Source organism: Girardinichthys multiradiatus, chromosome 12 (assembly GCF_021462225.1).
Source record: "Girardinichthys multiradiatus isolate DD_20200921_A chromosome 12, DD_fGirMul_XY1, whole genome shotgun sequence".
Lineage (NCBI taxonomy): Eukaryota > Metazoa > Chordata > Actinopteri > Cyprinodontiformes > Goodeidae > Girardinichthys > Girardinichthys multiradiatus.
This window is the reverse complement of record NC_061805.1, coordinates 30281843-30403738: the sequence shown is the minus strand read 5'-3', so window position 1 is coordinate 30403738 and position 121896 is coordinate 30281843. Positions and strand designations below refer to the sequence as shown.

General features: G+C 40.2%; 3 protein-coding genes across 5 annotated transcripts; 1 reads left to right on the top strand and 2 right to left on the bottom strand.

Moving 5' to 3' along the window:
• Window positions 1-205: 205 nt before the first annotated feature.
• On the bottom strand, window positions 206-39763 carry LOC124877731 (guanine nucleotide-binding protein G(q) subunit alpha). The gene is made up of 7 exons (XM_047381170.1): window positions 38611-39763; window positions 19296-19480; window positions 12658-12812; window positions 12458-12586; window positions 10929-11058; window positions 10208-10361; window positions 206-4791 (listed from the first exon to the last, which is right to left on the bottom strand). The coding sequence occupies exons 1-7, from the start codon at window positions 38744-38746 to the stop codon at window positions 4601-4603; spliced, it is 1080 nt and encodes a 359-aa protein (XP_047237126.1). The 5' UTR covers window positions 38747-39763; the 3' UTR covers window positions 206-4600.
• A 2432-nt stretch (window positions 39764-42195) lies between these two features.
• Window positions 42196-54282, top strand: wdr31 (WD repeat domain 31). Of its 3 annotated transcripts, none has more exons than XM_047380149.1 (10): window positions 42196-42246; window positions 44374-44434; window positions 47889-48024; window positions 48217-48291; window positions 48378-48522; window positions 49374-49474; window positions 49627-49694; window positions 50635-50776; window positions 50964-51126; window positions 51225-54282. In XM_047380149.1, exons 2-10 carry the CDS (start codon window positions 44388-44390, stop codon window positions 51425-51427), a joined length of 1080 nt encoding a protein of 359 aa, XP_047236105.1. In that variant the 5' UTR covers window positions 42196-42246; window positions 44374-44387; the 3' UTR covers window positions 51428-54282. The 3 variants fall into 3 exon arrangements, with proteins under 3 accessions (XP_047236105.1, XP_047236106.1, XP_047236104.1); XM_047380150.1 differs by lacking the exon at window positions 42196-42246 and adding an exon at window positions 43535-43813 and having other exon boundaries at window positions 44374-44419; XM_047380148.1 differs by lacking the exon at window positions 42196-42246 and adding an exon at window positions 43536-43813.
• Window positions 54283-56635: 2353 nt separating this feature from the next.
• On the bottom strand, window positions 56636-64858 carry LOC124878223 (bri3 binding protein). Its single transcript, XM_047382073.1, has 3 exons — window positions 64523-64858; window positions 62742-62844; window positions 56636-62622 (listed from the first exon to the last, which is right to left on the bottom strand). The coding sequence occupies exons 1-3, from the start codon at window positions 64703-64705 to the stop codon at window positions 62201-62203; spliced, it is 708 nt and encodes a 235-aa protein (XP_047238029.1). The 5' UTR covers window positions 64706-64858; the 3' UTR covers window positions 56636-62200.
• Window positions 64859-121896: the final 57038 nt, after the last annotated feature.

Sequence of the window (121896 nt, the reverse complement as noted above, 5' to 3'; positions counted from 1 at the left end):
TGAAACTGGCTTCAAATTAAATTTGAAGTTGGCATGAGTTGAAAAACATGCCGAAGGAGTCCGTGATTATGAAAACAGAAACAATTTTACATGAAAATGATTAGGGATCCCCATAACTACGCTTTAAAATTAATACTTAAACTTTATGTCCTACAAGAACCCCACAGTAGGTGAGCTATAAGCAATCAAAAGATGCATCTGACACTGGAGTTTAAAAGCAGTTTATGGGAACATCTGTTGAGTCAAACAACAGTTTTCAACACATAGACCTGCTCTGAAACATACTGCAGGAAATCTGAGCAGCAGAGGTTGCCAAAGATGTTAAGTCTGCATCAGCTGCTTGCTCAAAGGGGAAAACAAATCAATACAAATAGAAAACTTGCTCAGAATGACATGAACATGAAGAGAGCGCTCATATTAATGAGATACTTCAATCACACTTCACCTTTTTTACAAGAACAATTCAGTTTTGTTGCAATATACTTTATAATAATGTGATACATGAACAGAACTAAGACAGTAGAGATGTACTGACACACCAGGTCATCTTTGTGATCCGTTGGGGCACAGGTAAGATTGCAGTGCCGTCTCTGCTCGGATCCAGCATTCGGACAAATTTTCCCTTTAAGTAAGAGACTCAGTTTATAAGAGCAGCGACACAAGTTCCTGTTTTTTTTTTTTTTACAAGGGATCAGCAGCACTGACAAGTTGAAACTAGAGGCCAGCTTCAAAGCACCCCGCCTCACATTTACATGTGTGTACAGTCTGTAGCTCTAGGCCCTGCTGTTGATCACCAGTCACTGCAGATACTCCACCTGCAACACCTGACATTTACTGGGACCCCAGGTGAAGATGAGTAAAAAGCCTTTCTTTGCACTAGCATGACCTCACACTGAAAACCTTTAAAAAATACAACCTTTAATTTGTGTACATTTATGCAGAAAAGGAAAGAAATGCATACATAAAATTAAGCCTGAAAGGATTCATACCCCTGCCATATTTAGCTTTAAAGTGTTCTTTTAATTTGACCAACTTGTTTTTTCTGGCTGGAAGTAATATTTAAGATTTGAAATGGCGCAGCCAGAATCTTCCTCAGATTAGTCTTGAGTCTGATCTGAGAATCTGTGGAGTGAGCTAAAGATGAGGGTGATGGTAGGGAGGACTTCCACCTTAAATACTTGGATGTCATCAACAAAGATAAATTGTCAAAATACTGTATTTTTTTTAATTCTCGAGACCCTCCAGGAACGTTGAATTATTCATTGATCTGGGGTATAAATATGACATGACTCAGAGGTCAATTCTCGTAGCCCCTCTTCAAAATGGGAAAGACAAGCAAACTGACCCATCAAATAGAGCTGCACTGATCGATGGGTGGCCCTGATTTCTTAAATTATGGGTGGTCAGCAATCGGCCGATACTCGCATGTGAAACTGATCTTATCTAAAACAGGTCTGAAAATGTAAAAAATTAAAGATTAAAGGAACTGATTTGTCAGTTTAGTTAATTTAGTAATTTGGACAGCAATGCTCTAAACTTTTCACTTATATTTGAGATCTCTACCCCCATGTGAAGTTAAAACATTATTGTTTCACAGGTATTGTTTAAGGTTTTTCAATAAAATAAGATTGGAACATTAAAGCTGTATTGTGACCTTATAACACCTGACAGTGTCAGTTATAAAAATAATTGTTGGCTTTTTGAATATCAGTGATCAGCCAAAAAACTGCAATTGGTGCACCCCTACATTCAAGTGTGGCAGATATGTGTTAATTTTAATAAAACAGCATAAGGGAATATTGGCCTAAACCTGTTCATATCTGTGGTGAGAGCAATATAAAACATTTAACAGAACTGTGACAACCAAGGTGGGACTACTTTACCTCTCTCACTATGCACAGTGAGAAAGATGGTAAAGGAATTGGAAAAAAACAAAACTGCAGCAACGTTTTCAGTGTGAGGTTAAGCTTCTGCAACAAAACATCTATTTATTTTAAAGCTTTCTATCAATCTGTGCCAGGAATACCAATAGATGGGTGCTGGACACTATATGGGGGCTGGAAATTAACTTTTAAGTGTTGTTTTTCCACCACATGTGAAACAACCAAAACTTTGCAAAAGAAAGATGCTTTTTACCTGCTGAAGTGGCAACTAAATGTCAAAATAAAGCCAAATATGGCCATAAAACAACGTATCTCATCCTGACAGCCTCCATGCAGTTTTCAACAGTGCCAGGCAGTTCAATGCGTCATAATGCACTGCGGTGGAAACATTTAAGACATGAATTGGATGCGACAACAGAAATGAACAGTGAGTGTGATTTCAGTTTGTTCATGATGTGTTTATAATGTCCTGCTGTTGGGTCACATGAGCTACACATCAGTGCTGTTCCCAGGGCTTCTCACAGCATGGAACAACAAAAAGAAACAGAAAACCCACCAAGCCAAAACGAAAGTTACAACGGGACATTATTGGCTCCATTAGCTTCACTTCTCAGTTGAAAAAACAAAACATGTGCCTTCTTTAGGGACCTCTGAGGCACAGCTTAATATAAGGCAATATGTACACGTGAACTGTGTTTTCTTTTGTGTCATTGTATAAATAAAAAGTAAATCAGAAATAATACTGTACATTCTAATGAAACTTTGGCAATCGAGATGGAAAAAGTAAAAAAAAAAGTTGAAAAAGCACCAATAAATGCTTCATTCTACGTAAGGTTTGGTTTCTGTACATCAGTTAATTGATTTCAACACGAACTTTGTGTCAGTATGTAGCAAGGTTCCCGAACATTTTTTTAATCATCTTCAAAAATGCTTAAACTCAACAGCTCTTCCACCTGCGTTCTCAGCTTGGTTCCACTGTACTGATGCTACAAAACATGTTGCCTATAAACATGAAGGGGCAAGGAGTGTTTTCAGGACCACATGTGCAGGGTAGGCTCCAAAGCTTATTAATACCTAATTAAAAGACTGTAATATTATGAGTAAGAATCAGAGAGCTATGCACGGAGATAAAAGCACTCTGCTCTGAAGCCTGCAAAGAGCTCGAATGTTAGAACTAGCCGTGAAGATTTGATTCAAGTAGCCGTTTCTCAAAAAAAGAGGAAGATAGAATGGTAGATTTAAGGAAACGGCTTCGATTAGCACTGATCCGATACTAATGTTCCTCATTCTGAAGCTAAGCAATGCTATCTTAATGAAAAATAAACATGACATTACAAAAATGTACATTCTCATCCTGACAAATGAAAGGAAACAAAAATAGAACATGTAAATAACGTTTTCCTCTTACAAAAATGAAATAGCCATTAGACATACAACACAATTACACAAATACATATTTTCAATACCACACATTCAATCTGCCCAAAAAAGTCATGATTACAAAGCCAAGAGAGATGTATGTACAACAATTATAGCATTCATAATTGCACTATGCCTCAAGAAATGTAAATGACAGACCTCTGTGGTGGGGAAATAATAAAAAAATACTCCAAAGTAAATTGGGAATTGCATGTAAAGAGGTGTCAATTATAAACAATAAGGGCTTTACTTTGGTACAAACTGCACATCAACACTCTGCCCTTTTGTTTACCTCTTGATGTTGCAACTAACAAAATGTATTCTCCACTTCTACTTCAGCTACAACAGTCAGGACAGCCGGGCTGTGATTGGACACAAGGATACAGCTAAACTGTGATTGGACTGGATTGTTCACAGGGTGAATGGTGTGTGTGTGTGTGTGTGTGTGTTTGGGGGGGATGGATTCAGATGGTTGATCAAACATGTCAGTCCTTCTGCACCAACAGCCCTGCTTTTCTCTTTCCATAACACATTTTATGTGCTTGAGTTGTTTTGGCATTGATAAGAAGTTTAATATCAACAGATTAAAAAAAAGGCTTTGATGTGGCACGGTTTAACAAACGCTTCTAAATGTTTCTGAAATCATGAGCTCCTGCCCTCCCAGCCGCCCGTGGAAGGAATCTCCACGCCTCGGCGCTCAGCATCATTCAGACAATTTCTTCCTTTCGTCCTGACCTTCATGTTTGTGTCAGAACATGCTGTAGATGTGCCTCCACATTCATAAATGCTCCACTCAGTAAATGGTACCAAAGCAATGTAATATTACAACAATAATGATTAAAGTCAATCGGTATCAAATTAATCTGAAATAATTTAAAAATCACAGTTTTTGCCTACATTATAAGAGACGTGCCAACAGGTGCATTAAAGAAAAAAAAAAAAAAGAGGGTGTCAATTAGAGAGCTGTTACATCACTTCCTGTTAAGCTGACGTTCATGATGAACAGTCAGAAAGAGTGATAAGTACATGAGAAGGGTCACAAAAAAACACTTTTTTCTTCTGCTTTCTAAAAAGGCAGGTGTGACGGGAGCCTCTTCCCAGCTCCCCATCAACTCTTTAAATAGTAAGATAACATCTAAGGGCCTCGCTCCTCTTGTGCCAAAAAGCCAACAAAGGGCAAATAAATTAGTATTAAGCAACCATTAGATTTTATTTTCTTTAGATCATTTTGTATTTGAGTGTGTGAAAGCTATCTTTTCACAGATCGAGTCAGTCAGTGTGTCGGGAGGGGCAGCACTCTACACCAGGTTGTACTCCTTCAGGTTGAGCTGTAGGATTGTGTCTTTGACGGCTGCAAAGACGAAGCGGATGTTCTCCGTGTCGGTGGCGCAGGTGAAGTGAGAGTAGATGATCTTATCGCTGTCTGGATTCAGGTCCACAAACATCTTGAGGATGAACTCTCGAGCTGCTTGGGCGTCCCTCTGAGGACCTGCAGAGGAAGGAATGCATCACTATGGATGTAAGCAGCTAGTAAATTATCTCATGGCTGTTCTGTCAGTGCTAGAAGGATAAAGTATTGCTAGTAAAGTACACTGCTCAAAAAAATAAAGGGAACACTAAAACAACACAATAAAACTCCAAATAAAACTCCAAATAAATCAAACTTCTGTGAAATTGAACTGTCCACTTAGGAAGCAACACTGATTGACAATTAATTTCACATGTTGTTGTTCAAATGAAAAAGACAACAGGGGGAAATCTTTGGTGATTAGCAAGACACACAATAAAGGAGTGGTTCTGCAGGTGGGGACCACAGACCACTTCTCAGTACCTCTGCTTTCTACTTGATGTTTTGGTCTCTTTTGAATGTTGGTGGTTCTTTCACACTCGTGGTAGCATGAGACGGACTCTACAACCCACACAAGTGGCTCAGGTAGTGCAGCTCATCCAGGATGGCACATCAATGTGAGCTGTGGCAAGAAGGTTTGCTGTGTCTGTCAGTGTAGTGTCCAGAGCCTGGAGGCGCTACCAGGAGACAGGCCAGTACACCAGGAGACGTGGAGGAGGCCGTAGGAGGGCAACAACCCAGCAGCAGGACCGCTACCTCCGACTTTTGTGCAAGGAGGAACAGGAGGAGCACTGCCAGAGCCCCGCAAAATGACCTCCAGCAGGCCACAAATGTGCATGTGTCTGCACAAACGGTTAGAAACCGACTCCATGAGGATGGTATGAGGGCCCGACGTCCACAAATGGGGGTTGTGCTCACAGCCCAACACCGTGCAGGACGCTTGGCATTTGCCAGAGAACATCAGGATTGACAAATTCGCCGCTGGCGCCATGTGGTCTTCACTGATGAAAGCAGGTTCACACTGAGCACATGTGACAGATGTGACTGAGTCTGGAGACACCGTGGAGAGCGATCTGCTGCCTGCAACATCCTTCAGCATGACTGGTTTGGCAGTGGGTCAGTAATGGTGTGGGGTGGCATTTCTTTGGAGGGCTGCAAGACCCTCCATGTGCTCGCCAGAGGTAGCCTGACTGCCATTAGGTACCAAGATGAGATCCTCAGACCCCTTGTGAGACCAGATGCTGGTGCGGTTGGCCCTGGGTTCCTCCTAATGCAGGACAATGATAGACCTCATGTGGCTGGAGTGTGTCAGCAGTTCCTGCAAGATGAAGACATTGAAGCTATGGACTGGCCCGCCCGTTCCCCAGACCTGAATCTGATTGAGCACATCTGGAACATCATGTCTCGCTCCATCCACCAACGTCACGATGCACCACAGACTGTCCAGGAGTTGGGGGATGCTTTAGTCCAGGTCTGAGGGGACCATCCACCGTCTCATCAGGAGCATGTCCAGGTGTTGTAGGGAGGTCATACAGACACATGGAGGCCACACACAATACTGAGCCTCATTTTGACTTGTTTTAAGGACATTACATCAAAGTTGGATCAGCCTCCAGTGTGTTTTTCTACTTTAATTTTGTGTGTGACTCTAAATCCAGGCCTCCATTGGTTCATAAATTTGATTTCCATTGATGATTTTTGTGTGATTTTGTTGTCAGCACATTCAACTTTGTACAGAACAAAGTATTTAATGAGAAGATTTCATTCATTCAGATCTAGGATGTGTTATTTGAGTGTTCCCTTTGTTTTTTGAACAGTGTATTTCACATGGATATGCCTTTCCTTGCTATCCTGGTGGGGTAAATCATTCAGAATTGTTCTACAATAATTTTAGTTGCCGTAAAAATTTCATTAAGGCATTTTTTTCTACAGAAGCCATTAGTGGTGTATTCAAAGTAAACGGACCTAGGTAAGCAGTAATAACACTTCACAAAATGCAGGTCCAACTAAACCTTTCCCCTCAATTAACAAATGCATGTACATTATGATTTAAAGGAAAACTTATAAAACAGAATGAAACCTCGCTGTGATTTCATTTGCTTTTCAGGTCTGTGGAGAAGATGTTTTTATTGTCAAGAAAGATGTCAAAGACAAGCTAAAAATGAACCCTATACATAAAGTTAATTATATTGTATGGCTACAAAAAATGCAACAGCATCCCCCTAAACTTACTTTTAGCTACAGTCAGAGCAATAATAAAAAAAATTTTAAATAACAGAAACTGTTAGAAACAGGGCTGGGAAGGACCCAATCTTGCCATCACACACAGCGGAGGATCCAAAGAGAGATAAAAACAAAGTTAACTATAGAGAACTACAACAAAGAGCATTTAGGTTTACCAAGTGTCCATAACGATCGTTAGACACAATCTACATGCTAAACGCTTGTCTAGGGGACATACCAGAAGCACTTTTCTGGGCTACTGGGACTTTTACTGGGACTGGTTGGTTGGCAGAAAATACTCCAGATGGGTTTAGCATAAAACAAGGGATGAATGTGTGGGGGGCATCTCTCATACTACTGTTAAGGAGGGTGGAGGATCTGTGGTGGTAAGATATATCCCAACGATGCTGTGAATCAAGTCACCTGGGCACAGATCAATTATCATATTCTCTAATACGACAACTTCCTCATTATGCTGTATTCAAAAAATTTAAAATACAAAGCAAATGTAACTGTTTATGTTCATGTTATTCTTCCAAAAAAGGTTGACAAATCTCGCGCGGTACAGGCAGGCCGGGAACAAACTAACAAAAGAGATCAAAGCAGCTAAGAGAAGCTACAGTGAGAAGCTTAAGAACAGCATTTCTACTGGTGACACTTCAGCTGTATGGACTGGTCTGAGAAACCTGACTGCCTACAAGAGCCCCTCCACCCATCCTGAACAGAGTCGTCTCCTGGCCAACCGTCTGAATGGCTTCTACTGCAGACATGACAAGAAGCCATTCACACCTCAAATCATCTCCTCCACATCCCATTCAGGAACAAGTTCTTCCCACAAAGCTACCAACCCCCTACCATCAGATCCTCTGCCTGCACTAAAGATCTCCGAGGAAGATGTAAACAGGCTCTTTCAGCGCATGAAAACAAGGAAAGCAGGAGGACCTGATAACGTCTCCCCATCATGTCTGAAAGTCTGCGCAAATCAACTCGCTCCGATCTTCACAAGGATCTTCAACAAATCACTGGAGAAATGTGAGGTCCCCTCCTGCCTCAAACGATCCACCATCATCCCGGTGCCCAAGAAACCCACCATTGTAGGATTAAATGACTACAGGCCTGTAGCCCTGACGTCTGTGGTCATGAAGTCCTTTGAGCGGCTGGTGTTGAAGCACCTGAAAGACATCACAGGCCCCCTGCTGGACCCCCTGCAATTTGCTTACTGAGCAAACAGGTCGGCAGATGATGCTGTTAACTTAGGTCTACACTTCATCCTACAACACCTCGACCACCCAGGGACGTACGCCAGGATCCTGTTTGTAGACTTCAGGTCGGCCTTCAACACCATCATACCAGACATCCTCCACCAGAAGCTCACCCAGTTCAACGTCCCAGCCTCCACCTGTCAATGGATCCACAGCTTCCTGACGGACCGACAGCAGCAGGTGAGACTGGGGAGCATCTTCTCCCGATCCAGATCAATAAGTACTGGTGCCCCCCAGGGGTGTGTTCTATCCCCACTCCTCTTCTCTCTGTACACAAATGGCTGCACCTCATCGGACTCGTCCGTGAAACTCCTTAAGTTTGCAGACAACACCACTGTCATTGGACTGATCCAGGACGGTGATGAGTCTGCATACAGACAGCAGGTGGATCGGCTGGTACAATGGTGCGGTCAGAACTATCTTGAACTGAACCCACTCAAGACTGTGGAAATGGTGGTGGACCTTCGGAGAACACCACCCCCATACACCCCCCTCACCATCCTCAACAACACTGTATCGGCCATGGACCACTTCAGGTTCTTAGGAACCACCATCTCAGAGGACCTGAGATGGTCTTCACACATAGACACTGTTCAAAAGAAGGCCCAGCAGAAACTGTTCTTCCTGAGGCAACTCAAGAAGTTCAACCTTCCACAGGAGCTGCTGGTCATCTTCTACACTGCCATCATTTAGTCTGTCCTGTCTTCATCCATCTCAGTGTGGTTTGGCTCATCCACAAAACAGGACAGGTCCAGACTGCAACGAATAATCAGGACTGCAGAGAGAACAATCAGAGCTGACCTTCCCTCCATCCAGGACTTATACAGGTCAAGGGTCAGAAAAAGAGCTGCTAAAATCTCTGCAGACCCCACACACCCTGCACATAAACTGTTTAGAGTTTTACCTTCAGGCCGCCGCTACAGAGACAGTTTCTTTTCCAAGGCTGTTTCTCTGTTGAACATTCAATAGAGTACAAAACAACAGCATACAGATGTTGCAAATGCACCTTTTTTATTAGATATGTGTATATTGTACATTGTAAATTGTAAATTTGTATATTCTGTAATGCAAAAACAGAACAAAAGAGCAAAGTGTACTGGAGGTAAATTCCTTGTTTGTATGTACGAACTTGGCAATAAAGCTGATTCTGATATCTCACAAAATACATATGCATTCTATCCAGTCGCCAGCAGGGGGCAACAGCTGTTTGTCTAGATGTCTAGAAGCAAACAAACGTTTATCTGCTGTAATGTAGGACATCACTTTCAGCCAAGTTTACTTTCTAAATTACTAGATGTACACATTTTTAAACAGAGCATAATGTTACCCATAGTTCTGTTTAGATTCAACAGAAGGAAAATGTGCATTAAGCCTTATGATTTAAGGCAGAGCTGCACTTATTAGGTCATTTCTCATGTTTTAATTTGCTGCTTATGAGCCAATAAGAGGAGACAATTTGATATTTCTGCAGTGGGCAAGCCTTAAATATGGAAGCTGCAAAAACAAGGCACTGACAGGACAGGACAGAACAGGACAGGAGAGAAGAAGGTAGGTAGGAAGGAAGGAAGGCAGGAAGGATTGACAAAGACAAGAAAAGACTCATGAAAGGAAAGAATGAATGACACAAGAAAAGGAAGAGAGGATACATGGAGAGACAAGAGACAAAGAAAGGAATAATGACCAGGAAGTAAGGAAGGACATGGGCAGAAGGCAGGAAGAGATGACAAAAGATGAAAAGGATGGATGAAAAAAGAAAGGATGAAAGAAAAAGAGCCAGAAGGAAAGAAAGAGAGGGAGGAAAGGCAGAAGGACGGAAACAACATTAAGAAAACTAAATACGGATTAAAGTACAATACAAATGTTTTTCTGCATTTCTTTTTTCAGACGTGGAAAATATTGATTCCAGAGCTTTCCAGACTGTAGGAATCCTATAAAACCAAAAAAGGTGTCTCCTTTATAGATAGTTTGAGTGTGTTGCATCTTCACGTAAAGGCCCATCATTAATGACTCTCCAGCTGGAAAGAAATGAAAAATAAAGCTCTTCATTGAAAGTGCCAAGCTCTGCTACTCACCATCGTACTCTGGGAAGTAGTCAACCAGATGGGAGTACATGATCTTCTCCTCAAGTAGGTCTTTCTTGTTCAGGAATAGGATGACAGAGGAGTTTTGGAACCAGGGGTATGTGGTTATTGTTCTAAACAAAGCTTTACTCTCCTCCATCCGGTTCTGCACAGCGGACGTAAATGTAGGTGTGGTTTGGTGAAGGTCGGACAAAGACAAGGAGAAATGGAGGGTAAGAGAGAGAAGATTAATGGCTTAATTAAACCACAGTGTTCAAACTCATGTAGAAGATATTGCAATAAATGTTTCAGTGCGCCAAAGGTGGAGCAGAGAGGATAGAAGAAAGAAGGCTATGTTGATTAGATCTCCCGGGACTTGATTTCAGTGTTTAACTGACTATCAGTGACATTGAAAAAGAGCTGTCCATCTGTAGGTAAAGTTCTGTGTCGCAGTAATATAAAGAACATACACCAGAACCTGCTCATCGCTCTGGTTTTATCAACCGGACACAGATGCTATATTTTCCTAAGGCGGCGTTCAGAACAGCTGGCTGATCTTTGATAAATGCTTTCCAAGTGGGAGAAGAGGTGGAACATCAAAGCAGGATTTTTTGTCTTTTACTAAAAGCTGCTGAATCTTCAGCGCAGCCTCATGTTCTGGTCCGCTTACAACACAGCGTTCTGAGAATCTAAAACAATAAAATCCCTTTATGTTTATTATTAATAAATTTACCTCATTTTCCGACTCCACCAGAACTTGGTCGTACTCGCTGAGGGCAACCAGGAACATGATTGATGTGACGTTCTCAAAGCAGTGAATCCACTTCCTCCTCTCCGACCTCTGACCCCCAACATCCACCATCCTGTCACAGCCGCAGAGCCATTACCACCATCATCATCATCAAAACATCCCCACCCTCTAGCAGTTTGTATCACAGTGGATCTATTCCAGATGTAACACAGACTGCTACAGGAGACCCTTTCTGTCCACTTTCATCACCATCTATGGCGACTCTTTGAAGAAACTAGGATAGTATGAGTTGCAAGCACATTTATGTTTCCTTTGGTTTCATTTAAGTATTTTTTGACTGAATTTAATGGATGTATCGGTTGATGTGAAAAAGCACTCTACTTTTCCGAAATGCTGATTATTATATTTTAGAAAATAAACAATGAATAAAGTCTGAAAACTCAATAATCCGACCCCATACCGAGTAGGAACCCTCCACTGAAAGAAGTGGGCCAAAGAAGCAGAGCAATCAGCAAGGTTTGGGCTCTGCTGCTCTTTAAAGAGCTTCAATAAGGAGTTTCTATTTGAAGAACAAAGTGAGGTTAAGATTAAAATGCAAACACCATAAAACAATACCTATACCCCACCTAAATGCAAAAGTGTATAAAAAGGTTTTGATCAAAACATGAAATCTAAATAAAATTCTTTTTAAATTTGTTCCCTGGTAAAGATGTGTAAAGAGCCTTAAAATCAATTTATTGTTTATATAAGTAGCATAAAGGAGGAAGAATAGAAAAATCCAAACTTTGATTTAAGTTTATTTATTGGGGTAAAAATCCTAAGTTACGATTTTTTTTTACAAAATCACTAGTGCCACAATTATTGGCTTTCTAAAAATGTTACAGTGACATCTGAATTGTAGGAATCATTCAAATGTCTTCTGTTTTACATTGATCACACTGTCTAGAAACATTTATCTACCAATCACTGAGCTCCTCTGTCTCTGGTGTTTAAATATGAAACGACACAGAGGCCTCTTTCTCTTAGATGCTCTTCAAAATGAGAAAGACAAGAGAACATGCTATTCAAGTAAGTCAGGAAAAGTTTCTCATTCAGACGTGCTTATATCTACAGTCGGAACAATGAAAAGTTTAAAACAACTGAAACTGTGACGAACAGGACTTGAGTGAGGATCAGAGTTTATCTTGTTGCTATCTCCAAAGTTCAGTGTTTAGGTTGTGCTGCTGCAATAAAATATGCATTTTTTAAGCTTTTACGACATCTTTATCAGGGGTGCAATTACTCATGGAGGGGGCTGTATGCTTTCTACTCACAAAATACAACCCTTAATTAAACATGGGCATGAGGCTACAATTGCAACAATGTCATAGTTAGCAGTTTATTTAAAAAAAAAAAGAATTCAATTTTATTGTGCAGAGGATATGCAGGCAAATTAATAGAATCATGTTGAAATACGGATGTTTAAAAAGTCATGTGCCACCACCTGTTCCTCCGTAACGCTCTGATCTCACCTGAATATGACGCTCTGGAGATCGAATGGATATTCAATAATGCCTGTGGTCGGGACTCGAACCCTCAACACATCCTGCTGGGTGGGAAGAAAGGACGGCTTGGCGATCCGGTCCAGTGCGTTCAGGTAACTACAGAGCAGAAAATTACGACAGCATCCACAACATAGCTCCACTTCAAACTGATGTCCTCTTCTACTCACTATTTAGTAGAGTCTGAGAGCTGGTACTCCCTCCTTCGATCATAACACTCTTGGATGCCAGGGTCATTCCACAAGCTCTTGATGGCATCTACGTAAGGGTTCTGAAACACGGTGACCTTCTCTACGTCCACTTCCTTAACAATGTAGGTATTAGCCTGGTGGAAAACAAACATACATGACTAAAAAACTGCCAAGAGGAGCTAGAAACACCTGCAAACATTTAAAAAAAATTGAAATAGAAAACACACAAAAAACATCTACAAAAAAATCAGTGTCCTCATTATTACTAGTTCATTTTCTCACTCACTTGATATATTTTCTTGCACCCCCAGGCTCAGCGTACAGCTAATATCTGAAGCTCAAGTCCCACTGGGGATTTTAAAGAAATTAAGGAGAAAGTGTTGCTGCCCTAGAGTCCTATTAAACGTCTCCTATGTGGGAGAGAGTAACAAGTGCCTGATAGCTAAAGCTGTTTCTCACATTGATTCAAGCTAAAGTAACTTGAACATTTGCAACCCTAATCATGAGGTTGAAATGTAAAACTTCTGCATGTGCAGAATATAATGTCGCTTTATGATAATTCCTCTGCCCGATGCAAATGAAATCCTTTGACAGGATCAATGTATGCATCTACTTATTACCCACTATAATCCTTGCATTCTGTATGTAGACATGAAGAATACCCTTGAATATGACTGAAATGTCATTTTTAAACTGCCAAAAGCGATCTAAATGTCCTGGATCAGAGCACCAAACATTCAATTCAATTCTATTCAGTTTTATTTATATAGCGCCAATTCACAACACATGTCATCTCAAGGCGCTTCACAAAAGTCAGGTACATACAGGGGTTGGACAATGAAACTGAAACACCTGGTTTTAGACCACAATAATTTATTAGTATGGTGTAGGGCCTCCTTTTGCGGCCAACACAGCGTCAAATCGTCTTGGGAATGACATATACAAGTCCTGCACAGTGGTCAGAGGGATTTTAAGTCATTCTTCTTGCAGGATAGTGGCCAGGTCACTACGTGATACTGGGGGAGGAAAACGTTTCCTGACTCGCTCCTCCAAAACACCCCAAAGTGGCTCAATAATATTTAGATCTGGTGACTGTGCAGGCCATGGGAGATGTTCAACTTCACTTTCATGTTCATCAAACCAATCTTTCACCAGTCTTGCTGTGTGTATTGGTGCATTGTCATCCTGATACACAGCACTGCCTTCAGGATACAATGTTTGAACCATTGGATGCACATGGTCCTCAAGAATGGTTCGGTAGTCCTTGGCAGTGACGCGCCCATCTTGCACAAGTATTGGGCCAAGGGAATGCCATGATATGGCACTGATCCACCCCCATGCTTCACTCTGGGCATGCAACAGTCTGGGTGGTACGCTTCTTTGGGGCTTCTCCACACCGTAACTCTCTCGGATGTGGGGAAAACAGTAAAGGTGGACTCATCAGAGAACAACACATGTTTCACATTGTCCACAGCCCAAGATTTGCGCTCCTTGCACCATTGAAACCAACGTTTGGCATTGGCATGAGTGACCAAAGGTTTGGCTATAGCAGCCCGGCCGTGTATATTGACCCTGTGGAGCTCCCGACGGACAGTTCTGGTGGAAACAGGAGAGTTGAGGTGCACATTTAATTCTTCCGTGATTTGGGCAGCCGTGGTTTTATGTTTTTTGGATACAATCCAGGTTAGCACCCGAACATCCCTTTCAGACAACTTCCTCTTGCGTCCACAGTTAATCTTGTTGGATGTGGTTCGTCCTTCTTGGTGGTATGCTGACATTACCCTGGATACCGTGGCTCTTGATGCATCACAAAGACTTGCTGTCTTGGTCACAGATGCACCAGCAAGACGTGCACCAACAATTTGTCCTCTTTTGAACTCTGGTATGTCACCCATAATGTTGTGCATTTCAATATTTTGAGCCAAACTGTGCTCTTACCCTGCTAATTGAACCTTCACACTCTGCTCTTACTGGTGCAATGTGCAATCAATGAAGACTGGCTACCAGGCTGGTCCCATTTAGCCATGAAACCTCCCACACTAAAATGACAGGTGTTTCAGTTTCATTGTCCAACCCCTGTACATTCCAATTAATACTAACCATTGAACAGTGCAGTCAAAGTTAGTTATTTATTCAAATTGGATAAAAAGTTTTTCTATCTAAAGAAACCCAGCAGATTGCATCCAGTCAGTGACTTGCAACATTCACTCCTCCTGGATGAGCATGTAGAGACAGTGGACAGTCACTGGCGTTGACTTTGCAGCAATCCCTCATACTGAGCATGCATGTAGCGACAGTGGAGAGGAAAAACTCCCTTTTAACAGGAAGAAACCTCCAGCAGAACCAGGCTCAGTATGAGCGGCCATCTGCCACGATCGACTGGAGGTTTGAGAGAACAGAGGAGAGACACAAAAAGAACAAAGAAGCACTGATCCAGGAGTCTTTTCTATGGGAAGGAAAAGTAAATGTTAATGGATGTAGCTCCTTTAGTCGTTTCACCTAGAAAGAAAGAACAGATAAACTCTGAGCCAGTTTTCAAGGATAGAGTCTGAAAGAGAGAACATAGAGTTAGTTACAGTAGAAGCTCAGTCAATCGCCATGTCTAGGAGAGAGAAAGGGTTAAACACTAAAAGACAGGGCCATGTGGATCATCGGTAGAGGGTGAGCATTAAGTTGTAGCCGGGAGAAGCTTGGACGATGCCCCTCTCCAGAAAGGTGTCACAGGTAGACACAGAGCCAGGCCAGGTGTAGCTTCTAGGAAGAGAAAAGAGAGAACAAGGTTAAAAGCTGAAATAACAGCAAATAATGCAAAACTGGAGAGTAGTGTGAGAATGTAGAGAAGAGGGTGAAAGTGGTCATTATGTCCTCCAGCAGCCTAAGCCTATAGCAGCATAATTACAGAGATAGTTTCAGTTCAGATTATTTATTTATATAGCACTTATTTACAACAATGTCGTCTCAAGGCACCCCACGGTGCGGGGCCGCCGGGGAGGCCAGACCAAACCACCGAGTGCCAGAGCCCAGCCACCCCAGAACGGGCCACATGTAGGGGCACTAAGTAAAATAATAAACTGATAAAGTTTGTCCATCTAGAGCCCACTGATGGTCATTGTTATACTAAAAACAACAACGATTGGGATACCTCTCTCTGTCAGACTGATTATAACCATTGGAAAAGAGAACGGGTCATACAGGTAGCAGAAATGGATGGTGTGTTTGCACCTCAACCATAACTGAGCCGGTTTAGGCTGAACCTGACTCCCCCTTACTCCAACCAACAGGGAGGGAGGAAGGGGGAGGTAAAAACTAAGGAAGATAGCTCAGGATAATCTAAGCCACTCTAACTATAAACTTTATCAAAAAGGAAGGTTTTAAGCCTAGCCTTAAAAGTAGACAGGGTGTCTGCCTCACGGACTAAAGCTGGGAGCTGGTTGCACAGGAGAGGAGCCTGATAACTAAAAGATTTGCCTCCCATTCTACTTCTAGAGACTCTAGGAACCACCAGTAAACCTGCAGTCTGAGAACAAAGTGCTCTGTTAGGAACATATGGACCAATCAAATCTCTGATGTATGATGGAGCTAGATCATTAAGGGCTTTATATGTGAGGAGGAGAATTTTAAATTCTATTCTGGATTTCACAGGGAGCCAATGAAGGGAAACTAAAATAGGAGAAATATGATCTCTCTTTTTAATTTTCATCAGAACTCTTGCTGCAGCATTTTGAATCAGCTGAAGGCTTTTAACTGCATTTTGTGGACATCCTGATAGTAACGAATTACAATAGTCCAGCCTTGAAGTAACAAATGCATTGACTAGTTTTTCAGCGTCACTTCTGGATAGAATATTTCTAATTTTGGCAATGTTCCGGAGGTGGATGGCTTCTATCTTCAGCAAGTACCTAATGGTTGGAAGTCTGCAGAAACTGTGCTGAATTGAGTGCTTTAGAGACCTGGATGCATGACTTGGAAATGCAAATGGAGCTGATATTTGCACATATTAGTGGCAAACTGTGAATGACCACAAACACACGACAAACATAACCGCCAGCTTTCATTTTCACTTCCCTGGTGACATGAGTGACAACCTTTGTCCCAGACAGACACTTCCCGTTTTAACATAAGAACACAAGTGAATTGGGAATAAAGACAGAAACCTACAGTACCATGAAAGAGAATTTGCCCTCTTTACAGATGTCTTCTGTTTTTTATTTTATACTCACACTTAAATGTTTCAGATCATCAAAAACTTGTAATATTAGCCAAAGATAACCTGAGTAAATATGAAAAGCAGGTTTTGAAATAAAGATTTCATTTAATAAGAGAAAAAAGAAACTATCCAACCCAATCTGGCCCCGTGTGAAAATGTGATTGCCCCCAAACCTAACAACTGATTGAGCCATCCATGGCTACCATCAAGCATTTGTGAAAACTGGCAATGAGACCTTTACATCACTGTGGAGGAATTTTGGCCCACTCTTCATTGCAGAATTTCTTTCAAGCATGAACAGTCTATTAAAGATCAAGTCTCAGCATCTATATCAGATTTAGATTTGGACTTTGACAAGGACAGTCTAAAATGTCCCTTTTTAGAGTCATTCAGAGGTGGACTTGCTGGTGTACTTTCATTAATTGTTTTGCTCAAATTATGCCAGATATTAGATCACAAAGTGATGGCTGGTCGTTTTCCAACAGGTTTTGCTTCTACAGAACAGACTTCATGATCCCATCAGTAACTTCAAGTCATCCATGTCCCGGAGCAGCTCCAGGCCATCACACTGCCGTGTTTGCTATGATGTTTTTTGAAATCACACACATCTCCTTAAAAAGTTTTACTTTTGTCTTGTCAATCCATTGAATATTGTCCCAAAAGTCTTTAAGTTGATGAAAATGGTTATGGTAAATGTGACACGGACATTTGTGTTATTTTCGGTCAGCAGTTGTTTCTAATTTGGAACTCTGTCATGGAGGCCATTTTTGCCCAGTCTCTTTCTTACTGTTGAATCACGAACTTTGACTTCAACTGAGGCAAAGGAGACCCTGCAGTGCTTTAGATGTTGTTCTGGGTTCTTTTGTGACCTGTATCAGTCCTTGATGCACTATTGGAGTAAGTAAGGTAGACTGGCCACCCCTTAGAGCTGTAGAAATGCTTTTCCAACCCTTTTCCAGACTGATGGATGTCAACAAGTGCTAAATTTCTTTTGATCAGTGTTTATTGTGTTGCTTTTAGCCTGCTTTATGTTGTCAGACCGGTTCTATTTATATAATTTCTTGATTCTACCCGTGAGGGTGTGGCTAACGAAACGAGACCAAAAAATCTTCTGTTTCACAGTTTAGTTAATAATTTAATAAGGTAGAGAATTACCTTTTCACACAGGAAGAGATTGTTTTAGTTAGTTTTCCCTTAATAAATAAAAATCAGGTTATCTTTGCCATTAGAATTTGATGATCTACAACATTGTGTGAAAATACAGCCAAAAAAACAGAAGAAATCTGTAACTGGGTAAATATTTTTTGCAGCACTGTATTAGGTAGTCATTTCTAATGTTTCATTTAGAGATGAGTCTTATTCCCTTTTAACAACTCTCAAGAATTAAAGCTTCAAATGTGGTTTAATTTTCTATTTGCGTATTAAAACCCAACAGACTATTTCACTGTTTGGCCCCACTTTCATTTCAGAAACTCCTGAGTTTAAATTGTCCTATTTAAAAGCATCCCAGTAACAAAGCCAACACTAGATGTGAAGTATAAAGATATAATATAAAGGGAGTTTAAATGCACAAATATCGTGCATTATTTTTATGTTTAAGATTAATGGATAAAAATGCACATTAGATTGAAACAGCATAGACTCCATTCCTCATAAGGATACACTAATGGGACAGGATGCAGAAGCAAGTGTGGAGAATTATTGTCCCACCACCACAACAGAAACCCGGTAGAATCCAATTATGTTTTCATTTCAAATCTAAGGCCCTGCACAATTTGTTTTATTTTAATTCTAGATTCCACCTCATTTTAGTCCAAAATTCAGATATTTCCCTACTTTCCTATACTGTAACGCTGAATTTTTTATTTAATTTCTTGAGCAAAAAAAACCCTACAGCAGCTAAGAATGTTGCCAAGGTGACAACTCCTACGCTTCGCTTCCTCTCATTTGTCACTCACACTGTTAATTAATGGCGAGTAAGAGGTCAGTGCACCCGTTCCCAAATCTACAACTACAAGGGCAAGTCGAGCTAAAGAGGAAGGTGAATAAAATCCTGGAGCTGAAGTGACAGACAGAAAAAGTGAGTGCGGTCTGGTCTTCTCTGTTTTCTCATGCGCCGATGTGTGCATGGACAGTATGTGAGTGCACAAAAACATGCAAGCAAACACAAATATACAGAAACATGATGGAGCACTGGAGAGCTGTAAGGACACAGGAAGTGTAAAAATCAGCAGGAAATCATCATGGATGGCTGCTCCAAATAAGATAGACTACACTCTAAAAATATTCAGCCATGCCCTCAACACTTTTGGAGCGAACTTTCTCTCTTTATCCCAATCCACTGTGACCTCATAGTCGTTTCTGTTATTTCTACCAGTTAAAGAGGCTTGAGGGAGAAGATCCCAAATACCTTGTTGTGCTCGTATTTGTAGGGGATGTTCAGCGTCTCTGCGGCTCGGATCATGGCTTGCATGGAAGTGAAGATGTTCTGATAGACGAGTTTAGTGAAACCCCGTTTGTCCTCATCGGAGTAACCGGCACCGTGGATAATCCTCATCTGTTTGATGAATGTGCTCTTCCCACTCTCACCAGTTCCTGAGAATTTACACAAGAAAGAGAGGAAAAGGACAGAAAGTTAATTTACAGCGCTTGCACTGTAATGGGTTTCATATGGCAACAGGCAAACAGACAGATAAAATTCAAATATCTCAGTAACATACACATTAACTATATAGCATTCTCCTCAAAAGTAACAAAACGTTAGTTTATTTCTTCTCAATTAATTTTGTTAATGTGTGTAAAATCTAAAAAAAGGAATACTTAAAGCTGTACTAGTCATGTCTTTGTTTAAATTAATGATGCAGATCAGCTGCTTTAGCGTATAGTTTGAAGGACAGTAAGGGTAATATGAACTTTTAGCTCCTCTGCTGGGCAGCTACATGAATCATGTCTGTTTTCTTAGGCAATGCCAGAGGAACAATGTTTTTGCATAGCAGCAGAAACAGTGTTCACACCGGTTACACCAGGCACTAACATTAGATAGTAGTACTGACAATAGTACTGACTAATAAAATAAGATTATTCTTAAATTTATCAATGCTAAAAATAGCTAGCAGGCTGTAAATATGAATCATATGTTTCAAAGTTCGTGGTTTTCTGGGCCAAAACATTGAATAAAACAAAAACACACATTAGTGTACCCACATGTATAGTACTTGGACTCAAACATGCAGCTCACTCATTCCCACAGTGTCAAATATAATGACATGTGTGGGCTTCTTTTCTCCCAGCCTGTTTGCCTGCTCTGGTGACAGACCAAGAGCAACACTCTACGCTCAGTGATGACAGGACGTATGTGGATGTGAAGACATGGGGCTGTAGTTTCTCTTTTTGTTCATTGAGAACCCTGGCAAAGGCACGGTCTAACGTTACCCCGTTACTGAAAGGTCTGCACTCCAGAGTACCCAACTCCTCTCTAGCGGAAGAGCTCGATAAGTTTCATTCCTTTTGTATGGCACAACGTTACAATGCGAAGTATTTATACCACTTCTTCACATTTTTCCATGTTACAACCCCAAACTTCAATGTATGTATAGGGATTTTATGTGACAGAACAACACAAAGTAGCACACAAGTGTTTGCTGGAGCATACCTGTACGAGTGTCGCACATCTGTTATCTATGACGGAAGGTGTGACCGATTCTTCTTTCCAGAATAGTTCAGGCTCAGTCAGATTGGATGGGGAGAATCTGAACAGTCATTTAAGTCTTGCCAGAGGTTTTCAATTAGATTGAGAACTAACCAGTACTAGTACTAGTTGAGTAAACTACCTGCAATGGACTGGCATCCTGTCCACCCCAGTGTACCCCGCCTCCTGCTCATAGACGGCTGGAGATAGGCACCAGCTTCCCTGCGACACACTATGGAGGAAGCGGTATAGAAAATGACTGACTGATGACTGAGTGAGTACTAACTAGTTTCAATCTAGCATTAATATTCTTTGATCTAAAGCATTCTTTTGTAGCTTTGCTGTATGTTTAGGGCTGATGTCCTGCTGAAAAGCAAACCTCAACCTCAGTCTCTGGTCTTTTGCAAGCCTCCAACTGGTTTGCTTTAAGGGTTGCCATGTTTTTACCTTCATCCATCTTCTGATTAACTCTGTCCATCTTATCCAGTGTGATGCTCCTGCCTCTAACCTGGGTCACTGGGGGAATGATGGGTTCAGTGTGTTGTGCACCACCTTCTTCCAACTTCAAATGGGATTACTTACAGTTGTCCTTTAACTTTCTTCTTGTCACTGTTGAATAAAGGCCAGGTTTGTGAAGTCCACAACTAATAGTTGTCCTGCCATCTGAGCTCCCATCAGCTCAGACCTGAGCTGTAAATCTCTGTAGCTCACCCAGAGTTACCACATCTCTTCACTGCTTTATTGCTCTTAATGTCATCCTGTCAATTGAGGTGGATGGCCATGACTTGGTGAGATGTTCGAAGCATTGGATATTGGTTTCAAACCTAACTTTCCAGTAAACATTTCCACAACTTTATCTTTGACCACTCTACGGTGCTCCTTCATCTTTATGATGTTATTTGTTCAGAGATGTTCTCCAACAAACCTCTGAGGCCTTTATAGAAAAACTGTATTTATACTGGGGTTAAATTACACACTAGCACAGCACACTAGCCAACAGAGCTGCATTACTTGGTATTAATGACACAAAGAATCACATAAAATCCCAATGAAAAAAGAATTAAAGGTTGTAATGGTTTACGATTGAAACGTGAAAAGAAATTATGGATATCAGCATTTTTAATGGCATTGTATCCCAATTTAACCTATATTAACGTCTCAGGAATAAAAAAAAAACAAGCAGTCCAATTTTCTGTGCAGCTGTTATAAGAACAAAAAATGGTCTTCCTATAATACGAATGCTAATTTAGAATACTGGCAAAAACATTGTGAAGTGCTCAATGGCCAAGTACTCCAACCTTAAGGCCAAAATACGCCGCTGCAGAACACCACACACCAAAAACAGCCAACCCTATTATTTTCTAAGTACATCCCCCACACTTTTAGTGGTCAGGCACACCCAAGTACAGTGATGCTCAAACTGCCACCCATGTAAAACCTCGCGCCCCCGTCCCTTCCTGCATGCTCATCCCACAGTCTAAGATGCTCTGCTCATTTGGCAGCTCGGTTTTTCTACCTCAACAAAGGGCGACAAGGGATTAGGGTGAGGACAAGACATTTCCTGAGCTATACAAGCTACAAGCCCACCATCAGAAAAACTGCCTTCTTCTTTTAGAAGTCAGCTTCATTGCTGAAAAATGTCAGAAATTAGTATCATCGCAAAGGTTTCCAACAAAAAAAAAAAACAACCCCAACCTCTGCCAGTTAGGGAGACATTTTTTTATTTATTCCAGAGCCACATAGGAAGAGATATTTTTGTAAAGATAGCTCTCCAGCAGATATCCAAGTACAAACTTTAGTCTTTAAGAGCTCGGTTGGTCTCGGTCAGCTACAAAAGGGCCTTATACTCTTGCAATGTAAGCACTAAGTGCACATAGATGAACATAATCATTTTCAAACTCTGATTTTTGCATCTCTAAGCAAAGCATACTGTGGATATTACAGTCATACCAAAAAAAACAAAGTGTGCCAAGTGGTAAAAACATGCATGATATATAAACATGCTTCATAATCCTTGCTTCATCTACACTCCCTGCTTGGTGATGAATCTCAACTCTGAACAAACACCCTTGACTCCACTTTGACTACATGAGCAAAGAGTTAATGCAGTGTTGATAATAAACCATTTTTCCCTTTTTCTCCAACACTTTCTCCTTGGTATTTGATGCAGGTTTAAATAGAGGTGGGCTGTATGGCAAAAATACCATACAATGCCGTCTTTGTTTTTAAAGCACTTCCTAATAAACCAGGGTTTACAAAGTATGACATTTATATAAAAACAGCAACAATTACCATTAAATATATTGAAAGTAGAGCTAATCTCTTAAAAGGTGCCAAAATCTACAGAATAACAAATTTTGGGGTCTGAATAAGAGTCTTAAAATCGAAAGCATAAAACAAAGCACAAACCAAAGTTTAAGCATTTTTGTTTAGAAGCTGCTGATTGGTGGACCTAAGGGAATGGACAGGTGTACATGACTGTAACATCTCAGAGGGGGAGCAAGCCCATTGAAAGATTTAGAAACAAAATATGTTTAAGAGGATCCTAAACTGTACAGGCCACCAGTGATGAGAGGTTATGTGCTCATTTTGTGCAACAGCATTTTGCACCTTCTGCAGGCATCTCATGGATGCATCACTAATCTCAAAACAAAGTATGGTGCAATAAGGCTCGATGTAACAAGGTGTGGAGTGTAGTTTTAACAACCTGCCTTGAAAGAATTGGCTTTATTTTAGCAAACAGTCTCAGAGGAAAAATAACTAGATACAATGAATGTCCTAATCTGGATTTCAAGTTTAAGATCTGCATCTCTTCACCTCCCAATTGATGGTCTAACATACCGAGTCAATGATGCAAAATCTATGGTTGAGATATTGTGTTTTCTGTCCTTTAAAATGTAAAAAGATCTCAGCCAAACAGGCCTTTGAAGACATTTAAACAGGGAATAAACTGACTAACCTTTGTATTTTTAAGAGGGACATAAATATGGGAGAAACTAAAAAGACTGAAATAGAAAAAAATGCTATGCTTCCTGTAGAAACATGGGGTGGGACATACATTGAGAAAAGAAGAGGGTCAAAAACTGAACCCTGTGGCACTCCATGTAAAAGGAAAGCTGAGGAGGAAACAAAATTACATATACACTCACTGGCCAATTTATTAGGTACACCTTGCTAGTACTGGGCTGGACCCCCTTTTGTCTTCAGAACGGTCTTAATCCTTCGTGGCATAGATTCAACAAGGTACTGGAAACATTCCTCAGAGAGTTTGGTCCATATTGACATGATAGCATCACACAGATGCTGCAGATTTGTCGGCTGCACATCCATGATGCGAATCTCCCGTTCCACCACATCCCAAAGGTGCTCTATTGGATTGAGATCTGGTGACTGTGGAGGCCATTTGAGTACAGTGAACTCATTGTCATGTTCAAGAAACCAGTCTGAGATTATTCATGCTTTATGACATGGCGCGTTATCCTGCTGGAAGTAACCATCAGAAGATGGGTACACTGTGGTCATAAAGGGATGGACATGGTCAGCAACAATACTCAGGTAGGCTGTGGCGTTGACACGATGCTCAATTGGTACTAATGGGCCCAAAGTGTGCCAAGAAAATATCCATTACACCACCACCACCAGCCTGAACCGTTGATACAAGGCAGGATGGATCCATGCTTTCATGTTGCTGACGCCAATTTCTGACCCTACCATCCAAATGTCGCAGCAGAAATCGAGATTCATCAGACCAGGCAACGTTTTTCCAATCTTCTATTGTACAATTTTGGTGAGCCTGTGGGAATTGTAGCCCCAGTTTCCTGTTCTTAGCTGTTTGTTAAAGTGTGGTTTAGTGCAAACGAACTGTGTTTTCCTCTGTTCTGATCTCTCTTCGGTTCAAATAAGTAAGTTATACTCAATTGACAAATTGTGGTTCTTCTGAGAAAATTCCTAAAAACAATTCAGAATTCAGGACTGCAGGGCCGCTGCTAGGTCTTAAAATATATTTTTTATAGCATAACCAACAGGAGCTGAAGTCTGAAAAAAATAAAAAAATTTAAATATTGCAGGTGTATGTGTTGTGAACTTGCATTTTACATGCTAATGTAATATTTAGCCAGTTAACAGTACCCAAAATGCTGAAGCTCACAGAGAGATGGTAGCACAGATGAGAAGGAGGAAAAGAGAAAATAGGCATATGTCGCAACTGATATCGTCATCACACTATTGACCAAAATGATCGCAATTACAAGATTTTCTATTGTCGTGCTGTTCTAACTGCACTGACCCAGGAGTAACCCACTTTTGACATTTAGCATCTCACAGAAGGCAAGGATGACAAGTCACAAGATTTAAGAATTCGTTTCAATCAGATGGGGAGAAAAGATATGCACAAATTGCTCTGTGGGTTTGTTTGTCAAACGGCATCAGTGTTTGTTAAACCCAGGATGCCTGCAGCAGACTCCTATAACCAAATTCGTCGGCTCAAGCAGAGTTACCCTGAGAATATCATACTAACCTCAGTTTTTTAACTGTAATATTTTGTCTTACATGGCCTCCGTTTTCAGCAGCACTCCTGACAAACATTTAGCAGACGTCCGAAAAGAAAAGCTCTTTTCTGATAACATAAATAAAATACACAACACAGTAATTATAATTGCAAGTAATAAAATGTTATTGTACCATACTACATAACACTCACTTGAACTGGAGTCTTAATCTTTTTACATTGATTCCAAAATCTAAATAACATAATAAGACATAATAATTTATGAACTGTAAGAATATAAGTATTTCCACAAAAAAAAAGTCAGTAAAAATGTAGTTTGACTTTTCCCTCCCAGGGATCTGAAAACACAGAGCAGCTTCAACTCAATAATAGGAAATGGTTCATGATGAACTTCATCAATTATTAAGCAGGCTGCTGAGTTGCTTTTATTTTCACTTTCATAAAGACTCTCCTGTGACTTTTAAATCTACTCCACAGTCAGGTTTAAACCAGCGCCGACAAACTGTTACGACTTTTAGACGTGTGAAACATTTAATGCGTTCCAATGAACTTTTTTGTTACTTCTTGAGACTTTCTGTTCTCTGCTGACCTAGCCGCTTTCATAAAGGAATCATGTGACATTCGCCCTTTTTCCTCTCAGTGACAAGTGTCTGTTAAAAGCTGGTTAGGCGTTGAGGTGGACTTTGTTCAGCCATGGCCTTGACAAAGTTCCCACAGCTGCTTTCATCTGGCTGCTAAAAGCAGCTGACAGTGAATATGCAGAAAACCCTGCAAGCAAATGTTTCTGAACGACAAAAAAGCCATATAATTTAAGCCCAAATAACAAAGCAGCACAATAAACATGCAGGAAAACAGAAAAGCTGTTCATCTTTGCTCTGAAAACATAGCTTGGTCACAGTGAAAGTAAATATAAAACATGAAATGTTCCAGGCCCGTCTGATGTTTTTGTGTCACTGATTTAGTCTCCATATATGCATGTGTGTAAATGTGTAAAAACGACACAGCCTTTCAGATCTACGTCCATTTGTCAGACATGGGCTCATAAGTTAAATGTTTAAATCAGGTGTGCAAGAATCAATGTAATTTACATTCAACGTCCACTTTATTAGGTACATTTATTTCTACTTGCTTTTTAAAACACAAATAAAGCCCTTTTTCAAATCATAGTTCTGCAGCCAGCAACCACAAATTCCCCGTTACAGATCGCTTTGTCCTTTCACATTATACAAGGCAAGCTGCTGAGATAACGGGCCCTTTGGCTCAAAAGGGCATGGCTTATAGCTTGCAGCCTTCACCTGCGGTGGATTTCTCAGGCGCTGAGCTCTATGTAGCGATCCTCATGCATGAAGTCTAAATGCATTAAGTGCTTTTAATCCAAGCAAAGTCGTTGAGCACCTCACTGTTATTTTTATCAGACTCTATCTTGACATATTTATCAGATTAGATGGAAGCAGGAGGTTGATACAATCTGTCTGCTCTGTGTGCGGACTGAACAGCTGCCGTTCTGTCTTTGCTTTGTACGATGTCACATTCGTTCATAGAGGTTACAGGTTTATTTCCACGTCCCAAGAACAATCACGGATGTTATATTGGTGTGTTACCTTCAACCCCCCTGTCCCTGTCAGGGCCTTCAACAGTTGATCATGAGACGTAATAAACGCATGTAGAAACACAGAACTATAAGATGATCTGAATGGGTTCTAAGCTAGTCACATGGCAGCAACTCAACACATTTAGACATGGTGAAGACAACTTGATGACGTTCAAACCGAGTGTCAGAACTGGGAAGAAATTAAAAAGGGATTTTGAGCTTAGTGTGGTTGTTGATGGCAGATAGGCTGCTCTGATTATTTTAGAAACTGCTGTCTGTTGGGATTTTCACTCGAACAACGAATATCCACTAAATAGCAGTAGCGTGGAAAAAAAATACCAATGTTAAAGTCAAAGATCCGATGATAATGGACAGACTTTTTGAAGATACTAAAAGGTAACAGTACCTCAAAAAAAACCTTGTTACAACCAAGGTATAAGAAATAGCATCTTAAACACAGCCTTGAATCTGAGGCTGGACACTAACATACTGGGAAAATGTTGCCCAGTCTGCCTAGTCTCAATTTCAGCTGCAAAAGTTGGTAGGGTCAGAATTTGGTGTAAATAACATGAAATCATTGATCCATCCTACTTATATCAATGGATGAAGCTGCTGATGGTGAAGGAAAGGTTCGGGGGATATTTTCTTGGCACACTTTGGGACCCACAGTGCCAACTGGGCATAACTAAAAGACAACAGACTGATTATTGTTGCTATGTCCACCCCTTTTTGACAATAGTGTACCCAACTTCTGTTGGCTGCTTCCAGCAAGATAAAACTCAGATAATCTCAAACTGGTTTCTTGAACATGAGAATAAGTTCACCATACTTCAATGGACTCCACAGTCATCAGATCTCAATTTAACGAAACGACTTTGAGATTGGCATTGGGTGTGTGCAGCTGAATCAATCTGCAGCAACTGTTTTTTTTTTAATTCCAATCAAATAAATGAGCTATAATGAAATTTGCAATAACCTGCTAAGCATAAAGAAGTTTTGTTGGCTTCCTTTATTCAAAGTAGATAAGACAAGCCGATTTGAAAACGAGGTTGGGAGGAGATAGAGATAAGGATGCTGAATTTCTTGTACCTTGAACCTAAACATGACATTTTCCACAATAAGTTCAGTCATGTGGTCTGAGTTAACAGACACTCGAATACGCCATCTAAAGTACACAGATTAAAAAAAATTCTAAAACAGAAAAATACTTGATCAAATTAAATTATGTGGCAGAATAATGGATATGATGACCCATGAAAAAAACAGTGGTGTTGACTTAAGCTATGGATTTTAACTGAACATTGGTAAAAGTATTTTTAAAATACTGAAGACCGTACAAAATAGATTTTAGCGCGCGTATGATTGATGCCATCTCCCACAGGACGTTTTGTACCATCAAAGCTTCAATTTATACCAAACCTTGGGGATTTTTTTGTACCCACTTTGACAACCCATAATTTAGAGCAATTTTCCATCATCTACAAGCAGCCTACTGTAATAGAGATGTGCCGATCAGGCTTTTCCTGGCCGTTACAGACTTTATTTGAGGTCTGATCTGCTGATTCTGACTATTTTTTCTAAGGACTATGACACAGAAAAAAACAACAACAATGTGCTGCAGGTTCTTTCATAAAGGTAGCGGTTTTAAATCCAACAGAAAAAGATGCAAATACTAGATCATCACCTGTGCATTAAAGCACATTTTTCACTTTTGTTGTTGTTTTGGACTATAAATGTTGTATAAAATTAAAATAAGAAAAAGAAGTAATGGGAATAATGTTGCAGGAGAAGGGGTGGGTTAATATAAGTTTGTACTTCTATCCACTCCTTTGAGCGAGTGAATATTTTATATAAGTAAATATTGCTGTTACTATCTGCTGTTAAATTCAATAAAACTTTGAAATGAAAAAAAAAAACATATGTCCCCAACCTTTCCCTATTTTCTGAAAGTACAACAAAGGACATCCTGTTGGTTGATGGATTTACAGTTAGAACAATGATAAGAGAATCATGTTTTGATACACTTAGTGAAAGAGGAAAAATGAAATCCATTATAATGAGTATTTGAATCAAAAACAGATCAGACAGTGATTATCAAGGAAAAATTGGCCAACTGATGCATCTCTAGTAGGGAAATGTGATCATCTTCTGGGTGAATATCAGGAAAACATGCAATATGTGAGAATGTTGGCTAATGTCCTCCTAAAAGAAATTCTGTTGCATTAAACAGAAAACCCATTACCAAATGTATTACATGCACAGAGGGCCTAAATGCATGCTACTTATATAATCAGTTAATATTTAATGCAGTGCAAACAGTTCTGTATAGTAATGATGTTGCATACAGTGATTTTAGTATATAAATAAATTTGCAATATGTTGTGCAGCCCTACGTCAGGGGTCTGATCTCTTTTATATAATAAGAATTAACTATCCCAAACAAAAATCAGAACCAGAACTAGTGGAAATTAGCTGTGTTTTCACTGCAGGAACCCTGTCAGGATGTTGGGTAGTTTTCTGGGATCAGCATTTTATTTCACTTATCTCCTCTGCCTGTCATGTTTTCACTTTACTTTAAAGTCTCTGTGAAATCGAATTTTTATGATAAATCCAATTACATTTATGGGAAGGAAACATGAATAAAATATTTCAAAAAGTAAATTCATGCCGCTGAAATGAACTGTTGTTGAGATATAATGATCCTAAATTTCACTGAAAAGGGACTTCCAGACTACTCCTTTGCGTTCTTTGATGACGTAGAGCGGGAACCTCGGCTCGTAAACTGACCACTGCTAAAATGGCCTGGGACATTAACAGTAGCAAAGAATCTAACGTTTCTTTAGATATATTTCAGTCACTATCAGAGAGAAGATTCAGGGTCAGGAGAAAAAAAAGTCAGCTTTCATCAGATGGCACAGCACAACTGCACCAACGTGCTGATGGCCATTTTTGCCAGATGCCGGAGTCAATATGTATGAATCATACCGCAGCACCAGGAAACAGAATGAGCACATCTGGATTTTCAAAACAATTCACTAAAGATGGACTAGATCTCGCTATATTAATAAACACACACATATATTTATATATACACGTTTATATATTAGCAGTTTGATACATTAGATCGATTATTTCAGTTACTGGGTTAACTAAGGTATTATAAACCGAGCATTTAAACATTAAATGCACCAAATTAAGCAACTAATATAGCTTCTCTGCACTAGGTGAACTCACCCACTGTAGAAAAAAAACACAGGAAAATATCTGGATGCATAAAATTAAAAGTGAAGCCGTTTAACTTCTGCAGAATAAGTTGTTTTGGACTTGCTACCGCATTTATTACTTTTATTGCATGATCTGCGTATTGTTCTTGGAGCTCCTCCAGCCTTCACAGCGGACCTGACCAGAGCAGATACGGTGTAAATCCAAGGTTAGAGTAAATACGGCACTGAGTGAAACAACCAGAGGTGAACTGAGCAGCATGGAGCAGCAGCAGCAGACACAAGGGATGATTCAAGATCTGAAGACACTACTGTCATTTTTTTTGTTTACTTTATATTTGAATCTTTAGAGAAACAATTATTTAAATATATTGTATGTGTGTGTGTAATTTAGCTTACTTTAATAGTAATAATTTCGGATTATTATAAAAAATAAAATAGTTTCGGATTTTTTATTATTAACAACACCTGCCGATATCTGAATGTACTTTTGCAACAAGGAAGTGTTCTTACCTGCTGAGCCTTGATCCGTTTAGCAACAGCAGAAACAACCTTTTCTTTGACGATCTTTTCCAATCACATGCTCTAAACAGCCTGGCTATAGCATCTGCTTCAACATTCTCCTTCATCTGTAAAATATTCTTGCGAATTCAAAGGTTTCTTGTTCGAAGCAGTTTGATGATAGTCCTCCTATCACCACTGGCTGTGCTTGGTGGGACCAACCCATCCGTCCCTCGTCAGTTTCCCAGCTCTGATCCAGGCAGCTCTGATCCTCTATGTTTCAGGAAAATAGTGCAGATTAACGGCTGCTGTTGTAGTATTGCTGCCACCACCAGCAATGCACCGTTTTACCATATTAACGCTGTTTTAACACAACTTTGCTTCGACCTGGACCGTTTATTATTGACGCTCACACAAAAAATGAGACTTCCCCTTTGACGTCATTTCCGGGCAACTTTGGACTTGCAAAATTTAACATCAAAATATGCTTATTTTGTGTTGCTATTTTCTTTTATCATGTTTTTAATCCTAATATAATGTCAATTACTGCCCACTTTCTTCAATATTAAGATGTTTTCTTTCAATTTTTGCATTTGTGGGAAAAGCATGTGACAGGCACTTTAAATTACACGACAGAAAGGAACGCTCTCATCAGAGCTTTTCTCAAGAGATTTTAACTTGTAATACTAAAATGTTTTTCAGTATTTTTGCTCTCAGATGTAATTATATTATGCAGTAGAATTAAGCATTTCATTACAATTATTGCTGTCAATTCATCACGATCAAAAATGCTTAATCAAGAAGAGAAATTAACCAATCTGCAGCTGTTAAAGACTATGTGGGTACAAAATGGAAGGAGGTCGAAACAACTGGGAGTGGAGCTGCTCACAACTGATATAGTGAGATAATCGTAGGAATTCTCACATTAAATATGTTGTCTGCAGGTTTTAACATGTACATTTCATAGAGTTTGAAACAAAACACAAGTCTGCAGTGCAATGACTGGAGAAAGAAAACACTCTTTGCAAGGGACAATCTAAAGAAAACTTTTCCAATCCAGTCCCTCAGGGAACAAGGCAATTAGGAGTTTAAAATCCCACAATGCACTTAACAGAATATGGGTTATCGGAATCTAATAGAGCACACACACATACGACTTCCTTTGGTTAAGTCGACCACTTGAAGTGGCGGTGTAAAACAATACACAACAGAGACACACAATGTTACTATGAAGCGAAGCCAATTAGCAGATACATTAAATGAGCTCTGAAACAACAGTGGTAAGTTGGCCCAGATTGCTTTAGCAGGCTGTATGTCTCTCCTTACAACATGCACAAGTGTCTCTGCTTTCTACAGGGGTTAATAAAGGTCTATAGTCCTGTTTCACCATATGTTCATTCTCATTGAAAAAGGGGACATATAATGCAAAATCCACTTTTTCAGCCCCAACATACATTTTGTTGTATACTTGGGAATCTGTAGGAGTGCAGAAAAGTTTAATTTAGTCTTTCCAGGTGCTGCGTAGATATCTTTTTATTCTGTTTGGGTCATATTTTTCAGTCCATTCAGATTTCTCTATTCTCCATTTATGTTTTTTTTAACTATTACATCATAGTATTTGCTGCGGAACAGCTGAACAAGATCATGGACTTCCAGCCAACCAATGACAACCTAAATGACAACAAACTTTATTTTAAAGATGTATTTATTGTGTGCTGATATTATGTCCTGGCCATTGTTTATGATAGCAGTAGCATCGTGCCTTCTTTATGTTAGTGCTGTGTGCTGCTTTTAGCTCCTTGAGGACATAACCGTACTGTTTTGAATAGTATCGTTACATTACATTTTTCTTTTTTTTTGCAGTTTTGGTCTTGTTTCTCCGCTGATAGATAATTGTATCTCTATGTCCGAATGGGGTGGAGTGGAGCGCTCTTTGACCTGGAGGGAGACGGGTGTGAAGTGCCTCAATAGCATTTAAAGAGACCGCACCAAAATGAGTTGCTCTCAGATGGAAAAGACAGGTAAAAGAGGAGCCTGTGGAGCTACGATAACAAGGAATTCAGATCAAAGCAATGCAGTTCCACTTTATATAGTCCACAACTGAATGATTTCAGTTTGAAAAGGAAAGATTTAAAAACATATTTTCCCTTTAATATTAAAATTATTGAAACCCCCAGAAGATTACTAGTTAAAGTAATCTTTTTATTTTACCGACAAGTTTTCCTTTCTGACTGGAATTGATGTTAATGCTTTGGAATCGCTCACCTAGAGTACAGACTTGAATCTAATAGAGAGTCTGTGGAAGGAGCTAAAGAATATGATGGCAATGAGGCCTTCCAACCTCAATGACCTGGGGCTTCTCACCAAAGATAAAATCGTCAAAATACCAGTGGAGACATGCAAAAAGCCGGTCAGCAATTATACGAAAGGTTTGATTGTTGTAATGCCATTTATGATTTTAAATTATTATCAGGAACTGCATAAATTAATTTTCAACATTTAAAAAAAAAGGTTAAAAAAAAGTTTATCTTGAGAGATTTCCCATCTCGTTTCCTTTTAGTAACAAACTGCTAGGCTGAATGAAAATTATACACCTGAATCTGCCGGGGCTATGAATAATTTTAGGGTTAAGCTAATCTCAATCTAATTTTCAAGACATGATCACATGACATAACAGAGAACTACAGTGCAAAATCTGGAAAAGTGAGTGCTGGATAAAGTTAGGTCTTTTTAGGTTTTCTGGGGAAAAAGGAACAACACACGGTTGGAAAAATTTAGCTCAGCTTGGAAGATTTTTGTGTGTTTTATAGGACTACGACTTTAAAATATTCTCTGTAACCATCACGTCATTACACACATGCTACTAGTATGATGAACCAAAGGACAGATTGATAAAATAATACAAAAAACAGACTAAACAGATTTCAAAACAAACTTGTGGGTTTTCAACCAAAGCAGTTCCTGTGCTTAACCAAAGCCAAAACTGGTATAGTTGTCCACAAGCAAAGAGCCACGTTGGTGCCACGTCATGACACCACTAAAACGGTCTCATCCAGTAAATACTTTACCCTCTCTGTTTTATTCTGATGCTTCGTGGAGGAATGCAGAATCGGCAGACCGTTAAACTACAAAAATCTTATTATTTATTCCCAAATCTCTGCAAACAGATGTCTTAATGCCACAAGTATCATTCCTTAACAATAGTTTAAGCAAGATGGCGCTGCTTTACAATCCAGCTGATCTAATTGGTATCAGCAGTGCTGGAAAGTTACACACAGCATTTGAAGCTGGATTTCTTAATTATACCTGAAGGTATAGTGGAACCGCAGTTCTACACAAGGAGCTACTTAAACTCTGATGGTTGATATGAAAGTAAACAGTGATAGGATGAGAGACAGTGAGCTCATGTTGTTCAGAGCGCTGGTCTTACTTTCAAATTAATGTTGACAAGCTGTGTTTTCACTGTTATAATTTTAAATCAGTAAGACCAAAGTTTAAACTAACTACGGGGTTTTAAACATGGCGCTCTTAACATTTTGATTGGTTGTTGCTCTCTACAAGCCCGTCTCAGCTCCTGAAGAAAGTTGGACCACCTATAGAACCAGAATTTCTAGCAGGAAACACAATAATAATAATAATAAAAACCCGGATCTGCATACCTCTATTACATCCACAATAATACACAAAATCTTTGTTGTGTAACATTATTTATGTTACAGGCCATTCAAGTTTTTGAAAAATGAGCAAACTGCTGGTAATCCATCACCCTTACGCATCCATCATGAGGTAAAAACTAGGATGTGATGGTCTAGCCAGCTTTCTTCGTATAATTTTCTGAGTGTAAAAAAAAAACTCAGTGAGCTAGCTCAGGAGGAGGGGTATCAAGCACTGCTCTCCGGGACCCATAATCGCATCTAATAGGCTTTTTAGAACTGGTGGTTGATCTGAGGCTCTGTCTGCCATCTCAGTAAAATGAATTTTAACCATAGGGAACAGTATGATGAAACCTTTTCATGGTCTGAACTGTTTAAACCTTGGTATACCTACATACCAGTAACCAGCTAAGGTCTAATAAAAATCAGTCATCATTTTATACACAACAATGGCTGAGTGGTCAAACACAAATGCTTTTAAATGAAGGGCAGTAAGGCGCCAAGCTTCTCCTGCAGCTCTGTGATGTAATCATTGCCAGGGTTTGGCTGCAAAACTGTTTTGATTACACCCAATAAGCGGCAGACTTTGGCCCAGCTAACATTTGTCTCACTCATAAATAACCACACCACCTGGAAGGGCCTTTGAGGAAGAGCCGGCCAAAGGCTTTATTGGTCCCATATCAGAATCAGAATCTGGGGGCCTACAAACATCCAACACTACAGCTCAGCTAATACCCCCTTTATATCAGTGTTTAAATGTTTATGCGTAGTACAATCCAAAATAACCATTATTCTTGGTATAACTGAAAGTCGTATTCTGGACCAAATATAGTCACAATAATTAATTTACAACTAAATATGTCAACCCTTTTTCCTGATGTTGACATAGTTGTAAGTTGTTCATCCTCATTTCTTAAGATTAGGACTCGATTATAAGGACGTCTTAAAAATGTTAAGCTGGCGCGGTGCTGATGGTGTAGGGGTTAAAGCGCGCAACCATATACAGATGCTACAGTCCTCGAAGCGGCTGTCCCGATTTCAAGTCCCAGACCTGCTGACATTTGCCGAATGTCTCCCCCTCTCTCTACCCCACTTTCCTGTCTGCCTACTGTCAATAAAAATAAAAAAGGCCACTAGAGCCGAAAAAATATCTTTAAAGATGTTAAGCTGTTCCTGTCTATGAGGTGGGAAAAGAAAATCTATTTTCAGTGCATCAAGATCCAGACATAGACGATTCTGTCTTGATTAACAAATGTCAAAACTACCGTATTTTCCGCACTATAAGGCGCACCGGATTATAAGGCGCACCTTCAATGAATGGCCTATTTTAGAACTTTTTTCATATATAGGGCGCACCGGATTATAAGGCGCATAGAATAGAAGCTACTGCAGTCAAACGTTTGACTGGGGTTGCGTTGTGCATCCACTAGATGGAGCTGTGCTAAAGAGAATGTCAACAAAACAGTCAGATAAGTCAGTCAGTCAAACTTTATTAATACACTACAAACCAGCGTTCTGATAACTCCATTCACTCTCATGGTAAGGTCTCCTCTACATAGAAATCTATTGAATAGAGCCAACCGCACGTTAGGAATGCATTGGAGTCTATGAAGTTGAAGTTGAAATCAAACGTTAGTTAAAACGTGAAAGGGAACTTTTCCCTGATTCAGTAAACACGTAAAAGAAACAGTTTGATGCACTAAATCAAACGTTAGTACTGTTAACCTTTCCTGTTTCTGTCCCCTGACCGTAGTCTGATGACACAGGGGAGACGCTTTCTCCAGGGCCGAAGTTACTAGTTTCCTCGGGGTTAACTCCCTCACTCATACGTTGCTGAGTTGAGCATGAAAAAACAGCATCAAAACACTGAGTTGTTGACGAGATTCGGGGTTCTTTTTAATGACTTTGCAGCACGTAAAAACACAGGGCTTACAGACTCATACACCGCTGCTCCGGTCGCCGTCTCTACCTACCCCACACACACAATAATACCGACGTCACTCCTTCACTCTTGATTCTCAGCTACGGCAGCACACAGCGCCACCTCTGTCCGGAGGAGTAATGTCAACATCTTCCATACACACACACGAAACATACACCCCACACACTGAGCTTCTAATCACATATAGTTCAGGCAATTCCTGCAACAGTACATTCAAACGTTATACACACACAAGTGGTGTTGGACTAGGAGTAAGCACAGTACAGGTGTTTACCGCTATTACTTCGGCGACACCCCTGACTACGGTAGCCGTAATGCTGCAAGCGGTGCGGCTTTGTAGTTTACCAGTCGTACTGAAACATTTTGACAGAGCGCCGTGTACAACCAGTATGGATCAACCAATTAACCAATTGATCCATATATAAGGCGCTCCGGATTACAAGGCGCACTGTCATTTTTTGAAAAAATTCAAGGTTTTTAAGTGCGCCTTATAGTGCGGGAAATACGGTAAGTTATCTTATGGTTAATTTAGGGTCAAATTTTGAAGAACGCAGAGGGTGGCAAAGTTTACCAGGAATATATAAAGTCACATGCATAGAGAAGATCACTTGGACAATATCTATGCCATAGGCAAGATGTGTGAAACTAAAATAAAACGCATAAAACAATAGGATACTGTAAACCAGGGATGTGATTTGTTGTCGTTCCTGTACAACTTGCAAACTTACTTTTTTAACAAACATTTAAACTCCGTTCCTCATCTGGTTTTAGCAAGATCCTGCCAGCAGCAGGTCACCTCTATGCAACAAGTTAGCAATTTAAATTCAAAAGGTTCACAGGCGCTGTCACTGTGTGAGTGTGTAGTAGTTCTGGCTGGAAGCTATGCTTCACACTAAACAAGTCAGATTTTGCTTTTGTAAAAACAAACAACTTTATCCCAAACAACAACCAGAAAATAAGTGTTGTATGAAGATATGACACCTATATATTCATCCCTATTCTCCAAATTAGCTTGTTTTCCTAACACATTAATATTGTTACTAATAATAAAACAATGATTTTCAACAACAAGTTTTCATTCTTGCTTCCGGGCATTTTTGTATTATTTATAGACAGTTTTTTAATCATTATCACTGATATTGTGTGGGATATTTAACCAAACCCATAAGGGAAAAACTGCTTGATCCAAATGTTGTCCAGATATAAACTTTTTGATTTACTGTCGTACTTTAAATCAAACTAAACCTTTCCTATTTCCGGTCAATAAGGACTGATAAGATTCTGGACTCAATTATAAGGACTCAATTATCTGGATTTGCCAAAAAGCAGAATAGTTCAGAAGTTTGCACATACCAGGCCTACCTTGCCTTCAAACAATTTGTAGACAGTACAGGTGGCTGTGTAAGCTTTTAAAAAGTTATTTCACAACATGAATTAAATGGAGACAAACTTATGAATGTACTTAAAAAAAAACTACTTAAATTATGAAATTATGGGAAAAAAAAACCAAAAGAAGCCAGTCAAAATGTCAGAAGCCTTGTTCATCCTTTGAACAATCTCCAGGTTCAGTAGTTCAAACAATTACATACAAGACACTCAAAAGACAGCTTCATTTGATTTAGTATGAATGAACTGATTCCATCCTTGTTTCATTTGTAATATTGCACCAATAATATCAACGTGTAAATATTATTAATGGTGAACATATTTACATATTTGTTCTGTGCTGTCCATTCGAAACAGCACACATTGTAAGGGCCAGTAACATTTTAACCTTATAACAGGTTGTGCACTACCAACAAGGCGCTTTAAGGATAATACCAGATATGACGTTGAGTTTGTTTTCATATAATCATGACTTTCACATGGAAAGTCCTGGAGGTATAGTTCATCCAGTAAAGACTGTGTATTGGTAACTGACAGGGAGCGTTAGATGTTTCTCTAATAAACATCTAAACCTGATTTATACATATTATGATCTTTCATTTTTAGGTCAAATACATCCCAACTTTGACCCAGATGTCTATTGCCTAACTATACATTGCTCAGAAGTATTTCCAGCCATTAAACGGGTGTTGATTTCATTGCCCTTCTCCATTTACAAGCTCCTCTCCCTTATTAATGCTTTCCAGTTAGAGAAGGAGCAAAAAGCAGCTAACCTTGCCTGAAAGTTAACAAGTACAACAACATAAGTTCCAGTAAAAAAAGCTATTACAAGCTTTGCATAATTAAAACCATTTATGAAACCTGACTTGTGTGCCAATTTAGGGGCCTAAATCAGCTACTAGGCTCGATTCTGCCTTGGGTCGGCTCTGCTTTCGAGGCTGGTTCCCTTCAGGCCAGCAATTTAAAGCTCAGGCTGCCTTTGGCACATGGTGAGCATTTGTTTCCTCGATACCAAGCAAGTCAGTTATTCAAATCGGGTGGTTTAAAAACACAGGAAGCCACCTAGGCCTTCTCCCTGTTGCCAATCTCTGCACTCGACTCCTTAAACGGAGGGAGACACTTCAACCACCCACTCCCTCCAAGTTCAACCAGATGGGAACCACCTCCTCTCCCCAACGGGGTATTTTTAATGAAGATGGCTCCTCATCTCGCTGCCCTCCCCCCTGCCAAGCTTACCGAGAAGCAACAGTTTCAGCTCCCGGCGGGCGTCCCTCTTATCCCGGCGCAGCTGCCTTTCGATCTCGTCGTTGATCCGCCTGGCTTCTTTCGCTTCCTCGCTGAGGCAACACGCCATTATGGATTCCAGGGTCATTCTCGGTCCTTTTCCCTTTTTCAAACACGCACTATACTCCGCTCGTTCGCCCCTGTTTATTCAGTCATCCAGATTTCGCATTTGTCGGGGAGGGAGAACAAAAGGCCTGAGAATGTCAAATAACGTCCTCATACAGGCCGGCTTTAGGTGATAAGCAGCCGCTGTAGTGGGTCAGGGTGTTCAGACTGGGGCTGAGACGGAAAATAAGATATTTAAGAGGAATTATTGGAGTCCCCAACCCCTCACACCCTCTTCCCTGTATTTCGGTTCGCTTTCTGGGCCTCTTGAAAGCTTCAAACGGAGTAGAAAGTGGGTTCAGGTGAATATCTTTGCTCTGGTAATTTGTATAATCTGCTTTTCCGTCTCTGTATGATCAACAGATCCTTTTAAAACACATCCTCCGTACTGTACTGTGCCCTGATCTGGTTAGACATTGTCATCCATGCCCCGGGCAAAAGTCCTCAAAGCTAATATTGTTTTAAATCAGTGAAATACCTCGGTCCCCCCCGCCTCCAAGTAACAGGCTGCGTTGGCGAGAAAGACACATGAGCGAGGCTGTCCGTTTATTTTCCAATGGCTCCACTCCCGGGCGTGGTAAAGCAGAATATGGCGGACTTTCACTGCGATCCGCTAGACTTGGATACAGTACAGTTATCTCTCCATGTCTGCTCGGAAAACCAAGGAACCCACAAACACAGTCTCGCCAATCCCAGCGAAATTATGTCCGAGTGGAACCTCCCACTCCCCAAAAAAAACAACAAAAAAAGGCGCTCCGGTGTGTGGCTCCGCACCGGGGGAAGAGCAGAGAGGAACAAGACGCCGTGTTGCTGGCTTTGCCCCCGGCCAATATTCTTCTTTTCCTCAATTCTATTCGTGTATTTTATTTTATTTTTTTACACTCCTCCGCTGGCAGCGTGACGTCTGTCTCCTGTCGACCAGGGGGAGTGTCGCCGTCAAACAACCGCCACACATGTATTTTTACCCCCTCCTTCCCTCCAACCCAACCCAACCTGTAGAGTAGAAAAAGCGTGTGAATGGACACGTTGAATCCCCGCCGAGTTCCGTGGGCTATTCCACTTAAATCCTCTTTCCAGGGGCGCTTCCAGAAGGTTTTGAAAGGGGTAACCAGATTGAGAAGCGGAGGCTCTAATACCCTTAAATTGGGCAGACCAAAAACAAAAGCCAGAACATAATTCCAGGCGTATTTACAAGAGAGAATCAGAATCAGATTAATGGTTCCACGTTGCCCTCAGTGAAGGCATTTTAAATAAAGATTTATCAGAAGAAAAATTTAAATAAACATTTTTATTGTAAATGTGTAAGTACCTATACCATATATACAGTGCTTTTACAAAAAAGAAAGACAGGGTTGAGTTACTGCAATTATACATGGTATGATTGAGCTGGGCACTCTGTTAAGTGGTCATCAGAGTGACAGCATAGGGGAAAAACTGTCTCTGTAGCGGCTGGATTTTGCAAAAAGCCTCTGTAGTGCCGATCTGAAGGTACAAGTATAAACAGTTTGTGTCCAGGATGTGTGGGGTCCGCAGAGATTTTAGCTCCTCTTTTCCTGGCTTTGGATCTGTACAAGTCCTGGAAGGAGGGAAGGTCAGACCTGATGACCTAATTGTTCGTTGTAATTTGGATCTGTCCTGTTTTGTGGATGAGCCAAACCACACAGTGATGGATAAACACAGGACAGAATGAATAAGGGCAGTGTAAAAGATGACCAGCAGATTCTGTAGCAGGTTGTGGTTCTTGAGTTGCCACAGAAGGTACAATTTCTGCTGGGCCTACTTCCAAACAGTGTCTACGTGTGAGGACCATCAGGGCATTGGCTGAAGCTCCAAAAACACTCCAATCTGAGTAATCAAAGCATGCCCCTAACATCTGCTTTGACTGTTTCATCCACTTTCTAACAGTCCAAACCAAAGTCTTTGAAGTTTTGAATTTCTGCCTATATGTTGCAATGAGCTGAAGCACACAGTGACCAGAAAGTCCCAAATCGACCCTGGTGATAGCGCAATATGCATCTTTTAAAGCTGTATAACGGTAGTTGGGTGTGTTTTTATCCCTTGTAGGGCACTTTCTGTCTGTGTTTAGGAAGTGCATTGGAGAGGTTTGCACTTTTAAAATCCCCAAGACCTGGAAAAATCTCCACATCTGTTATTAGCTCAACTGTTTTTCATCTTCTGATATGCTGGTGCTGCTTGTGGTGGGATGGGGAACACCAGCCAAAACAAACGAGGAGAACTGCCTTGGTGAATAAAAAGGTTTACAGCCTATATAAAATGACTTCAGATGAGGACTACATGTCTTCTGTAATACTGTGACATCAGCACACCAACCTTTGTTTATGTAAAAGCAGATTTCATCTTCTCTTGTTGTCCCCGAGAGCTCCATGCTGCAGTCAGCTTGAAACCGCTGGAAGCTTGGCATCTGTAGCGTACTCACCTAGCCAAGTGACCATGAAACAGAGGGCGGCAAATCCACAGAAATCCGAGTTTTTAGAGTTGAGAAGCAGCAGTTGTTCCATCTTGATAGCCTGGGAGTGGACATTAGCCAGGTGGATTGAGGGCAAAGGTATATTGTTGCATTGTTGTGATGATGTCTCTCATCTTCCTCCAGATAGTACTCTATAGATTCTCTGTGGGGTTTAGGTGTGGTGAGTTTGTGAGGCCTATGGGAAATCCTGGCAGTATGGGCAAGTTCCTATCCCTGCTAGAAAATTAAATCAACATCTCTGTAAAGCTTATTAACAGAGGGAAGCATGAAGTGTTGTAGAATTTCCTAGATGGCTGTGCTGACATTGGATTTGATAAAACACAGTGGGCCAACACCAGCAGATGACATTGCCCCCCAAATTATACCTGATAGTGGAAACCTCAGGCTGGTCCACAGACAAACTGTGAAAAGGCATAGATTCTGACCCTATCTACTTTTTCCTCCACATTCTTGGACTTTTATTTCCAAATAAAATGGGACATTTATTTTAATCAGAAAAGATAATGTTGGACTACTGATCAAGTCCAGTCTATGTAAGATGCTAGACTGGATATGATGCACAGGATATGTCTGTGCATGGTGGCTATTGAAGCTCTGTTTTCAGCCACATTCTGTACGTTATTAATCTTTTTCAAACCGAAATAGGTTTTGCTTCCCAATCCTCTCATTGCTACAGTTATTTCTGTTGCTTTTCTACTTTTTTTCTTTTCCACTTCTTCCTTTCACTCAACTTTCAGTTAAGATGCTTTGATATATTGTTTTGTGATGCCAGTTTCTTTAGGAATCTCTTAAAAACGTTTAATTGAATGGTTTCTGTTCTTATGTTTGTAGCTGTTTAAGTTGAGATGGCTTAAGGAGAAGACAGAACATAACCCATGCCTGTTTATGTTTAAGAATATCAGCACCAGGAAAATGGGAGAGACATCCTGCATAGACCTTTGATCAACATCGCAGCCTAAATGCCAGAAAGAAGGAAACTACAATTTGCTTAGAAGGTACAACAGATTTTTTTTTATTTTTAGGGGTTACATGCTAATGGCCTGGTAGAGGTTAATATTTAACTATCTGTAGTGGAAGCCATAATAGTTGCACCAGAATACAACCAAGAAGCTCAGCTCTGCATTAAAGAGTGAAGGTCATAACGTTCTATTTTTGTTGAGACATTGCAGTGTTCATTCATCTTCAAAGCCAATGCAACTGTCACCAATTGCTGATCTATCACCATGAGTCTGTTTAACATTATCTTTGGATCCTCACAATGCAAATTTATTTATTATAACTAAACTAAATGTAGACTAGAGCCAAGGTTCTTGTACCACTAATGACACTTGGGTCACCTTTAGAGGTACTCAAAGAAATCAGGTGTCAACCTAGAAGAAAAATCCAAATCCAAAGCCAATTAAATGTGATGTAGACCTTATAAGTCAAAAACAGAACGATCAGCAAGCTCAGAATTATTTTTGTCTAAAACAGGATTTAATCAAGGGAGGAGGGCAGTGGACCTTACAGGTTTCCTATATTCTTGCTTTTTTGTCACAGTAAAATGGTTAAGATGATCAAATTCTGATATCAGACAAAAACAAACGGAGTACATGAAAATAGCAGTTTTCAACTTAATTGAATTCACTTTATTTATATTGTGCTGATTGTTGACAAACATCAGCTTAAGGCATTTTACAAAAAGTAAATAAACAGTTGTATTCGACTATATTGATCATTTCAGAAGGCAATTGGTTGCTCTGGATTATATTTGGAGGTTTCAGAGAAAAAAGGCCGGAACATAAATACATGCTACCCTTTTCATATTTTATTTGTAAAAAGCAAGACTAAACAAAATGAAAAACATTTATCGTTTTCCGTACACTTTGCAATTATGCACTACTTTGCGTCGGTCTACCACACAAAATTCAAATGAGTTATATTGACATTTGTGTAATATGACAAAATGTGATACATTTCAAGGAGTATGAATACCTAAAGGCAGAGCTAAGCAAGCAATTATTTTATCATTCTATAAAATAGTCTAATGTATAAATGCAAAGCTTTCCAGCTTGAAACAATTAAATGCATTCTGTGTTTCCTTAAAGTTCTGGCTTATAATTATTTGGCATAGAAGGTAAATATCTACTCTAACATCTACCATTATCTAGGCCCATTTTTTACTGAAATATTTAGGTGGATACAATATACTTAAATTAACGATTTATTTTTCACTCCACACTTTTATTTTGTGAACAAAAACTTCCGGTTGTGCCCTTCGAGGTATCACGTGACTTGAGCTTCCCCTGGATACGGGAAAGCGTCTCGTTGCGGTCTCCAAGGAAAGGATGGAAGTGTAGTAGTTCAGGAAACGTTTCTGTGCGGTTTTTATGTAGTTAGAACGTCAAACTGTCATGGCCATCAGTTGGGAAAGCGTCGCTGTCGTCCTAACAACGACTTTATCAACTTTTAATACCTACAACTGTACGTTTTAACTGCGCCGCTCTGCTGATCTTTCTTAGCATGGACAGTAAGGATTAGTTAGCCTCAGCATCACCCAGCGACCACACCTCCCGCTGACAGGTAAGACGCGGTCATCAGAAGTGGGTTTCAGCACAAGGAGTGTTCAACATGACATTTTTTTTTATCACCACAGTTCAATTCCCACATCAGCTGTTGCATAATGACCGCCAGGCACAGTTCATAGCGAGGTATTTTCGACTAACTAATTCCTTGTGGCGGTAATGATGTGGCGCTAATAGGATTGGAGCTCTCTCCTTCCTACCAGTTGTTTGAGAAATTCGTCGGGATAATGAGGGTGGAGCTTAGCCGTGCGTGCGTGGGAAAGTGGTGTGTGTGGGGTTAACCTGTCACGAGTATGCAGTGGCCTTGAAAAAATGATCATGGGGATCATTATGGGGATGGGGATCAGTGGGGGATTTTTTTGTATCGTATTTGCATGGTAGAATCTTACCTACTGGGATCCATACTGCTGCGTTGTTGCAGGAAGACTTGGAAAAATTACAAATCGACACCACAGTTTACATCTAGAAAGTCATGCAATGGTTGTTGTTAAATTAGTCGAAATGTTTACACCCTTTTTTTTTTATCTTCATTTGATTTTCTGTCTTTCTGTAATTCAGGTTTCTGAGCAGACATGGGCAAGCTGCAGAGCAAGTTTCGCAAGAGGTCTGAGCTATACAAGTGGGTTGTGTTATATAATGTAATGTAATACAATGTGATCCTGCTTGTTTAGTTCTTACAACTATCGTTACAAGGAAAGTTTGCTTGCCTCTTAGTAGGCCTGAGTCAGTTGTATCACAAAGTTTTCCATCATGCTGTTCCCACAGTGTGATGTCCATTTCATAAGGTCCCCAAAGAGAGTGTCCAGTTACCAGCAACCGTTTTTTCCTGCTGTAAACCGGAAGCATAGGAGGCATCACCTCATTCAAATGTTGCTGTGCACTACTGGACAGCTGACTAAAAGAAGGGTCCCACACTTTTTCTTTGGTTACATGAAAGACAAATTTGGCTGTTTGGTAATATCACTGGTGGTGAAAAACAGGGACAGCCATAGTGTTGTAACAAAGGGGTGCCACCTATCACTTTTGGTAAATTTACCTTGTTAAGGCTACGGCTGGCACGTCTGCTAAGCAAAAGACTACAGGCTAGCTAGCTGAGCAAATAGACTAACTAATTAACTAGGAAATAGCAGCTTTTTACTCCTGGGATATTCTGTGCAATAAGCACTTGATAACTGCTGCTAAATTTACAGGTGTTTATTCAAAAAGGTTTTGTATCATAATATATAACAAATGTTATATTATAATTTTTATGTTTTTAGCAGCAGAGGGAATAATTGCTGCATTACTCTTTTGAATAAAAGAAATTAGATCATGTTATATAATTTTGTCATAAGTGTTGGTGTAAATACAGCAGAGCTGGGAACTGTGGTATTTATACTCAGGGTTATAATGGTCATAGTCGTCTATAAACACTCTTTAGTGAAAATATCAAGGTACAAACCTGGTGTGTAAATTTAAAACAGTACTAGTTGATCTCATCAGTTTCCAAACTGTTAGCTGGAACAACACAGTTCTATAGAGAAACACACCTCTATTGTCGTAACAGAAAACTTTAAATTAGCATAATTCAACTCAGTCAGTCAGTCATTTTCTACCGCTTATTCCATAGTGGGTCACGGGGGAGCTGGTGCCTATCTCCAGCAGTCTATGGGCGAGAAGCGGGATACACCCTGGACAGGTCGCCAGTCCATCGCAGTGCAACACACAAACAACCGCACACACACTCATTCATACACCTAAGGGCAATTTAGAGAGACCAATTAACCTAACAGTCATGTCTTTGGACTGTGGGAAGAAGCCGGAGTACCTGGTGAGAACCCACGCATGCACAGGGAGAACATGCAAACTCCATGCAGAAAGAGCCCAGGCCGGGAATCGAACCCAATTCAATTCAATTCAGTTTTATTTATATAGCGCCAATTCACAACACATGTTGTCTCAAGGCACTTCACAAAAGTCAGGTACATACATTCCAATTAATCCTAACCATTGAACAGTGCTGTCAGATTCAGTTATTTATTCAAATTGGATAAAAGGTTCTATCTAAGGAAACTCAGCAGATTGCATCCAGTCAGTGACTTGCAGCATTCACTCCAACCGGATGAGCATGTAGAGACAGTGGACAGTCACTGGCGTTGACTTTGCAGCAATCCCTCATACTGAGCATGCATGTAGCGACAGTGGAGAGGAAAAACTCCCTAATCATAAATATCCTGGAGCTGCTTCTCTTTATGTTGTGCTTCCATGGAATCAGAGAAAGTTAGTCATTCAAGCACAACGAAGGCTCCTAAACTCAATGGATAAACTTGCCTTGCTTCCCGAATTAACAACTAATTTAGCAGAATTCATTAAATGGGATCTTTGGGAACTTTCATACTTGCAGTCCATGGTAGGAGCAGAATTCATTTTAAAATGCCTGCTTCATCTGCATCTGGCTTGTAAAACGAACAATTTCATCTTATTTATTACATCATTTGCCAAAAAGAGAGAATATAAACAACCGTGTTATCAGTCATAGACCCGAGAGATCCGAAAAGGTTTATGTTGAAGCAGTGCTTATTATACTTCCACTTTATGGTTACCCCAAAAATATTTATTTGGTACTTGAATTTTCAAGTACCAAGATAAAAAAAAGTAGTAGCGGTAGAAAATGGAAAAAATAACAAACACCTGACAGGATTTGATAGATGTGTCCTCCTTCAGTTCAATCACCTACTGTAAATCAAAGTTAAAAGGATCTCCAAGATCGTTCTTAAATTTTATTGAAGAGCTAAATAAGGAGAGACAGTAAAATATCACAGACTCAAAAAGATGTGGACTAAACATGAATAACAAAGGGTCATCTGGAGTTCATGCTACCGCCACCATGCTTAACAGTTGGTAAATTGGTTAGTACAGTGTTTCTTAGGTTTATAACACTTGCCATTACTTCTCTAAACACATTTCTTTTGTTTGTAGCCAAAAAGCACAAACTGTCAAGCTGGTGAGTGTAAAAACGTTATTCCAGGAGGCATTTCATTTTGTCTTGTGGGCACCTGCTAATTTCAGTAAAGTTAGAATGTGTTGGTTTTGGAGCAGAAGCTTCTTTACTCTCCATGCATAATAACGTTGTTTTCAATGTGAGTAGAGAGACTGGTGTTACAGGTTCTTCTAGTTTATGACAGTGAATCCTGGAATGTTCCTGAGAATGATGACCACATTTCTCTCATCTGAGGCAGACAGATGGGTCAGCTGATTGAAAGTTGGACAAAACCAGTTCTTCCAACATGCCGATGATCCTAAACAAGCACTAAAACGTAGTTTTGGATAAATCAGGTCAACACTGCACTTCTGTTCCTCAACCTTAACCCTATTGAAAATGTGTGGACCGTGTTTAAAAGGTGGGTCCTTGTTGGGGAACCAACTTGCTTGTCTACTAGTTCACCACAAAAACTGGTCTAACATCTAGCCAGAATTATGCCAGAACCTTGCTGAAAGCTACTAAACATCTGGTCGAGTTGCAACTTGCTACATTTAATCAAATATTTGTGGATTAGTATTTATGTGCATGTACCTGTATGTATAATTTTGACTTGGAGAGAATCCACAGTAAATTCAAACTTATGCACCTAGTTCTTGTTCAGCATCATGCCGCACTCTAAATAAACAGTTTAAATGAATCAGTAGAAGCAGAAATGATCCACACATTTACCCACGATGAGCAGATGTAAGCTTCTGACTGGAACTGTAGATGCGTTGTACAGCGAGTGGTAACCTTAAATAACACTGTTGTATAGGTTCTGCACAAACATTATACGGAGGCATAAAAAAGCTGTGTTGTCTCCTTTGAATTATATATTTCTTTTTAATAATTAATCTTAAGCATTACAATTACTGTTGTCGGATGAACATAATTTTGAAATATTATTTATAAACAATATTAAAGGCTCAATTACAGTTTTTCAGCATCTAACTAAAAAAAGCAAAAATATTTATCTTTGACTTACTATTTATATACTTTAGTGGATGTCAATAATGTTTTTTTCTGTGTTTGTTTATTTTCCTTTTGTATCTGCTGCTTGTGTTTTGGTCAGAGCATCTCAAGGGGAGAAGGCTGACAACACCTATTATGACAGTCAGATATTACAGTATGAACCTGCCCACCATGGATCCATCAACACTGTGACCCATCTCAGCCCAGACCTGTGTGTTTCTGGTGGCAGTGACCAGGTAGAAGAACATATGTTTAGTGTCTTAGTTTTAAAGCATTTACCGAAAATGAAGTGGCAGTATCGATCCCTAATTGTGATAACAGTTTCTTTTTTACTTTCATAGAAAGTGTGGGAGTGATAAATGTAGCTGTGTAATGCGTTGATAATAACTGGGGCTAACAGATTAAAATGCCTGCCTCCGGCCCCATAGGTCGTTGTTGTGTATGACTGGAAACAAGGCCAGGTGTGTCAGTCCTTCCAGGGTCACAACAGTGAGGTCACCAAGGTAAAGTCAATGGGAAGTGGGTATTTAATGAATGTGTGACCGTCTGGTCTTCTCTCCTGTAAAAGACGGTCTCATATATCCACCAGGTGCTTTGTTATCCCGGCAGTACATGGATCTTCAGTGCCTCGCGGGACAAGACTGTTCTCATGTGGGACCTGAACCAGGGAGACGAACCGATTCAAGAGTTTTCTGGACATGAGTTGGTTGTCAATGGCATAGCCATCAGCCCCGGTACAACCACAAAAATGCTCTCGAGTTTTTCTCCGTCGTTAATCAATATTTCACTTTTGTATTTATGTAAAGATCATGCTGTCTGTCTGTGATTTCTCACTTAAAACATTAAACTTTAATACTGAAATTTGTAATAATAGCAACACACTATCTCAACTAATTGGACACATTTAAATGAAAAACCAAACAAAATAGTCATTATTTCCCCCTGCAGTGGCACTGAGCAAACTGCAACATTGGTTACATATTTCTGTACTTCTGGTGGCCCTAGCTACTGCCAGAAGAACATATTTTATTTAATACTTGTGCTCATCATAGACTTTAACTTATCCGGGACCAGGTCGCGGGGGCAGCACTCTCAGCAGCGTAGCCAGATTTCCCTCTCCTCAGACAGCTGCTCTGGGGGGAGTCCAAGGCATTTCCAGGCTAGCCGAGAGACATACTTCCCTCCAGCGTGTCTTGGGACGTCCCCTGGGCCGCCCAGGTGTATTTAATACATTTAATTAAATATATACAAGATTAAAGATAAACTTTAGGCCTTAGGAGCTCAAGATCAATCCTGTGAAGTTATAGCTCTAACTTCCAAAACCGGGGTTGGAAACTAGAAACCGACACCTGAATGATAAGAACAAGGATACGAGTACAGAAACATGTCTGTTAGTTTTTATAAAGGTCATTATTATTATTGCTGTTTCTGTGTAATTTGCTGACAGAATTGGCTTTAACTGGAATTGATTCTTTCAAGTATGCGTGGCTTGACAATAGGATTTAACCCTGTTATCTAAACTTAATTTTTGAGGAATGTTAAAGGCCAATGCATATCTGCTGCTGTTATTTTAAATGGTTTGTAGATGGGAGAAAGCTTTGCACCGGCTCACGGGACAACTGGATGTGCCTGTGGGATATAGAATCAGCAAAATGTGAACACAGACACAACATCTCAAGAAACCTGGTGAGAGCATTAATATGTGATTTTGTGCCTAGATATGCACTTGTTAGAAAGCATTAATGTGAAGTAGACACCTTTTTTTTTTTTTAGAAAATATAGTTTATCTTATGCTTTCTGTAGAGTTTAAACCTTTCTACATATTTGCGTCTTTCCAGGTGACTCATGTATGTTGGGTGCCAGCTAGCTTTTCTGTAGTCCAAAGCTCAGAGGATAAAACTATAAGGTACAGCAAATCTTTGTTGTTTGTTGGGATGCATTTGTTTAGATGCGATGGTATTAAATTTAGTGAAATTCATCTACTGCCCCTGCCAAAATGAAGTTGTCTTAAAAAATCAAACTGTCTGAAAATGAGTACTACAGCGCATTTTGTTTAATCAGGGGTTGTAGTTTGAAGTACCTTTTGCCCTGTCATTTATATTCCTCTCTATCCAAGGTTCATTCACAGTCTGGAAAAGTTTGGAATTTGATTTCAGTATTTTCTAGGTCTGGATAATATGGAACAAGGAAATAAGAGTATGGAAAAACCTTTGTATTTCCAGACTTTATTCCCAGTCCCATTGTCTAAATGTAGTGTCCTTATGTCCTTTGTCCCATTATCATATAGTTACATGTGTCCTTCCTTCATCCCTCCCCACCTTATTTCCTTTATACCCATGTCCTTTACTTTCTTCCTTCCTCATGTCTTTTCTTTCTTATTTCCACATGTCCTACCTTCCTTCCTCCTTTTCTTTTTATCCTTGTCTCCTAACTTCCTTTCTTGTGTCCTGCCATCCTTTATCATGAGCTTCTTTACTTTCGTCTTCGTATCCTCCCCTGCTTGTGACTTCCCTCCCTAACTTCCTATTGTCTTTCCTTTCTTGTTTCCTGCATGCTTTCTTTCCTCCTGTCTTTCATTCCTTCTTTTCTCATTTTCTTCCTTCCCTCCCCTTCTCCCTCATGGCCTCCTTCCAGCCTTTAGTTTGCCCAGGTAACATGTTTGAAACATGAAAACTGTTTCTTTAAATGTTTATGGAAAATAAAGGGTTTCGGCTGAGGGTCTGAAGAGACATTTGGCTGTAGAGACACTGGTTTCAGAGCCTTGGTCTAGATGTTTATTGCACGTTAACTCAAAACAGTATATTTGCTTGTGCCTTTCACTGTACTATAACTGTTTTTGGTTGCAGGGTGTGGGATAGTCGTACCTGGCAGGTGACCAATACTTTTCCAGCTAAGCAGTATATACAGACTCACTGTGACGTCTCTCCAAACGGACACTACTTGGTGTCTAGCAGTAACGGCTTTGGAGGCCAGGGTTGTGAAGCCACGGTGAGACCAAGGGAGGCGCTCTGTGGAGTTTAAGGATTAGATATTAGATGGATAGAAACAATACATCTGTGTTAGATTGATGATTTTATCCCATGTGTGATGAAACGTTTTAGTTGTTCTCTGCTATTGTGCTATATTCTTGACACTATCAATTGCTGTACACAGTGTGGTGTTTGTCTGTTGTTAGCTCTGGGACTTACGTCAGCCTGGCTGTAAAGTTATGGAGTACAGAGGTCACCTGCAGACCACAGCCTGCTGTATATTTCTACCCGCGTTTCCTGGTGGCTCGGGTCAGATAGCAACATCCTCCCACGACAGCTCGGTGAAAATCTGGGATCAGAATACGGCAGGTAGGACCCCAACTCATGGGTAAAGAAAAATCCACCCTGAAGAGTAAAGTGTACGTTTCTTACAGCTTTAACACTCATATCTTTTCTGCTGATTTCAGTCTGTCTAGGTACGTTGTCCCTGGATGGTGCTGGTCCACTGGTATCTCTGGCTCCCAATGATTCCACCAGTTTGCTGTGTGCCAGCTTCAACGCCGGTCTCCAACATATCCAGGTGGACCATGGATCCCTCCAGGCTCAGGGTTCTGGTGCTGGATCAGGTGGTGCTGGAAGCCTGGATATGAGAGTTGTGGCACGTTTCTGAAACCACCAAAGCATCTGATGAGCCAGCATCAGCTACAGATTTCTTTTTTGAAAATCTTTTTTATGTCATCATTTTACATGACTCTGCAGCATTTTTGCTTTACCAACCTGCCATACTAAGAAAATGCCAGAAGAGTGAGTGATGAGAAAACTCAGCAGGTCATTTGTGAAGGCTGTTCTTCAAATCCACCATGCCTTGCAAAAGTTCTCATACCCCTTAAACTCTTCCACATTTTGTCACTTTTCAAGCACAAACTTCAGTGTATTTTTGGGGATTTTATTTGATAAAGCAACACAAGGTAATGCATAATTGTGAAGTGGAATGATGACTTTACTTGTCAATGTTGTTTTACAAATACAAATCTGAAAAATGTGGCAAGCATTTGTATTTAAGCCACCAGGGTTAATCAGCTGTCGTTTGCTTACGCAATCTTCTGAAGTTTGTATGCGAACATAAATTTCCAAGTCTGGTCACGGATTAGATTCAAATAGATCCGGGCCAAGGCCATTCCAGCACATGTGTATGCTTTGGGTTGGAGCACTGACTGTATGTATAGCACCATCATCCTGCTGGAAGGTGAACCTCTTCACTAAGGTTTTTCAGCCTCTCAGTGTTTTGTCTCCAGGCCTGTGTTTAGCTTCATCCTCTTTCCCATAAGCTCTAAACTGCTTCCCTGTCCCTGCTGAAGTAAAGCTTTCCCACAGCACTATGATCCCACCACCATGTTTAAACTTGAGAATGGTGTGTTCAGGATGTTAGTTTGCTGCCCTACAAAGCGTTTTCCGTGAAGGTCAGAAAATTTCAATGTGATAATTTGATCTCTGCAGCTCCTCCAGAGTTGCAATGGGCTTCAAAGGCCTGCTGTGTTCCTTGGCCTCTGAGACCTTCACAGAATACATATATTTATAGTGAAATTAAGTGAAATTTTAAAGGCAGTTGGTTACACATGATTGTATTTTGGGGTATTTGAGTGAAGATCAATATGTACTTTTCAGATTGTATTTGAAGTGTGTGGTTTTAATGTGACAGAATGTGAAAAAGTTAAACAAATATGAATACTTGAGCAAGGACCTGTACATGAAGAGCCAATTCAATCAATGATCATTTTTGTTTTATCCGTTTAATAAACTTCAAGCTTTAAATTATAATGATTTTTCATAAGGGGCACAAAAACCAGACTAGTGCTGGAAATCTGGAAGCAGTTTTAGAAAATAACTAATTTCTTTAGATGTGGATTATAAGCCATGGCCACTTCTTCGTTGATACTGTCAGACATTTGGTTTTTCTTGTAAACAGGCTGTGATGTTATAAAAGCATATTAATAAGAAAAATAAATATACGATGTGTAGGAAAGCACACACATTTTGGCTATGAACTGTAATCTACAGAACTGTCTTCTTTAGGGTTTTTTAAAATGAGCCAGTGGGACAAAAAAGGTTTAGTCAAAGCAAGCTCGGTTGTCGGCCCAGATTCTCAGAATATGAGGACTTTATAACTTTACAAAGTCAAATTTTGTTGTTTTAACAGCCAAAACTTGACAGCACCTGTAAAAGCTTCTCTTAGATGTCAATTATCTTTATTTGTTATTTAGAAAAAAATTGTTTTGTTTTGTTTGTACCGTTGGTTTTGTTAAATGTTAAAACTAAAGAATATTGAAAATGCCAGCTTGTATGTACGGAGCCCGCGAGGGGACATGGGGGGATTTTTTTTCTTTAGCGTCTCCACGCAATACTTTTGCGTTCGCTCCCAAAAGTTGTTAATCACCTTGATAAAGTTGTGCATTTTGGAACAGCAGCACATTTGACAAACTGCTCACAAAACAAACAGCACTGATATGGCATTGATATGGTGTATTTGTCATATGCAGGTTAACATGCAGTCAACAATGTGATGAAATACTTAGGATAAGACGAACCGTTCAAATCACTATAAAAGTGGCGTGCAAAAAAAAGTACTCATCATGCAGCAGCAATAAGAAAATAAAGTGTCACAGATGTGGTTTCACTGTCTTTAAGGCGAATTTCAAAATAAAACTCAATAAATCTCAAAAACGGGTGTAGAGTTTGTTCCATTTTTGCAGTTATCTGGTTTGGAAACTCTCCCACAAAGTATTGCGAGATAACGCAAAGACTATTGCCTGAGAACGTGAAAATTATTGTGTGGGAACGCCAAAGTATTGCGAGAAAACGCAAAAGTATTGCGTGGGAACGCAAAAGAAAAAAAATTCCTCCATGTCCCCTCACGGGCTCCGTATGTATGAACTTATTTTTGTTCTTGTATAGAAAAGGTTTCCTGTTGAAACAGACTCTTATATTTTTACTTGAAGTTGCTGATAGTTGATGTTTTGTGTTTTCAGCCAAAACATTTCAAATTTATTTTTAACTTACTTTTTAAGTAACTATGCAAAATACCAGTTACTAACCTTGATAAACTAAGCCAGAAGAGAAAATGAAGATGTTGTGCACGTCTTCCAGTATGAGACTCGCTGCCAGCTGCTTACTTTATGTATTCATTATTAGAAATCTAAAGCCATTTATTTCAGGCCTACAGTACAAGAACCTAAATTGCTCTCTCAATGCTATCTCAAACTGGTTAAGCAGACATTTTGCACCAACAGTTTCAGACTCTAATTATTACTCAGGGATTTAGGAAACGTCTGCAGATTTTTACATTTATGTGCTTACTTGTCAGGTTAAGCATCACATATTGATTTTATGTTTGTACTGATGTAATGTATAAATATATTTCTTTTGAAAATGTATTTAATGTAAAAAAAAAAAACGTTTGCTATTGTAGTTTTGCTTTTATTACAACTATTTTCCAATAAATTACCTGTAGACACCTGCTGGAAACACTTTCAGCCATCTAATTATTTTGTTCACATTTGAATATTTAATGTGTTTTTAATTAAGCATAATAATAAGTCAGCCAAAACAACCATAGGGCCATTTTCTTCTACCTGTTGAACTATTTTAACACAAAGATCAGTTAAGCTTTGACATGTATGAGGGTGTTTTATGGTACTTCTTTCTGCATAAATGTATACTTGCACAACAGCCGGCTATCCATCAATCGATTGTCGATACCCGCTTATACTGATAGGGTTGCAGAAGGGGGCTATCTTCAGTGGTCACTGGATAGGTTGGCAGTCCATCACAAAGCAACACAGGCACATACAGGACAGACAGCCACGCACGCACACTCATACTTCGGGGTAACCTAGAGTAACCAATAAACCAACAGTTGTGGTTCTGGACTGTGGGCGAAAGCCAGACAAAACCCATTCGTGCACGGGGAGAACATGCAAACTCCACACAGAAAGACACCAGGCAAGGATTCAAACCCTGGACCCACTTGCTGCAAGGCAAGAGTGCTACCAACTCTGCCACCATGCAGCCCCCATGCAACAGATAATGTGTTTGTTTTAGGTTGTGTTAAATATGATCTGTTCCAAAACCAAAATAGAGCTATCAACACATGATTCATTAGTACCATCTAGTGTCAGAAAAAAGCTATATCCTGAAGCAACCTTTGATATTATGAAAGCAAACCATGTAGGAGCATTTCAGTAAATTAGAATATCATAAAAGGTACATTTACTTAAACAAAAACAAGATGTTTACTCCTGGTAATTTGATTGTGAATGGCTTACACCTGATGAAAACCCAACATTGAGTTTCTCAGAAAATATGTCTTGTACTGTACTCATGTTCAATTAATTAGAATATGAGGCTTGTTTGTCAGATTAAAAGTACATTCTGAAAACAACCTTTAAACATTCCTTTCATAAATCCTATATTCTTTATTAAAAATGTTTTTATTGGCCTGATTTAAATCTTAAATATGTTTTCTTTAGCTGTGAGCAGAAAATCATATTTAACAGAATGAAAGGCTTGAAAACATCAGTCTGTGTGCATATATATATAATGTTTCATTTGGTGAACTGAGTTACTGAAATTAATGAACGTTTCAATAATATTCTCTTGAATATGATTGTATATGCACTCAGTACCTGGTTGGGACTATTTGCAACAATTACTGCATCAGTGCAGCATGGCATTGAAATGACCAGGCTGTGGTTCTGTTGAGCTGTTAAGGAAATCCAGGTTGCTTTGATAACAGCCTTCAGTTCATCTGCATTGTTGGGTCTGGTGTCTCTCATCTTCGTCTTAACCATAACCCATAGATCCTCTGTGGGTTTTAGGTCAGGCCAGTTTGCTGGCCAATCAAACACAGTGACACTGTGGTCATTTTGGCAGTCTGGGTAGGTGACAAGTCTTTCTGGAAGATGTACTCAGGATCTCCATAAAACGTGTCAGCAAAAGGAACCAAGGAGTGCTTTAAAATGTCCTGGTAGATGGCTGCATTTACTGTGGATTTAATAAAACACAGTGGACCAACACCAGAAGATGACATGGGTCTCAAAAATCATCACAAACTTTGGAAACTTCTCAGTGGACTTCAAGCAATTTGGGTTATTTTCCTCTCAACTCTGAGACCTTGGTTTCTAAATGAAATGCAAAATTTGGAAAAAGGACTTTGGACCACTGTGCGCCAGTCCAGTCTATTTTCTTCTTTGCCCAAATAAGATGCTTCTGATGTGGTCTTTGGTTCAGGAGAGGTTTAGCCCTTGTCCTAGATACATGTGTGTGGTGACTTTGTTCTGACTCCAGAAGAGGTCCAGGAGCTGTAAAACTTCCCCAAACCTTCCAATGGGCTTTACTTTGTTATTCTTTCAAGGCTGCAGTTATCTGTTGCACCTCTTTCAACCACATTTTTTGCATCCACTCAACTTTCCATCAGTATGCATGGATCAGCCAGCTTCTTTAGCAATGACCAATTGTGGCTCACCCTCCCAGTGGAGGGTACCAAATACTGTCAAGTCAGCAGTCTTCCCCAGGACTTGGTAGGTCTTGACATTTCTGTATGATAAAACCCTTTTTATTGGTCTCATGTAATATTTTCTGGTTTCTTAAAAACTGAATTTTGGATTTTTTTGTTTTTTTACTTTTTAAAGCAAATTCAACTCACTGAAATGCACCTGTATTCCAAGTAAAAGAAAATACCAAATACAACTCAAACTTAACAGCAGAAATGGTCCAGGGCAACTCAACTCTCAGACCTTTCAGACAAGGTATTAATAGAATAGACACCAGATAAAAACACAGGAAAATCTCATTCACATGACTTTAGTAATTAAACAAGACATTAGTTTTTAGTTATATGTGTTTATTTAGACCTGGATCTCACTTTTGCTCAAAAATCAATGTTCCCAGTTTTTCATAGAGACACATTCAAACATAAAGACAACAGGAGGCACGTCAGTCAAGTACAGAGGTCTAAAAAAATGTCAATCAGTGTGAAAAAAAAAAAAAGAGCCTAAGATCAAATTTTCTTACAGTAATAAAAAATTGGCACCGGATAGAACCATTTCAAATAATAGACACAGTAAGGTTATAGTACAGTAATCTAATTGACTTACAGGCCATTAATTATATGCTTTAAACAAGAGGAAAAACATCTGGGTAAATCAATGAATCTAATGCTGGCAGATGCCAACACTGGGGTCTGTTTGGCATCAACCAGCAAGTGGTTTGTTAGAACATTTAGAGTTGGTGACAGATTCTCATCCAAGATGTTCCACAAGAGGCCTCACAAGCTTTTGAGTGCTTTAAAGATGTGAAAGAGCTTGAAATCCTCATCAAGCTGTAATACAGTATTATACATGCTTAGCTTTGAACTTAAACACATAATTGCTCTGTTACACAGTTTATTTGGTAACACCTTCTTTCAACAATAGTTGGCTGTCAAGTTAGCAGTCTTCTCTAGGAAGACGGAGCAGACTATACTTCTTGAGGAAGCTTAGGTCCTTCAGTGTTTGCAGAAAGATGCTGCATATCTTCTATAAGTCTGGCATCATCTGCTGGTGTAGCAGCATCAGAGCCAGGAACTTAAAAAAAGCTCAACAAACTAATAAAGAAGGCTGGCTCTGTTCTGGGGACTCTTCTGGAACCTCTAGAGATCATTGTGCAAAGAAATATTCTTCATAAAATGGAGAACATTATGGAGAACCCTCAGCATCTTCTTCATACAACAGCAGACTGTCTTCAGTCAGAGGCTACTTCAGATTTATTGTAAGACAGACCGCTACAGGACATCCTTTCTCCCCACAGCCATCAGCATCGACAACAATCTTTGAAGCAACCTGCATGATATAAACTACAAAAACATTTAACTTCCATTTTGGGTTATTAAAGTATTTTTAATTGAATTGAACACCTTGACAAAGCACATGTTTCCCCTTGTCTTTAGATCACGGCTACAGATGAATCCGTAAACAATGATTGATCATAAGCCCATCTCTCCATCTGCTCCCTGATGTAAAGAGAAGATAAGTAGTTGTTTCTCCCATAGTTCAATATGTAACCTCATTTCAGGAACACTGCAGTGATTTATGGAATGATAAAACAGTGATTGTATCCAGTCTTCTTCTTCTTCTTCTTCTTCAAAAAAAAAAACAAGTGATCATTTGGTCAACAAAGTCCAGTCTTCAGTGCAAATAAATAGTGCAGAAAAACAAGCCACATCAGACAGCAACCTGATCTAAAAGTATAATTAGTTTCTGGCTAATTTCTCTCAGGACATTTGCTAAAATAACTACGCAGGCAGCAAAATGGACATCTTTAGAGATGAAGGCAGCATGCAACAAAATCTCACATGACAATGTACAGTTTTTTGTTTTACTGTGCCAGGCAAGTTGGGGATGTTTTGCTAAAACAAGTAAAATCAAAATTTAGATGTAAACAATTTTATTAACCAGAAGTGGAAAATAACTAAGCTTAAGCTAAAATACCTAAAAACCAAACAAAAAAGGGATTAATAAAAAGCTACATGAAATGCATTTGTAATGATCAAAATTTGTATATAAATTAGGGCCGCAGAAAGCTATGTGGCTCAGAGAAACAGCAGGCTTGGAGGCTATGGTCCTCAACGTAGCTGTCACAGGTTCGATTCCCGACTCCGGTCAATTTACTGGATATCTTCCCCTTATTACACTGCCGTTTTTAAGCTTCTAATGAATAAAGGCCAGTGGTACCACAAAATGTAAAAATATATATATATATAATTAGGGATCACAAAGGACTGTTTGGATTGTTATATTTCAAGTTTCATTAATTCAGTTTGTCAGATGACGTCTCCCCTGTCCGAGATACTAAGGCTTACAGAGGGACTTTGAATCATCTTAATGACAGATAAAGGTGTGAGGAAATGCGGATTTATCCCACATCATATTGTTATTGCATGATTCTCTGAAATTGTGCAAACCTATCAGAAAAAGCTGGTCCATTGGTCTGTACCTGTATGAACTGTGCTATGACCCCTTCTGCTAAGAGGAGGGTCAACCCTGGACTTGTAGTGCGATTCTTTATATAAACTGATCATCCATGGATCAGTTAGACCTGCTCTAAATCACCACTGACAGATTGACAAACAGGACTGGCTGGTTTTCTGCAGATTTCTGTAAGGTATGGTGTCTTCAAAAATATTTATACCCTTCGAACTTTTCAGACTTTGTCCCATTGCAACTACAAACATGGTGGTGACAGTGTCATGCTGCGGGGAGGAGCTTCTTTAGCGTGGATAGAGAAGCTGGTCAGAGTTGGTGGAAAGAATGGAGCAATAAACATTGCTGGAGGCTGCACAAAACTTTAGACAGAGACAGAGGTTCACCTTTCAGCAATACGACATTAAACATGCAACTAGAGCTACAATGGAATGGTTTAAAGCAGATTCACATCCTAAAATGGCTCAGAGTCCAGACCGAAATTTAACTGAGGACCTGTGGCAAGACTGTTTACAGATGCTCTGGCTTAAGCTTGGCCAGATTGGATGGAGAACATTCAGTCCTTAGATGTGTAAACCTGGTAGAGATCATCTCCGAAAGGCTTGCAGATGTAACTTAAGCAAAAGGTGCTTCTACAAAGTATTGGCTTGGGATGGTTTAATTTAAATGCACACCACACTTTTCAGATTTCTGTTATATTTTTGTTGGCCAGTCACATCAAATTGCAAAAACACATTGAAGTTTGTGGTTTTTAATACCTAAATATAAAAAAAAAGTACAAAGGGATGTCATTACTTTTGTGAGGCACTGCAGATTTAAGTCCATGATGATTTAAATCAAAAACCTAAATAACAAAAATGAAATCCTTAATAACTAAAGGAAGTTGAACATAAGTGTCAATTTGTGTTTTGCAAGTCCATCGCTTCAACATCTAGGTCAGCTTCATCACCGTTACAGTAATACTACTAGTATTACTAGCTTCATTACCATGACTGCCAACTACCAAAATCTCTGTATTCAGACCATACTTCAGTAAAAATGCACTCTACCATGAGGAAGGAGCTGGTAGTGATGAAGGTAATGAACATTAGGATTTTAACTTCCTAAACAAACTTCAATTTATTTTCCTTCCGATAGGGATGTTTCCTGCCTTACATTATGGATCTTCTAATCGTTTTGTCACACCATCACATCTGAATACCAGTTGGAAAGAAATCCCACTAAGGGATTTCTCCAGATAAAAAGTGGCCAACAAAAGAAGGAATTAGTAAATTAGGACTTAAGTAAATAATATCCAAATCATGGTACAAAACAATATGGGTGTATTTACAACTTTTTAAATCCAAACATTGAACAGATGTTTGAGGCCATATGTTAAGTAATTCTGTCCCTAATTTTGAAAAAGGGGGAGAGAATTTCTAGTAAATTTCTGGAAACTTTTCAGCAATTTTCTTTTTGGAATAATTCCAAAAACTTCATTGGGAATTTGGGAAATGACTGGGAAACTACTGGAAAATGGAAATAATTAAAAAAAATTGTATCATATCCACACATAAAAACAGAAGTTTGCTTGTGTAGGATTCAGAAAGAAAACGTTAATCCCATCCAATATATTTACCTGCCAATATCATAAAAAAACCTTTATGTCTTTATGTAGCCCTTAAGCTCAAGTTTGTGGCTTCACTAGTCAAGGGTTGCAGAAATCTGAAAACTCATGAGCGACTACAAAAACATTAAGGAACACAATGGCCGGAGCAAGTCAAGCTCAAAGCCGTGGCGGTGGTTGGAAATTGTGGACGCCATTTATAGCGATCGTCCCGTGAGTTGTGGACGGGAGGCTGGTCTGGATTCCACAAGCTCACTGTTGGACATGATGTGTAACGGTGAGTGTTTATTTTACTTTGCATATTTGTGCTTGAAACTTATCTCATGTTTGGTATGCTCATACCAAATTATAAAACAGTAACGGTTAATAGCGTTTAAACCCTCTATCTTAAGATGCCTAATGAGCTAGCTCACTTAGCAGCTAAACACTTGGCGAAAGGATGGATAAATTAACCACCAAGCTCTGCTGCCGTTTCTGCATTTTGTGATCCTTCAACAGAACTCAGACTTCTGTTGAAGGATCGCTTTTCTCACATGTGGGCGAGGAAAGCGTTACCCGAGCCGTTTTCAATTTTCAACAGGGAAAGGAAGAAGTGTTGACATGACTGAGCTGGACCAAGAGGAGGAGGCAAACTGTCAGCAACGTGAACGGCACCACAACATGCAGGAAGAAACAGCCCTCTGCTTAGAAGAAATTAGACAAATGACTGTTTTACCAGGCTTTCCTGGGAGTAATGGGGAAATGGTACAGGCCTTGACCGACAGCCCAGGTTTAAAGATGGGAGCTCTTATTTAAATGAACCCCAACATTAGCTGTATTCTAAAAAAAGTGATTTTTTTCAGACCAATTAGCCAGTATCTCATGACTCAAAATATCAGAGCACGTGTATGATAAAAACATTTCCTGATTTGAATCGCCACAACAATTATACCATAATTACATAAATGAAAAGTAGGATTTCTGTGGACGGCATGCATAAATTAAACTTTCCAACAAACACACACGAAAACAGAACTGAACATCACCAAAATGTGACCTATACTAGAAATCAAATTTCATTATGTGTTGAGCGAGTCCCTGAGATATTGCTGTATGGTTTAAATGTCTGAAGGTGACTTCAGATACAGTGTTTTCCCCACATGCACAACTACAGATGGAGCAGGTCACTGACCCACACACAAGAAAAATAAGAGGTCCTGACGCCACAGAACGGTCACCAATCGGAAGAAACAATTTCAACATGTTTGGATGAAATAAATAAATTTCACTGTGGACAATACAACATCTTTACATATTAGAAATAACGATGTCTTAATCCGAGCCAGGCATTCATCTTTACAGCTTTTTTTTTTTTTTTTTTTACAGAAGTTTAAAAACAAATTGCTTGTCGTGAGGGGATTTAAAAGGGCAAAAATCTAATTATAAAATACATTTATTTACTTAGCATGAGCGCTATAGCTGCTTCAACAACAGAAATAAATCTAACTCGATAGCTCGTTATAAGTTGCTGAGATGTGGAACAGAGAAAGACAGCACACAGATAACTTCTTCCCAGATGTACAAATAATTCTCACAATTTTTCTTTTTGTACCAAAAACAAACAAAATGTTTGGTTTGGCTGATGTGTCTAAATCTTTGAGGAATTTTCCATTTACGTCATCGTTACATTAAGCTTTTAAAAACCCTGTGTACAGATCTAGTTCTCCCACCACCTGACAGTAGAGTTGTAAATACCTGGTAGCTGTTTTCCTGAAGGTGTCCCCAGGAAAGTGAGTTAAATACATGTGGTCTAACCTAGACACTTATCCTTCCTGCTGCGAGTCTACTGCTCCCCGTTGTGCTCGAGGCTGTCTATGACGCGGCTCAGCCTGATGTTGAGCAGCCTGATCTGAGTGTCCAGGTGGTCGATTTTCTCCTCCAGCGAGCCAGCCCCGCCTCCGCGACGCCAGTACGCTCCCACGGGCCCCGTCATGAAGTACACAGCCATGATGAAGCACAGCGGCAGCACGGCGCGCTCCGGGTCGCCCTCGAACTTCTGTAGAATGTAGAGGCAAGACAGGGCGAAGAGTATCACCCTCGCCAGCCAAAAGAAGCGGCCAAAGATGGCGTGCAGCAAATAAAACAACCCTCCGAGGAACATGGATAGGAACCAGTAGGCCAACAGTAAGGCGGCGCCCAGGAGCAAGGCACGTGCTGGGGAATTGGTCAGAGACGTGAGGCTGAAATAGTGGCTGAGGTTGGAGGCTACACAAAACCGAGAGGGAGAGAGACAAGACATACACGTCATTAGTTAAGCTATTTTAGTCTGAAATAATAATAATAATAATAAAAAGACAAATAAATGTTGCAGGTACATGACTTACAATCGATACCCATCACATCAAGCAGATCCGACCAGATCTTCCAAATGGTATCCATAAAGGAGTCCACTCCGTGCACAAATCGCTCTGTTGCTTTGGAGAAAAACTGAGCAGAAAGAACAGACAGTTGAGGTCAGGGCGTATTCATTCCCTAAAAAAACTGACATCAGAGGACAGATGTTACAGCCATGTAAGCAACCTTAGGATAAAATGCAAGTTATGATGACAAAGTCCTTTAAACTCATTACAAAAAGTCTCTATTTAAACAGTCTTGACCTTTCAGAAGTCAACAAGTTACGGTTCGGTATCTCTAAAACTAAAGCCAGTATGAATCACGAGAGATGTTTACCAGTGGTGCTCCCCTCAACCTCTCCACCTCTTCATTTGCATAGTGTCAAGCAAGCAGCAGAAACCTTGCCACTGAGCTTTTATTGTAACACATAAATGGGCATATGCAAATAAAAAGGCGTAGGCCTGCTGACTGTAACATGGTATCATAAGAGTTTTAAAAGTTAAAACCCTTATAAGAGCCGAGCCTTAACGCACAGCCCGTAAAATATCATAGTGTACCTAATGTCGCACCAAAGCAACCCTTTAAAATATTGAAAGCAGTGATATTTTGATTATTATAATTACTGCAATTCAATATATTGTGCAGCAGAAGTTTTGACACAAACACATCAGCATCAGAAAGACTGATGAAACACGCGTTCATCATCGAGTTCAGATTTGGTTAGGCATGTGTGTGTGTGAGGAACTGAATAAAGAACATTATATATTAAAACAATGTAGAACATTTTTAAAGAACATGGCTGGTGGCAGCTTCATTTAACAAATGAAAAGTACGGTACTCTTTATTAGAGCTACAGTTTTGCCAATTTAAAATTGGTCGATTTGGACCGCATAAGGCACATTTAACCTCCACTTCCTTTGGCTTTGAGTTGCAAAATGGCTACAGTCAGACAACATGGAAGACTCAATATAGACCTTCACCAGGCAGGTCCCCTGATCCCTGTTTTTCTATGCCAGCATCTGCTCAAAGTAACATGGCAGATTCCATGGGCTCCTGACAGACTTCCTCTTCTGTTGCATTTTTTCTTTTAAACACTGGCATCTACTTCACCACCTGTTTCCCTTTCCCCGTTCTCTACACATTCAGTAAAATAATATAAATCAAGAAGTTCTCAGTTGTATGTAAGAAGATGGGTTGAACACTTTCAAGAGCATGTATTAAAGCCAACCCGACTCCTATAAACTATTGTTTCTCCAACTTCAGTTTCATTTTTAGTTTTGATTGCAGCAAGTTGGGTTGATGAATATCACGTGATCACCCCAACATAGCAAACTGTACTTTGCTTTGGCGGCTGAACGCAGCACATGTGCAGCTTTTCAAAATGCAGGAAATGGAGCTGGACCAATGAGAGCACAAAACACAGCTCAGAATGGCCACCATAGAGGCAGGTATCTTTGAAATGATAGAGGACGCTTTCAAAGACTCATAGCTGTTAGAGGCCTTAATCAAATGAATGAAATGGCGGTTTAGTGATGCAGTGGACTGTGTAGAAAACTGGAAACAGAAATGTAATGACAAGTGACACACGCATATCCACAAGACTAAAAATCATTGGAATAATGCTAATAATGTAAAATGGCATCCATTATTAGTTGATAAGGCCTAGCCCGCTTTTTCTTATTTCCTCTTAACCATCTGAGTACTGCAATCATCCAGGTCATAATTTAATCAAAATCTGCCCTTGTGTTCCCCTTCATCGGCCTCTGCTCACCTTGTACAGAGCTCGGATGTTCTCCTCTCCGAACAAGCTGCTCAGAGTCTGGTAGATACCGTTAGCTGCTCGTTTGAAGCTGTTCTGGTTGCTGCTGCCGCTCCTGCCCCTGCCCGCTTCGGCTCTGCACAGCAGATTGGCGGAAAGCACCAAGAAAATCACAAAAATCCTGCTTCCCATCATGGCAGCAAGCGTCCAGAGAGATCAAGTACAAGTTCGTATCAAAATGATTCAATTAAAACCACAGCCAAAAACAACAGCTAGCTGCCGAAAGTGGACACCTAGCCAATGAGACGCTGGATGATAGCACTGTTGCGTTCAGGAGCGGGTCGAAAAACGGTGTTTTCCTCCAAATCCAGGGGTCAAAATTCAGTAAAGAGCGCAGGTGAAACGCCTTCTCTTATTGTCCAGAGCAAAATGTTCTTTTTATAGAAACTGACAAGTTGGACAACATTAAACAAGTATTATAATTAGTATACGTTATACGTTTGTCTAATGTTATCCCAGACATTTAAAAAAACAAAACAAACAATTTTCTGGTATTCTATAAAAATTTTGCAAATACTCGCACTTGTCGAATTTTATGCAAATAATTTATTAATAGAGTAATTCCTGTGCTCTGAGAAAACGAGTTGATTCTGGAGATTTCACATTTCCTATATCCTTTAAAGCAACTACTACCTTTGCCTAAAAATTAAGTGGGTTAAGATCATCTACAGTTTGCTACTGGCCTCTGCTGGTCAACAGGGGGTACTTCTAACAGTGCTATGCAACGTTACTATATCGAGATCACATTTAGTGTTTATTGACAGATACATAGCTTCAAAATGCTTTTTCTAAAGAAGCCTTTCAAATGAGAGGTAAAATGACTACAAGATACAAGAGAGGTAGTCCTCTTCCCATGCAAAATTATTCATACCACTTGAATTATTTTACAAATTGTCACATTACAACAAACCTAAATGCTCATCCGGGAGGAGGGAATGCTGCAAGTCACTGACTGGATGCAATCTGCTGGGTTTCCTTAGATAGAAAAACTTTTTATCCAATTTGAATAAATGACTAACTCTGACTGCACTGTTCAATGATTAGGATTAATTGGAATGTATGTACCTGACTTTTGTGAAGTGCTTTGAGACGACATGTGTTGTGAATTGGCGCTATATAAATAAAACTGAATTGAATTGAATTAAATGTATTTTAGTGAAATTTTATGTGACAGTCTAGGAGTCGGCAACCTGTGGCTAAAAGGTTGCATGTGGCTCTTTGGCCCTTTTGCAATGACTCTAACCTAAAAAATAATAAATACATATATACAGAAATAAGCTATGTTTTCAAATTTAAATATAGTTTTAACACTTTGTTTTATTCCATTTCTGCATAGGATTTCCATAACAGAACAGCACAGGGGATACAAATAATTTTTTTTATCATTAGGCTGCAAATTATATGCTTCACAAGTAGTACCTGTTTTTCCCTAATTTTTTCAGGAATTTGAAAATAACTCAAAAGAAATACGCTTTCCATTCAGGAAATGGCATTCTTTTTCTCATGGCAAAATGTTCATTGTTCTAAAATGGGAGATGGGAATAGAAGGAATAAGGAGCACAAATGTGCTCCTTATTCCTTCTATTCCCATCTTTGATTTTGGAAAAAAAAATCATATATGACATATTTATAAAGCTCAATAGGTTATGTTTTAAAATGGCTCTTTGGATTTGAAACCTTCCGAAGCTCACAAAGACCAACAAAAAGTAGCTCAGAATTGTGAAGTGAAAGTACTTATTTTTCATATTTTTAAACGACTACAGATCTATTAGGTGCAACGTGCATCTGCATTCAGCCTCCTGAGTCAATACTTTGTAGAGCCACCTTAGGCTGTGATTACACCTGCAAGTCTTTTGGGGTATGTCTCTACCTGCTTATTATCATCATCCACCTTCCCATCAAACTAAAACAAGCTTCCCACCACCATGTTTCACTGTGGGGATGCTGTATTCAGGAAGCAGTGTTAGGTTTCCACCACAGTTATGTGCTCTGTTTTGTTGGTCTGTCACAAAAAGGGTTGCAATATGACAAAATATGAAAAAATTTAAAGGACTATGAATACTTTTGCAAGACACTAACAGCACTTAGAAATGCCAGGCTGGTTAATGGGTAACTGACCAGGAGCAGATGAGTGACCCAGCAAACACTAACCATGCCAAGACCTTCAGAGAATGTCCCCTAAACTTTATAGAATAACAGGGACATTCTCTGGAAGTTACAGATTTTATAACCTTGAGGAAACTAGCTCCATGACGTAGGCAAGTGAGTGAGTGCAAAGTCTGCTGAATTGTATTTATTTCCACTTGCTTATTGAACACGTCACTACATCCAAATACATCACATCTTTGCAGTTGTCAAGGAGCCTCATTTAGTTTTCTTTATGTGAAGCAAAAAACACAGGGACTGTTATTTTCATCAAGTCCTGTCTCCTTGAATGCAAATCTGCTGAAGCCACATCCTAGTGCCTTTCAGTGGTATTGCATTTCAAGGTACAGGGGTTGGACAATGAAACTGAAACACCTGTCATTTTAGTGTGGGAGGTTTCATGGCTAAATTGGACCAGCCTGGTAGCCAGTCTTCATTGATTGCACATTGCACCAGTAAGAGCAGAGTGTGAAGGTTCAATTAGCAGGGTAAGAGCACAGTTTAGCTCAAAATATTGAAATGCACACAACATTATGGGTGACATACCAGAGTTCAAAAGAGGACAAATTGTTGGTGCACGTCTTGCTGGCGCATCTGTGACCAAGACAGCAAGTCTTTGTGATGCATCAAGAGCCACGCTATCCAGGGTAATGTCAGCCTACCACCAAGAAGGACGAACCACATCCAACAGGATTAACTGTGGACGCAAGAGGAAGCTGTCTGAAAGGGATGTTCGGGTGCTAACCCGGATTGTATCCAAAAAACATAAAACCACAGCTGCCCAAATCACGGCAGAATTAAATGTGCACCTCAACTCTCCTGTTTCCACCAGAACTGTCCGTCAGGAGCTCCACAGGGTCAATATACACGGCCGGGCTGCTATAGCCAAACCTATGGTCACTCATGCCAATGCCAAACATTGGTTTCAATGGTGCAAGGAGCGCAAATCTTGGGCTGTGGACAATGTGAAACATGTATTGTTCTCTGATGAGTCCACCTTTACTGTTTTCCCCACATCCAGGAGAGTTACGGTTTGGAGAAGCCCCAAAGAAGCGTACCACCCAGACTGTTGCATGCCCAGAGTGAAGCATGGGGGTGGATCAGTGATGGTTTGGGCTGCCATATCATGGCATTCCCTTGGCCCAATACTTGTGCTAGATGGGCGCGTCACTGCCAAGGACTACCGAACCATTCTTGAGGACTATGTGCATCCAATGGTTCAAACATTGTATCCTGAAGGTGGTGCCGTGTATCAGGATGACAATGCACCAATACACACAGCAAGACTGGTGAAAGATTGGTTTGATGAACATGAAAGTGAAGTTGAACATCTCCCATGGTCTGCACAGTCACCAGATCTAAATATTATTGAGCCACTTTGGGGTGTTTTGGAGGAGCGAGTCAGGAAATGTTTTCCTCCACCAGTATCACGTAGTGACCTGGCCACTATTCTGCAAGAAGAATGGCTTAAAATCCCTCTGACCACTGTGCAGGACTTGTATATGTCATTCCCAAGACGATTTGACGCTGTATTGGCCACAAAAGGAGGCCCTACACCATACTAATAAATTATTGTGGTCTAAAACCAGGTGTTTCAGTTTCATTGTCCAACCCCTGTAAGTCACAGTGAATTTTAGCTGGTGGCTGTGATCTTCCGTTTTCATACATTTTGTGATCCAACAAAAAGTAAAAACTGTGTTTGGAAATGGCATACAGCTACTCCAAGATATTATGGTCAGCCATACAGAGTAGGTCAGAGGGCGATTTTAAGTGGGATCTTTGTTGATGTTCCATAAGTAAATATAATCACTGTTTTCCTTCTATTTTTACCTTTGTCTTTCTTTTCATCTCCTTATTCCTTCTGTACCCATCCCTGTGCATCCCTTTGTGTCCCTTTTTTTCTGGCCCAAGGCATTGCATGCCCCTTTGTAAGCCATGGGACGTTTTACCATTAGCAACCCTTACTTTTTAACTCACTTTCTCTTGCCTCCCTCTGGCTTTTCTTCTCTGGCTGCAGGCTAAAAATCCCCAGCTGGTTCATCAGTTGAACCAGTATACCCCATCAATTCCTTCCCCGGGCCAGGCCTGAGGCTATGGGAAAGGCTGCCCTGGGTGTGCTCCACAAGTGACTGCCCCTCTCCCAGAGACAGAACCCCAGGGCCAGACTAAAGCAATCCACTGCTAGTGAGAACAGATACAGACACACATGCAGAGTCCTGCAGACTTCTATGAAACACTCATTCATGCATGTATATGCTTTTATTAATCAGCATGAGTGTGTGTCTGAAGGTTCTCCATTAATGTCCAGACCTAATATACCACCCAACCTCCACCTCACCTCCCTCAGTTGGCCCAAAACCCATTTTCATAGTTAATGATTGCAGTTCCACTTAAAAAAACAAAACACCACTCACCTTGTGCTTATCTATTTTACATGCAACAAAGGGGGCCATTAGTGGTTATTCTTGAAGCTATATTACGATTTTCACTTAAAATAATGCTCATGCCTGCTTGTCTGGCTCTCAGTTAAGTAATTTTTCATCTGTTAATGAGCATGGAAAGTCAACAGCGTCCTTGAGTGTTGGCCGAGGTTGAATCAACTCCCTGGCTAGAGGCATGCTGTGATTTAGTGCTATCAACCATGCCACAATCCAGGGCCTTTTTTTAACAGCTTAACTTCTGTTGCTCTCCCTTTGAAAGCTCAACCTTTATTTCTGTCTGTCTCCTTCCCCATGTTCATGCGTCTAACACTCTCTTTTCTTTAAACTAAAAAACTTTCTCCCATCCCATGCTCCGGCTGAGTTCAAAAGTGTGGAGAGGCGGAATTAAGTGGCTGTCTGAGGACGCGTCTTCAAAGTATCCGGGAACAAGCTTTGAATGATAAGACTTAAGAAGGAAGTCGAAAGAACATAACAGCGATTTCAATCTGGCTGGTACTGAGTAATGCAGAGACATCCTGATCTGTTTTATTTGCTGACCATAAACTTGTGGCTCTCAGGGATCTTTATTGATAACAGAATTGATTTACAACACATAACGAATTGGAAATGGCAGACCTGGCTGGGAGAAAATCTTTTCTCAACTCTCTTGGAGTGGCATTGAATGGAAATTAATAATTTTTCTTCTTTACACGTCTGTCCACATTCTTACCCTCACTTGTGATCATGAGATACGGATCATGACAGAAAGGTTGAGATTACGGATAAAAATGGTGCAAATGTGCTTCCTCCATAGGTTTGCTGGGTTCAGATAGGGTCAAAAGCTTCATCATCCATTGTGAGCTTGAAGCAGAGCTACTGTTCCTCTCTTCTGAACGGATTCAGTCGAGGTGGTTAAGGCCTCTGACCAGAGGGACCTCGCTTGATAGGTTTTCCTTCACATCCCACTGTGAGGAGACCCCAAGGCAGATGTAGTTGTTTATAGAATCACTACATTTCCCTTCTGGCCTGGGAATGCCTTGGGACCCTCCAGAAGTCTCCATTCTCTGTGGAGAGAGTTATCCGGGTTTCCTACCAAGACGTGTTACCCAGCAGTAGATTAGTGGAAGATAACAGATAGCTGAATGGACCTCATGGGTAAATTTCTTCATCAGATAAGCCTTAATGGTAGAAATGTGTATGGTGGCTTCTAAGATCTGCAAATAATGCAGCAAAACGGCACTGGTGGAAAAATAAGCAGTTTTTCTAGGGGGCATCTGTTGGAGGCTGGACTGAAACAAGGACTGCACACAGAGAATAAAAGAGACTCTGAATCACACAGCTGGATCCCATGTGACGTCAAAGAGCTAAAAAACTGTGGTGCACAGCAGTGTTCTTTCTCTTTACAAGTAGCTGTCCACTGGTTGCATAGGGGGAGGCATGCATGTGAATGTCTTGATCTCACTGGCCAAGTAAAAGACTGGAGCTCAGAAGAAATCTTGGATCCAAAAGTAAACCACTGTCAGCTGTGTGTGTATCTGGTGACTGTATCTCAGTTGAAATAAAGACTGTCTAAACCTTTCTGTCTGAGCTTCTGTAGAAAAGACTCTGAGCCAAAGATTTCCCAAGAAGAGACAGTGTCCCTAATTACGTAGACAAAGCAGCCTGTCCCCACTGCCTGAAGAAGACAGCATTGAAACCGCAAAATTTGTTTAAGGTTGTGTTATAAAGCCACAACAAACTTTATTCATTGGGTGGTTTAAATACTAATGGTTTGGTTATGCGAGTATGCTCTGTTTTTTCTGTGTTTGCCAATCTCCTTCTCACTAACCTGCATAAAATATGTCCACATAATCATTTTAAACATGCTAAATTTGTCTCTGTTATTCCTAATGCTAAAAATCTAAAGCTCTAAAGCTAAGAAGTGGTAGCCACCATTAGTTCTGCTGTGTACTACACAGCTTGTTACTGTAACATGTCGCAAGCGCTCATACAAAAATTAATATTTATATCAATGGTACTTAAATGTACATGTGTGACTTAAATAAGTTGCTATATAAGCTATTTTCTTTGTGTTGACTGAATCGCTAATCCTAGATCTGACATCGTCACATCTGTCCGTTCATTTGCAGTTTTGTGAGACCATAAATGTTTTTCATTGCCATCTTGGTAGAGTCAACTCCATTCAAAAGTCATTTAGTGTGATGGGTAATCAATTGACTAAAAGATTATCGATATCTAATCAGGCAAATCATTCTTTGAGGCATTATTTCATTAAAATAATATTTTATTCACCCTTCTGATCTGCATTGTGGACTTGTGGTTTGAACACATATCATTTGTTGTTTTTAATTAGTTTTAAAGCTAATTTGACCACCTTCCAAATTACTCTAAACAAACCTTGCTTCTTAAACAAACATCCATCTGTTCATCCATTTTTTTTACACCCGGTTCTCCCGTACAGGGTCACGGGGGAGCTGGTGCCTATCTCCAGCAGTCTACGTGCGAGAGGCGGGGTACAGCCTGGAGAGGTCACCAGTCCATCGCAGGGCAACACAGAGACATACAGGACAAACAACCATGTGCACACCCATTCACACCTAAGGGCAATTTAGAGAGACCATACAACCTAACAGTCACACTTTTGGACTGTGGGAGGAAGCCGCAATACCTGGAGAGAACCGACGCATGCACGGCGAAAACATGCAAACTCCATGCAGAAAGACCTCTGGCTGGAATTCAAACCCAGGACTTTCTCGCTGCAAGGCAACAGTAATACCAACTGGGCCACTGTGCAGCCCTTTAACAAACACGTTCACACTAAATGGTAATATCACTACATCAGTTTATAGGTTCATGGTTTCAGTTTTACTCTTTTATTTCATTTTTCATATTTTATTTGTTTTCTTGATTCTTTTCATTTTTACTTAGTAGTTTAGTTGAATGTTACTAGTCTAGTTAAAGAGTTTGTTAACTAAAGTATTTTAACTGGAAATTGAAGTATTTTTTGTTTAATAAAGTCTTGTAGTTTGGAGAAAGGTTGTTTGTGTTTATTCTGTATATGTGTGCAAGGCTTGCTGTTTGTGAACGCCTGTGCTCGAAGTCACTCCTTCATCTATTATTTTATAATACCACACCTCACCAGGCTGGTAATCAGAAAACAATAACTGACAGAGACCCCTATTTGGCTATTAATTCCTGATAATAATGTGCTGCCCCAACTTGGCAATTTTTATTAAAATAACTAATTATTGCCTTTGGCAATTGGCCCTTTCCATCCATCCATCTGTCTGTCCATTTACGGTTATTCAAAATGAAAAACCCATACATCACTCCCGAAAAAACACTACAAGGTGCTCCCAGGCCAGACAGCAATTATACAGGTCCTTCTCAAAATATTAGCATATTGTGATAAAGTTCATTATTTTCCATAATGTCATGATGAAAATTTAACATTCATATATTTTAGATTCATTGCACACTAACTGAAATATTTCAGGTCTTTTATTGTCTTAATACGGATGATTTTGGCATACAGCTCATGAAAACCCAAAATTCCTATCTCACAAAATTAGCATATCATTAAAAGAGTCTCTAAACGAGCGATGAACCTAATCATCTGAATCAACGAGTTAACTCTAAACACCTGCAAAAGATTCCTGAGGCCTTTAAAACTCCCAGCCTGGTTCATCACTCAAAACCCCAATCATGGGTAAGACTGCCGACCTGACTGCTGTCCAGAAGGCCACTATTGACACCCTCAAGCAAGAGGGTAAGACACAGAAAGACATTTCTGAACGAATAGGCTGTTCCCAGAGTGCTGTATCAAGGCACCTCAGTGGGAAGTCTGTGGGAAGGAAAAAGTGTGGCAGAAAACGCTGCACAACGAGAAGAGGTGACCGGACCCAGAGGAAGATTGTGGAGAAGGGCCAATTCCAGACCTTGGGGGACCTGCGGAAGCAGTGGACTGAGTCTGGAGTAGAAACATCCAGAGCCACCGTGCACAGGCGTGTGCAGGAAATGGGCTACAGGTGCCGCATTCCCCAGGTCAAGCCACTTTTGAACCAGAAACAGCGGCAGAAGCGCCTGACCTGGGCTACAGAGAAGCAGCACTGGACTGTTGCTCAGTGGTCCAAAGTACTTTTTTCGGATGAAAGCAAATTCTGCATGTCATTCGGAAATCAAGGTGCCAGAGTCTGGAGGAAGACTGGGGAGAAGGAAATGCCAAAATGCCAGAAGTCCAGTGTCAAGTACCCACAGTCAGTGATGGTCTGGGGTGCCGTGTCAGCTGCTGGTGTTGGTCCACTGTGTTTTATCAAGGGCAGGGTCAATGCAGCTAGCTATCAGGAGATTTTGGAGCACTTCATGCTTCCATCTGCTGAAAAGCTTTATGGAGATGAAGATTTCATTTTTCAGCACGACCTGGCACCTGCTCACAGAGCCAAAACCACTGGTAAATGGTTTACTGACCATGGTATCACTGTGCTCAATTGGCCTGCCAACTCTCCTGACCTGAACCCCATAGAGAATCTGTGGGATATTGTGAAGAGAACGTTGAGAGACTCAAGACCCAACACTCTGGATGAGCTAAAGGCCGTTATCGAAGCATCCTGGGCCTCCATAAGACCTCAGCAGTGCCACAGGCTGATTGCCTCCATGCCACGCCGCATTGAAGCAGTCATTTCTGCCAAAGGATTCCCGACCAAGTATTGAGTGCATAACTGTACATGATTATTTGAAGGTTGACGTTTTTTGTATTAAAAACACTTTTCTTTTATTGGTCGGATGAAATATGCTAATTTTGTGAGATAGGAATTTTGGGTTTTCATGAGCTGTATGCCACAATCATCCGTATTAAGACAATAAAAGACCTGAAATATTTCAGTTAGTGTGCAATGAATCTAAAATATATGAATGTTAAATTTTCATCATGACATTATGGAAAATAATGAACTTTATCACAATATGCTAATATTTTGAGAAGGACCTGTAGTCTCTCCAGTGAGTTTTCCAATGGCACATGCCTGGAAAAAGAAACTCCTTTTAATGCAGAGGAGCAGCCTCTATCTCCAGATGATGGCACTTCTCACCCTGTCTCTCAGGCTTAGTCCACCATATGGTAAAAGCTAATTTCAGCTGCTTGTATGATGGATGTCATTCTTTCAGTCATGATCCATATCTGACAACCATTTGGTGGGGGTTGGAGTGTAGACTGGCAAATCAAGAGCTTAGCTTTCTGAACTTGCTGTTTCTTCAACACTACGGACAGGAGCAACACCTGCCCTTGTGCAGACTTGTCCCTAGTCCCTCTGTCCACCTCAAGCTGCATTTTACCATCACCCCAAGAAACTTGAACTGATCCCTGAACCTGAGAGAGTAATCCACCATTTTAACACCTGAGAACCATGGCATTAGACTTAGAGGAGCTGACTCTCATCCTAGTCACCTTACACGTAGCTCTGCTTGGCTTTGAATCGCTTCAGTGCACATTGAAGATCATGGCTTGAGGCAGTGTAGGAATGCTGCCCTGGGTGAATCTCTCCTTCTGCACCACGGATGGAAATGGACAGAGATTTTAACTTTATATTTCTGACAGTTTTAATTGAAAAATGTTTTAAAAGATCTCTCTTTTCTCTAGAACAATCCAGTTCTGATTTTGAAGACGTGGTTATAAAAAATGTAATTTCCCACTGTTTACCAGCAGTTTTTGATGACTTTTAAGAAATATTTCTTAATGAAACCACAGAAAGATGAAAAGATTGACAGTGACAATATGTTGTACTTTAGATTCAGAACAAAAGGTGATCAAATGCAATCCAGATTTGTTAAACTTTAACCTTGTCCTGCAACTGTTTAAGACACAGAAAGGGTTAAGTAAAGTATTTTCCTCTGTCTTGTAAACATTATTCCTGTACCTTTCTGCATTTATTCTGTACCTGAAGTAAAGATTCAGACTAAAAAATGGTTTAAGATAAGCTAAAGTCTTGACACTCTTTGTGCCATTCCACTACATATTGTGTGATTAGTGACAGTTGAGCTCATTCCCAGAGTAGCTGCTCTTAAATCTGAAAATGGACTGTCCCTATCTGAAGGGCCAGAGGGAGAGAAGGCAGGCTGTAAAACTCAGAGAGATGTAACAGGATGAAGGCTCTCTCCTAGATCTCAGATATTCTGTGGCATTTGGATGAACTTCAAGTTTCATTTAACCCCAGCCTCATGAGCTGAGCTGGAAACGTACAGATAAGTGCAAATTAGATGTTTCTTCTCTCTAATTCTTTCTTCCTTCAATGATGTTCTTGTTTTAAGTGATCTCTCTGTCTCCAATCAGAGCAGGATTTTCTACAGAACAAAGGGGTCCACTTCGTAAACAAAATGGGCCAGAGAGGTAATTTGAGAACAGGGACAGGACCCAATCTAGGATAGGGTTACGACAAGATATAAATCTAATTTTTAAATTCATGGAATTAAATTTATGACAAGTGTGGCCCTTGGCCAAACCTTGTCTTTGTTTTTGTCATTTTTAAAGGAAAAAAAAAATATAGGAATACTTTATGTGAAACAAGAATTGCATGGAGGCAAAAACTTGCATTGGTAATGCTGCAGAACAATTACAGTCAAGGGTAAATTTGTTGCCATCTCTTAGAAAGCGTTTTAAAACATTTATTGCAGTATAATTGCAAACAAAAGAAAATGTTGAAAACTCCTACCTTTTTATTAAAGTACATTTATTAAATAGAGGCAAATATCAAATAGCACTTTTTAAATTAAATGTACCTGAAGCATATTTTTACATTCCTACTTGGCTTTTTGAAGTTTATCAGCGTTTCTGGGAACTTCTGATTAATAATCCATGACTTTCCGCATCCCTGGGGCATAAATATGACTCAACGCAGAGGCATGTTTCTTTTATTCACAATTATTTTATTCAATAATTGTGGTTTTGTCTGTGAAATGGGGACTTGTTCTGCACTCCATAAATGTACTCAAATCAGTATGAGATTATGCTACTGTAGTAAATCTGAATTTTTATAGGGGTCTTTTCGCATCTTTACCAGCAATGCTAAAAAGCATCTCTGTGTAGCATTATGCATTTTTTAAACAGGTTTTTAAATCCACACAGATACACACTGCATGCATTTGAAATATCCTTCTCCTATTCTCATACTTGAAGCCTACCACAGGTGCCAAGAGATGGTTAGGTGAGATGCTCCGGGGCATCTAATCTCAGGCGTTTATTGCTCTGCAGCTCTCATTAAGATGTGCTCAGAATGGAAAAACCTCATCCCACCATCCTGAAATATTGCTCTGCTACTACAGCCCGCACATTATGTTTGACATTTTTCACATAGTTCTTCTGGTGATGGCCATGGAAGCTGGGGCCTAGAGAACACTTGTTTGTGGTTGAGGTCCCACTCAGTTCAAATTATTCAAAAGGGAGAGGTGTCCTTACTCATAGGGTCACCTGTTCTGAAATTTCTGTCAATTATTAAACAAATAAATAAAAGGTAACTAGCTGGTTCTAAAATGCTTTAATAGACAATAATCTAATCTTCATGCAGGATCACATTTTAAAAGTTTCACAGTTTCAGAGTGGCATGTTGACTAAAATCACATGAAATAAATGTTTGCCTGAGCTTCCTTGCACTGCGATTAAAAGTATCAAAGGTTTGAAGAAGATTTCAGGTCTTGTTTCAGGTATTTGTGACCACTGCTCGGCTCATTTTTTATTTGAATTGAAGAGGCTATTATTGTCATTACCACATACCAATGAGGTTTTACCATACTTATGTCAGTTCTAGACATGTTTTCATTAATATGAAGCATATTAGGATACATGTATTTATTACATTATCTCATGCTTGCGTAACTATTTACAATGACATCCTTTGACCTTGTGCGCTTAAATTTGCATCAGAGTTTTAGACTCATTTTAATTTGACTTAACTTTCAACCTGTTACAGATGATTATGATGGGGAGATCCATCTTTTTCTTTTTAACCCCCTTTCTCTCATTTTCTGCTTTCAGTTTTCCTCTCAGTGTTTAACTCTTTAATCTGTTTTCCTTTGCTGATCTCTTAACCTTTCCTTATATAGCTTGACTAGACTTGGATGGAGAACTGATGTTCTCCATCCAATCTGACTTAAACTGAACCATTTTACAAACAATAAACGACACAGATTTGAGCCTCGAGACGTGCAAAGCTGGTAGAGACATGCCCCATAACACTTGCAACTGTAATTGCAGCTAAAGGTGGTTCAATAAAGCTGAATACAAATACATGCCACACTCATTTCTTTACTCGTTTATAAAAAATAAAAATTGAAAACCATCTTTAACAATGAAACAGCTTGTACACGCTTACTACAATAGAGATTCAGAGCGGGTCCATATCAGAACACTCTTATTTACAATGAGAACAGCATCAAGGGTTGAATGTTAGATCTATTCTGGATTAATTCAAGCCCGTTCAATCAGAGATCAAATCGTTCAGCTCTCTGTGCTTTATAATTATAATTAAACAGTTTATCTTGTTACCTACAGAGGGCAGTAAAACATAAGCTGTAGTTGGACCAACAGAGCAGCATTAGTTGAGGGGAATTACTCACCTGCATATGAACTTGGCAGACTAATGCCTTGTGATGCCTTATTTCAAAGAGAGGTTGAGGGTTAGAACGGATGAGGCAGAGTCTTAGAAATGTAAGGCTGGAATTGATGAGGAGAGGTGAATTTGTTCTTTGCCTATTTTGGTTTAGATGCTGATTTGTTTTCTCAGCAGCAATCGTTAAATATGCCTTTTTATTACCTGTGACCTACCTCTCTGTTTAAAATATGCAGCCAATGAAATTACCAAACCATTTTTTGATAAGATGAATTTATCCTGTGACTTTGAATAAAAAAAAATCATTCTCTCTGTATTTTCTTTCTATATAATATGTACAACCCCCACCTTCAGCGCGATGCCTGTACCTCCATCCATCTTCATTAGTACCTGGCAGCTCAGCTCACACAGTCTCCTACATGTGCACACACTGACCAGATGGGTCGTTTCCCACTGCGGGGAGACTCAGGACAAACACCTTTACTCCCTACAGATCAGCAGACGGTGTGTCCATACAGTTTAAAAGTGTTTGCACAAGTTATTTGCATAAAAAACATTCTGATATGGCATGGTTTGCCTTATAACTAAAAGCCAGTGCAACCCTGCAAACTGGACCAAAACAGATGGAAGTGTAACATTGTAGGATTTTTTAAAATCCCTTTTAAAAGGTAGGTTCAAACTCAGTTCATCTTTATAGATTCCTTGTTTATGTTCTTATGAAGATTGTTATTTTTAGAAACAGGGAAGAAGCCCAGCTCCTGAGAGAGGAAACATGAGAAAGGAAAATACACGGCAAAGCTGTCTAATATGGAGCAAGGTCTAATATGGAAAACTGGTACAGATTTTAGGCTTGCTGTGATTTTCTTCATAGGAAAAGGTGATACCGTGTCAGTCCTACAATTGAAAAGTTTTTTATTTTATGTTTAATTTAAAAGTAAAAATATGTTATATAGATTCATTACACACAAATTAATACATTTCAAACATTTGTTTAAGTTAATGTAGCTGATTTTGCTAATTAAAAACCAAAAATTCAGAAAACTAGACTATCAAATAAGGCCAATTAAAAATGATCTTTTATACAAACATTACCTTGCAAAAGTATTCACCCACTTTAGCTTTTTTTTCTGTGGAAGTGAAATGAGAAAAATATATATAATAAAAAAAGAACAAACAGAAAATTGGCATGTGCCTATGTATTCACCCCCTTTGCTATGAAGCACCTAAATGTTCTGGCACAACCAATTACCTTCACAAGTCACATAATTAGTTAAATGAAGTCCACCTGTGTGCAGTCTGTCACATGATCTGTCCGAATAAACACACCTTTTCTGAATGATCCCAGAGGCTGCAACACTGCTAAGCAAGAGGCATCACACCATGCAGACCAAGCAAGTCAGGGACAGAAGTGTTGAGAAGAACAAGTCATGGTGGGATTATTAAGAAATATCCAAATCTCTGATGTTCCCCAGAAGCACCATCAAATCCATCATCTTTACATGGAAAGCACATAGTGCCCTAAAAAAACCCACGAAGAGATCGTCGCCCACCAAAACTCACAGAATGCGCAAGGAGGACATTGAGGCAGCTCAAAGGCTAAAGGTAACCCTGAAGGAGTTGCAGTGTTCCACTGCTGAGACTGTAGTATATGTCCATAGGACTACAATAAGCCATACAGGTCCTTCTCAAAAAATTAGCATATTGTGATAAAGTTCATTATTTTCCATAATGTCATGATGAAAATTTAACATTCATATATTTTAGATTCATTGCACACTAACTGAAATATTTCAGGTCTTTTATTGTCTTAATACAGATGATTTTGGCATACAGCTCATGAAAACCCCAAATTCCTATCTCACAAAATTAGCATATTATTAAAAGGGTCTCTAAACGAGCTATGAACCTAATCATCTGAATCAACGAGTTAACTCTAAGCACTTGCAAAAGATTCCTGAGGCCTTTAAAACTCCCAGCCTGGTTCATCACTCAAAACCCCAATCATGGGTAAGACTGCCGACCTGACTGCTGTCCAGAAGGCCACTATTGACACCCTCAAGCAAGAGGGTAAGACACAGAAAGATATTTCTGAACAAATAGGCTGTTCCCAGAGTGCTGTATCAAGGCACCTCAGTGGGAAGTCTGTGGGAAGGAAAAAGTGTGGCAGAAAACGCTGCACAACGAGAAGAGGTGATCGGACCCTGAGGAAGATTGTGGAGAAGGGCCGATTCCAGACCTTGGGGGACCTGCGGAAGCAGTGGACTGAGTCTGGAGTAGAAACATCCAGAGCCACCGTGCACAGGCGTGTGCAAGAAATGGGCTACAGGTGCCGCATTCCCCAGACCTGGGCTACAGAGAAGCAGCACTGGACTGTTGCTCAGTGGTCCAAAGTACTTTTTTCGGATGAAAGCAAATTCTGCATGTCATTCGGAAATCAAAGTGCCAGAGTCTGGCGGAAGACTGGGGAGAAGGAAATGCCAAAATGCCAGAAGTCCAGTGTCAAGTACCCACAGTCAGTGATGGTCTGGGGTGCCGTGTCAGCTGCTGGTGTTGGTCCACTGTGTTTTATCAAGGGCAGGGTCAATGCAGCTAGCTATCAGGAGATTTTGGAGCACTTCATGCTTCCATCTGCTGAAAAGCTTTATGGAGATGAAGATTTCATTTTTCAGCACGACCTGGCACCTGCTCACAGTGCCAAAACCACTGGTAAATGGTTTACTGACCATGGTATCACTCTGCTCAATTGGCCTGCCAACTCTCCTGACCTGAACCCCATAGAGAATCTGTGGGATATTGTGAAGAGAACGTTGAGAGACTCAAGACCCAACACTCTGGATGAGCTAAAGGCTGCTATCGAAGCATCCTGGGCCTCCATAAGACCTCAGCAGTGCCACAGGTTGATTGCCTCCATGCCACGCCGCATTGAAGCAGTCATTTCTGCAAAAGGATTCCCGACCAAGTATTGAGTGCATAACTGTACATGATTATTTGAAGGTTGACGTTGTTTGTATTAAAAACACTTTTCTTTTATTGGTCGGATGAAATATGCTAATTTTGTGAGATAGGAATTTTGGGTTTTCATGAGCTGTATGCCAAAATCATCCGTATTAAGACAATAAAAGACCTGAAATATTTCAGTTAGTGTGCAATGAATCTAAAATATATGAATGTTAAATTTTCATCATTACATAATAGAAAATAATGAACTTTATCACAATATGCTAATTTTTTGAGAAGGACCTGTACACTCCATAGAGCTGGGTTTTGCGAAGAGTGACCAGAAAAAAAAAAACATTACTTAGGGTTAAAAAGAAGAAGACAGGTTTTGAGTTTGCCAAAAGGCATGTCGGCAACTCTCCAATTGTATGGAGGAAGGTGCTCTGGTCAGATAAGGCTAAAATTGAAAACACTATGCCTGGTGCAAACCAAACACATACCATCTGCTTAAGAACACCATCCCCACAGTGAAATGTGGCGGCAGCATCATGTGAGGATGTTTTTCAGCAGCAGGGACTAGGAAACTGGTCCAGGGAAAGATGGATGGTGCTAAATACAGGAACATTTTTGCAATAAAACAAATACTACATCTTTAAAGGTGTAGGCATGTTCTGTAAATGAAATGCTGCAAACTCTCAAGCAGTTAATTTTAATTCCAGGTTTTGAGGCAACAAAACACGAAGAAAACCGAGGTGGGTGAATACTTTTGCAAGGCACTGTAAATGCCAGCCTCTAAAAGGTATGTCCATTTACTGTGCAGTATATGCAGTCAATACTTGGTTTGGTCCCCTTTTGCATAAATTACTGCATCGATCCTACAGGCTAATCACCTCCATGCTATGCTGCGTAGCATAGAGGTGATTAGCCTGTAGGTTTCCCAAAGTTTTAAGAAGGCTGAGGTTGCTTTAATAGTTGTCTACATTGTTGCACCTGGTGTAACACCATGGTCAGTGAACCAGATCTTTGTATCTCTGGCAGTTTAGCTAATTGCAAAGCCCTGCTAGAAAATAAAATCACCATCTCCTTTCAGCTTGTCCACAGAATATAGCATGAAGTACTCTAAAAAGTCCTTGCCCTTTGAACTTGTTTAAACACAGTGACCCAACAACAGCAGATGACATAGCACATCAAAACAACACTGACTGTGGAAACTTTAAAAAGGACCTCATGCTGCTTGGATTCTGTGGCTCTCCACTCTTCCTGCAGACTCTGGGACCTTGATTTTGAAATAATACAAAATTCACTTAATCTGAGAGAATCTGCTTGTTTGCCTTTTTGTGCCACACTTTTACCTACCACTTAACTTTCCACTAATATACTTGGAGACAGCGAGCTTATTTAGAGCTGACCCTTCATGATCACTTAACAACTATAAAGTCAACGCAGCGAAGCATTTAATTCTCCAAAAGAATTTTGTTCGCCAATATTTTTTATTGGTCTTATGTCAAATAATTTTCTGAGAAATATTCTTGTGAAACTGAGAACTGTTTAGGTTTTCATTAACAGCAAGCCACGATGATCCATATGAACAGAAATTAACACTAGTAATAAATCCTTTTGAATTACTGAAATGTACTTTTATCCGATAAATTTAGAGAATTACCTGTAAATCTGAGGAAGTACAAGCTAGCTTCTGCATGTAACATCTGGGTGGGAAGCAACTTGCATGAAAGTGTGCAGACTGAGCCTGTTGGGTGAAAAAAAAAATCGCAGATCACACAGTTATGTAGAAGTACATGCTTTGGCTTATTTTTAAAATGTGAGAACTTTCAGAGGTGTTTGTCACGATTCATTTCTAGAAACATAAATCTCACCTTAATATTCACACCCTGACACAATGGATGGGATTATTTAACACAGACAGAACTTTTGGAGCAGAGAAGTGCGCTACAGGTTCCTTTACATTTTCAGCAGATGTGGAAAATATATGTTTTCACTCCCAGTAATTCCAGTGAGGGCTAAGAATACAACGAATGGACTAAGTGTTTTCTCTTGGAAAAAATCTGTATTTTCTTCTAAATAAACGCCAGAGTAAACCTGCATTGATTCAGGGAACACAAAACAAAATTCCAGTAAAAACGTTGTTGTTGTCACTATTCAGAACTAACCACTCAGACCCAACAACCCTTTTTACCACAAATAAGAACATGTCCTGGCTTCGAGTCAGTGTAAATGGACATGTGCATCGGAGTGAGAGTGATAAAGTGTTTACTGTCTTACTGCCGACAGCACGCCCATGAGAGTGAAGTCTGTTCACTCTTTGTAATTACTGCACAGAAAAAGGTATTTCCATATGAATGAATGGATGCAAGAACCAAAAACCAGATAGAAAAAGGGGATTTTCTTCTTTGTGTTTCAGATTTCAAAGTTATGCATCAGTTGCCTCATTTTCTCTGCTTCATCTTGCATTGAGTTCATCTTTGTAATACCAAAATCTCTCCTCCTCAGCCCTGTCTGCCTTTAATTTAACACAAAAAAGAGAAAAATCAAAGCAGCTACCAGGCCTGGTCTCCTCACTTCTTTCATGACTTCTTCACCTCCTCAGTTTTTTCCCATTTCTTTGAATCGAAGGAGCCACAACACCCCCAAAGTGACATTATTAAAGCATGTAACATTTCTTTCACCTTTGGTTTTTTCTATGCTCTCTGTTCCCTGTCAGGGAGTTCTGGGCCCAGGCAAGTACAACAACATTGGTCTATTTGACCAACCTGTCAACTTCTGCTACAAGTGTCAAAAGATGACTTAGGGACGAACAAAACAGTTTCACCTGTAGCCTCTGCTGCTCTTTCAGATAATTCAGAATTAATTGAAGAGGTTCTACACAAACATCTGTTTCCTCTGGCGTTAAAATTGAATGTCTTTATTTGCCATTTAGAGGTAGAATTGCTGTTGTGCTTTGGAGCATTGTTCTGCTGCACATCCCAAGGGCGTCTGAGCTCAAGTTCACTGATGGCTGGACATTCTTCAGTAGGATCTTCTGGTCTAGGGCAGAATTTATGGTTCTATCAAATATGGCAGGTTTAGGTCATCCAGTAAGGCAAGTAAAGCCTATAGTGCAGAAGATCATGTTCTTGAAAAACACAAAAATTGTTCAATTAACAAAATAATGTGGAAGGATTATAATGCAGTTTTGCAAGCCATCCACACAACAACAGGCTGTGATTTTTAAACATAGGATGTGTAAAACCTTGAGTCACAGCAGGTTTAGCTGACAAATTCACAGTTTACCAACAACATGTGTCAGTAGTTACGTTTTTTTTCAGTGTCTTAGATACCAGTAAAACGGAGCTGTCAAGTGGCTGATCCAATATTTGGGATCAAATGAAGAAGTCCCTAGTTTAAATTCCCAAAATGAAAACCATTAATTGCTCTGTGAAAGGATGAAAAAGAAACTGGAGGGAGATAAAAAGACTTTGCAAACTAAAAGAGTTTGGAGTATCGTAATCTGTCACCAGAAAAAGGAGCATTATTTGGATTTGGATCAGTCCCTCAGGAAAGGGAACATTTTTAGGCTTTGGCAAAAATTCCCTAAACTTAAGCATTCCACTAAAGCTGTAAAATGTGTGTTTACAACAAGTTTTTTTTTTATAAAGATCCCATTCAATGGGTTTCCTATCAGAAATTGCTTAACCATTTTCTTGAAGAGATTCCACAGGGAAATAAAAATGTCTTCCTAGGTGATCTGTGGCCTTTTTTTGCTTATGATCCCTTCGATCTTCGAACTTTTCAAAAATGATTCATTACAATATATCCTAGTCTTAAAATAGTGAAGCACATTTAGATATCTCAGACTTACAATCTCTCAAAAAATCGGAATGTTTAATAGAGAAAATTTAGGTTCACTTATAGATCGATGACACTGAGGCGTTTCATGCTTCTTTCATTGATGTGCTGGGAATTTTACAGAAGTGGTGAAGAGGAGTTTATTAAGAGGCCCAGAAGAGGGAAGATGAAGGACTTGGACTCATTTTAATTTTAATTCTCAGCCTTATGAGTACACCAAGGTTTATCTGTCTTCACTGTGAACACACACACCAATGCTCATGTTCCTTCAGCATCTTGGTGAAAAAGAAGTGATGAAAGACTTAAACATGTTTGTGTGTCGGACTTGGCTTTGACCTAATTTCCTCCGTCACATGCTGGGTATATGTGTCGACCTTCTGATGTCTTCAGCGACTCCCACCAAGAAGCATGTGTATGTGTGTTTGCGTGTGTGTACAAGTCATCTGCATTGCACAATTAAGTGCTACAGTTTTCTTAGATCTTTGTCTCCCTGTGAGTCTAGCTCCATCTGACATTTTTATCTTGTGCAGAGATGGAGAGGAAATGATGGATAAAGGGAGTGAAGAAAGGAGGGAGAGAAGGCTATGAGGAACAGTTGGAATCCCTTAAAATCTCAGCTCTCCTGCTCTTTTGAAATCCCAATTTCCCAGTATCAAAGCAACTCTCTGGCTCTTTGTGGAAAATTGATTTTCCTTGATTTTTCTCCATCGCTCTCCTCCACTTATTACATTTATTGTTGTTTTTTTCTTGAACATCAGAAGACTTTCTTAAATTCATTTCTCTGTTGTAGTACAGACTGTCAGTCTGAGCATTAAAGTCTTTCCATGACCTACAGAGAATACAAACATCATCCATCCATCTATTGTCTATACCAGCTTATCCTTGCAGGGTCACTGTATATATCTCCAGCAGTCATTGGGTGAGAGTCAGGGAACATCCTGAACAAGCCTGAGTATCTGGATGCTGGGACAACAGGTGATAATGATCTTCAGGTCAAAGTTCCTGAAAATTACATCTCCTATGGAAGCTGCTAACATTGCCTATTTGGATTCCATGTTCCCTGCCTTTCTTTAGTATGTGAGAATCTGCCCCCAGAAACATAATTTGAATACTTTACAAACTCGATTCATCTTTACCACTTGCTTGGATTTATCAGGCTTTCCAGTCTACTGAATCCTGATCACTATGTCCTATGGATGTTTTGTTCCAAGTGCACTTATTGACCATACTCTACTCCTACTCTTAGGGATGTAGTAGTTACAAACAAGCCATACTTAGCATTGAAATCCAAGGAGCTGTTCAGCTCCTCTTCAGTCCGGTGCAGTGGGTGAGAGGTTATGTCCATGATGGATGTGAGCTTGGCTAACATCTTTCTCTCACCCACCACCTTGGTGCACTGAAGGTCTTTAAATTGCTCTTACCTCTAAATTGAGGTAAATTTTCCAGGGATCAAGGCCAGGCATCATAGCCCACAGGATCATGGAGGTATTCAAACTCCTCCACTATGTCACAATAGGTATTGTCTCGAGGAGCAATCATGACATCCTTCTGTCAGTCTGTCTGTCGATGTAGAGGGGCGGCTGGTACCCACACCCATGACCCATTTAGCTGCAAGGCAGCAGCTGATCTTGACATAAAATAACTTAACTATTTTCATTTTGATGTAAAAAAAAAACAAAACAAAAACATTTGCCTGATGCCAGAGGTCATGAAAGAGTTATTGTACTACTGTTGTAGAAATCTCAGTCTGTGGCCTTATTATTCAACACCAACAGCCATTAGGACCTGTTGTCTGGTGTCAAACCGCATTGGGAAAATGTTTAATTTGGCTCTGATCTTCTTAAGTATTCATCAAGCATAACTTATTATAAGTGTTTGAAAACTGAACAACAGGATGCATAATGAGAGAAAAAAATCTTTCTTTCAATATCCATGTGAAGTGCCATCAAAGCACAGTGTGTCAGCGGAAGAAAGACTATGTGCCCATTAATAAGATGTTAGCAAAACCAGTGGGGCAGAGCAGATTTGACAGATGGCTACAAACCCCATCTTCGCAACTGCCTTTATATGACTACAGTTTGCTCTGGCCTTGGAACAGCTCATCTTCCTTCTTCTCTTCAAATACTCAATTTTTAACCCAAACACTTCCCCTCTCTATTACTTCTGCCTTCTTTCACTCTCCATTATCAGCTTTAAGTCTGCCCTTGTTTTTCTTTCCCATTCATGTCTTTTTTTGCCTATAAGCTCGATAATTCAACTATGCATTACTAACTGAATTTTCATTATCCCAAAACTAATTTTCCACAGGCTACATCATGGTGTTGTGATTATGAATCAGAACATATTATTTTACATTTAATATTAATACTTTAATATTTATTAAATAATATTTTGATCTGTTAAGGGTTATCCTGTGAATACCAGCCCAGTAAGGCGGTGGAATTGGGACAAAATAGAAAGGTGTGAGATGAGCTCTGACATTATTGAACAGCAAAACTCTGCACACACCTGGAATTAATTCACACAATTTCTTAAAATACAAGAATTTATTAACAAAAATAAGTCAACTCAAGTTCAAACATGTTTCAGTCAACAAACTCTTTACTATGCTAAAACAATCCAACTAACTACCAAGCAGAATTAAAGAATAGGGAAGATTAATGGGCTATGTACAATATAAACAAGTTGATTAAAGATGATTGAAAACCATGACCAAAAGAGTGATGCAACATTACCATGCAATGTTTATGTTTGAGAACCAAGGATTATCTTGAAGAATCTGGAAGTGAAGTTAAGTTAGTCTTGGAGCTAACTTAGGCAATAATCAGCAAACGTTTAGACAACCATTCACAATGCAAGATCAGATAAAATATTTTAATAAAATAATGTTTTAAAGAATGATCTGCTGAATAAAACCAATGGATGACTGATTCTCAACAGTGTCTTTTTAGCTGCCTTTATTTATTAACATAATATTTAAAGAAATATTATTAAGGTAGTATTTTGGAAAAGAGACAAATCTTTCTGGAGAAATGGGGCTTAATGGTGTTTACTTAGTTATCAGATTTAGTAAACTAATGTTTAGGGAACTATTATTTACTGGTTTGAAAAATAACAACCTTTCTGGGTAAATATTCTTTAGCAGGTAAGCGCGCGTTCTTAGCTTGTTAGCAGTTGAAGCTAACAAAGAAGCTGATAGCTTAGCACCAGAATCAGACACACACCTTCAAAATACAGTTAATAAAAGGGTTAAAATGCATGAGCGCGGACGCCGCGTTATGGCCGATCTTCTGTGTTAAAATCACCCTTTTAAATAAAGTTAGTCTTAACTTTAAAAACACACAAACACAGAACACAAACTGAGCACGTGCTGAGCAGATAGCCTGATAGCACTAAGATAGCTGAGTTCAACACAAACAAAACCAAACTTCATAAAATGAAAAATGTTTAGATCATTTCATTCTAAATATCTCTCTATTACTCGGCCCAAACCTAACCTCGTATGAACGTGTTGAGGAGTTGTCCTGGCGACGACGAAGTTTGAAGAAAGCTCTGTGAACAAAGGGTTAGCTTCCAGCTAACCTCCGGAGCAGTGGCTGGGGGGCCCGTTCTGTCCGCTGACCACACTGCACGTTACCACGGAATGCGGCCTCTGTTGTTGTCCTTTCAGACTGGGAAACTGCTCCACTCTGCTTCGTAGAGACAGGGAACTCACTGCAGGAAACTCTCTGGAACACAGCTTGCTTCTGTAGGCCTCAGAGAGAAAGTCAAGCCAGGCTTATGCCTTAATTACCTCTTTTTATTAATGAATATGCTGGATACACAGACAGTAATTCATCCGTACTTAACTTTGTGCATATGATCGATGATCTTATGACACCCTTGGATCCAGTTGAAGACTAACGGTTCATCTTTTCCCCTCCAGGACGGACGAGAAATTACCGTTTTATTTTCTTTAATTTGATCACGGACGCGTGATCCCCCTCCCCTCCTTTTTCTTCAGACCTGATCCATCCTCAACCGGTGGAGAGCAGAAATAAACTTCAAAGTAATTTCGTCCTTTTCATATTAAACCGTATAGGTGCATTTAGAGGTCTGGGCAGAATGAGGTAGTTAAGGTGATGTAGGATCACCTGTAGTTAATCTCAGGTATTAACTTGTTGCATGCAATACCGATTGAATTATGTTATGCTGAGCTGTCAAGATTTGGGGCGATCAGCAGATAGTGGCTAAAAGGGCGTGGCCCTACCATTTTATCAGGTGATCGCTGCGATCGAGACATCAGCACACCAGGAGGATTTCGCTTTCCATTTAACCCAAAGCCCAACAGATTTACTTTCACAAGTGGAACATTACAGCCAACACTATAATGCTCCGCTTTAAATTTTTATAAAAAAAAACTTTATTAGAAACTGCTTTGGGATTATATTAATTGCAATGGATACGGAGACGGAAACGAAAAGGAAAAAAAGAAGCAAGAAAGAGTGAGAGGTCGGGCAAAAAGGAAAAAGGGAGAGATGGAGAATAGAATAGAGGAGAGAAAGGGTGAAGAGAGTACAAGATAACACCCTAGAAGACTGCTTCTACACCTGCAGAAACATTTGTAACAACAGCATTGTTACCGAAAAGGCTATTTCTCTGATGGACGCCTCACAGTCAGAGTTCCAGAACAACACCATGCATGGACTGATCTCACATTACATTCTATTGTAAAGTCAATTGTGTGTATATGTACGTTTAAAACGATATTATTTATTTCCACTGTTATACTTACAAAAAACAAAACAAATAAAATCAAAAAAAAAAAAATCTGTCTACGCCAGATCAGATCCAGCCATGGACCCCGTGGCACATCGCCCCCCAAGCAGAGGCCCGATAGAGCAGCCACCGGGAGTGAGCCGGCACACACCAAAGCAACCAGCCCTGGACATCGAGAACCACCAATACACCAGCAGGGAGTGCGGCAGGGAGGATGGGGGGCCTAAACTGATCCAGGAGAGGGAGCAGCTCAAGACCTAACTTGACACAAAAGCTACCCAACAAGCACAACAACCTGCACACGAACAGATTTCACTAACAAATATTCAGATTTCAGAAAGCAAATCTTGCAAACCCTCTCAAGATCAAACGTGAGTTCAGACTAATTCCCTTCTGTGTTTCTGTCACGTCGCTTTCTAACTGGCTATACATCACATTAAACAGACTGCGTGCTCTTTTGTCCTAGGGGAACACCCCACACGGTAGGAAATCGGGCCAAGACAATCCAACATGTTGAATACCCCCGATTTGAGGTCGAAGTGGTCCCGATGTCTTTCCGATCGGACTAGATCTCTCTTAATACACCACACCTCACAGGATTATCTCATAAGATTATCTTAAGAGTCTTCACGATAATCGGGGTATGTTGGAAGGGGAAGATCGGGGCAAAATTGGCATAAAAATCCTGCCGTGTGAACCAGGTATTAGGAATCTTTGAAAGTACGGCCCTGGTCGTTCACAAGGCTTTGTTAGTGTGGCCTTGCTACTATTTAAGGAATTGAAGTTCTTTTTTACTTACCATTGCTCTTGAATGGGTGAGTTATTAGGAATTGAAAAATAATTTAGCATTACATCCTAACACAACTAACATATCCATATCTTTATCCATATATCCATCCATTTTTACTGGAATATCCAAGCTTGGGTTAAGGAGGGTAAGGTACAGATGAAGCCCTTTAAAGATGCTCTCCAGCTTTTCCTTGGGGATTCTAGATATTCTTTAAGAACCATTTACTAGAGATTAGAGATAAGAAAATCCAGGTTTACAAGGAAATATCACTCCAGCAGGTTCTGAAACCTTTTCATGGAGTCTGTCAGTAGGACAAATCTCAATAAAATCCAAAGAGGATGTAAATAGAGGGTGTCCTTATGATATTCCCAAACATGCTAAGATGATTGCCTTTTTAATATTAATAAAAATCACCATTATTTGTTGCAGTGTTACAGAGAGCAGTGGACTACCACTGTGCAGTGCCCAGGGAGGATTCTGGGGCTATAAGGGTCTTGCTGAGGGACCCAGAAAGGCAGTCTGTGCTTCAAACTGGGGAAGGAAACCCCTGCTCTCTAACCACTAGGCCACAACTTTCACCCTTTTTTTTTGTTTTTTCAATGTGAATGTGCAGGGACTCTACTCCAAATTTCCTATAGATGACAGGGTTCCTCACCGTATCTCAAAGGCTGAGCCCAGCCACCCTACAGAAGAAGTTAAATTCTGCTGTTGTTTTTTTTTTCAGTTATGATCTCTATCTCATCTTTAACTCTCAATGAAGTTGGAATGTAGATGGGTGAATACAGTAAAAAAATCCTTTCAATTTATCTTTAATGTTTTAGACTGAAGCAGCACTCTTGGTACAGAAGATGAATGCATGTGTATTTCTCACAGTGTCTGATTCTTTCCTACACAAACAATAAATCAAATCACCAAAACTCCTCGGCATGAGACAGACTTATCTCCAACCTAGAGGAAGCAGTCTATCATCATATCTATTCTTAGAGTTCAATGGTTCACCTAAATGCAGAACAGATTAGATACAAGCTGGGACAGATTGAAAAGTGAACTTTAGTTGAAGTCTAGTGAGAAATGGCTGTATCTCTGATCTCATGTGGACAGAATTCTGTACAGGTTCTGTTCAAGCTTAATTTAGGCACATGAGACAGTGGAGGAAACATAACATTTAGGGGCATTCATGTGTGTTAGCTCAAAATGACTTTTTGTTTTATTTGACCCTACACATTTTGAGCACCCTGTCGTATAATCTGTCAAAAGCAACCTTTGTTTTGCCTGGTAGAAATGACTCATCTGTTTTGTTTTAGATTTTTTCTTAGTTTTTTAGGCCTGGAGATTCTCCCCTCTAATGTCTGGCTTAAATAAACTCACAGTAAGATGATTTATTGTTATAAGTTGAGGTTGTGGAGAACCCCAATGCAGGCAGGAGGCAGGCAGTATCATACAGTAATGAAGAAAGATTAACGAAATAAAAAGGTAGGTAACAAGCAGCATAAAGGAAGGAGAAACGGGAAGCAAAAAGGCAAGGCAACTGAGAAAGCAACAGGAGAGTCCAACGAATTACAAAGAGTATCAAAACTGATGTCAGGGTCTGGTTGTGTGAGTGTGTGCTTTTTCTTTTGTTTACTATGTTCTCAGATGGTGCTGGAGTTCTCAGGTGCGCTTGGTGACAGGTGCGACTAATCCGCTGATTGCTTGGAGGTGTATTTAAGCAGGAGGTTGCCAGCACTTCAGCGCCAGAGTGTTTTGCCTTCAGTAGTATAAGCTCAAGCCACAATTTCTCTTTGCTATGTGCTATGCTTTTAGTAACCTTCGCTTATGCTCCTTTGCAGGCTGATTTACCTGAACTTTCGTATTAACCTTGTTGATGCCTGACTACGCTCTCAGCATTGTTTGCTGTTTGGATTTTTGTCTTCTGGAGAAAGGTCTCCTGTTTTTTGTGGATTAAGGTTCAAGATCCTTGTCTTCTTCATCTGGACAACAACCAGCTGGCAGCTTTCTGTTTTTTGTTTTTTTTCCCCATCATCCGGACCAAGCCATAAGCATACCCTGTCCACCCTCCAACGCAAGCACCTTCACCTTGGACCTTTGTTGGACGCACCTAGTCCTCTTAAGCCACACCAGAGAAGTCATAATCCCGGACCCCGAATCCCTCTACCCCTGGCGGTTAGACCTCTTCATAGTAATCCTTAATTACAATAGTAATCCTTAATTACAATAGTTGTTCTTTTTTTCTCTAGTTCGTTTCCATTATGGTTCCTTGTCTCACCAGCCATTTCCTTTTCTTTCTGAACAGTTGGCGATGTACCCGTACCAGTTCCAGAACGTTTCACATTTATTTCTTGTTTATAAAAATAAATCTTCATAATCTAGTCTACTCTTCAGAGTGTTTTTCTGCATGTGGGTCAGCTCTTTAACAAGTAAAATGACAACTGAATGTGATCACAAGGACAATGAACAAGTGTGTCTAAAAAACTGAATGTACTAACGATCTGGAGGAGCATGAAGGTACTCAGGGGGAAATGGCTAAAAATATTAATATAGAAACACATAAATTAAACTATAACTAAGCACAAGTAAGCACTAAAGAAACACAAAGAGCTAAAGAAACACAAATAATTTTAAAGCATTATAGTCAGAGCACAGAACTCAGACAAAAGTAAAGTCAAAGTCCAACAGATCATGACATCTGGCCAGTCTTCTCAAAAGTTACCATATTCTTTCAGCAGTCTGGAAACTGTGTCCTGGACCCCGAGGTTAAAGTCCACCTACTGACCTGATGTGACGCCATGCAACCATCTGGATGGTTTCAGCATTTCCTGATTTTTTGAGTAAAAGCATTCTGTAAAAAGCATTACTATAATTAGGTAAAGTCTAAAATTAACTGATAAGACTCATCTGGTAGGTCAACCTCCTAAACAGTCTTGCCTCTGTGGTTGGTCCCCAGACCCCTGTTATGTGTTTGCCCATCTGGCTGTTCCCGTTTTGGGTTTCTCTATTTTATGCTGGAAGTCATTTAAATTGTTTTCTTAGAAAATATTTTTGTCCTGTATGACTCCACCTGTATGCTGTGTTATTACAGGATTGAGTAATGGCTGTCAGTATACCTGGGCTGTGGTATGGAGGTTCGCAAGATACCTTGAAGAATCTTGTCCAGTGCTACCTGAAAAGAGACACAACTGAGAAGGAAGTGAGCCTTTACCTGATATTCATGTATTCTGTTCATCTTATTCACTTATTTAATGTTTAGATTGTCTTATTAATCATTGAATTGCAAAGTGCACCTCAACCTAACTTGCATTTCCCTACTATTACCATTATTAAAAAAAACTTTCTGTCTTTATTTCTCTGGCCCATCAGTAGCCACTGGGTCTCTCTCTGTTCATGGTGCTTGTACAAAATTGCTGCGTCCAAACCTTCATTTATTGTCACTTAACAAACCACTTTGTCAGATGAAAACGCCAACACACTTTTATAACCTAGCTTATTGGGGAGCAATCAGACAATCTGTCCACGGTATTTACATTAAAATGATAATTATAGACTACCACGAGGGGACACATATGAAGTTTTAAGGAAAACATTTGTTCTTTCAAGGATTTTAGGAAAATTTGATAAAATCATAAAAATTATTTGTAATCACTGTACCTGTTAATGGGTGAACACCTTGTTCTCATAGTTGATGTGTTAGAAGGAGAGTCTGGCCAAAATGTGACGGACAGGCTAGGTCAGGGCAATCTCTAAAGCACTTGCAGTTTGTATGTAAAGCTCTATATAAAAAAAAGTTTGATAGAGGGATACATTTGAAGCTCACTTCACTAGCTGACAGTATCATCTCTTCTCATCTACTGTCCTAATGAGGTGTATATTGTGTGCCTGCACTGCTGATTGTTCCCTGACATCTTCTTTTAATGAATGACAGTTGCAACTTAAGGTACCAATGTATTTATTATTGATACTGCTGGCAACAACTTAATGCTCACCCTCTACCGATGATCCACATGGCCCTGTCTTTCAGTGTTTAACCCTTTCTCTCTCCTAGACATGGCAATTGACTGAGCTTTTGCTGTGACAATTATATGTGCTCTCTTTCAGACTCTAACCTTGAAAACTGGCTCAGAGTTTATCTGTTCTTTCTTTCTAAATGAAATGATTAAAGGAGCTATATCCACTAACATTTACTTTTCCTTCCTATAGAAAGTACTCCTGGATCAGTGCTTCTGTATTCTTTGTGTGTCTCTGCTCTGTTCTCTCAAACCCCCCAGTCGGTCGTGGCAGATGGCCGCTCACACTGAGCCTGGTTCTGCTGGAGGTTTCTTCCTGTTAAAAGGGAGTTTTTCCTCTCCACTTTTGCTACATGCATGCTCAGTATGAGGGATTGCTGCAAAGTCAACGCCAGTGACTGTCCACTGTCTCTACATGCTCTTCCAGGAGGAGTGAATGCTACACGTCTCTGACTGGATGCAATCTGCTGGGTTTCCTTAGACAGAAAAACTTTTTATCCAATTTAAATAAATAACTGAATCTGACTGCACTGTTCAATGGTTAGGATTAATTGGAATGTATGTACCTGACTTTTGTGAAGTGCCTTGAGACAACATGTGTTGTGAATTGGCGCTATATAAATAAACTGAATTGAATTGATACAAAAACACAAGAAATAATCTAAATGCTGGAAGCACTGCAGGCATGATGATCAAATTACATGTCGGTTATTAAATATACAGCAGTTGTTAAATTCCTGGTAAAGCCTTTCAAACAAGAAAAACAACAAATCAAATCTTGAACAAATCTATTACAGGAACTATTTATCTTTACTTACCATTATTATCTTTATAAGACAACAAAACTAAAAAGAGGATATATATTTTTAAGGTGTTCAAACCAAGACGTTATTCCTATAAACTGAGTAAAACCGACATTATAGTCATACTACTACTATTACTACTACTACTCCCACACCTACTGCTACTATTGCTACTGTTATTAATAATAATATCAAAACCAATAGTTGTTTTTTCATTCTTTTACTGCAGTTTTCCCTCCTCTGAGCTCCCTACTAAAGCTGCAGAGAAAACAGGTCAAATCCATTATAATTAGTTTCTTGGTGCCCTATTTTTTCACGTTTCCTGTGATTTTTCACAAACTTCTCTCACCAGCTTTCTTGATCACTTTCAAACTGATTATATTTATTCTAGAAGATCTTTATGTATCTGACAGGCTCTTTCTTCTTCTATAAATTAATTTCAAAGATGTTTCTTCTTTTAAATCTATCTAAGCTAATTATATCCAGTGGCATCATACTTTTACTCTTTTCCTAAATATAAATATCAGTCATTTTATTATAAATTATCTAATGTTACTTTTGTGAAACTCCCATTTATATTTAGAAATTATAGAAATATATATGCAGTGCTGTCCAAGTAAACCTTTTTGTTAGCTCATGAAAACAATCTAATTTTATTTCTGCTCTGAGTAAGGCCATCATGAAAAGTGTAACCCACAAATCATTCCAGCTGACAGTGAAAATTTGCCACTGACTATTTTCATTTGTCACAATATAGGGGAAGAGGAATCAAGTGCTCTGTATTGCTTTCAGCAGAGTACATAAAACCTCTTACAAGCAAGTCAAGCTCAGAGCTAACGCAGAGCCCAGTGCATTGACCACAAATACTGGGAGCAGGCCTGACAGGGTGGTGACAGGAAGTGCCTGTTTTAGCTGACACTTCATCTGCCTGAGATAACTGACAGCCATAACATGAGACACAGCTAGCAGTGCATGGGTGGAAACTTTGACGTGCAAACCTTTGGCTCATCAGAGGCAGTGTTTCAGTTACCTGATTACAGTCAGGATCAGGATATTTCCAGAAATGGCCCCTCCTTACTGTAGCACATATAGACCAAACATATCTTTATTTGTCAGTCAGTCGGTCAGTCATTTTCTACCGCTTATTCCATAGTGGGTCGCTGTGGAGCTGGTGCCTATCTCCAGCCGTCTATGGGCGAGAGGCGGGGTCCACCCTGGACAGGTCGCCAGCCCATCGCAGGGCCACACAGAGACATACAGGACAAACAACAATGCGCACACCCATTAATACAATTATTTTCCTTTACATCATACAGCAAAATATTGCTCTCTTTTAAGGTTTTCCTCCACATCATGTGATTGATGATGTGCAGGAAGGTTTTATGTAAGCCAAGCTGGTACCATTTATGCAGACACTGCAGACTGCTGATTGGTCAATGAAAATCGTTGTGTGCTTTAGTGACAACATCTTTGCACCAAGATTATATTAAACACAAAAATGCAGAAAATATCCAGCCAAGTGTTTGCTGCAACTTTCTCAAATTTAAGACCCAAAACTTGCACCTGGTGATTATTCTGATTAACTCCAAAGGTTAAAAACATTATGAACATCTCTTGGAAAAGGTCTCTGGTGTGATTTAACTCTATAAAGTTTAAAGGGTATCCTGATCATGAAAACCTCACTTCTGCAGCATCCTTTTACTAAAGATTGCTGTGCTTATAATAGCCAATGGGTTTTAAAATTTTTTTTCCTCAATAATATGTGGGCTATCTGATCTGCTTGGGCAATTTTTCCTCGTTGTGGGAATGTGTTAGAATATTTATTTACATACTTTTACTACTACTACTGATACCCTTAAGAGCCTTGCTTTTTCAGAAAATATACAGGTCCTTCTCAAAATATTAGCATATTGTGATAAAGTTCATTATTTTCCATAATGTCATGATGAAAATTTAACATTCATATATTTTAGATTCATTGCACACTAACTGAAATATTTCAGGTCTTTTATTGTCTTAATACGGATGATTTTGGCATACAGCTCATGAAAACCCAAAATTCCTATCTCACAAAATTAGCATATCATTAAAAGGGTCTCTAAACAAGCTACGAACCTAATCATCTGAATCAACGAGTTAACTCTAAACACCTGCAAAAGATTCCTGAGGCCTTTAAAACTCCCAGCCTGGTTCATCACTCAAAACCCCAATCATGGGTAAGACTGCCGACCTGACTGCTGTCCAGAAGGCCACTATTGACACCCTCAAGCAAGAGGGTAAGACACAGAAAGAAATTTCTGAACGAATAGGCTGTTCCCAGTGTGCTGTATCAAGGCACCTCAGTGGGAAGTCTGTGGGAAGGAAAAAGTGTGGCAGAAAACGCTGCACAACGAGAAGAGGTGACCGGACCCTGAGGAAGATTGTGGAGAAGGGCCGATTCCAGACCTTGGGGGACCTGCGGAAGCAGTGGACTGAGTCTGGAGTAGAAACATCCAGAGCCACCGTGCACAGGCGTGTGCAGGAAATGGGCTACAGGTGCCGCATTCCCCAGGTCAAGCCACTTTTGAACCAGAAACAGCAGCAGAAGCGCCTGACCTGGGCTACAGAGAAGCAGCACTGGACTGTTGCTCAGTGGTCCAAAGTACTTTTTTCGGATGAAAGCAAATTCTGCATGTCATTCAGAAATTAAGGTGCCAGAGTCTGGAGGAAGACTGGGGAGAAGGAAATGCCAAAATGCCAGAAGTCCAGTGTCAAGTACCCACAGTCAGTGATGGTCTGGGGTGCCGTGTCAGCTGCTGGTGTTGGTCCACTGTGTTTTATCAAGGGCAGGGTCAATGCAGCTAGCTATCAGGAGATTTTGGAGCACTTCATGCTTCCATCTGCTGAAAAGCTTTATGGAGATGAAGATTTCATTTTTCAGCACGACCTGGCACCTGCTCACAGTGCCAAAACCACTGGTAAATGGTTTAATGACCATGGTATCACTGTGCTCAATTGGCCTGCCAACTCTCCTGACCTGAACCCCATAGAGAATCTGTGGGATATTGTGAAGAGAACGTTGAGAGACTCAAGACCCAACACTCTGGATGAGCTAAAGGCCGCTATCGAAGCATCCTGGGCCTCCATAAGACCTCAGCAGTGCCACAGGGTGATTGCCTCCATGCCACGCCGCATTGAAGCAGTCATTTCTGCAAAAGGATTCCCGACCAAGTATTGAGTGCATAACTGTACATGATTATTTGAAGGTTGACGTTTTTTTTATTAAAAACACTTTTCTTTTATTGGTCGGATGAAATATGCTAATTTTGTGAGATAGGAATTTTGGGTTTTCATGAGCTGTATGCCAAAATCATCCATATTAAGACAATAAAAGACCTGTAATATTTCAGTTAGTGTGCAATAAATCTAAAATATATGAATGTTAAATTTTCATCATGACATTATGGAAAATAATGAACTTTATCACAATATGCTAATAGTTTGAGAAGGACCTGTATTTAAATTCTTAGATGGATACAGATTTATTTTATAAAACAGCAGTGCAGTGAAGCAAAAACTACTCCTGGTTCCTTTTTTGCTGGTTACTCAGGGAGTGTTTTGCACCATTGACCATCAAGTAAAAGTAATTAAATACCAGACATAAAAGCAGCAGGAATATGCTATTCAGAGGAGGAAATTAGGGTTTGGGGGCTTGGGATATGCCTGAGAAATCTGAATCTTCTCTTCTTCCTAATAACATTCATTTCATCTGCATTTCTAACCGAGCTTTTTTTTTTTTTTTTAGAAAAATCTTTACAAAGTATGCAGTGACAAAACAAATGACAGACTGTATATGTGTGTGTTTCTGTTTTTTCAGATACAATTAAAAAATATCTCTCAAAATATATACAGCTTTATTATCCATTTTCTAAATGACCTTTTAAATGTCCAGCTCACAGTGAGAGAGAGGAAGGGTACACATAAATCGTTGCTATCATCTATAGTATGACTGAAACAAAGATGAACAACCAGTCCACTCAATAATGCCTGTTATTGAGAAACATCAGGTTACTCTAAGATCCATTCTTTAGACCCTTGTAGAAAAATACAATCAGAAACATTGTCAAAATTTGGACTACACACAGAAACAACAACTGTTTTGATCCACACTGTAATTCGGAACTGTAAACTATAATATGTGTTTAGATGAGGCCCATTTGTTGCATTAAAAGTCACTTTTGAAAATAAAAACTTTAAGCAGGTAGTAAACATAGTTTTCATTACTGTCACATTTCTGTAGTAAAAATGTTTTTCATTGCTCTTCTGTAATATTCCAATCTTAATTTTTGTTTTTTCATTAGCTGTGAGCAGAAACTCATCATAACAGAAACAAAGGTTTGAAAACGTCAGCCTGTGTGTGATTAATCTATATAGTACCTGGCCATTGTGAGGCTTTAAACTGGATGTTCTCAGAAGGAAGCATATAGTGTCACGGAGTGTTATTAGCTGCTTGCAAAAAAGATACAAGAATACAGGAAAACTCAGAGAAAGGTATACAAGTGAATATCCTTTGGCCACATCCAATGCTGATGACTGCTTCATTGTGAACAATGCCCTGAAGAACCAGATGGTAAAGACCACTCGGCTCCCGAGATGTTTAAAGGACGTGGGTGGTACCCGAGTGTCACGTAAGAGCAATTTAAATTGCTTACATCAGAAAGACATTGCTTGCCCACCCTGACAGGCACAGGCATCACTGTCTTGAATAGGCCAGGGTGCATTTGCCCTGGAAAAAGATTCAGTGGGCCTCAGAGCTGTTCTCTGATGAAAGCAGTTTCACGCTGACCAGAAATGATGGCCTCCAGCACTGTTGAAAGATGTTAAAGAGAACGCTATGCATCAGCCACTGTTTTCACCAGACAAGCATTTGGAGGTTGTGGTGTTACAGTCTGGGCAGGTGTGCCTATTACATACAGAACTGCCCTGAACCTTGAGATTGGTACTGTGACAAACCAATGCTACCCGAACAACATAATTAATCCATTTATTGTGCCACTGCAATAAGAACACGGACCTGATTTCACCTTCATTGTCGACAATGCCCCAGTTCATTGAGGTTGTATCATCAGGGCTGCTGAAGGCTGGGGAAACTCTTATGGATTGTTGTGCACTTTCTCCAGACCTGAATGCCATTCCAAATCTCTAACCTTGCACCCCCAAACCTCAATGACCTGGTGGCACTTTCATGATATATCAACCGAGCATGAAGGTAATTGTTACATTTATTGTTACACGATGTTCTGTGCTTAATAATTCAAAGGAAAAAAAGGCACAATCAAACTACAGATGTGAAGAGTTTAAGAAATATGTGGAGTTGAAATAGTCTACCTTTTATATGTTTGAAGTGTCTACCATTTTAATATTGCAACTGCTAAGTCTATTTTTAAGTTAACTTGTACTGTGGAGTTTTTACTCTCAAACAGAGCAGGCAGCTTTAGAAATAATAAAATTTAAAATTTTTTGATTTTATGAGACAATACAAGGCTGAACGGCTGAAAGGTCAGCCCAGAATTAGACTTTAGAAATGTAATTGCACCACCGGCCAAGTTTGGGCCACGGGTCTGACTTTGACACTTATGCTCTGGACGACTGGCTGAAGGTTCAACCAAGCATCAGAATCTGGCAGGGTATGGTTGTTGGTTCCAAACTGTTTGGTCTTCTGATCTTCTGGGATTTTTATGTAAAGCTATATTTATAATACACTCTAGTTACCAACATTTGTTGGAACTGCACCTTTTATTTAATAAAGGCACTTAGTGACCAGGCACTTTATAGAATGTACTTTATGCTACTACATCATTTGACTCAAATAAATAATCTCAAACTCTTGGATTTACAGAGAATGGTTCAAAAATGAGAAAAAAATCTGGTGTGAAGCAGATGTGTGGACGAAAATGCCTTATTGATGTCAGAGATCAAAGAATGGGTAGACTGGTTCAAGATGAACCACACCGGTTTCCAATGTTGTCTAAGAACAGGACACTAAGGCTACAGTGTACACAGGCTTACTTAAATTGGACAAGGACATACTGGAAAAATATTGCTTTGTCCGATGGATCATGATTTTTGCTTTTTACATTAAGATGGTAGAGTCAGAATGTGAAAACATGAATCCATCCTGGTTTTTTGGTGTCTTGGTGTAAAAGATAATATCTTAGCACAATTTGCACTACTCTGTACCAACTGAGAATCAATTAAACACTACAGCCTGTGACTGGCTGCGTTGAGGACTAAGGTGGTTTGTACCTTAGTACATGGGTCGAGTGCTCTACCCCTGCACCACCAGCACTCCCCATGATGCATGCTTAACTTTAGACAGAGTAGCAGTAGAATTAATGAATTAAAGTACAAAATGACAAAAACATACATACATTACTAAATTGAACAGATATTTCAAATTTCTGAGTTGAAAATAGCAAAAAGAAACAGCTTTGTTTCCATTTCTTCTATCAAATTTCATTGAAAAATGTTTTTCTTGCACTACCATTGAGTACTCTGTTGAGAAGATCTTAGGTCATAACCAGTGGTTCCACACTGAGCAACCTTTTATGACCAGTTAATGAAAAATCACCCAGGGACGACTTAGCAGTAACAGTTGGATACATGTGGTGCTGTAGTCCTAGTAACGCCCCCCCACTGGGACAGATATTAAAAGAGTCTAATCATGAGCAAGAAGAGTTGGGGAAGTGCGGAGAGAAAAAAAAGCAAGGGGAAATCTATGTTTATTGGGGTTTTTTTTTTTTTTGCAAGGGGAGTTTTTCTTCTGTACTTTGACTTGAAAGCTTCATGTAGCAGATAAAGGCCAGCATTTTGTTGAGGAACGAATTCATATTTCACTGGTTTTGAAGTCAGAAAATAAAAGATGACACGTCAACTGCAGGGACTGAATTAGTCTTTATACACCGAATAAAGACCTGTTATCTGACTTCTGAAGTATGTTTATTAGTTTTTTTTTCTTTCTTTTTGTGCTTTTATCTGCACTGCTTCTATTTTCCAAAACATTTGGTTTTCTGATATTTTGTACTGAAGTCCAGTACGTTCAGTTGCTCTTTCTGATTAATTAATGAGCGAATTCACAACTCCACCAGTGTCCAAAATGTTATGGAAATTATGTACTGGGTAAATGATTTAGGCACATCCTTTGGTGTCCCTCGTGACAGTTAAATCAAACGCACATAAACTAGTTCAAATAGTTGTTAGATGTGTCCTTTAACTGGAGGTCTGAGCCTGACAGGAGTTGATTATTTGTCAGAGGCAAAGAAAGAAATAGATGCCTAGTTGGAAAATGGCAGATATGAAAGGAGACATGAATTATGACTAGTGCATATATGGTTTTACCTACCAGTCAATGAAGTGTCACTTTCTTTCTCTTGATCCCCATGTCTGCTTTGCTATTTTTGCTCTTTAATTCTTAATGTCCTGGTTTTACTTTCATTCTCATTAATTTTTACTTACGGTGATTGTGTCCCACTGACCAGACCTGTTCTGGTCTCTTGTCTTAAGGTGGTGGTATACTCAGAGAGACAATAAGAGTAAAATGAAATTTGAACATAATGCTAACCTTTGCCATTTATCAATATGTTAGGGAGGAGCTGCCATTTCAACCTGGAAAGACTCACAAATGAGAGAAACACAGAGATGGCAATTAGAAGAGTTTATTAGCTGATGCTTGATTTCTTTTGGCGCTCGGACACCGGTGGAAGACATGGATGCTGATAATGACACGAGCTTGAATAAATATCATAGGGTTAGAATTAGAAAAGTCTTCCCCCGGGGATCCTGATACTGGTGGTGGAGTGGAGACCTGAGAAGATAAGGGAGTTGGAAGGAGCTTGAAGCCTGATGGTGGAGATGGGGCGGAAGAGGGTCGAAGCTCAGCTGAAGATCAGGAGATTCTGCGTAAGAAGATCTTTTAAAGCAAAGCTTTACAGCAAAGCTTCACCTAATCAAACATGCAAAGTTCTACACAAAAAGGGTAAAATATCTAATTAAACAAAATAAAACAAAACAGAACAAAACAACATGGAGTGTGTATGAAAATCCGACCAGCAGTTATGGCAAGCAACAAGTGATAATATGGTGTTGAGCGGAGCTTCGGGAGCAAAACGGAATTACTTGGTGGAGTCTTCCTTCTGGGGCAGAGAGTGAGAGAGGGGGGGAGTTACTGCGCGTCCGCACTTAACTCCAAGGAGAGTTGTCAATCTTTGTCCTCTGGCCTCCTTGGCGAAAGGGGAAATTATGATCTGACCGTCAGTAGTCGACTGGAACAAAAACAAGGGTGGCAATCCGTCTCCTTGAAACCTCTGTGAGGGTTTTTTTTGTTACGTGTTAAACTCAGGTCTTCGATCGGTAAAGGAAATTTCTGGCCTTCCTATTCCAGAAACTTCTTTCATTAATGTTTCTTTTTCGTCGGCCAATGGGGGAGAATGAATGAAAGTCTACGCGGGATTTCTTCTCCAGAATTGATGCTCCAGTTGCTTGATAACCGCGTCTCGGTTTCAGCTGGAAAGCACTTCCTTAAAGGGGCCACCTTCTTATATAGTCTCCTGTGATGTCAGACTTGGGACGCCCCATCATATCAGCCGCAGTGCCCGCTGGGATTTGTAGTGGTGGACTATACTCAGATACAAAATGGCCAAAAACGCTGGAAGGCCTGGTGGTGTCCAGCAATGTGCAAATGGTCCAATATTCAGCAAAACATGGTCCAACATTCGCCCCTAGGTTCAAAGGGTGAGATGAATCGCAGTCTTTAAGCTACTGGGACCATTCTGTCCTTAGCTGAACAATCAGTGATCCGTAGCGAAGCAAAACAAAACAGCAAACTGTCTTTGTGTTCCTCAAAAGCATATGATTGGGCAGGATAGAGGTTAGCCTGGGCAGGGCTAAACTCTGACTCATACCTTTCTTATGTTGTTTAATGAGAAAATACAGAACAATACATTCATATCATCATTACATTCTTTTGGTCATCAGCTTTGGTAACCTTGAGACAAATTGAAACAACAACAAAAAGATACAGTACATATATATGTATATATAAAAAAAACAAAAACAAATCATGGTTCATAGCTTATTCGTCCAACTTCCAATAGGCACTGGAACCTGCCTGTGTCATTGGCAAAGGTGGTGCTATGAACCGTGGGGAAATGAATGTGAGGGTATCAATCCTGGCCGGTAAACACTTAACCTGCCTGTATGCGGTGTGTTGTCTTTAACAAAACCAACGTTTAAAACAGGTTTAGGCTTAAACCATTAGCTCTTCCAAATGATGATAGGTTTTAAAATAACTCCTGTCTCTAAACTATCTAGATGCGAAAAGAGGGTGAAAAAGAATAATTGTATTGCAGTACCTAGGTACGAAGCACTGGTCTCTCCTTTCCCGGACATGGAGACAAGCTCTGTTCTTGGGGAGGAGAGTTCGATGTAGAACTTCATCTGGTTCAGCAAAAGGGCAGCAGCTCGGATGACGGTGTCAATCTTTTCTGACATGCATCCGACCCTCTTAATGAAGATGCATGTCACAGTTAGGAGGAATTTGTTACCTCCTGCTAATTTTGGAGCTGGTTTGACCCAGTTGGTCTGAAGGTGGAATCAAAGTAATGTAACCCCCCTTCGCTGAAGCGGAGGTTGACTGATTGGCTGGGATGGCTGAAACTGGCAGCAGGTTAAACATCCTTGGATGTAGACCTGGGTGTCGTGAGACGTTGAAGGCCAGTACACCATCTGTTGGGGGGTGTGGAGTGTGGCTTTGTAGCTCCTATGGCCCCCTACCGGAGAGTAATGGGCGTAGGATAATGTGACCCCCCTTTGGTCTGTTGGAACAATGTTCAAAGCATGGGAGAGCTGTTTTATGCCAATCAGCACGCTGGAAGTGCACACTCTGGCTGTCTTAAGGAGAGGGCGGAGCCCGTCTGCTAAAAGGAGTGTGTGGCTGTGTTGTGCCTCAGTAAAGAGGGGACCTTTTTGGTTCAGTTTACCTGAGAACCTTGGAAGGATGGTTTGTGGTGTTTCTCCTGGAGAGGTCCCAAGGGCTTCTTGGAGTTTGCCAGGTTTGTCTCAACATCCAATCAGATAGTCTCTGATGGTCATGGAGACTGGGTCCACACCTAGTCATGCTGACAGGGATTTCGGGTCTGGTTTAACTGGAGGGTCGGCTTCCTGTTTCAAAGGTTGTGGTGGCGTGACGGCCTGACGCACCGCTTCTGTCACCATCTTGCGTAAAGCATCCTCCATCTATTTCCCCAGAATCCCTTCTGCATGTCGGTTCCATCCTTTACCATCAGGTTTACCTTTAGGGCTCACGTGATGGTCAAGTTGTCTGTTCGACCGGAAGTGGTCCGGCAACTTTGACTGTGGTTGGTATTCGTACCACCCCACCCGGTCCAGCTGACCAAACCTACGTTGTTCCCTGAACCTGTTCTTAACATGGCTTCTGGTTGAAGGCATTTCCTGATCTTCCAATGCAAGGCTGTTCCTTTCCATCTGTATCTGTAAAGCCCTAGCCTCGCCCTCTGATCCCTTGGTCGGGCGAGTATGTGTTTCCCACGCCATCTGAGCATATTTCTGGATTTCTTGCATGCTCAGGGTCTTTGTTCTGCAATACATAGTAATATAGTATCACACACTTTCACGAAGATTGTGGAGGAACAGTGATTTAAAAGCATGTTCCTCCTCAATGCCGGGAGCTTTGCGTCCTTGTAAGTAAACAGCTCTCAAGCGCCGATAATACACCCTGGGTGCTTCGCCAAGTGTGGCGGATGCTGGTCCATGTACACAGAATATTCTTCCCTTAACGCTTCGCAGAGGGTTGAATAACGGTCTCGGACTGCAGGGGTCAGGCTCTCCATGAAAACATGGACGCTCTTGGATGTTGTCTTCCAGATGAGCTTAAACTTTTCCTTTGCTGTTGGGCAGCATAGGTCAAAAAGGCAGCGTTCAACTTCCCTAAGATAATCATCAATGTTTGATTCCTCGTTATTAGGGTCAAAACGCTCTATGTCTTTGGCCAGAGAGTCAAGCTGGCGAGTGCGCAACCCACTCTCAGGGATTGTTGCTGGCCCATCTGAGTCATCATCTGAGAGTTCACTCCGGCTGTACTCAGGGTGTGTCTGTACCTCACCCTCGGAGGAGGCAGTGGAGGCTGCTCAGGGTACAACGGTGGGCACTGTGCTCCCAGGACTCGGGTCCTGGGCAGCGGTTGAGGGTGGTAGGAACCACCTGAATTCCAGGGGGGCTCTCCTGTCGCCTTGGCGGAGGTGAGGGATTGTAGCGGACCGTACTGCGAGTCACGTTTGAAGGCTGCTCGCCTCTAAACCTTGAACTATTTACCCCTATTGGGTCCACAGCCAGCTATTGTTCATGGCTGCTGATTACAGTGGGGTGGGGCACCGCACTACTGAACCTATTCTGACTATTTACACCTGTTCTGGACTCAGTGGATGTATGGAGAACCCCATGAGCCTGGAAAGGTAATCTCTGGAGAGCAGCTTCTACATCCTCCAGATCTGACCTGCAGGTTCTCTCAGGTTATTGCAGGTATGGCTCACCTTGAAAGATTTCAACCTGTGAGGTGGGTTTCTTTTGCCCCCCCACCCTCCACACTTTAAGTTTCACACCACAGCTATACCAAACTCCACCTTGCATCCTCAAAAACACTTCTGAAAGATTATTTTATCCTCTGCAGCAGAACTGATCAAATTCTAGTCAAGATATCCCCTAGATTACAAACGCTTTCTGCAAAACTCAAAAATCTCATAATAAAATTTCTAGGTTCAACGGATATCACAATTGTTTAATTCTGTGCAACAGTGATGTGATGTCTGTCCTTTTAAGGCCCGTCAAGGAACGCCAATTGTTGGGATTATGATTATTGATTAATTAATATTTATCAAGGGCTGCATGGTGGCGCAGTTGGTAGCACTGTTGCCTTGCAGCAAGAAGGTCCTGGGTTCAATTACTGGCCTGGGGTCTTTCTGCATGGAGTTTGCATGTACTCCCTGTGCATGCGTGGGTTCTCACTGGGTACTCCGGCTTCCTCCCACAGTCCAAAGACATGCCTGTTAGGTTAATTGGTCACTCTAAATTGCCCTTAGGTGTATGAATGAGTGTGTTGTTTGTGTGTTGCCCTGTGATGGACTGGCGACCTGTCCAGGGTGTACCCCGCCTCCCGCCCATAGACTGCTGGAGATAGGCACCAGCTTCCCCGCAACCCACTATGGAATAAGTGGTAGAAAATGACTGACTGACTAATATTTATCAAGACTTATAATTAAAAATCATAATTTGAGAACATTAATTTCTTAACCAAAAATCCTCATGTATGAATTGAAATCAGAGATGTCCTCTGTTGTTGTAATTGTGGCTCAAAGTCCTTGATAATTACAATTATTAAATTCTCAGTAATAGCCAAAGCTTCACCGATTAAAAAAAAAAAAAAAATAGAACTGAGTGCAGAGGTTTGAATTTGTTTTGTTTTGTCTTTGGGTAAAAAATATACTAATAATAGTTGATTATTATTAGATGTCACTGTTTAATCAACCGTTTCTCCTGAAACGTGGGGAATTTTAACCTTATTTTGACTGACAAATCACTCTTGCACAAAATAAACACACGCCTTCGCTTTATCTACGTGAATATTTATTAAATCAACAGGCCTGATACAATTCGCTCTTCCGATTCAATAATCTTCACCTAATCAAACATGCAAAGTTCTATACAAAAAGGGTAAAATATCTAACTAAACAAAATAAAACAAAACAGAACAAAACAACATGGAGTGTGTATGAAAATCCAACCAGCAGTTATGGCAAGCAGGTGTAGGTCAGTGGGACACAACCAGTCATAAAACTTCCCCAAGCAAAGTTGTAAACCCAGAGGACAAAGGATAATAAAACCTTTGGCGGCAAGCTAGTAAAGCATGAAGTTGAAGACAAAGAAAATGGTTGATTTTCACCATAAGGTTATTATAGCAGTCCAGTTTCACAGCGCACCCACTTTCAGGTGTCCAGACAGTAAAAACACAACTGGTGAGACTCGGCAGCCTCAGAAATCAACAGCAATCAAGTTTCAAAAAACAATGGCATGCACATACAATTCAGAACACATTAGACTATAAGTGGCAATTCTAAATCGCACTAAATCCTATCTCTACCTTGCCCAGACTACTTTAATAGGAACAAAATAATAAACGAAACGGAATTACTTGGTGGAGTCTTCCTTCTGGGGCAGAGAGTGAGAAAGGGGGGGAGTTACTGCGCAACTGCAGTTAACTCCAGGAAGAGCGGTCAATCTTTGTCCTCTGGCCTCCTTGGCGAAAGGGGAAAATATAATCTGACCGTCAGTAGTTGAGTAAGTGCTGATGTGGCAGAATTGGAGGCGAACTCCCAGAGAAGCTGAGTAAAAGATGTTATGAAACTCTGGAGAGAGTCCATGGACGAGATGAATGAAGCAGGGAAGATTGTGGGATGACCAGAGTAGAAGAAGACGTCGAAGCCTGGGGAGCGGGAAGATCGGTTTGAGAGATGAAGTCAAAGGAGAACCGCTGCAGAAACCGGGCCGGGTGACGCGGCGGCAGGAGCCGGGGTGGAGGCAGGGCAACCTCGGTGACGCTTAGTAGGAGGATTGGAGGAGTTCTTAAGGCACCTTCCACTTGCCTGGAGCTGAGACAAGGGAAAAGGGGCCATCAAGGCAGGAGTCGAACGCTCTTACGAGCACAGGAGGAGGATGGAGGGCGGGATTCGTCATGAAACAGTGCGAGGAACCACCAAGTCGCCAGAAACTAGTCAGACATGTCGCAGCTGAACGTCGAGGCTCAGCTGAAGATCAGGAGATTCTGCATATGAAGGTCTTTTAATGCAAAGCCTGGAGGGATGATTGGCTGAAGAGGAATGTAGATCAGGAGCTCATTGGTTGGAGCGGAGAACGTGGTGGAGTAATTAGACGGAGCTGGAAGTGGAGGTGAGTCTTCCAAGTTGAATTTTCGTCAAAACTCCATGTCTCTTAAATTGACAGGATGTTTATTCTGTGTTCTTTACAAATATAGACCTTACCTGTTGAATGCCATTTTCTGTGACAGTTTACCCCCTTGGGGAGCTAGTTTGCTGGGTACTGTGACCAGGTTTCTTTTTCAGTGAGTGAAAGACAACTAATAATTGGTGTTTTTATATTAAGCCTTCACCTACGGATCATAGTTTCACCATGTCAAATTGAAAACAGAGTAAACAACAAGCTATTTAAGGTCAAACACAGTTTTTTTTTTACATTAAACCAGTTCTGCTACTAAACTGGTGCTAGTGCTCGCGAGACTAAAACTCCAGCTGTTCATTTTCAGCCATTAATTTTCAGAGAACATTTAGAAACAACTTGGGTTGCCCCAAAAATTTTATTTATGCATTTATTTCCTCTCGTCTAGACTATCGTAAGACACTTTTTACATAGATCAAGAAAAGGTTCTTGATCACCTTAAGTGGTCCAAAACTCTGCAGGAAGACTCTTAAGTTGAACATATAGAGGAGCGCACATCACTGCTGTTTAAATTCCTTAACACTGGTTGCCTTTTCATGTTATGATTCTTTTTAAAATCCTGAAACCAAAATCGACTCATAGTCCAAAGGAATGATATAAAACTTGAGGGGATTGCTCTTTCCAGACAGTTGCATCTTGACTGTGGAACAAACTATCTTAGCTTTCACACTGACTTCAGAGTTTGGAAGCTTATACAAAGAAAAGAAGAACATTATGACCCTAATGCTGAGTGTGAACGACAGAGCCATTTCACTTTCTTGAGTCATTAGAAATCCCAAGAAACCCCCATAAATCCTTTGCTGTAAACACCCAAATGTCATCTTCTAGTCACCAGGAGGATGCACAAAATTGATTAGGTGGATCTAAACATTCCATAAGTGAAGAAGAGACAGGGGCAGCTAGAATCTGAATGAGAGGGCAATGAGATGACCACTGGACCTCAGCCTTCAGCTCAGGAGAGAGTTGTAGATAAAGACTGAATGAGTCAGAACCCTCTGAGAATGGTTGGACCATCTGACGAGCTTTATTTACTCCTTTGTAAAGAATAGATCATTTGGCAACTCCTACAAGGGGGTTAATACAATGAAGTTCAGAACCAGCTTTCTGTTGATGGCAGCACACATCTAAATAACAATAAACACTTTTAAAACTGCTGGTTTTCTCCTTATAAAGGGTTTCTTTAGCATAACTAAATTAATATTTAACCTTTCTCATATTTTCTGGTAGCAACTACCAAAAACACTGTAAGTTTAAAAAAAAGTTCAATAATAATAATACTTTATGAATTTTTTCATAACCTCAGCGTATTAGTAAATCTATTTTTAGTTTTGTTTCTATACTTCTATAACTAAATATTTGACATTATAAGATTGCAGCTTGAGCTGGTCTGTTGGCTTCGTGTAAGACTTACGTATGAAACTGATATAACCAAGCAATAATGTCTCTGCCAGTCAAACACATTTCAATTTATTTGCACTAATATCTGGTACACTGACAATAAATACCACTTCTTCTGTGTAACTGGCTTAATAGAATGAGGCAGACAATATTAAACTTGGCTTTTATTACATGTGCCACCCACAGTGATTGGAAGCAGGATTTTTTCTTTATGCCAGCGGAGACAAAATAAGATTAAACACCAACAGAAGAGGGAGGGAGCCAGTTTGCTGTTGGACATATTTTTGTTATCAACTTGGAAACTCTTGTGGTTGCTTGTTAAAGTCATACACTGACTTGATTCTCTGTTAGCTTTGAGTTAAAACTGTTAGAAAATATGATTTATCTGATAGCATTAACATAATCTGCTGTTAAAAAAATAAGTAAAAGTAATGATTTGAACCCCATTGACACTAAAAAAACTCCCTAAAAACACAATTTCCTGATGTTTTTTTCATCATCCAACATTTATGTTCAAGGAATGTAATGAATCGGGGCTGGGCCAACAAAATATTTTATGGATAATTTATTTTTTCTTATGTAACTTAGGAAACCTTTGTAGTGTATCAGAAATACAACACCTTCCACATTTATTGGCAGCCCTTATAAAAATGTATGAAAATGTTAAACTCTCCTGCAGTCTTTAGGTTTCATGTTCACTAGATGTTGGCAATTTGGTTCAACATTTCTATACTATCTTTCTACTTTTGATACTGCTTTTGCTCTTATAAATGTATCATAATTTTTATTTGACATTATTTATGAGGAGGTTTAGTATAATCTCTCAAGGATTAAATCTATGACCCGCAACTGTCATGATCCTTTGGTTTTGGTTTTCATTTGTGTTTGTTTTCATCATTCTCTGTTGTCCATTGTGTTACTTATTCTTGTAATACTTTATTCATTTCTCTGTCTTCATTAGTGTCAGTTAGTTCTCGTGTTAGTAGTTCATTTCTTTATGTTATGGTATATACAGGGGTTGGACAATGAAACTGAAACACCTGTCATTTTAGTGTGGGAGGTTTCAAGGCTAAATTGGACCAGCCTGGTAGCCAGTCTTCATTGATTGCACATTGCACCAGTAAGAGCAGAGTGTGAAGGTTCAATTAGCAGGGTAAGAGCACAGTTTTGCTCAAAATATTGAAATGCACACAACATTATGGGTGACATACCAGAGTTCAAAAGAAGACAATTTGTTGGTGCACGTCTTGCTGGTGTATCTGTGACCAAGACAGCAAGTCTTTGTGATGTATCAAGAGCCACGGTATCCAGGGTAATGTCAGCATACAACCAAGAAGGACGAACCACATCCAACAGGATTAACTGTGGACGCAAGAGGAAGCTGTCTTAAAGGGATGTTTGGGTGCTAACCCGGATTGTATCCAAAAAACATAAAACCACGGCTGCCTAAATCACGGCAGAATTAAATGTGCACCTCAACTCTCCTGTTTCCACCAGAACTCTCCGTCGGGAGCTCCACAGGGTCAATATACACGGCCGGGCTGCTATAGCCAAACCTTTGGTCACTCATGCCAATGCCAAACGTTGGTTTCAATGGTGCAAGGAGTGCAAATCTTGGGCTGTGGACAATGTGAAACTTGTGTTGTTCTCTGATGAGTCCACCTTTACTGTTTTCCCCACATCCGGGAGAATTACGGTGTGGAGAAGCCCCAAAGAAGCATACCACCCAGACTGTTGCATGCCCAGAGTGAAACATGGGGGTGGATCAGTGATGGTTTGGGCTGCCATATCATGGCATTCCCTTGGCCCAATACTTGTGCTAGATGGGCACGTCACTGCCAAGGACTACCAAACCATTCTTGAGGACCATGTGCATCCAATGGTTCAAACATTGTATCCTGAAGGCGGTGCACCAATACACAGAAGACTGGTGAAAGATTGGTTTGATGAACATGAAAGTGAAGTTGAACATCTCCCATGGCCTGCACAGTCACCAGATCTAAATATTATTGAGCCACTTTGGGGTGTTTTGGAGGAGCGAGTCAGGAAACGTTTTCCTCCACCAGTATCACGTAGTGACCTGGCCACTATCCTGCAAGAAGAATGGCTTAAAATCCATCTGACCACTGTGCAGGACTTGTATATGTCATTCCCAAGACAAATTGACGCTGTATTGGCCGCAAAAGGAGGCCCTACACCATACTAATAAATTATTGTGGTCTAAAACCAGGTGTTTCAGTTTCATTGTCCAACCCCTGTATGTTTAAGTTTGTTCCCTGTGTATTGTAGTTTTTTCCCCTTAGGTTAGTATTTGTTTTTTCTCCTTGGATTAGTGTTTCCTCCTTTGTTCAGATTCTCATGTTAATTAGCCACTCTCTCTCAGCTTCCCTGCTTTCCGTCTGCCATGAGCTGCTCCAATTTATCTCCTGATTAATGCACTGGTATTTAATGTCATTCTCCACCACTCCCTCAGTATACAAAAGTTGAATTATTTTCTTTGTTCTCCGCTGGATTTTCCCATTATTCCTCGTTTCCATGCCTGTTGTTCTGCCTGTTCTCCTAATCCCGCTCTTCTTGTGCTCCCATTCCTGTTCTCCTTGTGTCTTCCTGTAAGTTTTGTATTTTTCCTTACTTTACTTCACCTGTCATGATCCGTTAGTGTTAGGTTTGAGCTTTTTGGATTTCTTTTTTTATGTTTATGTTCTCTAGCTGCTGCCATTTTAGTTCATGGGTTTGTGGATTTGGTTCTTATTTCATTCTAGTTTATATGTACATTTTGTATTTTTTCTGTTAGATGTTTCCTGTTTTCTCTCTGTTCAGACCCTCATTACCCTCCTCCCCTAAGTTATCCCTGGCTTTATTGGTCTCAGCTGTTTCCCATTTCTACCTGATTACTTTCAGATGTTGTGCCATGCCTTTCTCATCTCTTCCCCCTGTATATAAGTTGTCTAGATGTCATTGTTCTTCGCTGGTTTCTTCTGTTACACTTCTCCATGCCTGACGCGCCATTCATTCATCTCTCTGTCTGTTTTTCCTGTGCTGCATTTCCTCATTTCTGTTTATTTCTGTTCCCAAGTGCCTGTCCACTGTTTGGTTCAAATCCTAAAACGCAAAACCTGACATCACCAGGATTAACACAGGCAAGGAAAACCTCAATAATGTTGATGGCCAAATAACAATAAAAATCCCCAAAATATAATCCTTTCTCTAAGGAGGCGGAAAATAAAAATTGAACTGATTTCTGAATTGAAGAATAAATGTAGACTAAGCAAATCAGGAGAGCGGGCTCCGGGGTCACACTTTGGAAACCCCTTGTGTATATTAGTGGTTATTCATCCTATTAGGAACAGAATGTACAAACCTTAGAGCTTGAATCAAACTGAGATTGAAATTATATGAACCCAGGATTTATTATGGAATCTGAGAGACATAGACAAAGAGCAAGACAAGTTGATGCAAAAATAAATCAGGATGATTGAATTATAGGGAGAAAGAACTAAAGTGAGTTGGAAGAAAAGATGGCAAAAAAAGGTAAGTCATGGAGTCTAACAGTTGCACATGAAGTAATGCCAGGGGCAAAATACTGTCCAAGTAAGTGCCGTAGCAAAATTGGCAGCAGCCCACGGGTTTGTCACTTATTGACTTTTCCTCTCCGTGTTGCATTGCATTTTTATGATATATCTATGGATGGCTAATAGCATGTCATGGCGTGGCCTCTATTTATTGGAGAAGGGAGCGGAGTGAAAGAGAGGAACAAAAACAGGAAAATGGACTTATAGCTTTGATATGGATTTTCCTGTCAGCTGTCAGGGTAATGATGATGATGTGAGTGCCCGTGAGGATACAGGCTCAGTCTCACACAAACACACTCTATATACATCTCCAGCATTGAAAGAAACTTGCTCCAGCTGCATTGATTAAAAACACATGCAGTGATTTAATGTTACAGAATTTGTATTTAGCATATGTCCTCGGTTGGTTTGTTTGCATGAATGCACAACCATCTACACATATGCATTCACGCACAATTAAGTACCTGAATGAGAAGTGCTTAGTGACATCTCCACCTCCATTGTTCAGACAATATCACTCCTACCATGCTCTGGAGAACAATTAAGACATGCAATGTGATGGATAGAAAAGTGAGACTTGAAGAGAAACTGGAGGGCAGATTAGTGGTGTTGTCATATTCAATAGACACTTTATGCTTTTCTTCTTCTGTCACTCTTTTTCTTTCCCAAGCCTTTTATTTGCTTGCAGCAGTAAAGAATACAGAGAGAAATAACATGAAATTATACTGATCCTGTGAGTCAGTCAGTTTACCAGCGTGCGACTGTAGTTAGGTTCTTTTGTGTCTGCTGATTTTGCCATCTCCTTATTTTTTTTCATCTGTTTGTATGTGGAAAATCTTCCAATATAAAGCCTCAGCAAAATTGTATTCAAACAGGAAAAAACAAATAAATGTGGATGTCTAAGATATTCAAACTGAAAGGCTCCTTATCCATAGACTGGGTATTCAAAGGTTGGAGTTTTATTCTAGTTTTAAAGATTTAGCACACACATTTGGTGGGAATAATAGCACAATTAGAACTGACTTTACAGGTTTAAAGTGCACTCAAGGTACCAGCATTTCTTTTTTTGTTTTTAGTATTTATGAGCTTTTTGTGTTACTGTACCTTGACCTGGATTCTGCTATGTGGAGACAAAAAACATCATATTAAGCAAAACAAAAATAGTTTAAGAAAGCTTACAGCAAGAACACAGGAGCTAACTGAGAAAACACCAGAGCACAAAAAGCATAATGAAGACCAAAGAATGCAATAGATAGGTCAAGGGCAGTGGCTGTTTCTGGCACGGGGGAAAAAACAATTTTAAAAATTATTTGTGCTGCAAAAGCGGTTTTCCATTATCTATCATATCCCTGTATGGACGAGGAATTGGCAAACTGGCGTGGCGTCCCTTGCAGCTTAAGGCACCCCTGCTTGCTGTAAGAAGATGCCGCTGTGGTGCATTGCACAGACGCTGACAGGCTATAGACTTATTGTAAGGGGAGGGGCCAGTTCACCTCTGGGTCTCTCAAATTCAACGGACAAGGGGATGCGGAGTAGAGGATCCACCCTACAGCAATGGTCTGACAGAATTAGTGGGCTAAAGTCAGTCACACCTTGACTTTCTTAAAGAAAACACACATCTCATTCATAATATTAAACATGCCTATAATTCCTGCAAATTTTTCTGAATTGTGTGAATGGCTTATAAAAATAAGTGATACAAAGCGATTATGAGGTCACAGATGAATTGGTTTAGTCTTGACTTCTGTTTGTGAGTGACATGGTGGGGGATGGAAATCTGTTGAGTGCCGAGGCTTTTCTCTTGCTCTTGGTGGAAGACACACGCGATTTCTCTCCCTCCCTCCCTCCCTGCTGATCCATGCTTCTGCTTTTTGTCTGTGTTTTTCTCAAAGCCTCGCTTTGCATATCCTTCAAACTTGTAAATCATGGATTTGGTCAGCTGGTCTCTCAACGTAATTGATACAATTTGTTCGACGGGAAGAGAGGGTAAAGGAGAACCCTTTTGTCCCGATGGGACGTTCTTCTCTGGATACACAATGGATTCTTGGCAGCAGTGGAAGATTGTGTGTCTGACTACGATGTCGGTCGAGGACCTAGAAGATGTGTACATATTTGGACTTTTGATAACAGGATTTTACCTTTTTGGAGTAGGTGGTTACCTGGCTTATTGAGTGATTCGCAAAATGTGGGCGGCTGTTCAAAGCGTTCCAAAGCTGCCTGCGATGTTGGATGGAGTCTGTAGAGTGATCAACACTCAGACTGAAATGTTAAGAGAGCAGAATCACAAGCTAAACATGATTCTAGAATCGCAGCCTGGCAGCGGTTGGACTCAGAGGTTATAGGATATAATCTTGGAGAAGTTGCACGCTCGAGATCTGCGGAAAGTACCAGAAATGTGGCTATTTGGATTCGCAATTGAGACATACCAGTAAAACTCTTAAGGTAGTTTGAAATTCACAACTGCCTGAACCACAACTTTTGTTGTTTTTCTAAATTTGGTGCCCCAATGTAGCCTTGGCAACTTCTGCTAACTGGCCATCAACAAAATATCTCCTGGATGTTATATAAACATGACGCTCTTCCCCAGCACTCCCCTACCAGCTGTTTGCTGATAGGACTATGCGGCCGATTGATAAAACTTTCACCTCTCTTCTCAAGGACAATGGTGCTTCTATCAGTGTTGACAGTCTAATTCTTGCAAACCCACTCAGACTTATATATTTGCACCCTCAAGATTCCACTGTACCCTTGCTAAATGTTTACCTATGTGTGTGTTGCTTACCCCTGCTGTGATTTTTTTGTACTACTTCAGACTGTATTCTGCTAAGAATAGAGTCTGAAATATGATATTGTTCCCCTCCTATCCTACTTTACCTAAATGTGTGATTTCATTACTTTTCATAGATTTTCAGATTTCACAGGAGGATTACCGGTGAAAGCCAAATATTATTAGTATTTAAACATTTGGACTAAAGCTGTTTTTACACCAATGACCCAGCTTCTTTAGTTTCAGCACAAGATGCTTTCCTTTACAATAGACTTTTAGATTGCTTAGAAGGATTCATTGACTTTTAGATTTCTTAGAAGGATTGTATTACATCTATTTCATACCAGTAAAAGCCAAACATTATTAGTATTTGAAAGTTTGGACTGTAACTGTTTTATACCAGTGATCCAGCTTAGAGGGATTCATAGATTTTTAGATTATTAGAAAGATTGGATTAGAACCAGTTCTTACCAGTAAACCCCCAATGATTATTAATGTCATTTGATTTGTTTTTCTTTTGATGGATTTTCTGTATCATTGTAATGTTTTTCCTCATGTACAGTGCCTTGAGTGCCTTGTTGCTGAAAAGCGCTAAATAAATAAACTTGACTTGACTTCACTTGACTTGACTTGAGTGCCAAATAAATGCAGAAATGGACCAAGAATGGTCAAAGCCATCAGGTGCCCAATTCAGAAAAAAAAGAAAAGAAGAAGAGGAGAAACGAGCAAAGGATAAAGGTATGCGACTATGTTTCCTCTGTATGATTACGGTGTCCATGTCATGAATGGCTAATGTTGGTAGTATAATGTTTATGTTTGTTAGCTTTCTTGCTATTATGCTTGCTATGCTCACATAATAATTATTTGATCTTAATTCAACAAACATGAGATCTAATAACACCATAAGGTCATGCTTTGCAACAAAACAGTTACAAATTCACTTATTTATTTATATCATTTTGGTTAATGCTGGGCTCTGTAATTAGCCAACAGAATTTTCATATCTCTAACATTAATTTCAAAGATGAACATTTGCTACAACTCGAGGCAGAAAGTAACCAAAATGTATTAAATTAAATTGACCCTACCTGACGTAATATAGCGTGGAATGACAAACATTTAGCATGTAAGGGCATGTTTGAGACCGTCACAAACATGCCTTTACATGCTAAATGTTTGTCTCAATGAGACGTGCAATTCAAGGTTGTTTTATTTTATTATAACAGTTGCAGTGCAAGGCACTTGGCACCATGCTGCACTTTGAAGGGTACTCTTGAGGGAAGAATGGAGCGGGAGATCGACAGACGGATCAGTGCAGCTGCCACAGTAATGGAGGCGCTGAGCCAAAATGCGAAGCTCTCGATTTACCGGTCGGTCTATGTTCCAACCCTCACCTATGGCCATGAACTTTGGGTCATGACCGAAAGAATGAGATCCCGGATACAAGCAGCTGAAATGAGCTTCCTCCGTAGGGTGGCCGGGCACTCCCTTAGAGATAGGGTGAGGAGCTCGGCCATCCGGGAGGGGCTCGGAGTAGAGCCGCTGCTCCTCCACATCGAGAGGAGCCAGTTGAGATGGCTCGGTCATCTATATCGGATGCCTCCTGGACGCCTTCCTCGGGAGGTGTTCCAGGCACGTCATATTGGGAGGAGGCCCAGGGGACGGCCCAGGACACGCTGGAGGGACTATGTCTCTCGGCTGGCCTGGGGCCGCCTTGGGCTCCACCCGGAGGAGCTGGAGGAGGTGTCTGGGGAGAGGGATGTCTGGGTGTCTCTGCTGAGTCTGCTGCCCCCGCGACCCGGTCCCGGATAAGCGGAAGACAACGAGTACGACGATAACAGTTGCAGTGCAAGGCACTTGGTACTCTGATTTGGACAATAGACAGCTTATGCAGTAAATCAAGAACTTCTCTGACCTGCCATCCAAAAACACGAGCCTCCTTGAGCTTATCATTTTTATGCGAGATCTACCCAAACTTTTTGACTGCTCTCAGGATTGCAATTACTCTGCCAGTCACTGTGGCTCAAGCAGAGAGGAGCTTTTCAAAACTGAAGTTGATGAAGTCGTACCTGAGGTCAACCATGTCTCAGGAAGGGTTCACTGGCCTTGCTGTTATCAGTATCAACCACTCAGTAGGGGATGACATTATTAATGATTTTGCATCAAAGCAAGAAATGTCAGGTTATAGTTAAGTTTGTGTTTTCTGTTCTCAGTGCAATACTGTAATTAGATTTTTAGTGTGTTTTAACTTTAACTTTTTTGTATAATGTATATTTAAGTTTTGATAAGTTATTCTGTTTTGTGTGGATATGTTCAATTGAGAAATATATTTCCCTTTCCCTTTCATTTTTATTATTATATATTGTTATAATTAAACAATTTCTTTTTCAATCAAATTTTATAACATTTAATAATAATAATAATAACTTAGTCTTTATTGATCTCACAATGGAAAAAATTATCCTCTGCATTTAACCCATCCTTTAGGGAGCAGTGCGCTGCCATTGTGCGGCCCCTGGGGAGCTTTCAGGGGCTAAGGGTCTAGCTCAGGGAACCAGAGTGCCAGGCTGTCAGATTCGAACCAGGGTACTTGTGGCCTCTCCAGGACGCAAATGCCCTGCTCTCTAACCAGTAAGACACCAGTCCCTCATATAGTGGTGGTGGTGTGGGGTGCTCAGAGGGGATCTCGCCCAGGCAGTAATTCAATGTAGAACCACCTCTGGGTCAAGGAACAAAGTGATGGAGACATCTAAAGCGGGGTTAGGTTAGAAAGAATTTCCCAAGCTTTTTAACATTTCCCAGGGCACTGTTAAATTATTTATAGGAAAATGGAAAGAAAATGGAACAACTGCAATTCTCCCTAGACATGTTCATTCACATAAACTGTTTGGCGGGGCAATGCAAATATTAAGTTGGAAGGCAACCGAGAGATCCCCAGCTCAGTTGAGAAAATCTGTGGGCAAAACAACAATCTGCCCTGCACTCCACAAATCTGGCCTGTTTGGAGAAGTGGCAAAGCCATTGTTGAAGGAAAACCAGAAGAAGTGTCATTTGGAGATTGCCACATCTTTTACAGGACACACCAACATGGGGAATAAAGTGTTCTCGTCTGATGAAACCATTATTGTACTCTTTGGGCTACATGCAAAATGCTATGTGTGGAAAAAACCAAATGCGATTTGAGCCTCTGGGGCATCTGGTTTTCATGCAAAGTCTATGGTGGACGTCAGTCTCGGGGGGTTTGGCGTGGTGTGTCAACACATCAGAGAAGCTCATCTTTATGTGTCAACATAGTAACATATTTTATCATGGCACGGAAGGACCATTTCACTATTTACTAATCATAAACCATGCCTGAAGGGTGAAAAAGAAAAAGGACAATTCAGCTTTCTAAATTACATGCAGGCATAGCAATGTATTAAATAACATCCTAAACCAGCTCATCACACATAAAATCAGCTGTTCAGAATCACAAACATTTCACTCAAAACACAAAACAATACCAACATGACCATGAAACAGCGTGCTTGGTTCTGACATTTATTGATGGTCCTTAACCGCGAACCAGCGTCTGCAGGAGGGGGGAGCAGGCAGAGAGGAGCTGCCCGTAATCAGTCTGCCTCGGATTAAATGGGAGGAAGTCCCACTGTATCTGCGTAGCACAAATATCCAATCTAAAACTTTACCATGGTCAAAAGTCCGCAGTTAAAGTCCGTGTCCTTATTATTGCCATGGCTGAGACCAAAACTTCCTCATAAAATTGGAACCTTTTCAGGCAAACTCTGAAACCTGACCAGTCCAAACAGCAGAGTCTCTCCTCGCTGCTTCTCCTGCCACCCCTCACCTGAGTGGAGCAGAGCCGCAGAGCCTAAAACGAGCCACTGGAAAAGTGGCATTATTGTCCCGTTTTCTTCCCGTCGTGTCATTATTCAGCAAATAAAACCAAGTCACTCTCTTGATTGCATCTGCCGCTGTACACAAGAGACCAGCAAAGGAAAATAACCAAGGGCAGCTTCTCCCAACGCGAGTCTGTCCACAATTTGCTCAGACACGTGTAGAGTGTTTTTGATGCGCGTCTAGAGCGTCTGACTTCAAAGTGCACAAGCGTCGGATGCCTTTTTGATGCTCAAATCATGTTTGGTCTGAACACACCATCAGTCAAGTCTTGAAAATGACTGTTCACAGATGCTATCCATCCAACCGGACTGAGCTTGAGTTGGCTCACATCTGAACACAAGTGACATCCCATTCTTAATCCATAGGGTTCAATATCACATTGGTCCACCATTTGCTGCTGTGACAGCTTCAATTCTTCAGGAAAAGCTGTCCAAAAGGTTTAGGAGAGCGTTCATGGGAATCTTTGAACATTCTTCCAGAAGCACTATGGTGAGGTCACAGACTCATGTTGGATGATAAGGCCTGGCTCTCAGTCCTGTCTCTAATTCATCTCGTTTTCTGTTGGGTTGAGGTCAGGTCTTTGTACAGTCCAGTCAAGCTCATCCACACCAAACCCTCTCTTTGTCTTTTTGGACAATGTTGAAAGAGAAGGGGGCATCTCCAAACTGTTCTCACAAAGTTGGTCCAAAATCTCTTGGTTTTCTGGAGCATTCAGAGTTCCTTTCACTGGAACTAAAGGGCGAAGCCCAGCTCCTGGGCTCTATCTTAGCTTTTATTCTTTCTTCTGTGCTTTATTGCCTTGCTGAATAGTTGGGAAATTGCTACCCTTTTAAAGATGCGCGAATCTCTTAATTATTCTTTTTGCACAATCCACATGAGCTCTGATGCTCTGGTTATATAATAGTTTAAAATAACCAACAGAAATATTGAAAAGGGCTTTATGACAGGTGATAACTGACATGGATCAATAAATGTAAGACTAAACCTTTAGAGCTCTGTTGTAGACTTGTTTACTTTTAGAAGTCTGTAGATACCAGGGATCAATACTGGGCTAAGAGCAGATTTTTGTGGTGTACAAAAATGATCTGCTGCTGGTCATTTTAAATATGTTTTGTTGTGTCCTTCCAAGAAAAATAAGAGCATTAGTTGATTTAGAAAACGTCTACCACTTTTTTGTGCTCTTAACAATAAATGCTTCTGAGCTTCTGCTCTTTGAATTTTATTTAAAGGAAAATATTTCTGAGATAAAGCCAGGAAGTCTTTGATGATTACTTGTACACCACAAACTACACAATGGTCCTTGTTACTGATAAGCATGAAAAGTTTATTAAACAAGT

Coding starts and splice junctions, on each gene's coding strand:
- LOC124877731 (XM_047381170.1), bottom strand. CDS start 38,746: ATGACCCTGGAATCCATAATGGCGTGTTGCCTCAGCGAGGAAGCGAAA. Junction 12,813..19,295: donor ACAAATACGAGCACAACAAG/GTATTTGGGATC, acceptor GTTTTCCACCAG/GCTAATACCTACATTGTTAA. Junction 4,792..10,207: donor CTACTTCCCAGAGTACGATG/GTGAGTAGCAGA, acceptor CTTCCTCTGCAG/GTCCTCAGAGGGACGCCCAA.
- wdr31 (XM_047380149.1), top strand. CDS start 44,388: ATGGGCAAGCTGCAGAGCAAGTTTCGCAAGAGGTCTGAGCTATACAA. Junction 48,025..48,216: donor TTTCTGGTGGCAGTGACCAG/GTAGAAGAACAT, acceptor CCGGCCCCATAG/GTCGTTGTTGTGTATGACTG. Junction 48,292..48,377: donor ACAACAGTGAGGTCACCAAG/GTAAAGTCAATG, acceptor TATATCCACCAG/GTGCTTTGTTATCCCGGCAG.
- LOC124878223 (XM_047382073.1), bottom strand. CDS start 64,705: ATGATGGGAAGCAGGATTTTTGTGATTTTCTTGGTGCTTTCCGCCAAT. Junction 62,845..64,522: donor ACATCCGAGCTCTGTACAAG/GTGAGCAGAGGC, acceptor CTTTCTGCTCAG/TTTTTCTCCAAAGCAACAGA. Junction 62,623..62,741: donor TGATGTGATGGGTATCGATT/GTAAGTCATGTA, acceptor GGTTTTGTGTAG/CCTCCAACCTCAGCCACTAT.